At 38.4% G+C, this 109,520-nt stretch overlaps 4 protein-coding genes and 2 pseudogenes across 4 annotated transcripts; all 6 read left to right on the forward strand.

The window, feature by feature from the left end:
* The first annotated feature begins 3,013 nt into the window (after nucleotides 1-3,013).
* On the forward strand, nucleotides 3,014-5,392 carry LOC143635617 (uncharacterized). The gene is made up of 5 exons (XM_077103404.1): nucleotides 3,014-3,087; nucleotides 3,150-3,688; nucleotides 4,450-4,536; nucleotides 4,613-5,191; nucleotides 5,279-5,392. The coding sequence occupies exons 1-5, from the start codon at nucleotides 3,039-3,041 to the stop codon at nucleotides 5,381-5,383; spliced, it is 1,359 nt and encodes a 452-aa protein (XP_076959519.1). The 5' UTR covers nucleotides 3,014-3,038; the 3' UTR covers nucleotides 5,384-5,392.
* Nucleotides 5,393-19,448: 14,056 nt separating this feature from the next.
* LOC143635901 (uncharacterized) lies at nucleotides 19,449-23,010 on the forward strand. The gene is made up of 10 exons (XM_077103615.1): nucleotides 19,449-19,526; nucleotides 19,604-19,693; nucleotides 19,779-19,841; nucleotides 20,438-20,584; nucleotides 20,680-20,793; nucleotides 20,886-20,957; nucleotides 21,030-21,113; nucleotides 21,368-21,468; nucleotides 21,733-21,820; nucleotides 22,499-23,010. Exons 1-10 carry the CDS (start codon nucleotides 19,449-19,451, stop codon nucleotides 22,868-22,870), a joined length of 1,209 nt encoding a protein of 402 aa, XP_076959730.1. The 3' UTR covers nucleotides 22,871-23,010.
* Nucleotides 23,011-23,976: 966 nt separating this feature from the next.
* Nucleotides 23,977-42,967, forward strand: LOC143635388 (kinetochore protein NDC80 homolog; annotated as a pseudogene).
* Nucleotides 42,968-43,604: 637 nt separating this feature from the next.
* Nucleotides 43,605-86,725, forward strand: LOC143635398 (uncharacterized). The gene is made up of 6 exons (XM_077103251.1): nucleotides 43,605-43,758; nucleotides 82,194-82,320; nucleotides 82,530-82,747; nucleotides 82,847-83,791; nucleotides 85,392-85,483; nucleotides 86,633-86,725. Exons 1-6 carry the CDS (start codon nucleotides 43,605-43,607, stop codon nucleotides 86,723-86,725), a joined length of 1,629 nt encoding a protein of 542 aa, XP_076959366.1.
* A 1,297-nt stretch (nucleotides 86,726-88,022) lies between these two features.
* LOC143635409 (uncharacterized) lies at nucleotides 88,023-89,156 on the forward strand. Its single transcript, XM_077103256.1, has 2 exons — nucleotides 88,023-88,505; nucleotides 88,599-89,156. Exons 1-2 carry the CDS (start codon nucleotides 88,023-88,025, stop codon nucleotides 89,154-89,156), a joined length of 1,041 nt encoding a protein of 346 aa, XP_076959371.1.
* A 696-nt stretch (nucleotides 89,157-89,852) lies between these two features.
* LOC143635419 (uncharacterized) lies at nucleotides 89,853-96,296 on the forward strand (annotated as a pseudogene).
* Nucleotides 96,297-109,520: the final 13,224 nt, after the last annotated feature.

The following is a 109,520-nucleotide window of genomic DNA, read 5'->3' on the forward strand; positions in this document are numbered from 1 at the left end:
ATATCTCTTTATTTATTTAACTTACTAGTTTTTATCCCCCGTATTACGGAGGCTGTTTTACATTACTCGTTTTTAATATTTATATATTTTTTGGGTTTAATTTTATTTATGGTAATGGAATTTATAATATATATAAAGTTTGATGATAAAAAGGTTTCACAAATAACTAAGATGTTATAACCCGATTTAAAAGTTATCTGGGTTTGGTAAGACCCAAGACCCGCTTATTTTTTTTACTATAAAATTGTTTCTTAAGTATATATAATATTTTAAAAAATCATATAATAATTTTTAGTATGTCCTATTTTATAGGATTTTCACATCAATAATTTGGTGAAAATAATTTTTAATTTAATGAGATGTTATAACCCATTTAAGGAGTATCTGGGTTTGGTAAGACCCATACCCGTGAATTCGGGTCAAATGCATGAGAAACCTCCATTTAAAAATCAAGCAAATTTGATGACTCCAAAAAAAGGGGAGCGACCACATCGCGACACGTAGGTTTTTTATGTTTTCGTTTATATATATTATAGATATATATTTAAATAAATCAGATATTAATTTTTAGCATATCCCTACTTTATAGGATTTTTATATCAAATATTTGACGGGATTAGTTTTTAATTTAATGAGATGTTATACCCGTTTAAGAAATATCTAGGTTTGATAAGACCCATACCCGTGAATTTGGGTCAAATGCATGAGAAACCTCTATTTAAAAATCTAGTGACTCCAAAAAAAAAGAGAAGCGACAACATCGCGACACGTATAATTTTTATGTTTTCGTTTATATATATTACTAGTTTTTATCCCTGTTGTTTTATATTATTTGTTTTTAATATTTATCTATTTTTTGAATTTTTTATTTTTTTATTGTATGAAAGTTAATAATATACTTATGGTTTAATATTAAATTGTTTTACAAATAAATAAGATGTTATAACCCGGTTTAAAAACTATATGAGTTTGATGTGATCCAAGACCCGTTTATTCTTTTTACTATAAAATTGGTTTTTTAATTATAAATAATATATATCTTTCATTAAATAAATTATATATTAGTTTTTGGTATATTCCTACTTTATATGATTTTTATATCAAATATTTGGTGAGATTATTTTTTAATTTAATGAGATGTATAACCCGTTTAAGAAATATCTAGGTTTGATAAGACTCATACCCGTGAATTCGGATCAAATGTATGAATGAAAAGCCTTCATTTAAAAATCAAGCAAATCTGGTGACTCCAAAAATAGGGGGAGCGACCATATCGCGACATATATGATTATTATATTTTCGTTTATATATATTACTAGTATTTATCCCCCGTATTACGGGGGTTGTTTTATAATGTTTGTTCCAATATTTATTTATTTATTGAATTTTATATTTTTTTTATTGTATGAAAGTTAATAATATACGTATGGTTTGATAATAAATTGTTTTACAAATAAATGAGATGTTATAACCCGGTTTAAAAGCTATCTGGTTTTGATGAGACCCAAGACCCGTTTATTTTTTTACTATAAAATTGGTTTTTTAATTATAACTAAAAATAAATAATATTTATGAAAGTTAATAATATACTTATGGTTTGATGAGACCCAAGATCCGTTTATTTTTTTTGCTATAAAATTGGTTTTTTATTTAAATAATATATATATATCTTTTTTAAAATAAATAAGATTTTAAATTTTAGTATATCCTATTTTATAGGATTTTTACATCAATAATTTGGTGAGAATAATTTCTAATTTAATGAGATGTTTATATCCTGTTTAAGGAATATCTGGGTTTGGTAAGACCCATACCCATTAATTCGGGTCAAATGCATGAGAAGCCTCAATTTAAAAATCAAGCAAATTTGGTGACTCCAAACAGGGAGTAGCGACCACATCGCGACACGTAGGATTTTTATGTTTTCGTTTATATATATTATAGATAGATAAACAATTATTTTAATAGTTTCCCCTTTTCATACATTCCAATAGAATTTAGAGGGTTAATTATCATCCTTCAATTCTATATATAGCTTTTCTATATTATATCAAATCGAATGTAATATGTTTTACTTGCTCTATAATTTTATCTTTATTACATAAAAAAGTGAAAATATAGTTTCCAATGTGAATGCTTACAAATAAGTAGATAGATGTGTAGATATACATATACAATTATACATACACTTTGATCATTTATGAGTGTGAAGTTGTAAGGGTGTGTTTAGGATTGCTTATTTAAATGAAAAAGGACTTTTGTTAAAAGAACTTAAAAGAAGTTTTAATCAAATGTTTGGATTAGCTTATGTGTTAACGGGAACTAAAATGACTAAAAATAAGTGTAATGGGTTTTGAGGGTTAAAGGGGTGTAATAGATAAATCAAACTTATTAAGTTATTAAGTTACATATCTCTAAATTTTCAAAACCCCTTATTTATAAGTTAAGTTAAAATCTATAAGGTCTTATGAATTGCCAAACCCCTCATACATCTTATTAACTTTTCAAAAAGTGTATAAGTTATAAGTTGATAAAAATAAGTAATTCCGAACACCCCTAAATAGACTTAAAAATTCAATTGAAATCTTCGGCAAAAGATAAGATAGGGATGGATTAAAGAATCATAACATAACACATTCCCAATACCAATTTCATCATTATCGTAAATCATAATCACAACAAACCACATACCGCACCCTTAACAAACAAACCCCACCGAATCACCTTCTTCGCCAAATCATTCATACATACATACATACTTCATTCATACTGTTTAATTTCTCTTTCTAATACAGAAACCCAATTCTCTTCAATCTAATTCGACCAATTGGGTAATTAGGGTTTAGTCTAATTTTTATCTTTTCTGGCCTCAATTTAAGATACCCTTTTAATGATTGTTGCATACAACTAAATTGGTGTTTGAGGTGTGGATTTAACTAGTTTGTTAGATCAATCTAGTGTTTGACGTGATCATGCATGCAGACTTCAATGCTCATTGGGTGTGTTTTTGATCTTTTGTGTAATGTTCACCAGTAATCATGGATAAAACAGAGCCTACATTCGTGCCCGAATGGTTGAAAAACACTGGTATGTTTTCTCACAATGCTGATCTCTGTTTACTTTAATTGTGCACTCGTTTCTTATTGTAGATGACAAAGGCGCATCAAAATCTTTGAGAAATAAGTCTTTAGGTAACGATTTAGGACGTCCTACAAGTTGTTCCTATAGTCGCAGCCCTTATAGTAGTCCTGGGCGGAGAGATCGGGATTATAATAACAATAAAGAAAGAGCTGAAAATCGGTTCCGGGATTATTCTGATTCATTGGCTAATATTTTACCAAGTTGGTTTGAGAAAGATGGAGTAAAGCGTTCATATCGGTCACATTCAAATGTTTCTGCAAAACATGTTGAGTCGTCGCCAGCAGCCGAAAAAATGGGTCATGATAATGGAAAAGACCCATTTCAGAGGGATTTCCCGTCTCTCGGGTCAGAAGAAAAAGAAATGGATTTTGAGTTTGTGCGGGTCCCGTCCCCTGTTTTGAGTAGCGTCGTTGGTGGTGATGTGTGGACCTCGGCTCTAGCAGACGCACCTGTGGCTGAGACCAATGGACCTACTTCAATATCTGCAACTGCAAATGTGACAGCTGGCAGAAATATGGCTGAGACTTTGGCTCAGACTCCTCCTCAGGTACTTCAAAGGGGATGCTCGGATGTGTATTTGGAGCTGATTTATTATTTGAAGAATCACATTTTGCTAAACATATAAATATTTGATCTTACAAACTGCAGACACCATCGCTTTTAGTTGATATTATGATATCTATGGTTGTAAATGAGCCGAGCTGGGCCAGGTTGGGCTGTGGCTCAATCTTGAACTTAAACGAGCTGGCTCGGTTTGTTTATATTAACAAACTGAAAAGTTGAGCTTGTGTCGGATCTTAAAAAGCTCGAGGCAGCTTGTGGCTCGTTAATTGTTTATTATGTCTTGATTTTATTACACATATTGATATATAAAAGGCGAAAAGTTATAATTTTCTAACACACATAATACAAAATTTCTAAACTAGAGAATTTATAACATGTTATGTATTATTTTTATTATTTTTTGTTCGTTTTAAAGATCAAGAGGCAGATTCAAAATAATATATGTATTATTTTTGTTTTTTTATCAGTAGTTATATTTATTATTTTAAAAGGTATGAATTTATTTTAACTAGTCAATGAAATAGCCAACGAACTAGTTGTTGAGCGAGCCACGAGCCAAGCCAACCTCTGGCTCGAGCTCGGCTTGTTTGTATGATTCTGATTATACAATTTTAGATATATATGTTTAAATGTGCATCCAAACACCCCTAAAACTCTTATATATCTCCTTTACGCGTTCCCCTTGTACACTCTAGTAGTTTAATGTGTGGTGATGTGTTTATACCTATTCTTCATCGATTGCAGATGTCTGCTGGAAGTCAAAGGCTTGAAGAGCTTGCTGTGAAGCAATCCAGACAGTTGATTCCCATGACTTCTATGCCTAAAGTCTTAGTGAGTATGCTTTTAATAAAATTAGAACCTTTTTTTTAATATATATTTATTTAATTTTCGTAAAATAATTTTGTAGGCTATGAGCTCTTCCGATAAGCCAAAGATAAGGGTCGGGGGACAGCTGCAGATTCAGACTTCTCACATTGTGAGCCCCCGACCTGTGTCTATGCATGCTGATGTTGCTAAGACATCATCATCAGCATACACTGTTGGAAAACTTCATATTCTTAAGTCGTCACGTGAAAAGAGCAGTACCACACCTATTGCAAAAGAGACCTCAAGCCCAACGGGTGGTGATAAATTACCAAATAGCCCTCTTGCTGTACCTATGAACCGCAAGGCGTTTACACCCGAGAAAAGACCTTCTCCTCAAGCTAAGAGCCGAAATGATTTTTTTAACCTCATGATGAAGAAATCCATGTCAAATAACTCCTCTTCAGCTGAGTCAACCAAGTTAGTTGATGGTAGGCCTGGTGAAGGTGGGACCGATGGCGGTGGTGAGAGTATTACTAAAAATGGAAAGAATGATTTTATTTTGTACCCAGAGGAAGAAGAAGTAAGATTCTTGAGGTCATTGGGCTGGGAGGAAACTACTGAAGAAGAAGGAGGCTTGGCTGAAGAAGAGATCGATTCTTTCTACAGGGATGTAAGCAAGGTGAAATGCCTGTCTGAAATGCCACTTTTGATAAAAGCAAAAAAGGATGAATCTTGTTATGAGTTTAATGGTTGTCTTTTGTTGCAGTATGTGAATTCAAGAATGGGTTTCAAAGGAATACAGCCAAAGTGTTTGATGCCAGTCATCTTACAGATGGGAAAAAATGGAGGTGACACCAAGGTGGACTCTTGAAATTATTTTTGGTGCATCAACATTGATTGGGAGTGATGGAATTGAGTTCTGGAGTGGTGTTTATATGATCTTTTGAGAGGGTTTTCAGTTTTTTTTTTTTTTTTTTTTTAATCTCAAATGGAAATCTGGGTTTTTGTTTTGTTTTTCAGTTTAACAAAGTAGGTTTTGGTTTATATATAAGTTTTTAAGGCAAGAAATTTAATTATATGTTCATCTTGCTCTTCATGATTTTTCATTAGCTATTCAGTATACAATTACAAACAAACAAATACCCAGTATGTAGACTAGGGGGTGAGTCACAGACAAAATTTCTATACCAAGAGGACTTGCATCGAGTTCTTCTGTAACTGTTTATGTTCTTTGACCATAGATAAACCATAGGTTTGTAACAAAGGTATAGACCATTATAGGATCCAGAGCTTTATGCACGGGACTTGAGACCTTAGACACCTGAATTTAACAATCTGCACCTTTACGTATCTTGATCTTTTGTAACTTTGCATACTTTTATTCAACGGTCTGAACATCTACAAACCTAACTTCCAGACATTTACGCACTTGATTGCAGTGGTCTAGACCTTTATGCACTTGACTTCTCTGGCCTGAGGATGAACATAGTAAAACCTAATATGATTAGCATATCCTACATAAAACCAACAAATCGTCTACTTAAGTTTACTCCAGATCTTCTATCGAGCTAAAGATATAAGCTCGTTCAATAACGAGTCTGCGCCTCTTAAATCAAGCTCGAAGTTTGGTTAGATTTATAAGTCTAAACGAGTCTATTATTTATATAAACGAGTCTATTATTGATGTGGGATGAGAGGATTAAGCATGATTTGACAGACCTAAACCTCTCCGAGGACATGGTTGAGGATATGAATTCGTGAAGAAGTAGAATTAAAGTTAAGGATTTTTAGGGAGAAAATAATACCTTAGGGCTTCTATTTACCTTATTTAGGTCTATATTCTTTCAATATATATATTATTATTATTATATTATTATTATATTACTGTTTAACTTTGATTTCCTTTGTATTGCTTCATACATATGTATTTTAGAGCTGAGGGTCTCTCTGGAAGCCACATCTTTATCCCTTTGGATAGAGGTACGGTGTGCCTACATCCCACCCTCCCCAAACCCTACCTATAGCTTTGTTGTTGGTGGGACTTCACTGGGTATGATTAATTGATTGTATTATAAACATATTATATGTATTTAAATAAAATAAATAATAAAGGAGCAACACTCAAGCTTGAAAAATTTCCCATGAATCAAACTCGAGTTTAGGCGAGCTTGGGTTAGGCTTGTTTACACCCATATGAAGTCGTACCACATATAGTAGAATAATAACATCATCACGGGCGTGAGCGTAACACAAGAAGAGAAAACAGATCTAGACAATATGGTTCAAGTACAAACCATCTTTTTATTTCTTATAGAAAATAGATATGTTTTTTTATGTATATTACTTATCTTTTCTAATAATTCAGCTATTCGAATTTAGTTTCAAAAGTTTCAAGTTTTTTTTTATTAATATATACTTTTTTAATGAACCAACAAATAGATAATTGCTTAGGTACTCCATACAGGGTGACCAAATGACAAAATGTCGCTGTAGCCTTGGTTTTAAAAAGCGAGAGGCGAACAAAAGCGATGAGGTCTAAAACTGAAGCGCGAAGCGCAAAAAGCGAAAGCTTTTCGTATATGAGGCGTAAGGTTTTTATATAATTTTTTTAAATATATATCTTATGTTTTTAGCATCCCAACTCTAAATGTAGCAATAAATAGATGTTATATATGATTCAATATATAAATTATCTACATGTACAACCTAAAAAACATGTTTTACAACATTTTGATGCATAAAAACGACATCTGTACGAAAGGCGCTCGCTTCGGGCTCGCCTCGGCTTCGCCTCAGGCCGATTTTGCCTAAAAATAGCGCCTCGCTCTCACCTTTTGAACATTGCTCGCCTTGAGTAGGCAAAAGCGATGAAGCTCTCGCCTTAGGTCGCCTCTCGCCTCGGCTCGCCTCAGGCGCGCTTTTTTAAACCAAGGTCGTAGATGGCCAACCCAACCGTACGGAGCCTTTAAGCGTCTCCAAGTTATCTCCAGTTCCCGAATAACCCAAATAACCCGGGGGAGATTTGGTTCAGGTATGAGTTCTAGAAAAAAAGTTCTCGCACCCGAAAATCCGACTTGAGAAACTTAGGTGGTGTTTGTTTTTTCCCAAAAGAGCTTCCTGACCTCTTCTGTCTGCGCCGCGCAGACCACGCGCAGACATTGCCCTCATGTTTTTCGAAGACGTTTCATTAAAAAACGTCTGCGCGCCCTCTTCCTGTCGCAGACATGGTCCAACCACTTCTGGCATCATCTAAAACCTCTTCTAACACATTCTAATTTCTCTCAAACCCACCACCTCCACCACCATACCAGCCGCACCTCCACCACCATACAAGTGACATTCGTCAATTTCGGGTCACTTTTGTTATGTAAACCCGACCCGTTTGTAACCCGAACATTTCAAATATATAAAATATTGGATCTTGTCATTTAAAATATATAAAATATATAAAATATTGTTTTTTTATATTATGCATTGTTTGACCATTTAAACATACACATTTTTATGCAAACCATAAAAGAATCTTTATACCCAACCCTTCACTCCTTCCCTATATATACACACCCATCTTCTTCATTTTACTCTTGCTACATCTCCAAAAAACTCTCTCAAACTCCATAGATTCAAGGTTGTTATTTCTTATGTATTTTTGAAGTTTTGACTTCTCAAGTCAAATAACTATAGTCTTTCATTCTAAATTGTTCATCTAACATTACTAACTCTTGAATATGGTGGTACAACATATATATAATACACACCCCTTGTTTCCTTTATTTGTTACTTCACCGACTTTGGTTGGTTAAGTTTCGAATGTCATAAGGCAAGGCTTCATGGAGAACTTCGTGTTCTTGATATATATTTACACACACATAACTTATTATACATATCACTTATGACTAACTTCTAACCCTTTAGTTTGTTCATCTTATTTACAAGTTCCATGGTGTGGGTTTGTATAAGACTAACCTCGGTTTAACCGAAACTAGTCCAAACCGGAAACCGAACTTTTGTTTACTAGTTTGGTTAAAATAGTTGTTTAAACATGTTTATTGCTATATTTGAGTTTTAAAAATCATTTTTACAAGTTCTTTGATATTAAGCATATGGAATCCATCTATGAACTCGTTGGGAGATGGAAACCGAACTAAACCGAAACTTTTGCTTAAAAGACTTGTAGTTAACTTTTTTTGTTGTAAAATTTAAGTTTTCTTCATTTATAAACCAATATACAAGTTCTATGATATTTGGGCATGTAGAAACCATCTATGAACTATTTGTGAGATGGAGACCGAACTATACCGACTTTTACTCGCTTAAGACACACAAGTGTGTTTTTAGTTATCAAGACTTGTATATTTCTTTAAAAAATAGTTTACAAACTGATTTTAATTATTTTTCTTAAGTACTTGGAATAGTTGGATCCAACTTGATCTCATAACATAGTTTGGACCGACAAAACCGAACACTCGCTTAACGTGCGTTGTTAGTTCTAAACAATAGATCTACGTACTTGGTTAAGTGTTAGTATGTTTTAATGAGTTATCTCATAACAATTAATATTTTGGAAAGTTGACTTTGGGTTCGACCATTTGTCAAGACCCGAACCGACAACCCGAACACTCGTTAAAAACCCGTTTTAGTATCTTTAGCCTAATGGAACTTGCATTTTAGCATTTTCCCCACCTTATTACTTAACATTGGTTAAGTAAATATTAAGGTTAGATACTTTAACCCGGTTTTGAGCAAACTTACATTTTTTAAAAGGGTTATTATTATAAATTCTTAAATAGTTACATTTTAAACCTTGAACTTTAATTGATTAGTTTTTGCAACAATTATTTTATTTAAAGATCTTCAAGACAACCTTTCTAAATCCAAGACTTTCTTTTATTTAGGCTTCATACGTTAAACTCGTCGTTCCGGCAAATCTCCAAATAATCAATCTTTCAAGTTTATTACTTGAACGTGAGTAACTTCATACCCCGTTTTCTATCTTTTATTTTGGGGGTGACATATCAACTTATCTAAACTAAATGTTTTATACTTTGGTCTTAAACCACAAACGTTGTTGTATACCTTACTTGAATAATTGCTCGATTTGGTGTTCTATGCTTATTTGACTATGTGTTTATCGCTTTTGGATGGTGGAACTATAAATCCTAGACCATTTGGCAACCCCTCATGGCAAGGTGTCGTTAACGTAATGCAATTAACGATAACTATAAAATCCTAAACTATTTGGCAACCCCTTATAGTTGGGTGTCGCTAACTTGTTAGCGATAACTATTTATCCAAGTTTATAGCTATTATTTATGGTTTTGTATACTAGTTTTGTGGCTTTTCATACTATATATCTATTGTTCAAACTTATGAATTGTTCACCAACCTTTGTGTTGATAAACTTTATTTTATGAAATGTTACAGGTTTGCATCTAGGTTGATTATGGAGTTCGGTGAAGAAAACATCACAAATACCGTTAGGATATTAGCAAAAATGAACAATATTTGATTTGCTATATTTTGTTATATTTTGTTGTATTTGAGTTATGAATATTTGGTTATGTGACATTTTCGATGTTGTGAAATGAAATGAGTTTGTTAAATATTGTCGCTTTAAATAGTGTCATGCGCTTATGAGCAATCGTTGCACCCCGGCATGTTCCGCCTTCCTTTGGTCGGGGTGTGACAGATTGGTATCAGAGCCATGATAATTAAGATAGGTGGTTAGACGTAACGACCTAGAATTGTTATGCTTAGGGTCCTATACGTGTGTTCATACGTGTTTACTCTATCTAATTGTTCATATCGCATGTTTATTTATTAACTTGTTTAAAATTCACCAATATCTTAAATGATCATATACACACACTTTCATAGTATTTCCAAGGTATCCTTACCTTAAAACGCAAAAAGTAGATTTTCATTGTGTTTTATGGATTACAAGATTAACTTGGATCCCGTTGTTTCAAATCCCTTAAAGGTTGCGTTTATTTCGGGTTTGTAGCCATCATAGGAAACGAGAAATTATAAAATGACCATTTGACAAAAAGATTCCAAGAATCGAAGGTGATTTACTTACCTGGGATGGTTGAGTTATAATGTTCGTTTTCTAGGCCATAAATCGTGTTATAAATGTCAATACTTTAAGTAGTCGAATGCGAGCGTTCCGGTCGCCATCCTAATTTTCGGTGTTAAAACAATAGAACTACGGTGATTTCGTGGACTAGTGTTTGACATGACGTTGTATCTCGATTTATTGTGTTATTATCGTTATTTGAGTCGAAAACATGAAAAAGTTTCGGTGGTTCGTACACATGTTTAGACTCCAATATGTTGTTTTATAAAACTTTTTAGTGTTGGAATATCAAGTCATGGTGGTTCATGCACGATTTTTCCAACTCTATAAATCTCAAAATCTCAAATTTTTAAGCTTTAAATTCTCTAAAAAAAACCCATTTACTATTGTTTTCGGTTTTGTTATTTATAAACAAAGTTTTATATTTTATCTAACACTAACATCTTCTCCATACTAACTCTAGGATTCACAAATCAAAAATCGAAATCTTATTTTATTTTATACACCTTTATATTCATTTCCTTTTTACCCAAAAACTTATCCCATTTTCTTTATAATTTTTTTAGCATGCCTCCGCTAAGACGCCAACCGCGCAAGAACTCCACTCGACGTATGGCCGCCATCATCGCCAAGCAAATGGCCGCTGTGATTCCCGAACTAATAACCCAAATACAAGCAAACCAACCCGCACCCGTTGTTGCACCTATTGAGCCCAAACCCGCATCCTACCTGCTTAAACAATTTACTAGTGCCAACCCGTCCGAATTCTATGGAACCAACTGTGCGACTACGTTGTTGCAGTGGTTCGAATCTGTGGAGAATGTGTTTTTACACAGCGAATGCCCCGAAGCGAAAAAGACAAACTTCGCTTCAAGCATGTTTAGGGGAACCGCCCTAACTTGGTGGGGTAGTGTCATGCACCTCCAAGGTACGGATATGGCCATGGCTCTTCCATGGGCCGAGCTCAAGGCGCTGATGAAGAAGAAATTCTGTCCTAAACACGAGCTCCAAAAGCTTGAGGTAGAATTTTGGGACCTAAAACAAGAAGGTGGTGATAGCGCCGCTTACTCGCTCCGTTTCCACGAGCTAAGCGTTCTTGTACCTCACTTGGTCACCCCAACCGAACGTGAAATTGACAAATATATTGGGGGTTTACCGATGAAAATCCGGGACTCAGTCATGAGTAGCAAACCCGCGAACATTGAGGAAGCCATCACGTTAGCCGGTTGGCTATCGGAAAATCACGTGAAGGAGGGTACCCTAACCATCAAGAAAACAATCGAGAAAGCCAAAATCGAGCCCGCTCCCCAAGCCAAGATTGAACCCGCACCACAAGCTATAAACTACTCCAACTCCTCCTGACACAACAACAACAACAACAAGAAACCCAAGACTAATTACCGAAACCTTGCCGTCACCCAACCTCAACCACCACAACAAGCCCAAACTCTTCCCCAAAACCGAAAACCTTATATTGGTAACTCCCCACTATGTAACACTTGCCAACTTCACCACCCAACGAACTCGCCGTGTCGCCATTGTACAATTTGTAATCGATTTGGTCACTTCCCCAACACATGCCGATCCACCCAACGAAACCAACCCAACCAACCTAACCCACCAACCCAACCGAGAAACTTTCCCCAAAATGCCCAAAACCGCTATGCACCATACCCATCAAACCAACCCCAACAACCCCGAGCTTGCTTTAATTGTGGTGATCCCAACCATTTCCGCCAAAATTGCCCACGTTTATCTTTTGCCAACCAAGCTCAAACCGTAACCATACCATACTACCAAACACAAGCTTACCAAGTTCAAACTTACCAACCCCAAATTCCCCAACTCAATGCACCACTCATCCAACCCATCCAAACAATCCAAGCACCACCTCCACCTCCACAACAAGCACATCAAGTCAACCATGGTAATCAAGGGCGGGCGTTTATGATGAATGCAAATCAAGCTCAAGTGGCAAACGATGTTGTGAACGGTATGTTTTTGGTGAACTATCATTTGGCTTCTATTTTATTTGATACCGGTGCCGATAGAAGTTTTATTTCTTTGAAATTTGAGTCGAAACTTGCGATGCCTCGAACTAAGCTTTCCCGACCGTTCTCTGTTGAAGTCGCCAATGGCAATTCTATTACCATCAATTCCGTCGTCCGCGATTGCTCTCTTATTCTTTCTAAGCATAAATTCTCCATCGATCTCATCCCGATGCAAATGGGTAGCTTCGATGTCATAGTAGGCATGGATTGGTTGTCTTTGCACCGTGCCGAAGTCGTTTGTTTTGATAAATTCATTCGCATTCCGCTTGTCAACGGCAAGGTTCTTAAGGTCTTTGGAAACACAACGTCTCGAAGGCTAAATCTCATGTCGTGTTCTCAATCGCAAAAGTACTTACGCCAAAAGTACGTTCCGTTTTTAGCTCTCTCGGTGACAAAAGACAAAAAGGAAAGGAAGATCCAAGATATTCCTATTGTTCGTGATTTCCTTGATGTCTTTCCCGATGATGTTACCGGTCTTCCTCCCGTTCGTCCGATTGAATTCCAAATCGATCTTGTGCCCGGCGCGATGCCCGTGGCCAAGGCTCCTTATCGTCTAGCCCCGTCGGAAATGCAAGAACTATCAAACCAACTCTAAGAACTTTCCAATAAAGGCTTCATTCGTCCAAGCTCTTCTCCTTGGGGCGCTCCTGTTCTCTTTGTGAAAAAGAAGGATGGTTCGTTTCGTATGTGCATCGATTATCGAGAACTCAACAAACTTACTATTAAAAATCGTTATCCATTGCCACGTATCGACGACTTATTCGACCAACTTCAAGGCGCAACTTGTTTCTCCAAAATTGATCTTCGATTGGGTTATCATCAATTGCGTGTTCGCGAAGAAGACATTCCAAAAACCGCTTTCCGTACTCGATATGGACATTTCGAATTTTTGGTTATGCCCTTCGGGTTAACAAATGCACCCGCGGTGTTTATGGACCTCATGAACCGCGTTTATAAACCATTCCTTGATAAATTCGTTATTGTCTTTATTGATGACATCCTTATCTTCTCTAAATCCAAAGCCGAACATGAACATCATTTGCGTTCCATTCTCGAGTCCTAAGAAATGAACAACTCTATGCCAAATTCTCCAAATGTGAATTTTGGCTCGAGGAAGTTCAATTTTTGGGACATATCGTAAACGACAAAGGTATTCATGTTGATCCTGCTAAAATTGAGGTTGTTAAGGATTGGAAAACTCCAATGACTCCCACGGAAATTTGATCCTTCCTCGGTTTGGCCGGATATTATCGGCGTTTCATTCGGAATTTTTCCAAGATCTCTTTGCCTCTTACCTCTCTCACCCATAAGGGACAACCCTTCGATTGGGGTTCGAAGCAAGAGGAAGCCTTTTGTACTCTCAAGGACATGCTTTGCAATGCTCATATTCTAACTCTTCCCGATGGAAACGACGATTTTGTTGTATTTTGTGATGCATCCCATCAAGGACTTGGTTGTGTTCTCATGCAACGAGGTCAAGTCATCGCATACGCATCAAGGCAACTTAAGGTCAACGAGAAGAACTATACGACTCACGATCTCGAACTTGGTGCCGTCGTTTTCGCTCTCAAAATATGGAGACATTACCTTTATGGAACAAAATGTGTGGTTTTTACCGATCATAAAAGCCTTCAACACATTTTTGACCAAAAAGATCTCAACATGAGACAACGACGATGGGCAGAATTACTTAGTGATTACGACTGCGAGATTCGCTACCACCCCGGTAAAGCGAATGTTGTCGCCGACGCCCTAAGTCGAAAGGTTAATGTTAAATTCGTTATGCTTCTAAGCGTCATTGTTCAAACCGATCTTCAAATTCGTATCCTTCAAGCTCAACGCACCTCCGTTGAGGAAGGTAACATGTATGACGAAATGTCATGTGGAGCCGAACTTCAACTCGAAACCAAACCCGATGGTCTTTTGTATTTTCTCAATCGTTTGTGGGTTCCCGATCGCGATAACCTTCGTACTTGTATTCTCGACGAAGCTCATAATTCGCACTATTCCGTTCATCCCGGTGCGGATAAGATGTACTTCGATCTCCGTGCTACCTTTTGGTGGCCGGGTATGAAAAAGGACGTAGCGTTGTTTGTATCTAAATGTCTTACTTGCTCGAAAGTCAAAGCCGAACATCAAAGACCTTTTGGTCTACTCAAGCAACCACCGATTCCCGTTTGGAAATGGGAAGACATTGCTATGGACTTTATCACCAAATTACCCAAAACCCAAAAAGGCAACGATAGCATTTGGGTGATCATCGATCGATTAACCAAATCTGCTCATTTCATTCCGATCCGCGAGAAGTATTCTGTCGAGCAGCTTGCTCAAATCTATGTTCGGGAAATCGTGTGCCGACACGGTTTGCCATTGTCTATCATCTCCGACCGCGATGCCCGTTTTACCTCTCATTTTTGGCGTTCACTTCAAGAAGCTTTGGGAACACGTGTCGATCTTAGCACCGCTTATCATCCTCAAACGGACGGTCAATCCGAACGTACAATCCAAACACTCGAGGATATGCTACGAGCATGTGTTCTTGATTTCGGTGGGAATTGGGATTCTCATCTTCCATTCATCGAGTTCTCCTACAACAATAGCTACCACTCTAGCATTGATGTGGCTCCTTTTCAAGCTCTTTACGGTCGTAAATGTTATTCCCCGATTTGTTGGAACGAAATCGGTGAAGCTCAAATCACGGAACCCGAAATGGTCCAAGAAGCCACCGACGTCATTGATCAAATCCGTAAAAATCTCCTACCCGCTAGAAATCGTCAAAAGAGTTACGCCGACAAACGGCGAAAACCGATCAAATTTAATGTTGACGATCTTGTCCTTCTAAAAGTATCTCCTTGGAAGGGGGTAGTCCGTTTTGGAAAGAAGGGTAAACTAGCTCCTCGTTTCGTTGGTCCTTTTAAAATTCTTGAGCGGAAAAGTAGCGTATCGACTTGAACTACCGCAAGAACTTGCCTGTGTTCATCCGACATTTCATGTTTCGAATCTCAAAAAGTGCCTAGCCGAGGGTAATCTTCATATACCCCTCGATGAAGTTCATGTTGATGAGTCTATGATTATGGTTGAACGACCTGTTGAGATTATGGATCGCAACGAGAAGAAAACCAAACGTAGTCGTATTCGGTTAGTAAAAGTTCGTTGGGAATCACGGCGTGGCGCGGAGTTTACTTGGGAGCGAGAAGACGCAATGAAAGAGAAGTATCCACATTTGTTTGCATCGTCGTCTTCATCTTAATTTCGGGACGAAATTTCCTAAAGTAGGGAATACTGTGACATTCGTCAATTTCGGGTCACTTTTGTTATGTAAACCCGACCCGTTTGTAACCCGAACATTTCAAATATATAAAATATTGGATCTTGTCATTTAAAATATATAAAATATATAAAATATTGTTTTTTTATATTATGCATTGTTTGACCATTTAAACATACACATTTTTATGCAAACCATAAAAGAATCTTTATACCCAACCCTTTACTCCTTCCCTATATATACACACCCATCTTCTTCATTTTACTCTTGCTACATCTCCAAAAAACTCTCTCAAACTCCATAGATTCAAGGTTGTTATTTCTTATGTATTTTTGAAGTTTTGACTTCTCAAGTCAAATAACTATAGTCTTTCATTCTAAATTGTTCATCTAACATTACTAACTCTTGAATATGGTGGTACAACATATATATAATACACACCCCTTGTTTCCTTTATTTGTTACTTCACCGACTTTGGTTGGTTAAGTTTCGAATGTCATAAGGCAAGGCTTCATGGAGGACTTCGTGTTCTTGATATATATTTACACACACATAACTTATTATACATATCACTTATGACTAACTTTTAACCCTTTAGTTTGTTCATCTTATTTACAAGTTCCATGGTGTGGGTTTGTATAAGACTAACCTCGGTTTAACCGAAACTAGTCCAAACCGGAAACCGAACTTTTGTTTACTAGTTTTGTTAAAATAGTTGTTTAAACATGTTTATTGCTAGATTTAAGTTTCAAAAATCATTTTTACAAGTTCTTTGATATTAAGCATATGGAATCCATCTATGAACTCGTTGGGAGATAGAACCCGAACTAAACCGAAACTTTTGCTTAAAAGACTTGTAGTTAACTTTTTTTGTTGTAAAATTTAAGTTTTTTTCATTTATAAACCAATATACAAGTTCTATGATATTTGGGCATGTAGAAACCATCTATGAACTATTTGTGAGATGGAGACCGAACTATACCGACTTTTACTCGCTTAAGACACACAAGTGTGTTTTTAGTTATCAAGACTTGTATATTTCTTTAAAAAATAGTTTACAAACTGATTTTAATTATTTTTCTTAAGTACTTGGAATAGTTGGATCCAACTTGATCTCATAACATAGTTTGGACCGACAAAACCGAACACTCGCTTAACGTGCGTTGTTAGTTCTAAACAATAGATCTACGTACTTGGTTAAGTGTTAGTATGTTTTAATGAGTTATCTCATAACAATTAATATTTTGGAAAGTTGACTTTGGGTTCGACCATTTGTCAAGACCCGAACCGACAACCCGAACACTCGTTAAAAACCCGTTTTAGTATCTTTAGCCTAATGGAACATGCATTTTAGCATTTTCCCCACCTTATTACTTAACATTGGTTAAGTAAATATTAAGGTTAGATACTTTAACCCGGTTTTGAGCAAACTTACATTTTTTAAAAGGGTTATTATTATAAATTCTTAAATAGTTACATTTTAAACCTTGAACTTTAATTGATTAGTTTTTGCAACAATTATTTTATTTAAAGATCTTCAAGACAACCTTTCTAAATCCAAGACTTTCTTTTATTTAGGCTTCATACGTTAAACTCGTCGTTCCAGCAAATCTCCAAATAATCAATCTTTCAAGTTTATTACTTGAACGTGAGTAACTTCATACCCCGTTTTCTATCTTTTATTTTGGGGGTGACATATCAACTTATCTAAACTAAATGTTTTATACTTGGGTCTTAAACCACAAACGTTGTTGTATACCTTACTTGAATAATTGCTCGATTTGGTGTTCTATGCTTATTTGACTATGTGTTTATCGCTTTTGGATGGTGGAACTATAAATCCTAGACCATTTGGCAACCCCTCATGGCAAGGTGTCGTTAACGTAATGCAATTAACGATAACTATAAAATCCTAAACTATTTGGCAACCCCTTATAGTTGGGTGTCGCTAACTTGTTAGCGATAACTATTTATCCAAGTTTATAGCTATTATTTATGGTTTTGTATACTAGTTTTGTGGCTTTTCATACTATATATCTATTGTTCAAACTTATGAATTGCTCACCAACCTTTGTGTTGATAAACTTTATTTTATGAAATGTTACAGGTTTGCATCTAGGTTGATTATGGAGTTCGGTGAAGAAAACATCACAAATACCGTTAGGATATTAGCAAAAATGAACAATATTTGATTTGCTATATTTTGTTATATTTTGTTGTATTTGAGTTATGAATATTTGGTTATGTGACATTTTCGATGTTGTGAAATGAAATGAGTTTGTTAAATATTGTCGCTTTAAATAGTGTCATGCGCTTATGAGAAATCGTTGCACCCCGGCATGTTCCGCCGCCTTTGGTCGGGGTGTGACAATACCAGCCTCCGCCGCCACCACCACCATACCAGCCTCCGCCGCCTAATCGAGCAAGATCCATAAGCTGACGGTGCTTATCCGCCTCTTTTCTGTGACGCACGTCTGAAACACTCATCGTGATGGCTTGCGTGAACAACACTCATCATCTAAAACTTGACTGATTAATAAACCGGCCGGTGAGATCTGTACGGAAAGAAAGATGAAGTTGAGATGGTTATTATTATTATTATTATTATTATTATTATTATTATGTAGTTGGAATGTGTGTTTGTATGAAAGAAATGATTTGATGATTTATTGGGGTTTGGTGTTTAGAAGTTGGAAGTTGGAAATGACCGACAAACGTAAGATCGACAAATTATGAGATCACGACGAACGGAAATATAGGGGGGCGACTTTATTAATATCACAAGGAACAAGCGGATAACCGAACCGAAACCAATTATGTAAAAGCTGGTTTGGAATATGTTTGTAATTCTCTTCGCCGAAACCTGAACTGAAACCGATTAAAACACGAACAGAAACTGATCGAAACCTGGTTAAAAATCAGTTTAACTTGAGCTGAAACCAATCATAAACTGGTTTTGACATTTATTGACCAAACCAAACCAGTTTTTGAGTTTTAAACATCTTTGTGCAATTCTAACACAAAATGGAGAAAAGTTGGGGGCTAAAATAATATTTTATAAGTATATCGGGTAAGTTGTTTATAGAAACTGACTTGAATTTTTGTAGAAATTGATTAGTTTATATAATAGTTCAATTGTTAGCAGCCTGCAGACGTTAAAAAACAAACAGTCTTTTTCTTGTAGACTGCAGAGGTTTGGTCCACCTCTTCTGTTGCAAATGCCTGCAGATGTGGTCCGCAAACTGCAGATATTTTACCTTTGAAAAACAAACAGCACCTTAGAAGCCGAAAATACAACATGAAAAACACCCATAATCTCAACTTTAATCTATTGTTTGGAATAAATCACAGTTCAAAAATGTTTAGCACCGCTTATGTAAAAAAAAATGTATTTTATTGGGCCTTGATCAGTGGGCTCAAACTGACAAACACAAGTTAGCCGAACAAACACACCATCTAACAAAATCAAAACCAAAACCAGGGTTTTTGACTCAAAAACAACAAAGGGTTTCAATATTCAACAATCAAGATCATCCATCAGATGGGAACCACCCAAATCGAAAAGACAGAGCAAGAGCTTCGTAAGGAGATCGAAGAACTCCACCGTCAACAATGGGAGGTACACATATACTATATACATATTAATCTATCTATGCACGCACACACCAAGTGTTTGATTAAATGTCTCTTCCACAGATCACCGAACGCCTTCGGGATCCTCGAGGTATTCGCCGCGGAGGCAATTTTGCACCTGCTGGTCCACGCCAGCGTGGGTTTGTTAGACCTGTAAGATTGTGCATTTATGATATTGTTGGATGGGTTAGTTATGCTGTTTGTAGTGTAATTGGGCTAATTGGGGTGTTTTATGTAGGCCGATAGGAACGAAGAGGATCAACCCGCTCCCAAGAGGCGATTGTCTTCCACTGTGGTGAAGGTTAGAGAATTACATTGGAACCCTAATTTTGGTTAGGACCGTAGAGAACGTTCGTGAACTGTTTGGCGGAAAGTTTGTTTGTGCCCGTTATTTAATAAATGAGTTATTTAATGAACGTAAATGAACACATTTTTTTGTTTGTTCATTTATGTTTGTAAGAATGTCCGTTTATTTATGCTCATTTAAATTTTAATTAATGCGTAGTTATATTTATATAAAATATAAACATAAACATAAACGGGGCTCATTTAAATTATATATGTATGTCTATATGTACATGGTTTTGTTTGGTTGATTATGTTCATTTGTGTTCGTTTATGTTTTTTCGATTTTGTTTGTTTAAGTTTGTATGTTTCTGTTCGTTTAGGTTTTAAATGAACATGAACATGTCCATTTTCTTAATGAATGAACACGGGGCACTAAATTTGTTCTATTTATGTTCGATTGTTCATGTTCATCTTTGGTTAAAGTTAATTGAACGACCACGAACAAACCCTTGTTCATGGTCGTTTGGTTTGTTTACACATCTAATTATGGTACTTAATAGTTTCTGATTGCTAATTTGAGATGTTTGAAAATGTTGGTGGGATGTGAAGATTGAAGAGGGGGAAATTGTTGAGGATGACGTGGCTGCTACAAAGGGTGATGATGGTAACAAAGATGCGGCTGCGGATGTTAACCAGAGCAACAGAAAGTTGTCAAACTGGACTAGGAGGGATGGTGTTCATAGAGCGTCCAAGATGGTGTTTTTTATTAAACATTTGTTGGATTGGATCGCATGTTTTGATTTGTTTGTTACTTGTGTTTATGACTTTTTTCTTTGCTGTGGTTTGGTTAGGAATCTGAAGTTCCACCGTCTGAGAATGTTCCTAGAGTGATACCGAAAGATGAGGATCCCAGTTTGGTTAATAGGAATAAAAGAATGTTGGGACAGCTTCTTGGAACTCTTGAGGTAACAAATCAAATTCTTGAAAGTTAATTGGTTGTACTTCTACTTCCTATTGCATGAACATATCTATATAACTTTTACATGCAAATTTTCAGAAATTTAGGAAAGAAGATGTGAAACTTTCTGGCTCAGAGGCATTTATGAGGAGATCTGATTCTTTGAAAAAAGTAAGTTTCTTTAATTTTGGTCACAACATTTTGTTTCAAGGTAATTATCTTATTTTGATCGCTTTGTCATAGGCTGAGCAACGAGCACGTGAAGAAAGTGAAAGATTGAGGCTTCAAGAGCGCGAACAAATTGCAGAAAAAAGGAGAAGAGATTTGGTATGTTTTTTTTTCTATTTTTTGTTTTTAGTTTCAAAATTTGAAGTGGTGAGCATATTAATTATGCTCTTTTTTCAACACAATATTTGTGCAATAATGATCTTAGTTTTTGAATAAATGACTTGGGGTCGAAAACCGTCAGTTTTTTTCAGGTCAAAATGGACTGTGTGGGGTTAGTTGGGTGGGACCCATAACCACATTTGAATTCTCTTTTATTACAAAAGTAACACATTAATCGGTGATTATTCTGACAGACTCTAAGAGCACGTGTTGCTGCTAAAGCAGAGGAGAAGAAACTGGAACTCTTGTTTCTTCGGTGGAGCGAGCATCACAAAAAACTTGGCAATTTTTTAAGGTTTACTTATTATAGTCAACTGTTATTTCTAATACAAATGCTATAACTAATTACTGATTTGATTAAATTTATTGCAGGTTATTTCTAATTTTGGTCCAAAAAGTATCCATATTCACAATTTAATTGAGACAACGATAAGCTTCTTATGTTTTGAAGCTGCTGGATGGCCTGAGGATCCCAACGTGCAGAGTTTCTAGGTTAAATGTATAATCGTGTTATTATAAATGCTCATTTCATATTGTTGTTGGATTGTAAATTTTACAGGACAACAGCCGAGCCCCATATTTATTACTCGTTTGCCAAACCGCTTGATGAAGAAGATTCAATCTTACTTGAGCAAAAGAAAGAGCAGGTGAGTTTATATGCATGTAGGTCGTTGAACAAGCTGACCAAACACGTTCGTGTACGCTTGTCTAACCTTAACCGAACAAACAATCGAATGCGAAAAACTAAGCGTGCAGGGTTTTCGTTTTTGTGTTTGTTTGTCAAGAAAATAAGTGCGTATGTTTGTTTATGGTCGTTCATTAACATCATATACGAACGTGAACATAACTGAACATAGATGAACTAACATAATTGAGATAAAACTAATTAAAACAATGTGTTGGGCCTAAAAAGTTATTAAAATTAGAGTAAACTGTAAGAGGCCTAAAATTTTTTTAATGTATATATTAATGAACGTAGACAGACAAAATTAATACAAATGTGAACTAACGAGCATAATTGAACGTTAACGAACAGACACAAATGAATTTAAATGAACGGATGTAAACAGATGTTGATGAACATAAGCGAATGAACGAGACATGTGTTCGTGCTCGTTTGTTTAATTAAATGAACAAAAACATTTGTTCAAGTTCGTACACTTTTAAAAAACGAACTCCTGTCGAACGGTTTACAGTTCACTGATCGCTTGTTTTTTTACGGGCCTATCAGCAAGCATGCCACATGTTCAACATGTACTGCAATCATGCATACATACATATTATATCTACAAATCATAAAACATAAAATATTACTTTGTTACTAGATATTTCAAGAATGGAAGGCTGCTAGGAGAGAGGAATTGTCACAATATCAACAACAAATTGGTGAACAATATGTTGCCAATGTTGAAAAAGAGCTTGAAAAGTGGCAAAATGGGAGACAAAAAAGAAATGCAAATAATGATAATACTTTGAACCTACAAGAAACAATGGACCAAGAGCTTGAGACACATAGGCTTGAACATGGGCCCAAGACACGTAAGATTCCAGGTGGTGGTGACAACGAGAATGATGATGATGTGGAAGATATTAATGCTGGGGAGGATGACATGATGGACGATGTGCTGGATGTTGATGATGGTGGTGGCAGGAGAGGTGAAGAGGCGGTTAAGACTGAAGTGAAGACCGAAGATTGATGGATTGATTAATAATTTAAGTGTGGTTTTGTTTACCAGGTTTTATTGGTAATTTTATGCTACTGTTGTGTGCAAATTTTAAAGTATTGTTTGCAGTTTTGTTGTAATAGGATGCTATAGTGGAAGGATAGACTTGAAAGAATGTGGTGAACAGGGTATTTGAAAATGGAAACATCCATACCTAATCCACAACCTCATATAAATATGCAATAAGAATATTAGTCCAACATTTAAGTAATTAAAATCAAGTTTAGCAATATATATATATATATATATATATATATATATATATATATATATATATATAGGCAGCTGATTTAAAGCTGGAGTAGTGTATAGCTGATTCTAAACTGGATTAGTGTAAAACTACACTATTGTTAAAGGGTGAGTTAATTAAAGCCACACTATCATGGATTCATGGCAATTACAGACACTTTAATTACTTGCCTTTTTAATATCTATCACTAGTCTACATATAGTCTAAAGATAAGTTGAGATCAAAATGAACAAGGTTTTAATGAAACCTTTTAATATCCATCACTAGACAACATATAGTCTAAAAATAAGTTGAGATCAAAATGAACCAGGCTTTAATGAAATGAGTCCCAAAGCAAATTTGATGAGTGGGGTTTTTAACATTTAGGGAGTGGTTTAGAATATTGTGAGTAGATGAAAGAGAGCGTTAACATTTAAACCATCAAATTTGGTGAGTGAGGTTTTGAACATTTAGAGAGTGGTTTAGAGTGTTATAAGTAGGTGTAAGAGAAAATGCAATGATTTTTTTGTATATTTGAAAAACTACTGTTTACCCCCTTAATTATTTAATATTTGTGAAAATGGTTGTGAATGAAAGAGAGAGAAAGAGTAATGATAAAGACATAAGAAAAGTATTATTTAACTGAAAATAGAGAGAAAATGTAGTGATTTTTAGTGTAGTTTTGGATTTGAAGACAGGGGATTGGATGTAAATAATCTTAGAAGAATATCAATTACTTTAAGGATGCGTGGTGGAGATGGGGGAGTGGTGGCGATGATTGTTGAAGTGTCGTGGTAGCAACGACAATGGTGTCGGTTTTGGTGAGGATGGCATCCGTGGTGGTGAAATGATGGCGGCAACAAAGACATCGATAGCGGCAAAGGCGGGTGGTGTTGCCGGTTATGACGATGTTGGTGGAAAATCAATGGTGTTGAACCTGTGTTAAGCTAACCAGTTTATAAGAATAACTTATTTTGACTCGCATATTAACTCATATATACTTGTTTCCTAATCAAATCAGCCCATTTCTTAAAGAGTTGGTAATGATTTTCACTCTGAATAAAACTAATTTCAGATATATAATCATATTTTGAACATCCTATGTTACGCTAATCCCTATGAACGACTCAAAACCTGGATGATGAAACAAACAAAGATATTGATATTCTAATTTTATTATTATTAAAGCACCCACAACACAAGGTTTCTGGGTGCCGTTCGAATGGACGATGTGTTGTGAGGGAAGTTTGTGCCTGCAAACTTAGAGGCGGACTGGGGAAGGTGGATTCCCTCTCCCACATCACATATATACATACATATTATATACATATAATATTAATAATATTTTAATTGGGTTTGTGTTATGAAAAAAGACAAACTAAAGGCTTTTAAATAAATTTTGAAATATAATGTGACGGTTTATGAAACGTTCAACATTATAGATGCTCTTACTACTATTATGACGTACCGACTAGTCTAAAATATTATTACTAAACAATCTCCACAACATAACACATGAATATTTGTCAACATTATAGTTGCAAATCGTAATTAATTTATTTTTTTTATCTCAATAAATAATTTAAAACTCCAAAAAATAATTTGAAACCAGAGTAAGGTGGCGGCGGTTATGACGGTGCACTCTGTTCCTGGTTTATCTGTAAACTAGTTTGAGTCCCGTGTATTACACGGGTAATTGATGAAAAATTTAAACTTTAACTATAAAGTGAATTACAGTCAACAAAATCATCATTTATTGTTAATACAATTTATATAAACATTACAGAAATTACATAAATAAGATTACACAAATATGTTACAAATAAGCAAAATTTTTCTTGTACACTACATTTGTGATTGTATTGGTTGATATACATTGTATATCAAAAATCAAAATCTTTAGTCCATGTATGCTTGTAACTCTTGTTAAGGTAACATACATGTCTGCTTATAACTCTTGATATAGCCATGTATAGTTATATGTGTGACAAATAAGGTTATTTAAATACATACCGCGACCCTAGATAAATGATAGTATATATCCATGATACTAACAAAAAAAATATTCATACACATAAAATGTCATACATTTTGATCAATTAATAATATGATGTCATTTGAGATCATTCGCTCATGTTTATCCAAAAAACATGATTACCTGAACTTTGATGATAGAATCATCCTTAGAGTCTTTAGAATCTGAAATTGATTGATCATGATAAATTATTTGTTGTTATTAATATACTACATATGATAAATTTTAATTAATTTTATATATTAAAATTAACAATTGTATAATCAAAAAATATATAAAACCCAAAATTTAAATATAACAAAGTGATTTGTTTCATTTCATATAAGTGGAAAATGACAAAGAAATAATAACCTTATAGTCGTGTTCAACTAACAGTAACTTTTTTTTTAAAAAAAATTGTGTATAGCTTTATTATTTAAATATAAACTTTAATAGACACTTTAGTTATGTATTACCCAACATGTAACACTAACATAACCTTAAATCGCTGTATTAGAATAATAATAAAATTAATAAGTTAATATAATATTGAAATGATGTAAATAACTGATGAAAACGATATTCTAGGTTTTCATATTCTAAATGATTTTTGGAAAACGAAAATAGTGGAAATGGATTGAAACATATTTTTTGGTTTAAAAATTTGAATGTTTTTAATTAAGTAACTGTCTTATAAGACATATTAAATTAAATATATTTGAATGTATAAAAAAAGTATAAATCAAATCATAAAATATATATGTTTCTGAAACATTTCTGTCTGAGTTATAAAAGAAAAATATTGAAAACTAAATATTGATTTTCTTGTTGCTAACCATTTATACTACACAAAAAAGTTATATAAATAAATAATAGATAGTTCATATGGCAAATCGTTATTCATATGGATTATAATTATAATATTCAACTTCAATGATTTAATGCTAAACACCAAGATATATAATATGTATTATTCATGTTTGCAATATTTATATAAAATGTTTGGAGAAATTAAGAAAATATACATTTTTTTGAGTTCAAATACATAAGAGAAAATTTTAAATCCAAATTTGAAACTAATCTTATGTAAAAAGTTATTCACGACTGCTCTAATCCAGTTTAAAAACAAGTTATAGCTTACTATGATTTTAATTACCTATGATTTTAAACTGTATTTGCAACTTCAATTTTGATATTTCATTGTTTTCTTATCTTTCACCATTAATATTAATGAATGAATCGAATACGATTTACATTTAATAAAATTAAACTTGAATTCATATATTGAAATAACTTAAAATATAAGGATCATATGTTGAAATGTTGAAAAAATGGTGAAGAGGGCTATGAGAGTGACAAGTGGCAAAAATTGGTAGTTATTTAATAGAATTGATAGATTTTAATATGGCATATATAACAAACCTAATTTTATTGGATTTAATTATCGGTAGAAGTCGCTTATAATATAATGATACGTGTATTTATTAATGATTTCATAAAATTCAAATCCCAAAATATATAAACACGGAAGCTTGTACCACAAGCAAGCAAGCAAGCATTCCCTAATTCGGAAATTCGAAAGCGGGAAATATCATTATCATGACGAGAGCCCCCGCTTCCATTTCCACCGTCAACTCGTATCTTAAGGAGTGGTCTTCCCAGATCACATTCAGGGCCGGCCCTATGGTATTAGTATGTAAAGCTAGGGCTTGAGGCCTCCAAAAATCTAAGGCCTCCGTTAAAAAAATACGTATTTATATATATATACAAAATCGATGTTATTATTATAAATAATTGGCAGATTATATAGTCTTGTAACTTGGTCTAGTGATAATCCCTGTCCTATCATTCCACCCCAATTCCAAGCCACGCTGGTTCGAGTCCCAGCCTATTCAAGTGTTTTTTAATTAATTAGATGATCACTTTTTATTTATTTGTTTCTAATTCTTACTTTTTATCTATTTGTTTCTATTTTTTTTTCAGTTGTATTTAAATCCTTCTTTTATACTTGTAATATATATATACATTAAATTCAATTTTTAAAATAAATAATCTAAACTTTATAATTCATATATGAAAAACGTTGCTCGGTAAATCAAAAATAGAATGAAGAGTGTTTGTATATATTCCTTTGATTTGTGTCATACATAAATTATTTTTTTTAAAACAAAACTGAAAAATATTGTATTTTTATATACAAAACACAGCAAATGCTCGATGAATTTAAAAATCAAATTTATATATTCTACAATTTCATCTTTGTAACTTTTGATAAGGGCCCAAAATTTTCTCTTGGCTTTAGGCCTCCAAAATAGTTGGGCCGACCCTAATCACGTTAATTAACACTTAAACCCCTCTCATCCGACAAAGACATCATCCAACCCCTAGCATTCCGACCGCCTCCAGTATCCGATTAATGACGACGACAATATGTTCACTGAGTTGAAATGCATTACCCTAACCCTAAAGTCTCTCCGCTTCATTTGACCAACTCCGAGTTAAAAAACCCCGGAACGCCTCACTCGTTTCCTAGGTTTCTAGCCGTGCTTCATTGGCTTGTACAGCTTGCAATGCACCACGATCACCTTCTGGGATGATCATGCACACGACATCCTCTCGTGTCACAAGAAGTCTTACGGACATTACTTGAATGGACAGGTTGAACGCGCATATATATGAACCTTTCAAGGAGATATTAAACACAGGTATATATTAACGTACATGCTTACATTATTAACTTCTATTTAGTGTAATTAATTGTGAGTATATATTAATAAGCAAAAATATTTAGGCTAATTTGAAATTTCTGATAATAGTAGAAGAATTCGCTGTTAGAGAATGTGAATTTGTTATCAGCAGAAGCTAAGGATTTATGAAGAGCGCACCGTCTTTGAAGGAGTCAAGGGAAAATGTAAAGAATGAGTCAGAAAAGGATATTGACAAGTTAATTTAACGCGTTGATTGATCGATTTCAGCAGGCGGATGCTAAGATGTAAATGGAATTGGACGAAAGAAAGAAGGAATTGAGGATAAAAGCGGAGGAAAGGGATAGGATATGCGAGGAGAATGAGGAGTTGAAGAAGAAGGTGGAAGAACAGGCGATTAATATGCGGGATGCTGAGAGGATGAAGAGGGAGTTGCAGACAGTGGAGAGAGATATAGCGGATGCTGAGATTGAAAGGAGCAAGTGGGAAGACAAGTGTTGGGATCTTGATGCAGCTATTGGGACAAAGTTCAAGGAGTTCGAGGCACTCCAGACAGAATGTAACCAAGCTATACGAAGGTACCTTACATTTTGTGCCTAGTTTGTTATCTATCTATCTATATATATATATTATGAAATTATATCAATGCAGTAGTGTTATTATATATTGTTATTATAGGTTAAAGTTAGGAAATGATATTCAGTACGAGTTTAATGCAAACGTTTGTACAACAGCTGCTGAGGTGCTTGGAATGGATTACAAATCAAGACTGGATCCTGTACTCAGTACTGCGCGCGATGAAGTAAAAAGAAGCTCAATGGAAAATCTTGAAACTTTGATGTCTCTTCAACAACTTTCGCGGGACATTGCTGCAAAGATTGATGCAAAAAGGAATCGTATCGCGTTACTTCAGTCACGAATTGTTGAGGTAAGTCCCATCAGCTCTCTTTATCTTGTCTTAGACTTTCATAACTCGGAATTTTTCACGGTGTTAAAAACTTTTGTCTTAGAGCATTCTCAACTCATCCCCTATAATTATGTGAGAAAAGTTTGCAAATTATAGGGTGGGGTTGTGAGTGGTTGTGAGTGTGAAGAGGTAGGTCCCCGCAAAGCCCAGTTGGACCCGCAAGACACACCTTGAAGAGGTACGTCTGCGCAAGGACCAGCTGGTTCCGCAGGACCCACCATGCTCAGAGAGATGAAAACCTTACACGCAGTAAGCCAGCTGTTCACGCAGGAAAGCCTCCCTTGGTACAGTACCCTACCTGTTCCCGCAGCTGTGGGTACAAGCCAAGAAGGAAGGCTACCCGCACTAACCGTAAGGCTACACGCATAAGGCACTAACTCATACTTCAGCAATGTCACCTGAGGAAGGAATGAGCAAGGCGGGAATATTCCCGCCCAAAAGAGCCAGTCCGTACGCTTCTGGAAGATCCTTTGTACTATACCTGCCAAGGTATGGACAAAATAGACAAGATCTGACCAAAACAGCCCATGAACCAATCACAGGGTGACAGCTCACCGACAATAGTACGAGGAGGAGCACGCTCCAGTACAAAATGTCACTATCAGCCGCTGCCTACCCACCAACTCCCATCGTGGCACGTACATAGCCCGTAGTTGGTGGAAAAGGAATATTATACAGCTGGCCGTACCTGCTTGGAAACCTACATTCGGCTATAAATACTCCAACACCTTGGAACGGTATCATCTTATCTTCTCTCTAGCTATTTCTCTCAATATACACTTATATTCAGAGCAATCTAGTCTGATTCTCACGCCGGAGGGTGGTCACAAGGAGGAACCCCCCCTTCTCAGTGACGAGCTCACGGTGTCTGTTTTGCAGGTCAAGAAGAATAACCATCTTTGCCGGACCTAACCCTCGTGGGAAACATCTACTTAACCCTAAGATTATCCGTAATCTGCCGGGGTCATTTAGTGTTTCTTCATTGGCGCCATCCGTGCATTAAGCTAGAACTAATTCGCAGTTTTTCAAACTTCTGGAAAGATGGTTAAGGTTACTCCGATGCCGAGGCCACCGAGTAACCAAGAAACTCCGGTAACCACAACCCCAGCTACTAGGGGGAACACCGGTGAATATACGATTTTTACGAACACTACCCCGGTTACCCAAGCCGGGGCAAGTGCAGTAAACAATCCTCCCCTGGGATTCATTGATACCCAGGCAGAGAAGCAACAGACGAGACTTCCCCGCCAAACACTGGATCAAGTTAAAGCTTGGGCGGAAGCACGTCAGAAGGAATTCCAAGCTGAGTTGGATGAACGTTTGCGTTCACTCCAACAGGCCAATGACGAATTCGGAAGCACTCAACAGCTCAATGTGAGCAATGATTGCGAGTATTCGGATGACGATTGGGAAGATTCTGACAGTGACGCAAACCCTTATCATAAGGCGAAAGGGAAGCGTAAGGAAGTAGACTTCCGCTTGAAAAGAAATTTTGGAGAAACTTTCAAGCCAAAGAGCGCAGGGGGAAACCCACGCGACTTCTCCAAAACTTTCAGACCGACTGTTGCAAATGCGGGAACGTCCAAGTTCGCAAGAGACATCGCGGAAGCAATTGCTCCAAAGAGTGCCAAACAGATGTCCAACATAGGCACTTACGATGGCGTATCCGACCCAGACGATCACTTGAACAGATTCATAGCGGGGGCAACCGTCAGTAATTGGACGGAACCCACGTGGTGTTACATGTTCCAAATGACGCTCGTCGAGGCAGCCAGAGCATGGTTTGACCGTCTACCGGTCCACCACATCTATGATTGGGCGGACTTCCAGCACAAGTTCAGCCAGCACTTCAGTCAACAAAGAAAATATACTGAAGAGCAGTGGACGATCCTCAACTGCGTCCGAGAGGAAGACGAATCTTTGCTAGACTTCATCACTCGCTTCAACTCAAAGAAGCTAAGTCTAGGCACTATAAGCGAAGATCTTGTTCGCGCCGCTTTCATCCAGGGCGCCGAGTACCCAGAGCTTATCCGCACTTTGACGGGTAAAGATGGTATGCCATCCACGTGGGATGCCATCATGACGGCAGCTAAACGCTTTGCCGAGACGGAGAAGCAACTGGGTAGAAATCTTCTCCAGAGCACAAACCTCTACACGCAGAGGACAAGAGAGAATAACGTCTGTACCGCCCGAAAAAATAAGAAGAGGAAGCTTGGTATTTGGCAGTCAAGGATAAACTTTGACACCTCATCCAGCTCTCGCCCTCTCTTAGGCGGAAGGGACAACACGCACTCATCAAACAGGAATCCCAGATGGACGCCACTCACCAAAAGCGTCACCGAGATATTTGCCACCGAGAAACTCCCGTGGCCAAAGGCTCCAATAATCCGGCAGCGTCACAACGCGGATCAAGCAAATCCTGTGACTTCCACGGGACAAAAGGCCACACCACAGAGGAGTGTACGTCTTTGAAGGATATTGTCGAAACATTCGTCAAAGATGGAAAACTTACACACCTCGTGGTGTCAATCAAGAATGGAGGGAGAAATGACAATCGGTACAAGGGCAACGGACGAAAGCCCGTCGACATCAGCATTCACATGGTTCATGGCAACGCCAAAGGAAGAAAACGACGAACGACAAAGCCAAGTGCGTGGAAGGAAGCTGAAGTGCGCTTCCCGCGTGTGCCAGGAGGACCCAACAAAGAAGGCCCCATAGTGATCAAAAGCCAGCTGGGGCACTACATTACTTCCCGCACTCTTGCTGATAACGGCGCTTCGTCAACGGTCATGTATAGGCAGTTCTTCGACAAGCTGGACGACGAAGACAAAGAACGCCTGGAAACGGTCTACGCCTCAATGGAAGGGTTCGATGGCAGCACAAACACCCCCTTGGGTATCCTATCTTTTCCCGTCACTCTCACGGACGGGAAGTACTCCCGCACAGAAGACGTAGACTTCGTCGTAATGAGGAAGCCACACCACACATACGACATCCTCTTCGAGAGAGATGGGATGGCAAGATTTAATGCCGTGGTGTCTTCAGTCCACGGCATGATGGGGTGGCCAACAGCTGAGGGTGTCGCGATGATCACGGGCATTCCCCAGGTATGCATCGCATCTGTCTCATCTAAACCCAAACCAAAGATGGCCAAACCAACCGTCACCGAGCCAGAAGAATGGGCCTTTAATGGCAAATACCCTGACCAGGCCGTTACCATTGGCCCAACAATCACTAATCCCACACGCACCTTACTCAAACGCTTATTGCAAAAAAATGCTGACATCTTCGCGTGGACACCAGCTGACATGACTGGTGTACCCCAAAGTAAGGCGGAGCATAAGCTCAAATGTGACCCTGCTTTTACGCCGGTCATACAAAAGCGTCGCGTGATGGGTGCAGAGCAGGCTAACGCATGTAGAACCCAAGTCAAGGAACTCATTGACGCAGGTATCGTACGCGTTAGTAAATATCAAACATGGGTTGCAAATCCCGTCATGGTACCAAAATCTAACAAACAATGGCGCATGTGCATAGATTTCAAAGACCTAAACAAAGCATGCCCCAAAGATTGTTACCCGTTACCCGAAATTGACCTGAAGGTAGATTCGTTAGCACCGTTTCGCCTTAAATGCTTCCTTGATGCGTATAAAGGGTACCATCAAATCCATATGGCCGTTGATGATCAGGACAAAACCGCATTTCGGACGCCCGATGGCACATTTTGTTATCAAATGATGCCATTCGGACTTAAGAATGCCGGGTCCACATACCAACGCCTGATGGACAAAGAGTTCCACGCCCAAATCGGGAGGAACTTGGAAGTTTACATGGATGATTTGGTCATCAAAAGCCTTGAGCCAGAAGCGATGTTGAAAGACATCGAAGAAACTTTCAACACGCTCAGACGGATAAACATGAAGCTCAACCCGAGCAAGTGTTCTTTTGGGATGGAAGAAGGGAAGTTCTTAGGAGTCATCGTTACCAAAGATGGCTTCAGAGCGAACCCTGAAAAGGTCGAAGCCATTATCAAAATGGAATCACCTACTACCATCAAACAAGCTCAGACACTGAATGGAAGACTAGTCGCACTTAACCGCTTTTTGGCAAATCATGCGGATAGGTCGTTCCCATTCGTGTCAACATTGAGAAATTGCTTAAAGAAAACGCACTTCCGCTGGACACCAGAAGCGGAAGCAGCTTTTCAAGAGATTCGGTCACGCTTGATCGAACTCCCAACACTCACAGCACCAGAAGTAGGGGAGGAATTAATTCTTTACCTCTCCGCCACAGACAGAGCAACTGGGGCAGTCCTACTAGTAGAACGAAAAGGCATCCAGATGCCCATCTACTACGTTAGCCGCGTCTTAACAGATGTGGAAACCCGGTACTCTACCCTGGAAAAATTAGTCTTAGCGCTTGTACAGGCTTCGCGCAGGCTAAGACGATATTTCCAAGGCCACCCAATCACCATTCTTACCAACTTCAAACTGGCAAACGTTCTAGGCAAACCCGAGTTGTCGGGACGCCTAGCCAAATGGGCAATTGAGTTGGGGGAATACGCGATAAAGTACAAGCCAAGACCAGCCATAAAAGGCCAGGTCTTGGCCGACTTTATTGCGGAAGTCCCCGCATCGCAGGAGAAAGAGTGCCAGGAAGAGGCTCAACCCTCTCCAGCACAAGACATTAACGATGTCTGGCGTCTCCATACCGATGGAGCAGCCAATAACGAGGGTTCAGGCGCAGGGTTGAAACTAACTAACCCAGCAGGCCAAGAGTACACTTACGCTATTCGGCTGGATTTCCCAAGTACGAATAATGAAGCAGAGTATGAAGCATTCTTGGCCGGATTAAGAATTGCGCGTAAGACGGGGGTGAAAAACTTGGAAGCCCATGTGGATTCCATGTTAGTAGCCAACCAGATAAACGGGACGTACACGGCCGTGAATGACACAATGGCCCTGTACCTAGCACAAGCAAAAAACCTTATGCGCGATTTTAATGATTGCAAAGTTATGCACATCAAGCGAAGTGAAAACAAATCTGCGGATGCTTTAAGCAAGCTTGCATCGTTAGCCTTCACCCACTTGGGAAAGGACATCCGCGTTGAACTCCTTGGAGCACTGTCAGTCCCGCACAAGGAAATTTGTATCATCCAAACCGGCACGGAAACATGGATGACACCAATCATAAATTACCTTGCAGCGGGTATACTACCAGAGTCGAAGACACATGCAAGAAAGATACGCTGTAAATCACTGAACTATCAACTTGTTGATAACATACTTTACAGGCGTAACTTTCTTGGCCCACTCCTCAGATGCGTGGACGACCAAGATGCTGACTACCTCCTAAGGGAAGTACACGAAGGCATCTGTGGAGTACACGCAGGTCCACGCGCAGTTGTAGCTAAGCTAAACAACGCGGGATACTTTTGGCCGGGGATGCATACGGATGCGCTGGCCTACATCAAAAAATGTAGGTCCTGCCAGCTCTACGCACCCAACACACATCGCCCGAGGAACGAACTTGTTCCAGTCACTTCTTCATGGCCATTTCAGAAGTGGGCTATCGATGTGACAGGCCCATTTCCATCGACTACTTCACCAAGTGGATAGAAGCAAAACCCTTAGCCTAGACAACCGCAAAACATATCAAAAAATTTATTTGGGAATTTATTATTTGCCGTTTTGTACTTCCACAGAATTTGGTGAGCGATAACGACACCAACTTTGCCGACCAAAAGCTACAAAAGTGGCTGAAAGAACTTCAAATCACCCACACCTTTACCTCAGTGACACACCCGCAGGGTAATGGTGAGGTGGAAAGAGCAAACAAAAGCATCGTCGACGGCATAAAGAAAAGACTCTTGGAGCATAGATCCGGCTGGGTGGACGAAGTTCCACATGTCCTTTGGGCGAACAGAACGCTAAAAAAGGCAAGCACGGGCGAAACCCCTTCAGCCTTACCTATGGTACTGAAGCCATGGTCCCGGTCGAAATTGGTCTACCCTCACCAAGAGTCATAACCCAACCAGAGGACAATGATACGGAAAGACGGTTAGACCTTATGCTAACCGAAGAACGCAGAAACTTAGCCGCAGCGCGTGAAGAGAACTACAAGCGACAAATGCAAAAGTACTACAACACGCGGGTAAAACTCTGCAACTTCAATGTCGGAGACTACATATTGCGTAACAACGAGGCTTCGAACCAAGAGCGCCCAGGAAAGCTGGCCCCGGTCTGGGAAGGGTCATACATTATTAAAGAAGTTTTGGGAAAGGGCGCATACCGGCTCGAAAGGCTCGATGACACCCCCATCCCAAGAACATGGAATGGAGCTCAATTACGCAAATGTTACATGTAGATCAATTCCAAACTTGTAAAGAAAAGGCCTAGAGCCACTTCTAATGGAAATGATTCTCCCTTATCACATTGACGTTGATAGTCTTACCTTTATACCTATGAACTGACCACACTGATATGCCGGTATTCACCGCATAAATAAGTGAGGAAGTAAGTCGTTGCGTGTGGAAAGCGGCAAAACCCGCATAAACACAAAAAACGGTAGAAAAATTCCAAGGAAAAGATGAGGAAAACCTTCCCGCTGATCAGATATAGGTGAAGTTTGGTCATCCTGCTAAGTGAAAGTGATGGTCCTACCCGCACAATCATGATTGCGGAAACTGAACATTAGCCTATTATCAATCACGCGTCAAAAGGTTAACTTATTCAAAACACTTAGAAAATTGCTAAGTTAAACTGAAATATGCATGAGCAAAACATATAATGTTTACAAGGCAAAGCGTTAACAAAACATTTATATTTCATAAAAATTCAAACATTACAAGAATGGCTAGGTATCTACCCGCCTACAAATTTATAAATCTATCCTAACGGTTGGAAGGGATCTTAAAGTTCAAACTTCAGGACCACTCCCTCCAAACCCGCTTGAACCCGCACCATCAGTTGGCCGTGGCGATTCAAGGTAAGCCTTGAGAACAGATAGCCCGTCATCAGCAGCAGCAATCTCGTTCACCTTCTCCACCACCGGATGCGGGAAGACAGCATACTGGTTCACTGCTTGGTCGTAGGCAGCTTCAGTGTCCACATCGTGTAGAGGAAAGTTGGAAGGCGGGTTGCCCTTCTCAGCAAATCCTAGACCAAGCAGGAAACCAGCTTTCTCCCCATCCTCATGAGAAGCGTTGAGGGTTGCGCTCATGGCATCATCATAAGATGTGTTCGTGAAGATCCGATGCACAACCTACAAAAAAAAATATATATATATATCAAAAACTTTTTCTAAGTATAAAGGAAAGCGTAAAGAAATCATGAAGCTATGCGTACCTGAGGCAACGCTTCTCGCAGAAGCCACTCCTTATTTGTCAGAGCCTCCTGAAGGGTAGCTTGAGCTTGATCGCGGGCGCGTTCGGCTTCATTTCTGTTGGGTTGGCAAGCAACACATCCTTAGCCGTAGCCTCTTCAACGCCCTTAAGCTTACGCTCAGTGCGATCAAGCATACCCTTCTGATCTAGGAGCTCTTGGAGCTTCTTGGCGTCTTCTAGGGCTAAAGCATCATGAGCCTGCTGAAGCTTCTCTAGTTTGGCTTTAAGCTCCTCATTCTCGGCGCGCAGAGGCTCATCAATGGCTTCAGCTTTGGTGGCCCTCTCGGTCGCGTTACGCGCAGTCTTCTTGGCCAACCTAAGCTGCTCGTTGACAGCTTGGGTAGCCTTGGAGCGGGCCTCATGCCTGGCCTGGACCTCGACCTCAAGGTCCTTGTAGGCCTTCTCCTTCTCCGCTGCGGCGGCAGCAAGTCTCTTGTTCTCCTCCCGCAATGCTCGCGCCTGAGCCACTTCCAGGCTACGCGCCATCTTTAACTTGTCGTTTTCACGACAGAGTAGCTCGACGCGCGGCTGCATCCGGGCAAGGAGGATTCGGAGCTCATTGGACAGCCTACCCTCCTGGTAGCTGGCCATTGCCTCCCCCAACGCACCGCTTGGGGCGGCATGACGCGCTCACTCGACGCAGTCCGCAGCCGTTCGGAGGGTCGTTCCCCGGCGGATATTCCACCGTGGAGCGTACACTTCATTGGAATCCGAAACTGCAAAAACAAAAAACAGTTAGGAAAAAATGACAAAAGGGATAATAGGCCAAAATAACCCCACGCACCTGTAGGATCTATAACAGGCCGGTAATCGCCAAACCCATCACCCGAACCTAAAGGATATCCATCCAAGAGGTCAAGGAGATGGGAAGGAGGCAAAGATTGGCTAGAAGTCTCAACCCTGAACATACCTGACGAACCGGCCATCGACGAGGTAGTCGCTGGCGCCGGAGGAGGCATGGTGGAAGCCACCGTGGTAGAAACCATCGGAGGTGAACTCATTGGAGATGAACTCACAACCGTGGTCACTGCTGCGGAGCTTGCAGAAAAAATCACCGCCGGCTCAGTGAAGGATGCAGTTCAAATGGCACTGACGGCCGGCGGAGATGATGTCACAACTGGAACAGTTGATTCAACGGTATGAGCAACTGAACCAGCACCGGAAGCAGGCGCAGCCGCTTGGGTCATCGCCTCGGATAGGTTGACCAAACCTATCGTCATGGGTCCGGAACTGCTTCCTCCTGCGCCGCTCTGGAATGCGGATACATCCACTCCTGCGTGAAGACAACAAAATATTAAAAACAATGGCGGAAAGAAATGTGGAAAAGGTAAACAAAAAGTATACTTACGGGTTTTCTTTATCTTGAAAGATTTGACGGGCGGAGACGAACCCGTTGGAACTGGCCTCTTCACGCCAGCCACCGTCGCAACGCTTGGTTGCTCGGTGACAACCGTCTCAACCTCCGAGACAATGGTCTCGCCACTACCAAGGTCCCCCGCCGCCTCCTCACTCTCAGTATCGGAATCCGACTGATTCCCCAGGTCGACGACGGAAGCGGCCTTTGCCTTGCCCTTCCCGCCAGCAGCCTTCTTCTTCCTCGCAAAGAAGGGCTCATCTGCGGATTCCTCATCGGAAGATGACAAAATCAGAGGAATTCCGGCAGAAGTTTGAGCGTGAAGGGGACGAGGGTTGAAGAATTTAATACCTGGCCGAGTGGCGCTCAGGATCTCATGACCTGCCGGATAGACTTCGACGAACCTATCCGCAGTTTGCTCCAAGATGGGCAACTCGTTCTCGTCAATTTCACGAGTACCCAACCGCGCGGGACCACCAGTCTCCCGCGGATACAGGAGCGATTGCAAGTCGTTCCCCTCTGAAATAAGAAAAGACAAGTGTTAGTAGAAAAACCCTAAAACAACACAAAAAATGGAGCATAGAGCTCAAACCGTATTCGAGGACGATGGGTACTTGCGGCGCCCCAGACCCGGCATCCTTCCACACGCGGCTCATGCTGAGCATCACCATCCCAGACTCCGCGAAGCGGTAAACCGGAGTCTGGATCTGGGAGATCTTGGCGAACCATTCCGCCTCCTGGTAATTGGAGGCGTGAAGGTTAGGGAGCGCCCTCCCGTTCTTGAACGTCATCGCGATGGGGACGACGCGAGCAGAGATATAGAAAAAATCCCGCTTCCAAGACCGAAGACTGCGCTCGGTAGCGCAGATCTTCAAACCCTTGATCCGAGTTACCAAGGTATACCAGCCCTGGATGCACCTCCAGGAGTAGAAGGTCATCAGGCGGTCGACGCGGGGCTCGATGCCCAGAATGTGGCACACCCATTCAAAATGGCGAACCTTAGCGATCGCCATCGGGTGCACCTCCGTCAAGTGTACACCGTGTTTCTCCAGAACACGGTACACAAACTTCGTTAATGGGAATCTGAGATTCCCATATATGAAGAATGAGGCATAAACCCCTATCTTGCCCTTAGGGGCATCATACACCGTCTGGTGGGGCTCTGGAAACTCAGGCTCGTAAGGCTCGAGCATGAACTTCTTGACGATATAGTGATACAAATCGACAGAAAGAGTACACTGGCATTCGCCAGCAGTACTCTTTTCGTCTTTATCAGACGTGGACGTCGGGTTCTCGAGGTATGCATCGGACTCCTCGACAGTAACCTCGAGATCATAAATAGAAGACATCTTTTAGGTATGAAAGAGAACGATTTCAGGAGAATGCTCGACGGAAAAGTTAGAGTATTCGCCGGAAATCGTTTAAAAGAAGAAGAGAGAAGTGAAGGTATGAATTGAGACGCACCCTCTCCCCCCTTTATATACTCATCGCAATGAATGCGATGAATTTAATGCGGAAGAGAGAGAAAGCGCAGGTGCAATGAAACGGAGACACGTGGAAAAAGCAAGCTGGCAACAGCTGTCAAAAGGACGCGTGTCGTAAAACCCGCGCCCACGCGCCTGAAAACTCGCGCCCACGCGCCTGAAAAAGCGTCTGGAATGACCATATACTGTCACGTCGTCATAACTTCCTGCACGTCCTGAAACCGTCATAAGACACTAACGTCCCTTCAGCCGTCTGGACTGTCCTTATCTTTTCACCAACTCTTCGAATTTCAAAAAGATTCAAAAATAAGAGGGAATATACCCCCTTACCTTGGAAAGCAAGAAACCGTAAGACAAGTGCGGGTATAGTGTCAAGGCGAAACCCTTCACATACTTAGCACTGGCAGGGAATTGAAACCAAGAAGGATCTTATGGGCCATGCTTGCGGAAAGAGAAATAACATCTCCACATGGCCGGAACGTTGAGAACTAGATTGTTTGAAGCTTCAATGTGGAATTGGTGGTTTAACATAACTGATCACTATGTCCAAAACTACCAAAACCTCGTGAAGAATCTATACAAGTGAAACTCAACGCTCCCGACTTGCGAAGAGATTAAACATCTACCCGCATCATGACCAAAGATCAGGCAGAAAAGTCGGGAATTTCTGCAAGTGACATTGGGAAAACTGCGGGAAGAATCCCCACGGAAAACCTTAAAAAACAAAAAACCCCTCTTTAAAACCCCTCGCTTAAAGTCCAAAAGTTCACCTCATTAACAATTCATGAGAAGAACAATAGACTGGGGGGACTTGAAGAGGTAGGTCCCCGCAAAGCCCAGTTGGACCCGCAAGACACACTTTGAAGAGGTACGTCTGCGCAAGGACCAGCTGGTTCCGCAGGACCCACCATGCTCAGAGAGATGAAGACCTTACACGCAGTAAGCCAGCTGTTCACGCAGGAAAGCCTCCCTTGGTACAGTACCCTACCTGTTCCCGCAGCTGTGGGTACAAGCCAAGAAGGAAGGCTACCCGCACTAACAGTAAGGCTACACGCATAAGGCACTAACTCATACTTCAGCAATGTCACCTGAGGAAGGAATGAGCAAGGCGGGAATATTCCAGCCCAAAAGAGCCAGTCCGTACGCTTCTGGAAGATCCTTTGTACTATACCTGCCAAGGTATGGACAAAATAGACAAGATCTGACCAAAGCAGCCCATGAACCAATCACAGGGTGACAGCTCACCGACAATAGTACGAGGAGGAGCACGCTCCAGTACAAAATGTCACTATCAGCCGCTGCCTACCCACCAACTCCCATCGTGGCACGTACATAGCCCGTAGTTGGTGGAAAAGGAATATTATACAGCTGGCCGTACCTGCTTGGAAACCTACATTCGGCTATAAATACTCCAACACCTTGGAACGGTATCATCTTATCTTCTCTCTAGCTATTTCTCTCAATATACACTTATATTCAGAGCAATCTAGTCTGATTCTCACGCCGGAGGGTGGTCACAAGGAGGAACCCCCCCTTCTCAGTGACGAGCTCACGGTGTCTGTTTTCAGGTGAAGAAGAATAACCATCTTTGCCGGACCTAACCCTCGTGGGAAACATCTACTTAACCCTAAGATTATCCGTAATCTGCCGGGGTCATTTAGTGTTTCTTCAGAGTGTAAATTATAGGGTGAAGTGAGAAATGTGGTGATTTTTTGTAAATATGTTAATATTTATTGGATTGGTTGTGAGTAGAGAAGAGAGAAAACTGTAATGATAAAGGTATATAAAACATTATTTAATTGAACAAGAGAGAGAAATGCAGTATTTTTTAGTGTAATTATAGAGATAGAGATGATGAACGGGATGAGAATGATCTTAGACTTTGTATCATGAAAACAACAAACAGGTAAATAAAAATCGGGTCAAACGGCTCTTGTTCAGGTCACCCGTGAATATGTAGGTTGTGCTCGGGTTCATGTGTCTGACATGATTTTTGAAGTCTGGTAGGTGTCAGGTTGGACCTGTCAATCTGTGAACATGACCCGTTTATCACCCCTAATTATAGTCCTTAAATTTAATTGTTATGTTACAGAATAAAGCATGGATGATATGAATAGATGTCTTTAAAGACGACATGTATTGTTTGATAAGATGCTGGAATTCCATAGTTTATAATTATTAATTTATTAGATGCCTAGTGTACTTTTTGCGTGACTAAAAGGTTTGCTATGCACATATTACTGTATTAGTTAGTGCTTTGGTAAATAGATAATTTAACACAATCAATCATTTATTATTGTTCTTTAAATGATGATATATATGCTGATTATTTGATCAGGTGGAAAATCAGTTAAACTCAACAAAGAATGAAACACAAGATTACACCTCCAGGTGTGCAATGAAGGCTAGGCAGTTGGTTGAAAATTTTGAAGTCGAGTCTCGTAAAGTTGACCTTGCTGAAAAAGAAGCTCGTGAATTTGTTGAGGTAACATTTTTAATAAGTTCAATAGCAAAGCAAGTTAAATCAACGTTCTTACCAAACAAGGTATGCAAAATAAGTGGAGGTGGCAAAATGGATGGTTTCGGGTTAGGTTGGATAACAGGTCAAAAGCGGGTAACTTTTGGTATAAATAAATTGAGCAGAAAACATATTTTTTTTTATCCAAAGAACAGTTTTGTTTGTAAATAATTTGTCTGTAAAGTGTAAACTATGACCAAGTAGGCAAGTATTGTATTATGTCAACAATCATCTGATCTTTTATTGAATATATTGATGTACATGTTTTTAATAAACTCACTTGTTATTTGACTGTGACTGAATTTTGAAAAATATTTAAACTCTCTAAATTACCATTTTTTTTTCCAACAAACTCATTTATGATGGAATTTCTTAAAACAGTTATTTTTTTGTAAATTCGTTCAACAAGTTAAAAAATTTATTTTACTTATTGTTGTTTTGTGGAGTTCTATAATTTTTTGAAAAATCAAATAATTTTACCCAACTCATATCTGTAGTGTGTCGGTTTTGCAAAAACATTTTCTAGCAAGCAAATATTATATATTTTTTACCATGAATGATAAAATGTATATAAATAAGTAACGCAATTAGGCTTGTAAATGAAACAAACGAGTTTATTTAACTTTGATCGAAAACGAACAGTTAAATGAACGGGTGTTCTTGTTCGAGTTCGTTAAGAAAGTTGAACATCAGTATAAACTAATGGTTCAAGAACATAAATGAAGGAACATAACTGAACAAAGATGAACAAACATAACAGAGTTAACATTCTTAAAAGTAATGTGAACAATGTATTGGGCTTAAAAATATTTATATAGTTTTGAGACACGATATATCAGCTGTTATTATTGATTGTTTGTATGATCATGATTCATATAGCTAATTTATATGTGTATTTGTGAAGAGTTCTAAGGCGAAGTTAAACGAGACAAAAAGGCAATGCCAAAAAGAAGTTGAGATGTGTGAACAGGAGTTGTTGGCATTGATTGATATCATATGGTATCTAAGGACAAAGAGTTCACGGGTTCTTAAATTTCATAAATGAATAATGCGGTTTCAGAAGCGGCTGCTGCTATAGCACAAGTTCATAAGGACGCATTAACATCTTCTCTCAGGATTTAGTTTTTTTTTTCCTTATGATATTAGCATTCATTTCATTTCAAGACATGTTTTTTGATTCTCTGGTGTGATTGGTTTTCCGCATGGTTAAGACTGACGTCGGGTATAAACAAGTCTCGCTTTTGTAGAGTAACTTGGACTCGATTTTATGTAAATCTATGTTTGCTAACTCCCAAACTATTCTTCTAGTAAATGTTATCCAAATAACTTCGTAGCATTCAGAAACAAAAGAATTTTACAGCCTATCAGCATGCCATACGTTCAACACGTACATAAATAGTACTACAAATACAAATAATAAATCATAAAACATAAAATATTACTTTGTTACAGATATTTCAATAGTGTGTTACCACTTACCAATGTTGAAAAGGAGCTCAAAAAGTGGTAAAATGGGAAACAAAAAGAAATGCAAATATTGATAATACCTTGAACTTAAAACAATGGACAAGGAGCTTGAGACTCATAGGCTTGATCACGCCCTAAGACATGTAAGATTCCAGGTGGCGGTGATAACGAGGATAGACGTGCATAAAAAAAACCGTTTCGGACCCGAACCGGTGTACCCGACCCGGACCCGGACCCGGTTCCAGTTCCTACCCGGTGTACCTAATACCCGGTTTGGGTATTTATATACCCGAAATCCGTACCCGGTTCCACATTTTATATCTCCAATCGGTTCCTACCCGACCCGGAACCGGTTTTAATGTGTACCCGGTTTCGGTTCCTACCCGGAAAAACCGGTTCCGTCGGATTTTTTTTAAAATAGTCAAACGCAGATCAAAGTAGCCGTTGGAATATAGCCGTTGGAACCGGTTTTCTTGTCCAAATCCTTTATATAAATCGTTTTTTCACCCTTTGTTTCACCACCAAGCTCAAAAACAATCTAATATACTTCTCATTTACAAACCCGACCATCCGACTCAAAAAAATATGGCACCCACCAAAAATACCAACGACAAGACTAACAAGGACGTTTTTATTGAACCAGTTCGTGCGATAGATGACCCACTAGTTCTTGCGGTCGTCGAACATAACCGCAACAAAGAAGTTTGGAAGAATTGGGATTCGGTTGTGAAGGTCGAAGGTGATCAAAAAGCTCGATGCAAACTTTATGGAAATTTGTTAAAGCACAATTCCAACTCGACTTTGAGAAAGCAAAGTTCAATATGGTACACTATTTCGTTACAACACGAATCAAGTTCAAGATAGAATGACAAAATTCGTTATTCAATGAGGTTTGCCGTTTAACCACTTTGACGACCCGGAGTTGACTTCGTTGATTCGAGAAACTCTACAACTGCGATACACACATGTAAGTCGTACTACCCTAAGACGTCATTGTATCAAGTTGTGGGAGTATGCAAAAAAGAGTTAATCGAGTTTTTTCATACTTTAGAATCGATGGTTAGTTTAACTAGCGATGTATGGTCGGCACCACACGGGTTACCCGAATCATACATTTGTGTCACCGCGCATTGGGTTGATCCGGTGATATGGCAATTGATGAAACGCACCATCGCCTTTGAAAACTTCCCGTACCCACATCGACTGAAAAATTGTTTGAATTGGTTGATGAAGTTATAACGACTTACAACTTGAAACATAAAATATTTTATATTTCCTTTGACAACGCATCAAACAATACAAAGGCGGCCGAAAAATTTATAATAAAATATTCACCACCCGAAAAATTTATGTTACAAGATGTTTCAAAAGTGGTAAAAGAAGACACCTTGAATATAAGAATTATTGCAAGTCGGTTGAAAGAAAGTATTTGGGGCCGAATTGGGACGTTCCAACCCGTTGGAACTCAACTTGTCATATGCTAAAGTGTGCTTTTGCCCAACGCCAAACTTTACAATATTTTCATAACAATCTTGTTGATGAACGCGAGGCCGATATGCTTCCCGAAAGTGTTTGGGTCCATGTCGGCTATTTGTTAGAATATCTTGATGTGTTCAAAACCGCAACAACTAAGTTATCGGGAGTTTATTATCCTACTAGTTGTTGGGTTTTTCAAGAATTGTACAACATGTCTTCGACTTTTAGAGAGTTTGAGAATAAGAACCACATCTTCAAGGATATTGTTGCGGTAATGAAAGAAAAGTTCTTAAAATATTTTGAAGACATACCGCCGGTCTTTACTTGTGCCGCCGCTTTAAACCTTATTGGAATGTTAATGGGGTTGAGACGTTGATCGAGGAAATATGCGACAACATGGGTATGCACGAGACCGACCCTAATTTCTCGATGGAAGCGAAGGAAAAGTTTAACAAACACCTTCAAGACCTTTATGACCATTATTTTAAATATTATGGTCCAAGCGCGAGGTCGTCTTTTGTGAGGCAAGCAATGACTAGTAAGCCGTGCAAGGACAAACTTATAAACTTGATGAATGCGGTTCGTGAATCGGCATCTAAGAGGCAAAGAGGAAACACTAAAACTAACGAACTTGGTCGATATAGTAGAGCAAACTATGTTGAGTGCGCAACGGTCGACGAAATTCGCAATATTGATTTGTTGGCTTGGTGAAAAGGAAAACAAAACGAATTTCCTATTTTATCCGCCATGGCTCATGACTTGCTTAGCGTACAAGCCTCAACGGTTGCTTCCGAATCGGTTTTTTCACTTAGTGGGATGGTACTATCAATGCGAAGAATAAAACTAACTCCCGAGTCTTTAGAGGTTTGCATTTGCCTAAAAGATCATTTGGATGCGGTGGATCGTGTTCAACACAAGGCAAACTTTGAAGACGAAATACCGATAGAGCGACCTATTCATGAAGAGGAGGTGGAAGAAGGGCTTTCTTCCGGGAATTCGGGTGGTGAAGAAGAAGAGGATGAAGACTAAAAAAACTTGTAATTTTTATTTGTTTTAGTAAAATCATTTGTAACACGATCAATTTTCAAGTAATATTTAGTTTTGTTTTGTTTATTGACTACTATTATTTTGTTTATTACTAGTGAAGTTTTATTTATTATTATAATAACGACGAACACTTTATTATATAAACAACAAAATATTACAAACATTATTAAAACATTACAATACTTAACTAAAAAACAATTTAAACTAAAAAAAACTTAAACTAAAAAACTACGTCCGTCGTTTAATCCGACGTTCTACAACGATTAAGCGGTAGGTGCTTGAGTTGTAGTGTCGGGCGACTCTCCGGCTTCCGCTTTCTTGGCATCCAATCGTTTTTTCTCACGACAATACTTATTGGTATGCTTGCGTAAGGTCGAGTTCGACCCGCTTTCAGAAATTTGGAACAGTACTTGCACCGGACCATCTCTTGTGAATCGGTCATGACACACAAATCGTAATGAACCCAAACATCGGGGCCTCGTGTTGTTTCGATCACCATAACAACGTCGTCGTTAGTTGCCATTTGTTGTCGGTTTAAGCTTAATTGTGATTTAGAGTGTGTTTTATAGTTTTGGAAGTGGTTTAACAAGTACACACAATACCTTGCTATTTATAGAATGTAAATAACCTATTTATAGTAAAATAACCCGTTCCAATGGTCAAAAACGGCTATATAGCCGTTGGAACCGGTTTCTAACGGCTAGTAGGTTTAAAATTCAAAAAAAAACGGTGGAACCGGTTTTTACGTAAAACCCAGTCCCGGTTCCTACCGGAACCGGTTCCACTAAGTTCTCAATTTGGTCCATTGGGTCGGGTATGGAACCGACCCAGTTCCTGACTAGAACCGGTCCCATTTTGTACCCGGTATGATAAAAACCGGTTCTGAACCGGTTCCGGGTTTCAAGAATAACCGATTTTGTGCACCTCTAAACGAGGATGATGATGATGATGTGGAAGATACTAATGTTGGTGAGGATGCATTGTTGTATATATCACTATGCGCTAGTCAAGCGACAGAGTAGGGACTAACTATTAATCGGGATTAATATGGATTAGTCGGGATTAATTGGATTGGAATTTATATGTAAATTTTCAAAATATACATATATATTCCAAATTTTATGTTTAACGATTTTGGACAAATGGGGATTAATCGACCACAAGTCGATGGGGTGGCCACTAGCGATTAATCGACGCCTAATCGAGAGTTTTACAACATGAGAGGATGACATGATGGATGATGTGCTGGATGTTGATGATGCTTAATTGGTTATGTAATGTTACTATTGTGTGCAAGTTTTAAATTTTGATGTTACTAATCTTGGTAAAATCGTAGGTCAAGTGACAATTTGAATCCCGTATTAATGTTTCTCACCTCTAAACAAAACCAATTTTAGAAAATTGTATTTTGAACATCATATGTAAGTATGTTACGCTAATTTTATTTGATCATCTCAAAACATAGTGAATGAAACAAATATACTGATAATCCTGTTTGAACGATCCATATCTAATTGTTACTACAACTACTATTATAAAATTACAATTGGTCTCCAAGAACACATGAATATTTGTCAAGCTTAGAAAATATGGTAGGGTGCATGGCTTTCAAAGTATATGATAATATCCTTACCGTCTCATGTAGGTAGGGTGCATGGCTTCATTTCATGATAAATGTTTGTCACATAAAATTAATTCCATGGCAAATGTTGAAGAATTGACATGAGTTATTACACATATGGGTAAGTGTTGTTGATGATTTTGTAGTTTGTGGGTACTTAAGGATAGAAATGAGACGACAATACATGATTAGCCGATGCATAGTTAGTATTCATGAATACCCCTTCTCTTTATTGTAATTGGTTTCTTTTATTTTAAAGTTGCTTATTAATTGTAATTATATTGTCAAACGAACACTTAATGGTCAACGAGAGGCATTTATATTTATACTCTGGGATAGAATTAAACATTCTCACAAATTACAAACACGTTTTGCCTTTTGATTTTATTTAATGTAAAACATGCTTTACTAAATGCTAAGTATTTCTAGGCTAGCTCAATTGAAGGTAAGAACTATGCTTTTTCGGGAAGCCGTCAGTTTGAATCCGAGCTAAAACGGAGGTTTTATCCTATCTTGTAAGGCCCCGTTACCGGTAGCCCTAATTTCGTGTTGGATTTACTTATAAACGCAGTTCTAAATATCAGAGTTAATTAAAACATTCGCGGAATATAAAAGCTTTCATAAAACATTTCATAACAAAACACGTCTTGTCTTAAAACATCATTTTGTCTTTCAAAATAAACGAAACATTAAACTTAAACGTCTTGAGTCTTCCGATGCCAGCCTCTTATTCAGTGCCACGTGTCTCCTCAAGCGAGCTGCCTCATCCTACTTGTAACACCCCGTAACCGCAGCGGAAACGTAAACAGGATGCAACAGCCACGTCTGATATCAACAGCATTGCTTATAAAGAAAACACCACTACATTAATTTAAACGTATTACATTGTTCCGAGTTTGGTTACCGTCTAGGCGTTATCACATAAGTTTTACCGATAGTACATTAACGTATTTAATACAAAATATAGATCCTTAATCTTCCACAAAATAGCACACATCATCAAGCACATATCACTCATTCCAATTTGGGTGTACCTAGAAAGCATGTAAAGAAAACGGGTCAACTACGAATAGTTGGTGAGTTTCACTAATTTAAGTAAACGATGACAATCATTATAATAATCATATATTAGCGATGTAATTATGCTGAGCCCACAAGTGAAATCTCTGTTAACCTAAAGACACATCCAATAACCTCTGGGGACACTGTTAACCCAGAAACACATTTAATAACCTCTGGGGACACTGTTAACCCAGAAACACATTTAATAACCTCTGGGGACACTGTTAACCCAGAAACACATTTAATACCCTCTGGGGACACTGTTAACCCAGAACACTGTTTCGGGCCTTACAATGTTAGCAACTCAGACAATTACCATCTTAATACATTACCGTACGATTCCCGTATAATAAACCTTATATAAATACATTCATTTCCATGCGATCAGCATGTACTTAAACATTTTGATAGAAACATGCTTTCCGCCCCGGGAAAATATTTAAAACAGCTCAGTAATAAGGGGCTCGTGAAACTCACCTTTTCGTGAGCAAATATGTAACACTGTGCACGGCTACCGGTCCGGATCTGTAATACGATCCCTAATTCGTTACTATACAATTTCTATTAATATAACTTAAATTCGTGTTAACCGGTACGTCTGGGACACTGTTAACCCAGTACCGTACACGATCCGGGGACAATGTTAACCCCGGAACACTTCTCAGGACTTAGATTGTGATATCATTTAGAGTTCTTTAGTCAAAACTACCATTAGTTTGTTTTCCCGTTTTGCGTGCCTAACACGATTATCCGTTTTTATGTTTTCAAAAATGAGTTTGGTCACATACGACCCGAAAATAGTTGTTACTGATATTTTAATTAAAGTGGTGAAATTAGAGCTCGGTTTAGACACCCCGTTTGGCCGCGGGGCCCGTTTCCGTCTTTAATATACCGGAAACTGCTAAATCGGGTAAAATTACCCAAATCATCCGAATTATTTTTGGATGATTTATTTTTACTTGATTAACTTAGTTTCATGAAAATAGTCCATTTTTAAGGTTTTTATACACCAGTCAGCTCGCTTAGGCGAACTTTGCCGGTTTACGCGTTTTAAGCTTTAAAAGTTTGTTTTTATGTTCTTTTTAGCACAAATAATTATCCGTTTAGTCTCGGATCTTGAAATTTTGCACAGACCACTTTTTGACAGTAAGGAATTTTATAAAAATATTTCCAGAATTAATTTTTATATTTAACATTTATTTATCTATTTTTAAACGTCATTTAAACACCAAATATGTCGAATATACCAAACGACCTTAGAAAAATCCCAAATTTTTCTGGGATGACCCCTGCCATCCACATAGTTCCCTGTAATTTTTCTAGAACCAAAATCTCATTTTTCATGCCATTTTCACTAAAACCGAGCTAGAAAACCCTAGAACTCGTTTTACCGAAAAGCCTACTTAGACTTCTCCAATGGACCTGAAATTTTGTGTGTGACTTTTACATGTTATGAAAAGCTTATCTGGAATTTTCCAGAATTTTTCATAATGTTTAGCTATTTTTCACCATTTTTAGCCAAAACCGAGCATTAAATTCACCAAATATTCATCCTTTATCCAAAAATTACCAAATTTTCACAGATCTCATATTTTCATGTGTAGATCATCTCTGTGAAATTTCATGACCCAACTATAAGTCTATCACAATCTGTCAAAATCATATAAATCATACGAAAAACCGAACTACCTTGTGTTTCTAGCTTTAGATCGCCAAGATCTTGCTTTCTAGCCTTTGCTAGCAACTAGATATAACACCTACAAGCACAATAACACCACACCAAACAAGTTACACCCACAATCAAGCCATTTCTTTCATGGTTTCGGTTAAGACATCAAAACAAAGATTTTAACCGTAAAAATTCTTTTTTGACTCTTTTAACTCCTTTCTTGGACCAAGATCCCTTGTATAACTTGTATACATCACTTGATCATGCAAGAATCGGTTTCATCTCGGGTTTTCACCCATTTTTCATTTGAAACCTCATTTTCTTGTAAATGACTCGAGAAAAGAAGATGAACACGACTATAATCCGATCTTTACCTCGGTTTCTTGCTTAAAAACTTGGGTTTTTGGATGAGAAATTGAGAGAGAGTGATGGAGTTTGAGTTTGGATGTTTGAAAAAGAAATGAAGGCCAAGGGGTAATCCCCCTTGGTCCGATCGGTCCTATAGGGAGGGTGGGGTGGGGCCCACACCTCCAATCTTGGCCACAAGTTCAGATTACGCAATCTGGATAATGTTTTGGATAATCTGGTTCAGTTCGTTTTTCGGTTAAACGTGTAAGTCGGCTTAAAACGAGGCTAAAACGGTCGTTTTTCGGCTTAAGAATGAAATTTATATAAAACCGATTTAAAAACTTTAAAAACTTAAACCATGACATTTATTGACTTAACACATCATATTGTCGGTAATTGTGCATCTTTTTCGGCTTGATCGATCGCCTCTTGCTTGGTTTGGCATTAAAGGTTTCGTTTAACGTACCGACGTACCATTAAATCGAAAACTCTTTTCTGTGCTTTAATTCACTTATCCCGAAGCTTTAATACTTCGTAAACATCACTAAACATTATATATTTCGTCTATAATGTAATCCCCGATTCGTTCGGGTTTCAATAACCGTTCATCGGTTAATCGTAATTCCAATACGACTAGCTGTACATTCGAGTATAATTCGTACTGTGAATCTTATATACTCGTATAAACACATCATAATTCATATATTCAGTATTAAATAACACGTAAATAGTATCTACCGGCTAGGGTATACCTGAATTTGCCGGAATCGTTACATTCTCCCCCGTTACAAAAATTTCGTCCTCGAAATTTTACGCATCAACTACTTCCTTTTGAGGAAATAGGTGGGGGTATTTCTTCCGAAATTCGTCCTTTCGTTCCCATGTATATTCTGGGCCTCGTTGCGAGTTCCATCTAACTTTGACCAACGTGATCTTATTGGGTCTAAGTTGCTTGATTTTCCCGTCCACTATTTCTCTGGGTTCCTCTACGAAATTAAGCTTATCACTTATTTGGACACCCTCTAAGGCTAACACCGATGTCTCATCCGACAGACATCTTTTCAAGTTCGACACGTGAAACACATTGTGAACTGCACTCAGTTCATCAGGCAGTTCTAATCGGTATGCTACAGGACCGATTTTTGCAGTAATGTCGAATGGTCCAATGTATCTAGGGGCTAACTTCCCCGCCTTTCCAAATCTGACTACTCCTTTCCAAGGTGATACTTTCAAATACACTTTATCACCTTTCTCAAATGATAACGGTTTTCTACGGGTATCGGCATAACTCTTCTGCCGATCCCGTGCGGCCTTCAGATTGTTCTTAATTTCAAGGATTTTGCTGGTCGTTTCCTGGACCAGGTCCGATCTAATAACCTGTGTGTCACCCACTTCGGTCCAACAGAGTGCTGATCGGCACTTCCGTCCATACAATGCTTCATAAGGTGCTGCCTTTATACTGCTATGGTAACTGTTATTATAGGAAAATTCAACGAGTGGGAGATGTTGATCCCAATTTCCCTTAAAATCCAGTACGCACGCACGAAGCAAATCCTCCAGTGTTTGGATGGTCCTCTCAGACTGACCGTCGGTCTGAGGGTGGTAAGCTGTGCTTAGATCACTACGCGTTCCCAGCGCTTCTTGTACAGCTTGCCAAAGATTGGAGGTGAAATGGCTATCCCGATCGGAGATGATCAAGATGGGTATACCATGACGAGACACAATTTCATTTATATAAATCTGCGCAAGTCTCTCGGTGTTATAATTATTTCTAATCGGAATAAAATGTGCCGACTTGGTTAATCGATCCACGATTACCCAGATTGCATCGTGTCCACGGGACGTCTTAGGGAGATGTGTCACAAAATCCATCGTGATTTGCTCCCATTTCCATTCGGGAATTTCCGGTTGTTGTAACATCCCCGAGGGTTTCTGGTGCTCCGCCTTAACCCTCGCACACGTCGTACACTTGCCGACGTATGTGGCTATATCCTTTTTCATACCCGGCCACCAGTAGAACTCCTTCACATCCTTGTACATCTTATCAGATCCCGGATGTATGGAATATTTCGATTTATGCGCTTCGTCGATGATTAATTCACGAAGGTCATGGAGGGTCGGGATCCAAACCCGATTTTTGAATTAGAGAATTTCGTCCTCGCGCTGTTCAAAATTCTTCTCATTGCCGTAAAGTCCCTCGTTTTCCATTTGTTCCTCTTTCAACGCCTCACGTTGAGCGACTCGAATCAAATCTGAAAGGTTCGACTGGACAATCATCCCCAGCGCTCGCACACGCAATGGTTTAACTCGATCTTTCCTACTCAAGGCATCGGCTACGACGTTAGCCTTGCCGGGGTGATAACGGATGTCACAGTCATAGTCGCTTAACAACTCGACCCATCTTCGTTGCCTCATATTCAGTTCTTTCTGATCGAATATGTGTTGCAAACTTTTATGATCGGTGAAGATGGTGCACTTTGTACCGTAGAGATAATGTCTCCAGATTTTAAGTGCGAAGATAACCGCTCCCAGTTCTAAGTCATGAGTAGTGTAATTTTTCTCGTGTACTTTTAACTGTCGGGAAGCATAGGCTATGACCTTATTATTCTGCATCAACACGCATCCTAACCCTCTACGGGATGCGTCACAATACACGACAAAACCATCGTCTCCATCGGGGAGACTTAAGATCGGCGCTTGGCACAATCTTTGTTTTAGCGTTTGAAACGCCGTTTCCTGCTCTTCACCCCATTCATACTTTCGATCATTTTGGGTCAGAAGGGTTAAAGGTTGAGCGATGCTGGAAAAGTTCTCTATAAATCGACGATAATATCCAGCTAAGCCTAAGAATTGGCGGATTTCCTTTGGCGATTTAGGCGCTTGCCAATTCTTAACTGCTTCAACCTTACTTGGATCAACGTGTATTCCTTGATGGTTTATAACGTGACCGAGGAATTGCACCTCTTGTAACCAAAAGTTACACTTGGAGAATTTTGCATACAACTTCTCCTGATTTAGAAGCTCTAAAATTAATCTTAAGTGTTGCTCGTGCTCTTCTTTACTCTTCGAGTATATCAAAATATCGTCAATAAACACGATGACGAATTTGTCGAGGTAGGGTTTACAGACTCGATTCATGAGATCCATGAACACTGCTGGCGCATTTGTTAGCCCAAAAGGCATAACTAAGAATTCGTAATGGCCGTAGCGAGTCCGGAATGCGGTTTTTGGGATATCCTCCTCCTGAATTCTAACCTGATGGTATCCCGATCTAAGATCTATTTTTGAGAAATAGCTCGCACCTTGTAGTTGGTCGAACAGGTCATCAATTCGGGGAAGAGGGTACCTATTTTTGATTGTTAACTTGTTCAATTCCCTGTAATCAATGCACATTCTAAGGCTCCCGTCCTTCTTTTTCACGAATAGTACAGGTGCACCCCACGGGGAATAACTAGGACGTATAAATCCTTTATCCAACAATTCTTGCAACTGGTTGGATAATTCTTGCATCTCTGATGGTGCAAGTCGGTAGGGCGCCTTAGCAACAGGGCCAGCTTGAGGTAATAAGTCGATTCTGAATTCGACCTGTCGGGTTGGCGGTAATCCGGGAAGTTCTTCTGGGAAAACTTGTGGAAATTCACTTACCACTGGGATATCATCCACCCTTTTCTCCTCAGAATCGGTGGCCGTCAAGCTCGCTAGATACGCCACACATCCCTGGCGTATATATTTTAACACCTTGAGGTGGGATATAAATGGTATCATTTTGCCCGACTTCTCTCCTTGCACTATCACTTCTTCGTCATCCGACACCCGGATTTTGACGAACTTCTTTTCACAGTTTATTTCTACCTTGTTACGTGCTAACCAATCCATTCCCACTATCACGTCAAAACTACCCAATTCTACCGGTAACAAGTCAATCAGGAAGGATTGTTCGTTCAGAATAAAGGGCAATTCCGAACGATTTGATTAACTATCATGGTCTTACCGTTAGCGACTTCTACGGTATAGGGTTCTATAGTTTCACTAATTGGAAGGTTTGCAATCGATAGGAATTTAACAGAAACAAAACTTCTATCGGCGCCTGTATCAAATAATACAGAAGCGTAATGATCAGAGACGAGGAATGTACCTGTCACTACGCTGGGGTCCTGGCGTGCTTCGTTCGCCCCCATCACGAATGCTCGGCCTCGCGCCGGATTGGACGACGATGCCTGACCCACAGTTTGCCTCCCATTTCCTCCCTGATTCAGTTTCGGACAGTGTCTTTTGAAGTGATCCGTGCTGCCGCATTCATAGCAAGCACGGCTGGTGGTCACCATTTGGTTTCCTTGCGGGTTTTGCTGTCGGGCTGGTTGGGTCTTAAATGGCTGCGCACGGATAGGTTGCGGTTGTCTGTTCAGGTTGTTCAGGTTTGTCCTACATCTCGGTGCGGAGTGCCCCTCCCTGCCACACCGATGGCACACTACTCCCCGGCACTCGCCCCCATGCTGATAACCGCATTTCCCACACCTAGGAAACATCCTTGTCTGCGGTTCCTGCCTTCCGCCTGAACTAGTCATGGCGTAGTTCTGGGCAGCGGGCCTAGCACGTTTACTTTGCTGCTTTTCCTGGATCCTATGGTCATGTGTACCCCGCTTTCCCCCAGCGGATTCTCCTGCCACCTTCAGTGACCCGCTCCTTACGAAATCATACGTGACGATACCAGCTTGCGTCACCGCACCCTCATACGTCTGGTGTCCCCCATAATTGACTATACTCCTTACAACTGGAGTTAGCCCCCAAATATAACGCTCAACCCTCTTCGACTCTGGGGTGACCAACCATGGTACCAATCGTGACAACTCATTAAACCGGTTCGTATAACCCAAATGGTCTGCCCCCTGCATCTCCAGGTTCCACAATTCATTTTCTAATTTCTGCAATTCGTTTTTCGGGCAGAAATGTTCCAGTACAAGAGCCTTGAGCTCTGTCCAGGTCATGCGGTTTGTCGCCGCCTGACCCCGGGTCTGCACTATCGTGTTCCACCATGTCAAGGCATGGTCCGTGAATGTGCAGGTGGTGTACTTAACAACACAATCCTCGGGGCAGTTGCTGATGTTCACAACTGATTCTATTTTCTCGATCCACTTAACCAACCCATTTGGTCATTCAGACCCGCTAAACTCTAGGGGTTTGCACAACATAAAGTCTTTGATCGAACATCCCCTGGATGCAGGAATCGGTTCAGTACGATTCGTCTCTACAGTAGGTATAGGGCCATTACTGTCCGTAACGACCACCCTAGGCGGTGCGTCATTACTCGGAATCGTGTTATCGTTCTGTGGAGGATTAGCATTTTGTTCCCCGTCATTATTGGTGGTCGTTTGATTGCTCGGAGGGGTTGGATTGGTCGAATTGTTAATACTGGCGGCGATGCGTGATACTATATCCGGTATCGCCGCCTCTAACTGTTGAGCAATCAAACGGCTCACATCTACTTCCGACATTTGAGCTGATCGTTTTGGTGCCATTCTACACAACATCAAGAAAATACATGTAATTAATACAAATTCCAATCATAAAACACAACACACATTCCATTCATTAATAAACATTAGTACATATTACACAAACATCCGTTCACATTACTTCCCTGTCACCATTACATAGGTTAAGTTTTCATACATAGGGCCTATGTCGGCGTCATCTCGACATAACCCGCAATGGGTCAGTGCTTGAATGATACCCAAAAGTATCTATAATGATATACCCCAAAAGAGACCCCCCAAGGGCCAGTGGTTGTATTATAACTACCCAAGATTCACTCTATGTTAGCATCACCACTAACTGCTTACACAGAGTATCAAAAAGCGGTCCATGACTTCTACCATCCTAACACAACTAAACACGGTGGTATACCAACCCCACCAACACAGCCACCAACACCACCATCACAGCCAACATACCCCAGATCCGCGTCTCCATCCGGCCGATCATCCACTGGGAGTATGAGCACTCCCTCTTCAACTGCGCAATCGCATACTGGTGGTCCAGTATGCAGTCCCCCAGATACATCCGCCTCTGCACTCCCACTGTCAAGGCGGCGGAGTGCTCATTCACCTGCTCGGTGAGCACTCGAAGCCATGCCGCCGCGTCCCTTTCCTGCCTAGGGAGACGAGTCACAGGCTCGGGCTGGGAGCGGGAGGACTCGCCCTGACGGGTAGCCGGTCTGGGTGGGGGAGAGGTCGGTGGAACATGCGGGACACTGATCCGCGCCGTGAGGCGGGGTCCGAATCCGGGAGGGATAGGGGTGGCCTGTGGTGCGGGTGGGGTGGGGGATCTGGCAATCCTGACTGGGGAGGACTGGCTAGAGCTCCTACGACTAGCCTCGCTAGGCTCAGAGCTGGATGATATGCGTAGACTCCCAGAGTTCCCGGAGCTGACTTCCTCCGGGTCCTCCTCCATCGATAAACTAGGAGTTCTCGACATTCTTAACTGCACACAAGTTAACAAACATATAGTTCTTTCCATAGTGTAAATCATAATCAAATTAATATACACTTACTTATACAACTTTGCCACATAACAATATTATCATATATTTACACATATGTTGCCAATTTTACCTATTATAGTCCTCCGTGACTTCCCCCTGAATTCCCTTGTGCGGACAAGTCTGTTATTATGTTCCGGACCATAATAACTCACTTGTCCATCCAAGTTCATCCCGATCTCGTCACAATAAATTATTAGTTGATATTCAGATCCTATAACACTTGAGCTACTGGTTATATTTTAGGTATCTTTTAAAGACATCCTAATTCTTTATAACCAATGGCTCTGATACCAAGTTCGGTAACACCCCGTAACCGAAGCGAAAACGTAAACGGGATGCAACAGACACGTCTGATATCAACAGCATTGCTTATAAAGAAAACACCACTACATTAATTTAAACGTATTACATTGTTCCGAGTTTCGTTACCGTCTAGGCGTTATCACATAAGTTTTACCGATAGTACATTAACGTATTTAATACAAAATATAGATCCTTAATCTTCCACAAAATAGCACACATCATCAAGCACATATCACTCATTCCAATTTGGGTGTACCTAGAAAGCATGTAAGGAAAACGGGTCAACTACGAATAATTGGTGAGTTTCACTAATTTAAGTAAACGATGACAATCATTATAATAATCATATATTAGCGATGTAATTATGCTGAGCCCACAAGTGAAACCTCTGTTAACCCAAAGACACATCCAATAACCTCTGGGGACACTGTTAACCCAGAAACACATTTAATAACCTCTGGGGACACTGTTAACCCAGAAACACATTTAATAACCTCTGGGGACACTGTTAACCCAAAACACTGTTTCGGGCCTTACAATGTTAGCAACTCAGACAATTACCATCTTAATACATTACCGTACGATTCCCGTATAATAAACCTTATATAAATACATTCATTTCCATGCGATCAGCATGTACTTAAACATTTTGATAGAAACATGCTTTCCGCCCCGGGAAAATATTTAAAACAGCTCAGTAATAAGGGGCTCGTGAAACTCACCTTTTCGTGAGCAAATATGTAACACTGTGCACGGCTACCGGTCCGGATCTGTAATACGATCCCTAATTCGTTACTATACAATTTCTATTAATATAACTTAAATTCGTGTTAACCGGTACGTCTGGGACACTGTTAACCCAGTACCGTACACGATCCGGGGACAATGTTAACCCCGGAACACTTCTCAGGACTTAGATTGTGATATCATTTAGAGTTCTTTAGTCAAAACTACCATTAGTTTGTTTTCCCGTTTTGCGTGCCTAACACGATTATCCGTTTTTATGTTTTCAAAAATGAGTTTGGTCACATACGACCCGAAAATAGTTGTTACTGATATTTTAATTAAAGTGGTGAAATTAGAGCTCGGTTTAGACACCCCGTTTGGCCGCGGGGCCCGTTTCCGTCTTTAATATACCTGAAACTGCTAAATCAGGTAAAATTACCCAAATCAACCGAATTATTTTTGGATGATTTATTTTTAGTTGATTAACTTAGTTTCATGAAAATAGTCCATTTTTAAGGTTTTTATACACCAGTCAGCTCGCTTAGGCGAACTTTGCCGGTTTACGCGTTTTAAGCTTTAAAAGTTTGTTTTTATGTTCTTTTTAGCACAAATAATTATCCGTTTAGTCTCGGATCTTGAAATTTTGCACAGACCACTTTTTGACAGTAAGGAATTTTATAAAAATATTTCCAGAATTAATTTTTATATTTAACATTTATTTATCTTTTTTTAAACGTCATTTAAACACCAAATATGTTGAAAATACCAAACGACCTTAGAAAAATCCCAAATTTTTCTGGGATGACCCCTGCCATCCACATAGTTCCCTGTAATTTTTCTAGAACCAAAATCTCATTTTTCATGCCATTTTCACTAAAACCGAGCTAGAAAACCCTAGAACTCGTTTTACCGAAAAGCCTACTTAGACTTCTCCAATGGACCTGAAATTTTGTGTGTGACTTTTACATGTTATGAAAAGCTTATCTGGAATTTTCCAGAATTTTTCATGATGTTTAGCTATTTTTCACCATTTTTAGCCAAAACCGAGCATTAAATTCACCAAATATTCATCCTTTATCCAAAAATTACCAAATTTTCACAGATATCATATTTTCATGTGTAGATCATCTCTGTGAAATTTCATGACCCAACTCTAAGTCTATCACAATCTGTCCAAATCATATAAATCATACGAAAAACCGAACTACCTTGTGTTTCTAGCTTTAGATCGCCAAGATCTTGCTTTCTAGCCTTTGCTAGCAACTAGATATAACACCTACAAGCACAATAACACCACACCAAGCAAGTTACACCCACAATCAAGCCATTTCTTTCATGGTTTCGGTTAAGACATCAAAACAAAGATTTTAACCGTAAAAATTCGTTTTTGACTCTTTTAACTCCTTTCTTGGACCAAGATCCCTTGTATAACTTGTATACATCACTTGATCATGCAAGAATCGGTTTCATCTCGGGTTTTCACCCATTTTTCATTTGAAACCTCATTTTCTTGTAAATGACTCGAGAAAAGAAGATGAACACGACTATAATCCGATCTTTACCTCGGTTTCTTGCTTAAAAACTTGGGTTTTTGGATGAGAAATTGAGAGAGAGTGCTGGAGTTTGAGTTTGGATGTTTGAAAAAGAAATGAAGGCCAAGGGGTAATCCCCCTTGGTCCGATCGGTCCTATAGGGAGGGTGGGTTGGGGCCCACACCTCCAATCTTGGCCACAAGTTCAGATTACGCAATCTGGATAATGTTTTGGATAATCTGGTTCAGTTCGTTTTTCGGTTAAACGTGTAAGTCGGCTTAAAACGAGGCTAAAACGGTCGTTTTTCGGCTTAAGAATGAAATTTATATAAAACCGATTTAAAAACTTTAAAAACTTAAACCATGACATTTATTGACTTAACACATCATATTGTCGGTAATTGTGCATCTTTTTCGGCTTGATCGATCGCCTCTTGCTTGGTTTGGCATTAAAGGTTTCGTTTAACGTACCGACGTACCATTAAATCGAAAACTCTTTTCTGTGCTTTAATTCACTTATCCCGAAGCTTTAATACTTCGTAAACATCACTAAACATTATATATTTCGTCTATAATGTAATCCCCGATTCGTTCGGGTTTCAATAACCGTTCATCGGTTAATCGTAATTCCAATACGACTAGCTGTACATTCGAGTATAATTCGTACTGTGAATCTTATATACTCGTATAAACACATCATAATTCATATATTCAGTATTAAATAACACGTAAATAGTATCTACCGGCTAGGGTATACCTGAATTTGCCGGAATCGTTACACTACTCACCTGCGTGCATACTAAAAGTCAGCTACGCTGACTGAGTTCTAGTTAATCATACATTATACAATACACATAAACTTATATTCTTTCATTCATACTTTCATACTTTCATACTTTCTTTTGTATTAACTTACTTTCATATCTTACGTTATAAAGAGCATTACGCCCTACATTCCTCGAGTATTATTAGGGCTCGGTACCCTCCTTCCTCGAGTATTATTAGGGCTCGGTACCCTCCTTCCTCGAGTATTATTAGGGCTCGGTACCCTCTTTCCTCGAGTATTATTAGGGCTCGGTACCCTCTTTCCTCGAATATTAGTAGGGTTCGGTTCCCTAGTTCTCGAATATTAGTAGGGTTCGATTCCCTCTTCGTTACCATACAACCATACATCATACCTCGAGTATTATTAGGGCTTGGTACCCTCTTTCCTCGAATATTAGTAGGGTTCGGTTCCCTAGTTCTCGAATATTAGTAGGGTTCGATTCCCTCTTCGTTACCATACAACCATACATCATACCTCGAGTATTATTAGGGCCCGGTACCCTCTTCGTAACCATACAACCATCCTTTCCTTCTTTTATTAACTTTATCACATTCATACACATAAGCATACATATCATACTTACCTTATACTTAGCGTTACAACCTGACAGTACGTGCAATATCCGAAGATCGTTCACGTACCGTCAAGCCATCATTCATACATATCACATTATTCACATAAGACATACACTTATCTCTTAGGATAAGCGTATTAACAAACATATCAAGTATGCACACAGCCCCGAAAACATAACACATAAATGGGGCTAGAAACTCACCTGAATCCTGTTACGCTCTCCGTTAATAGTTATTCCCTTCTTGAGCTGTGCACTGCTAACTGTATAATATTTACACGTATCAATTAACTACTACTACTCATGTTGTATTTCTATCTTTATATGACCCACAACGAACGGGGGTCCGGGGACAGCGCCCCTGGCAGCGGGGTCTAGGGGCAGCAGCCCCTAGCAGGGTCCAAGGGGCAGAGCCCCTGGCTGGGGTCGAGCTGCCAGGTCAGCTTGGAAAAATTTTATTTACATTAGCTGTCTTAACACATTTTCCATTAGGTTTTTAATTTATTTTCTAAGCGAACTTAACTTTAGGCGAAGTTAAACCTTAAGCGAACTTAGCTTTAGGCGAAGTTATCAGTTAGGCGAACTTGGCCGTAGGCGAAGTTATCAATTAGGCGAACTTGGCCTTAGGTGAAGTTATCAATTAGGCGAACTTGGCCTTAAGCGAAGTTACCAGTTAGGCGAACTTGGCCGTAGGCGAAGTTATCAATTAGGCGAACTTGGCCTTAGGCGAAGTTACCAGTTAGGCGAACTTGGCCGTAGGCGAAGTTAAGCTTTGAAGGCGAAGTTATCAGTTTGCAGGCGAAGTTGCCCAGTTCGCAGGCGAAGTTGCCCAGTTCAGCTACGGGTTTGGTTTTTATCAAGCATTTTGGCGATTTTAATACCCTTGTTATGGTTCGATATCACCCACTAACGTTCCCTAACCATTTTCGGTCGTATATATATCCCGTATATACTATAAAGCTTGGATCTTTAAGCTTAAGGACATTCAAAAGACTAAACGTTCAATAAAACGTAAACTTTAAAGGTCAAGAACATACCTTTTATACGTTCGGTGTGGTCGCGGTTTGCTTGGTTATCTCGTATATAGAAGATCTAATAATGGTTGGCTCGATTTTGGTCTTGGACGTCTCTCTCTCTCTCGGCCGAAATATGGTGTGTGTGGGTGTTTGGAGTGTGTTAGAGAATAAGATGGAAATGAAATGAGGGTTTAGGGTTTTAGCTTGGTTTAGGGGATATTTATATCCCTTAAAGCCCACGGACCTAAGGCCCATTCTCATTTAACCCATCTCAATTAATCTAAGTCCATGATCCGTTCTTTACTCGATATTAATTAATTAATAACGCAAAATCACTAAACGTAACTTTCTTTATTCAACATTATAAATTTTAGGATGTTACATATCTGGATTATACTAGAGGGTTTTAATTCTTGCGACAGCACAACCGGTGTCAAATGGCATCAAGGAAGAAGATTCCTCCAACTCTACACACAACCGGAGGTGAGCAAATAACCAAATTAAGCAAACCGTACTCAAATTAACCGACTTAACTTAGTTGAACCGAAAAATAACCAATGGTTTAGTTAAACGGTAATCAATTAACCGAAAATTGTTGATCGTTTTTGGTTATAATGTGTGTTATAAACGAATTAACTGAATGGTACCGAATGTCATCAACAATGCTTGTTTATTTATATAACTAGGTTATTAACCCGTGTACGACGCGGGTGAAAATATTGATATTTTCGAACAAAAACACGTCATTTGAAATGAAAACATGTTATATGTTATTCGGGACGACAACATACTTAAAGCTGTAAATGATATTGGTACGAAAATAAATGATTGTGAAACACAAAGATAAACCCAAATAACATTCAAATTACAATCTTTGAAAACATAATCAAAGGTTAAAAATGCAAAATTTATAAGCTACAAAAAGACATCCTTATAAACCATATTTATTCTTTATTTGTAACTTTGTCTTCCTTGTTTAATATAAGAATTTTAACACCACTCTTCGCTCTTGATAAATCTACATAGAGTTGTCTATGTGTAAACATCAGGTCTTTGAGATATATGTCAACTCTTGCTAGAGATTGACCTTGACTTTTGTTAATGTTCATTGCAAAACCGACTACAACTGGAAAAAAACTACATTCTCTTCAATTTTAATGAAAGTTTCTTATTTGAAGGTGTTAGACCACAACGAATTATATAAGTGAGATAACCAGTATTAGTACCTGAAAATAACTTTTACTTCAACAAAACGCCTACCCAAATTAATTACTCGCAGTTTAGTTTCATTACACAAACCGTTATTCTGATCCATATTGCTTAGTAACATTATTGGCACACAAACTTTGAGAATCACTCAATGAGTCAAAATAATTTCGGTCTTTTTTATTTTATTTAGCATAATGTGTTTATGAAAGTTTTAGTTCAAAATTAAAATATAAAACAATAATTGGTATGATCTTACTTAAAAAACAAAAAACTGTTTTTTTATATAAACCACAACTAAATTTGTGAATTTTGTTGCTAAGTATGGAAACAATATAAATTTAGTAAACCAAATATAAGTAAAAAAAATAATTGAGAAATATCTTTGTGCCTCTAATTAACATAAACTGATTCGTATACACATCTTAACTAAAACACATATTTTAATTGGTTTTAAGAAAATAAAATAGTATTGGATAACTGAAAATTATGTTTCGTATCATTTCTAAAAAAGAAATGTGTAAACATACATTCAATGTTATTAAAACTTTGTTTATCAAAAAGGTATAATGTAGTTAATAATAAATATATTAAAAATCGTTTATAATTTTCTGTTACAAGTGCCTAATTTTTAGTTAATAACATATTAATATTTATTTATTATATTTTAGTTAATAAAAAAATTATATTAATACAATATAGTGTATTAGCACGTTTAGAATAAAACGTTACCGTTCAAAATGCTAATAAGTAGTTCTCTTGGCGTTGAAGCTGCACGTTTAAAAAAATGCATTCTTAAAAAATATTTAAAGGGTAACTAAAAAAATATTAAATGACTAACCGTTTGAATAACTCCTCTTATTGGAAGACGTTGATTGACCCCAAAAATTCTGTTTCCTTTAATTTTGAACAAATCTATATTATAATATAATATAATATGGTTAGCATATGAAAACGATGAACAACATAAATATAAAAACAAAATTTTATAGAGCATGATGTTTCAATTTTGCTGACTTAATGAAGGATTTTAATACATAAAATATAAAAATTAGAAAACTTGGAAACCAAATACTATTAACTTTAGTGACAATTGTAGGTTATTTATATTTGGTGTTCATAAATATATTAAAGACATGGAAATTAAAAATATTACATAGGAAACAACAATAACACAATTTACTCTACTGGATATGTAGACTATCGGCTAACTTGAATCAACATAAATGATCAGAAATTCATTTATGTAAAAGTATCTAACCCACCAATATATTTCTAGAATAGTAGCCTATGTTAGACATTGGTTGAAAACATATAAACAACCATAAAATTTCATAACTAACATTTTAAACCAACACAAATAGTTAACATAAGTTTGTAAAAAAAATATTAAGCATTTAACTTGTGTACATAAAAAGTTAATACTTACACAAACATGAAGATGTTATAATCATATTAGCCCACCATCAACTTTTTCGACATTTCACAAAAAAAAATCATTTTGCTCCACAATCTAAAAAACAAAATAAACCATAGCAGCTTGATTAAATATACAATTAAAGTCTTAAGGTATTATTAGTTTCATTTCAACATTAATAAATAAATAAATAAAGGTATATTTTATTATAAATTATTTTGTAATTAAGCTTTTTTTTATTTCGATTCAAAGATTTAGTTAAATGTATTAAGTTAAATCGAAGCAAAAGTTTTATTCTACTAATTTCACTAATTAAGTATAATTAAAATAATATATAGATAATTAAAATTAAACCGGTTAATTTTAATTTTATTACATAGAGGTCATTCCCTAATTAAAATTTAATTAAAGTGACTGCAATCTGCAGTAAATTATGTTTCAAACTCTTTAACATCATTACTTTATTTAAAATCAATTTCATTATATAATTCTTTTTTCAATTGTATACATTAATCTTGGCATTTATGCGTAATTAAAAATTGGTTAAATATAAAAGGTGGAAAGTTTGATGACATTGAATACTATTAAGAACTACAAAAAAATGTTGTAAAAGTCGTCAATTTCGGTTTTGTAAAAACAAAAATAAATAAATGTAAATATTATTATAAAAAACTTTCATTTTTCTTGAAAATTCAATAACTAAACAATATACTTTTAATTTTTTTAATTATCACAAAATTATTATCAACACTTTAGCATCATTACTTTAGTTAACCATAGGTTCATTAGATAATTCTTTTTTTAATTTTATACATTAATCTTGACATTTATGTCTATTTAAAAATTGGTCAAAATAAAAAAGATGGAAAATTTTTATTTTCTATTTAATTTATTAGTTTATTTGTTAATTTGGTCGTAATAATGTAGACGAATCGGTAATTCTTGACATTTATGCCTAATTAAAAAATGGTCAAATATAAAAGATGTAAAGTTTATTGAGATCGAAGAATATTAAAACTAAAAAAGAGTGATCAAATTCGGTTCTTAAAAACAAAACTAAATTATTGTATAAATGATTGGAATGTATCAGTAAAATTAAAGATGATGAATATTTTAAAATAAATAAGCAATTATAGTAAATATCTAAGATTTTTTAAATGTAAATTTGAAATAAGTAATGCACCACATATTAAATTGGTTAAATAAATTAATGAGTTTTAATAGAAAACTTATTAACTTTCGAGTATAATCAAAAGCAAATTATTTAAAATTTTCAGCTACATTAAATTTGTCATTTATATACTAGGGAATATCTCATAGAAAAGTAACCAACTTTCAAAAGTGTTCCAATTAGGTAACTCATGCATATTTTTCTCAAATCGGGTCACTAAATCTTCAAATCGAGTCTCACTGATTTTTTTGTTTGTTAAGAAAGAAATAGAGGATATGATGTGGGTGTCGGAATTTGCAATATATTTAGTTATATTTAAAAAAAAACGTTAATTATATTATAATTCAAAAATAAAAAATAAAATCCACGTCGTCACACAACGTTAACATTAAAAAAAGATAAAAAGATTTTCTTTGTAAAACAAAAAATAAAAACGTTAAAAAACATGTTAAAACATTTAATTTAATAAAATATGAAAGTTGAGTGACCTAATTGGAACACTTTTTAAAGTTGAGTGACCTAATTGGAATACTTTTGAGACTTGGTTACTATTTTATGAAACTGCCCTTTATACTAATTAAAATTTGGTCAAATATAAAATATGAAAAGTTTGTTGAGGTTGAATACTACTAAAACTACAAAAGATTGTTGCAATAGTAGTCAGCTTTGAATTTTAAAAACAGAAATATATAATTGTAAATATTATTATAAAAAAACGTTCTATTTTTTTGGAAGTTCAATAACTAATTGTTAAAACTTTCAAGATAAGATTTAAAAATTTTAACACAGTAAATAAACATTGTTGTTCATATAAAAATGAATTAATTTAAATGAATTGTCTAAGCTACATAAAATACAAAAATGATAGAAAATTAACAACTAAAATACATTTGTAATGACCAAAACAAACATAATCCACATAACCTCCATCAAATACTTTTTCCATGCAATTAGCCAATCTACCAAGTTGGGCGGCCATAAATTGAAATTACTAAAAATAAATTAATGTTAGATACATTGAACTATTAAAACAATTAGTAAGAATTACCAATGGATATAATCGGAAAAATTATCATAATAATTTCGATAAGGAAATAAATCAACAATATTTTTCGCATATCTCAAAACCATCAACATGTCTATTGAATCTTGGAAGGAGCAAGTGGAACTTTGGTGACCTAGTCCTACCATGGCTAGAGTTAGTCTCCAAATGGTATTTAAACTGTAAATATAAATAGAGGGAGCTCTCAACATATAAAATTAAAACTTTAAATATGAATTTCAAGAAATCTTACATCAATCAGAACACGTATTTGGTGGCCAGGTCCTACCATGGCTCGAGCTAGTCTCTGAATGGTCGTCAAACTTCATGATCTGAGCTACCTAAGTAGCAGCAAGATGTGTGCAACATATAAGATGAACTACAAATAATACCAACAATTCAAATAATTAAGTTTCATTCAAAATACACCAACAATAAGAACAAAAGAAATATATTTAAGTAGAACTGACAATACGGAAATTTTAACATGAATCATTCACCTAACCAGTTTGTATACATCTACCCAAGCTAACCTGCCTGCATAACAACCAAAAGACTAAATAAGGACAACATAATTAAATTAATATGTGAATTTCACTTACAACCAATAACAAACGATAGAAATTTGAATACAAAGTCGTAGTTAAGTTATAATAGCTTCAGAAGAGTGAAAATGATGATATAAACAAATGAATATGGAATATCGAATTTATAGAAATGATTGTTAATGGTTTTCGAAGTATAAGATGAGGTCAGATAAGTAGTGGAAATTTGAAATTTTAAAAATTGAACATCTAATACTTGAGGGTTTGATAATAGTTATTACACGTTTTTTATTTTTAGATGATTTAGATTTAAAGTATATACATTTAGTAAGGATATGAATTAATTATGTTGTTAGTTTTGGTCTAAATTTGAATATTAAAATTGAACATTCATTGTGTTAGTTTCGGTTTAAGTTTGAAAATTAAATTTGAATATTAAAATTGTCAGTTTTAGTTAAAAATTAGTTTATAGATGATTTAAATATCTTAGTATGTGAATTAATTGTGGGCTATTGATTAATTTAATTAATTTTTGAATTATTTAATTGTTAAGAAAATCATAAAAGTGATTGTTGTATATGAAAATAATAGAGTTTGTTCAATAAAACTCAATTGTTTTAATATATATATAGATATAGATCTATATTCATTAACTTCAATTGAAATTGAAATGTGTATTTAAAATGTAGAGCGGGTAAACATTTAAATAATAATCAATAAAATATGTACACACATACTTTAATGTTAACGGCTCTCCCATATGAAACCAAGATGAAGAGGTAGGTCCCAGCAGAGACCAGTTGGTCCCGCAAGACTCACCTTGAACATGGACGTCTGCGCAAAGGCCATCTGCTCCCGCAGGACCCACCATGCTCATAGAATCTTACGCGCAGTACGCAACCTGTACACGCAGGGAAAGCCTCCCAATGGTGAAGTACCCCGCCTGTTCCCGCAGTTGCGGATACAAGCCATCAGGGAAGGCTACCCGCAGACAGCAGGGCTACACGTACAAGACACTAGCTACTTCAGCAGTCACGTGAAGGCATGAGCAAGGCGGGAACAATCCCGCCCAAATGAGCCAGTCTGATTCTGAAAGATCTTTTGTACCATACCTACCAAGGTATGGATAGGACAGACGATCCGACCAGAACAGCCCATGAGCCAATCACAGGGTGACAGCTCACCGACAACAGTGCGAGGAGGAGCACCCTCTAGTACTGTTTGTCACTATTAGCCGCTGCCTACTCACCAACCCTCACTGTGGAGCATGCGCAGCCTACAGTTGGTGGAATAGTATTACTGTTGGCCGTAACCTATTCACCAACCAGCATGGCCTGCGTACAATCCACAGTCAGTGGGACGTGCATAGTCTACAGTTGGTGGAATAGTGCAGCCGACTTTATTACTGTTGGCTGTAACCTACCCACCAACCAGTATGGCCTGTGCGTAATCCACTGTTGGTTGAACAGGAATACTATTCAGCCGGCTGTACCTTCTAGAAAACCTACCTTCGGCTATAAATACTCCAATATCTTGGAATGGTAAGATCATCTACTATCTCGTATAACTTACTTGATAACTGCTCTAATAGTATTCATATACTTTTATATTCAAAGAGCAATATAGACTGATTCTCACGCCGGAGGGTGGTCACAAGGAGGAACCCCCCCCTTCTCAGTGACGAGCTTACGGTGTCTGTTTTGCAGGTTCCCTGAAGTACAACTTACTCTGCTGGACCTACCTTCGTGGGAAACATTACCTAGCCCCCAGATTACCCATAATCTGCCCGGGGTCACTTAGTGTTTCTTCATTGGCGCCATCCGTGCATAAAGCTAGAACTACATCTTTCTCCAGTTTTTCAAAACTTCCAAGATGACTAGAGAAATTCCGGTAACCACAACCCCAGCCACTGGGGTAAACACCGGCAACACAATGTTTACAAACACTACCCCAGCCACCCAAGCTGGGGCAAGTGAAATACATTTTACGAACACTACCCCAGTCACTCATGTAGGGGCAAGTGGAGTAAATATTCCACTGGGATTCACTGATGCCCAGCTGGAAAAACGAACTCGAGCCCCTCGCCAAACACTTGATCAAGTGAAGGCATGGGCCGAGGCACGTCAAAGAGAATTTCAGGCTGAGTTGGACGAACGCTTGCGTTCAGTCCAACAAGCTGAGGAATTCGGTAGTACTCGCCAGCACCTCAACATGAGTAGTGAGTACGAGTACTCAGACGGCGAGGGGGAAGACTCCGACACCGACGCGAACCCTCGCCATAGGGCGAAAGGGAAGCGTAAGGAAACGGATCCCCAGCCAAAAAGGAATTTTGGGGAAGCATTCCAACCAGTCACGGAAAAAAGCGAGCGTGACTTCTCCAAGGCCTTTAGACCTACTGCTACAAACGCAGGAAGGTCAAAATTTGCAAGGGACATTGCAGAGGCAATCGCCCCGAGGAGTGCCAAACAAATGTCCAACATTGGCACATACGATGGTCTATCCGACCCAGATGACCATCTGAACAGGTTCATTGCGGGGGCAACCGTCAGTAACTGGACGGAACCCACGTGGTGCTACATGTTCCAGATGACTCTGGTAGGAGCAGCCAGAGCATGGTTCGACCGTTTACCGGTCCACCACATTTATGACTGGGCAGACTTCCAGAACAAGTTCAGTCAACAGTTTAGTCAACAGAGGAAGCACACTGAGGAGCAGTGGACGATCCTCAACTGTGTCAGAGAAGAGGATGAATCCTTACTGGACTTCATCACCCGCTTCAACTCCAAGAAGGTGAGTCTGGGCAACATCAGTGAAGACCTCGTTCGCGCCGCTTTCATTCAGGGCGCCGAATACCCAGAACTCATCCGCACTCTGACGGGTAAAGACGGCATGCCATCCACGTGGGATGCCATAATGACGGCAGCCAAGCGCTTTGCCGAAACCGAGAAACAGCTGGGAAGAGATCTCCCCCAGAATACAAACCTCTACACGCAGAGGACAAGGGAGAACAATGTGAGAACCGCCCGGCTAAACAAAAAGAGGCGGCAAGGTATTTGGCAGTCAAGGATAAACTTTGACGCCCCCTCAAGCTCTCGCCCTCTGGTTGGCGGAAGGGACAAAACGCACCCTTTGAACCGGAAAAACCGTTGGACGCCACTCACCAAGAGCGTCACGGAGATATTTGCCACGGAAAAACTGCCATGGCCAAAAGCCCCAGTGATCCGACAGAAACCCAATGCGGATCAAAGCAAGTCTTGTGACTTCCATGGGACAAAGGGCCATAGCACTGAGGAGTGCACATCCTTGAGGGACATCGTCGAGACATTCGTCAAGGATGGGAGGCTCGCACACCTCGTGGCATCTATCAAGAAGGGAGGAAGGAACGACAACAGGTACAGGGGTAAAGGACGGAAGCCCGTCGACATTAGCATCAACATGGTCCATGGTAAGGTCAGAGGAAGAAAGAGACCAATGACCGAACCATGCGCATGGAAGGAAGCAGAAGTGCGCTTCCCGCGAGTGCCGGGAGGCCCAAACAAAGAAGGCCCCATTGTCATTAAAAGCCAGCTGGGGCACTACATCACCTCCCGCACCCTCGTTGACAATGGCGCATCGTCGACAGTGATGTACAGGCAGTTCTTCGACAAGCTCGATGATGAAGATAAGGAACGCCTGGAGACGGTCTACGCTTCAATGGAAGGGTTTGACGGCAGCATGAACACTCCCTTGGGCATCCTATCTTTCCCCGTCACTCTCACTGATGGGAATTATTCACGCACGGAGGATGTGGATTTTGTTGTGATGAAAAAACCACATCATACGTATGACATCCTATTCGGGAGAGACGGGATGGCAAGATTCAACGCCGTGGTATCCTCAGTCCACGGCATGATGGGATGGCCAACAACTGAAGGCGTAGCGATGATCACGGGCATTCCCCAGGTATGCATCGCATCTGTCTCCTCTAAACCCAAACCGAAGATGGCCAAACAAACCATCACTGAACCTGAACAGTGGGCATTCAATGGGAAATATCCCGATCAGGCCGTTACCATTGGCCCGACAATTGTTGATCCAACACGCACCTTACTCAAGCGCTTACTGCAGCGAAACGCAGACATCTTCGCGTGGACACCAGCCGACATGACTGGTGTACCCCGGGGAAAGGCAGAGCATAAGCTCAAATGCGATCCGGCCGTTACGCCGATCGTACAAAAGCGCAGAGTAATGGGGCCCGAGCAAACCAACGCGTGCAGAACCCAAGTCAAGGAACTCCTTGATGCGGGCATCGTGCGCGTTAGCAAATATCAAACATGGGTTGCAAATCCCGTAATGGTACCGAAGAATAACAAACAATGGCGCATGTGCATAGATTTCAAAGATTTGAATAAAGCATGCCCCAAAGATTGTTATCCGTTGCCAGAAATTGATCTCAAGGTGGATTCGGTGGCACCATTTCGCCTTAAATGCTTCTTGGATGCGTATAAGGGGTACCATCAAATCCACATGGCTGTGGATGACCAGGACAAAACCGCCTTTCGGACGCCCGATGGCACATTTTGTTATAAAATGATGCCGTTCGGACTTAAGAACGCGGGGTCCACGTACCAACGACTAATGGACAAAGAGTTTCACGCCCAAATTGGGAGAAACTTGGAAGTCTATATGGATGATTTGGTCATCAAAAGCCCCGAGCCAGAGACGATGTTGAAAGACATTGAGGAAACTTTCAACACGCTCAGAAAGATAAACATGAAGCTCAACCCGAGCAAGTGTTCATTTGGGGTGGAAGAAGGGAAGTTCTTAGGGGTCATTATTACTAAAGATGGCTTCAGAGCGAACCCTGAAAAGGTCGAAGCCATTGTCAAAATGGAATCACCTACCACCATAAAACAGGCTCAAACACTTAATGGACGACTAGTCGCGCTTAACCGCTTTTTGGCAAACCATGCGGATAGGTCGTTCCCTTTTGTGTCAACGCTAAGAAATTGTTTAAAGAAAACGCACTTCCGCTGGACACCAGAAGCGGAAGCAGCTTTTCAGGAGATTCGATCACGCCTGATCGAACTCCCAACACTCACAGCACCACAAGCGGGGGAGGAGTTAATCCTATACCTCTCCGCAACAGATAGAGCAACCGGGGCAGTCATGCTTGTAGAACGAAAAGGCATCCAGATGCCAATCTATTATGTTAGCCGCGTGCTGGCAGACGCGGAAACCCGGTACTCTACCCTGGAAAAACTGGTCTTGGCACTTATACACGCTTCACGCAGGTTGAGACGATATTTCCAGGGTCACCCAATCACTATTCTCACCAACTTCAAACTCTCAAATGTTCTAGGCAAACCCGAGTTATCGGGACGTCTAGCCAAATGGGCAATTGAATTGGGAGAATATGCGATTCAATACAAGCCGAGACCAGCCATTAAAGGTCAGGTCCTGGCTGATTTTATTGCAGAAGTCCCCGCTTCACGGGAGAAAGAGTGCCAGGAGGAGGTTCAACCCTCCCCAGCACACGAAATCGACGAAGTCTGGCGACTCTACACTGATGGAGCAGCTAGTAACGAGGGATCAGGCGCAGGGTTAAAATTAACAAATCCGGCAGGCCAGGAATATACTTATGCTATTCGGCTGGATTTTCCAAGTACGAATAACGAAGCTGAATATGAAGCATTCCTGGCCGGATTGAGGATTGCGCGAAAGATGGGTGTAAAAAATTTGGAAGCCCACGTAGATTCCATGCTAGTGGCAAACCAAATAAACGGGACGTACACGGCTGTGAACGACACAATGGCCCTGTACCTTGCCCAAGCCAAAGCCATCATGCGCGATTTTAATGATTGTAAAGTGATACACGTCAAGCGCAGCGAAAACAAATCTGCGGATGCGTTAAGCAAGCTTGCATCACTGGCCTTCACCCACTTGGGAAAGGACATCCGCGTGGAACTCCTCGAAACACCATCAGTCCCGCACAAGGAAATTTGTGTCATCCAAACCGGTACAGAAACATGGATGACCCCAATAATAAAATACCTTGAAGCAGGAACGTTACCAGAGTCGAAGTCACAGGCAAGAAAACTACGCTGTAAAGCACTGAATTATCAGCTGGTCAATGACACCCTTTACAGACGTAACTTTCTTGGCCCATTGTTAAGATGCGTGGACAACCAAGATGCTGACTACCTCTTAAGGGAGGTTCACGAAGGCATCTGTGGAGTACACGCAGGCCCCCGCGCTGTGGTAGCCAAGCTAAACAACGCGGGATACTTTTGGCCGGGGATGCATATGGACGCGTTGGCATACATCAGAAAATGCAGATCTTGCCAGCTTTACGCACCCAACACGCATCGCCCGAAAAATGAACTTGTTCCTGTCACTTCCTCGTGGCCATTTCAGAAGTGGGCCATCGACGTGACAGGCCCATTCCCAACAGCAGCTGGGAATGTTCAGTTCCTAGTGGTAGCCATTGACTACTTCACCAAATGGATAGAAGCGAAACCTTTAGCCCAAACAACCGCAAAGCATATCAAAAAATTTATTTGGGAATTTATTATTTGTCGTTTTGGACTTCCACAGAATTTGGTAAGCGACAATGGCACCAACTTTGCTGACAAGAAGCTACAGCAGTGGCTGAAAGAACTTCAAATCACCCACACCTTTACCTCAGTGGCACACCCGCAAGGTAACGGTGAGGTGGAAAGAGCAAATAAGAGCATCGTCGAAGGCATAAAGAAAAGACTCTTGGAACATAGATCCGGTTGGGTGGACGAGCTTCCACACGTCCTTTGGGCAAACAGAACGCTGAAGAAGACCAGTACGGGAGAAACCCCGTTCAGTCTCACTTATGGCACTGAAGCCATGATCCCAGTCGAAATCGGTTTACCCTCACCAAGGGTCTTAATCCAACCAGAAGACAATGATGCGGAAAGACGGTTAGACCTTATGCTAACCGAAGAGCGCAGAGACTTAGCCGCCGTGCGTGAAGAAAACTACAAACGACAAATGCAAAAATACTACAACACGCGGGTAAAACTCTGCAACTTCAACGAAGGAGACTACATACTGCGTAACAACGAGGCTTCGAACCAACAACGCCCAGGAAAGTTGGCCCCGATTTGGGAAGGGCCATACATTATCAAAGAAGTTCTGGGAAAGGGCGCGTACCGGCTCGAAAGGCTCGATGGCACTCCCATCCCTAGAACATGGAATGGAGCTCAATTACGCAAATGTTATATGTAGATCAATTCCAACTTGTAAAGAAAAGGCCTAGAGCCACTTCTAATGGAAATGATTCTCCTTTCATGATGTATTGATAGCTTGTAACCTATGAAACTTCCCTTACGGGAAGAAGTAGTTGCGTGTGGAAGGCGGCAATACCCGCATAAACACAACGCCAAAATTTTGAAAAAAAAAAAAAAAAAAAAGTTCTAAGGAAAACCTACACGCAGGTCAGATGTAGGTAAAGTTTAGCCATCCTTGTAAGTGCAAACGACGGTCTTACCCGCACAATCACATACAAGGAAGCCAAACTTAACTTACCATCTACCACGTTAAAAGGTTAACTTATGAACACTTAAAAAAGGATAAGAAAAACCTACACGCAGGTCAGATATAGGTCTAAAGTTAAAGCCATCCTACTAAGTGCAAGTGACGGTTACACCCGCACAATCACGAAAGAGGAAGCGAAAACTTTAGTCCATTATCAACCACGTTCAAAGGTTTAACTTAATGCCTTAGAAATTTCGAAAAGGAAAACCTACACGCAGGTCAGATAGAGGGTAAAGATTAGCCATCCTACCAAGTGCAAGTGACGGTTTTACCCGCACAATCACGAAGGAGGAGGCAAAACTTTAACCCATCATCAACCACGTTCAAAGGTTCCTATTCTAAACACTTGGAAAATTGCTAATTCAAACTAAGTATGCAAGTCATAAGTTTATAAAGCAAAGAATCCAGTGAAAGGAATAACAATCGTATATTTCAATGATATATTACAACAGTGGCCGGGTAACTACCCGCCTAAAAGAAATCTATACAAAGCTAAGTCTATCCTAGCAGTGGGAAGGGATCTTCAGGATCAGGCTTCAGGGCCACCTCCGCTTGGACCAGCACCGTCAGAGCGCGGCTGCCCAAGGAAAGCCTTAAGGATGTTTAGCCCATCATCAGCAGCAGCAACTTCATTCACCTTCTCCACCACTGGATGCGGGAAGGCAGCGTACTGGTTCACAGCATGGTCATAAGCAGCTTCAGTATTAACATTGAATAAAGGGAAGTTGGAGGGCGGAAAGCCTCTCTCAGCGAACCCTAGACCAAGCAGGAAGCCAGTCTTCTGCCCATCCTCATGAGAAGCGTTGAGGGCTGCGCTCATCGCATCGTCATAAGAGGTCTCTGAGAGGACCTGACGCACAACCTACAAAAGAATACAAGTTAGAACATTTTCTAATTACGAACGAAAAGCGTAAAGAAAAAGATAAAGATACCTGAGGCAACGCTTCTCGAAGCAACCATTGGAGGGTAGCTTGACTTTCTTTACAAGCACGTTCGGCTCCGCTTTTATCAAGGTTGGCAAGTTGAACTTCCTTGGCGGCAGCTTCTTCGACGCTTTTGAGTTTCCTTTCAGTACGGTCAAGCACCCCCCTCTGGTCAAGGATCTCCTGCAGCTTCTTGGCATCTTCCATTGCCAAGGCGTCATGAGCATGCTGAAGAGCCTTTAATTTGCATTTAAGCTGCTCATTCTCTTCGCGAAGTGGCTCAGCAACAGCTTCAGCCTTGGCAGCCCTCTCAGTTGAGTTTCGCGCAGTCTCCTTGGCCAGCCGAAGCTGTTCATTCACAGCTTGAGCAGCCTTGGAGCGGGCCTCAAGTCGCGCCTGGACTTCAACCTCGAGGGCCTTGAATGCCTTCTCCTTCTCGGCTGCGGCAGCGGCCAACTGCCGGTTCTCCTCCCGAAGAGCCCGCGCTTCAGATATATCTTTGGCGCGAGCTGCTTTTAACTTGTCGTTTTCACGACAAAGCAGCTCGACGCGGGGCTGCGTTCGGGCCTGGAGAACCCGAAGCTCATTGGTTAGCCTACCCTCTTGGTAGCTAGCCATGGCTTCCCCCAACGCACCATGAGGAGCGGCGTGGCGAGCCCAGTCCACGCACTCCACAGGGGTGCGAAGGGTTGTTCCTCGGCGTATGTTCCATCTTGGAACATACACTTCATTGGAATCCGACACTGCAAAAGAAACAAAGGCAGTTAGGAAAAGATGATAAAAATATGTAAAGGAAAAAGAACCCTACGTACCTGTAGGGTCAATAACAGGCCGATAGCCGCCAAACCCATCACCTGAACCTGAACCTAAAGGAAATCCATCCAACAGGTCAGGCAGACGGGAAGGTGGCATAGATCGGCGGGAAGCCTGGCGCATACCTGATGGTCCGGCCGTCGGTGCCGGTGGCGCAGGTATAGTCGCAGCCGCTGTGGTAGCCATGGTTGGCGCCACCTCCTCAGTAACAGTAACCGCCGGCTCCGTGAAAGATGCTGTAAAAATTGCACTCACGGCCGGCGGAGACACCTTCTCAGCTGGAACAGCCTCAGGAAGGCTGGAACCAGCGGAAGCAGGCGTAGACGCCTGAGTCGATGCCTCGGGAAGGCTGACCGAGCCTACCGTCATTGGCGGGGGAATACTTGCTCCAACTCCACCCTGGAATGCGTCAACATCCACACCTGCACAAGCAAAAGTGTTAGAAAAATTTATTTGAAACAAATCTAGACAAGAATTATGGGGGTACTCACGGGGTTTCTTGAGCTTGAACGCACGGACGAGCGGGGGCGAACCCGATGGAGCCGGCCTCTTGACACCGGTAACCGTCGTCGTCGCTGCCTCCCCGGAGGTAACACCTGCAGCCTCCGGAGCGGTGGTCTCCTCACCACCGGGCTTCCCCGCCACCTCTGCATTATCTGACTCCGAGTCAGATAAGACTACCGGGTCGGCCGTAGAGGCCACCTTCTCCTTGCCCTTCCCGACGGCAGCCTTTTTCTTCCGCACCAGTGGAGGACCTTCTGCGGATTCCTCAGAAGAAGAAATGTCATGAACTCCAGCAGCAGGCACAGCATTGAGAGGTTCAGGGTAGAAGATAGGCTTACCTGGCCGTCGGTGGCTCAGGATCTCTTGGCCTGGCGGGTAAACCTCCACGAACCGACCCGCGGTCTGCTCTAAGATGGGCAACTCGTTCTCGTCCAGAGCACGAGTACCCATCCGCGCGGGACCATCTTCCTCCCGCGGGTTCAGGAGCGACTGAAGATCGTTCCCCTCTGAAATCAACAAGCAAGTTAGTAAAAATCGAAGTCAGCAAAATGAAACAAGACGTACCATAAGGGACAGAGTTCGAACCATATTCAAGGACGATCGGAACCTTATCCGCATTCGCCGCCTTCCACACCCGGCTCATCCCCAGCATCACCATCGCCGACTCCGGAAAACGGAAAACCGGGGACTGGACCCGGGATATCTTCGAAAACCATTCCGCCTCCTCGTAGTTGAGGGCGGGAAGGTTCGGAAGCGCCTGGCCATTCTTGAACTTCATGGCGATGGGGACGGCGCGAGCGGATATGAAGAAGAACTCTCTTCTCCATGAGCGAAGACTCCGCTCGGTGGTACAAATCTTTAAACCCTTGATACGGGTTGTAAGAGTATACCACCCCTGGATGCACCTCCAAGTGTAGAAGGTCATCAGACGGTCAACGAGGGGCTCAAGGCCCAGTATCCGGCACACCCACTCAAAGTGCCGGACCTTGGCAATGGCCATGGGGTGCACCTCTGTCAGGTGCACACCGTGCCTCTCCAGGACACGGTACACAAACTTTGTCAACGGAAACCTAAGGTTTCCGTAGACAAAGAATGCAGCATAAACCCCGATCTTGCCACTAGGGGCATCGTACACAGTATGGTGGGGTTCAGGAAACTCAGGCTCGAGAGACTCGAGCATGAACTTCCTGACGATATACTGGTACAGATCGACAGGAAGAGAACACTGGCATTCGCCAGCAGTCTTCTGATCATCAGTATCATGAGAAGACATGGTGGAAAAAAGAAAAAGATTTCAGAGTAATGCTTTACTGAACAGAAAAATTCGCCGGAAATTACGTGAGAAGAAGAAGAAAGGTGAAAGTGTGAATTACAAATAACTCTCTCCCCCTTTATATAGTAATCGCAATTAATGCGGTGAATTTAATGCGGAGGAGAGAGAAATCAAAGGTGCAATGAAACTATGACACGTGGCAAAAAGCAGGCTGGCAACAGCTGTTGAAAGGACGTGTGCCAGTAATTTCGCGGCCACGCGCCCGAAAAATCACGCCCACGCGCCTGAAAAAGCGACTGGAATGACCATGTTCTGTCACGTCACCATAACTTCCTGCACGTCCTGACACAGTCAGAAGAAACCGTCGCACGACGTTTCAGAGGTTTGGACTGTTCTTATCTTTCCAACTCTTCGAATTTCAAAATTCAAAATTTAAAAAATATTAAAAAGTAAGCGGGAAAATACCCCTTACCCCTTGGCAAACAAGTAACCGTTAGACGGATGCGGGTACAGTGTAAAGGCAAAACCCTTCACATACCTAGCACCCGCAGGGAATTGAAGCCAAGTAAACCTTGGTAAACAAGTAACCGTTAGACGGATGCGGGTACAGTGTAAAGGCAAAACCCTTCACATACCTAGCACCCGCAGGGAATTGAAGCCAAGTAAACCTTGGTAAACAAGTAACCGTTAGACGGATGCGGGTACAGTGTAAAGGCAAAACCCTTCACGTACCTAGCACCCGCAGGGAATTGAAGCCAAATATTCCTCGGCAACCAAGTAACTATAAGACAGGCGCGGATACAGTGTAAAGGCAAAACCCTTCACGTACCTAGCACCTACAGGGAATTGACGCTAGGAATACCTTGGAAGTAAAGTAACCGTAAGACGAGCGCTGGTACAGTGTTAAGGCAAAACCCTTCACATACTTAGCGCTCCGCTGGGAATTGAAACCAGGAAGGATCTTCTGGGCAATGCTTGCGGAAACGGAAATAACATCCCCGCATAGCGGGAACGTTGAGAACTACGTTGTTTGAAGCGCCAGGATGGAATTGGTGGTTTTAACATAATTGATCACTATGTTCAAAACTACCAAAACCTCATGGAGAATCCACACAACTGGGACTCAATGCTCCTGACTTGCGAGGAGGTTACAGACCTACCCGCATCATACCCAAAGACCAAGCAGGAAACTCGGGCATTTCTGCAAGTGACAAGGACTTCCCATGGAAAACCTTACAAAACCCTTTTCAAAACCCTTTGCTTAAGTCCAAAAGTTCACCTCACTTTATTAAACACGCATGAGAAGAACATTGGACTGGGGGGACTTGAAGAGGTAGGTCCCAGCAGAGACCAGTTGGTCCCGCAAGACTCACCTTGAACATGGACGTCTGCGCAAAGGCCATCTGCTCCCGCAGGACCCACCATGCTCATAGAATCTTACGCGCAGTACGCAACCTGTACACGCAGGGAAAGCCTCCCAATGGTGAAGTACCCCGCCTGTTCCCGCAGTTGCGGATACAAGCCATCAGGGAAGGCTACCCGCAGACAGCAGGGCTACACGTACAAGACACTAGCTACTTCAGCAGTCACGTGAAGGCATGAGCAAGGCGGGAACAATCCCGCCCAAATGAGCCAGTCTGATTCTGAAAGATCTTTTGTACCATACCTACCAAGGTATGGATAGGACAGACGATCCGACCAGAACAGCCCATGAGCCAATCACAGGGTGACAGCTCACCGACAACAGTGCGAGGAGGAGCACCCTCTAGTACTGTTTGTCACTATTAGCCGCTGCCTACTCACCAACCCTCACTGTGGAGCATGCGCAGCCTACAGTTGGTGGAATAGTATTACTGTTGGCCGTAACCTATTCACCAACCAGCATGGCCTGCGTACAATCCACAGTCAGTGGGACGTGCATAGTCTACAGTTGGTGGAATAGTGCAGCCGACTTTATTACTGTTGGCTGTAACCTACCCACCAACCAGTATGGCCTGTGCGTAATCCACTGTTGGTTGAACAGGAATACTATTCAGCCGGCTGTACCTTCTAGAAAACCTACCTTCGGCTATAAATACTCCAATATCTTGGAATGGTAAGATCATCTACTATCTCGTATAACTTACTTGATAACTGCTCTAATAGTATTCATATACTTTTATATTCAAAGAGCAATATAGACTGATTCTCACGCCGGAGGGTGGTCACAAGGAGGAACCCCCCCCTTCTCAGTGACGAGCTTACGGTGTCTGTTTTGCAGGTTCCCTGAAGTACAACTTACTCTGCTGGACCTACCTTCGTGGGAAACATTACCTAGCCCCCAGATTACCCATAATCTGCCCGGGGTCACTTAGTGTTTCTTCACAAGACAAAAACTGATTACCGGAAAACCAATTAGTAAAAAGAATTCAATAAGTAAACAATCCTACATGCCAAAAAACCTTACCGAGTTGCTCCATGCACACTCTTACACACCACTAATACGTCATACACACCACTATTGATTTGATGTAATACGACTATTTAAAGGGCGAAACTCAAGAGTTTAAACGCTCCTTTAATTATCCATTTCAATATCCTTATGGTCGTTTAAACCGTCCATATACATTGTTATATTCCCATCTAAACTTATCAATAAAATTAAAACCACAAATGTGAAAGATACCATGGATCCCAGTGGAGTTTAAAATTTACATTGCTAATTTGGTATCCACTTTTTGTGTTTTTTGGAATCCGTACATTCTCGATCCTGGTAGTGTGCTCATGTTAGTTTACAGTTTTACACCACTAGTTGTGGTGCATATGAGCTGAGCCGTTTGAAAATCACTCGAGCTCAGCTTGATAAAAAGCTCGATACAAGCTTGAGCTTTTTTGTGCTCAAGCCGAGCCGAGTCTTAAACAAAGCTCGTTTAGTTATCGAACCCAAATTCGAGCCTTATATGGGAGGCTCGTTTATGCCCGTATAGGGCTGTTCACGAACCGAACTGAACCGAACGCGGACATGCTCATACTTGGTTTGGTTTGAAAGCGAGCCAAACCGAGCAGATTGTGAAACGAGCGATATCTTTATGCTTGAACTTGGTTCGGTTTGAAACCGAGCGGCTTGGTTTTGCTTGAATTCGTACAAAGTTTCCAATTTTAAATTTTCTAAAACTTCAAAATATCATTAATTCAAGACTTTCAACTCTAAATTGTCTAAAGTTCCACCTTTAAAATGTATAAACCTCAAAGTTAACAACAAAACATATATAAAACGAGCGGCTATAGTTTAAATTTGAACTTTGAATTCAACATAAAAAGATTGAAATTTTAAAAACTTTAAAAAAAATAGTATACTTTTATATATATTCATAAAGTTTATATATAAAACTAATAAATAAAAAATAATTCGAGCAAAACGAATCGAACCAAACCGAGCGAGGCTTTGCTCGTGCTTGGATTGTTTTTATTAGAACCAAGCCGAACGGCTCACTTCCAAACCGAGCCGAAATCGAACGAGCATTTTTCGAGCAATTTTCGAGCGAACGACGAACGAACAGCGAGCGACGAGCATTTTGGACAGCCCTAATCTCGTCGAGCCTTATCAAACCTTGCATACATCGGCAGATTTAAGGGAGGGTCAGGAGGGTCCCTTGACCTCCGGCCGGCCAAATTTATAGTGGATCGGAGTAGGTATATTCTTTTTATTTTATGGCTTGACCCTCTTGATAACATCTCAAAGAGTGCTTAGAATCAAAAAGAAAAAGTAGAAATCTTGCGTTTGAGAATTTCCGGCAAGTGTTCGTCTTGCAAAACTTTGAAATATGGTGAAGAATGAAGTAGATGACACGAGTTGTGGGTAGATCTAAAAATGCATGTACTATTACTGTATTTTTAAATGGGTTTATAGAAATGTGGGCCATTTAAATGAACCAATTTAATTATTTTAATAAGCCCATATTCAAACCTAATACTTTATTGATAATTTATTTTCACTTTTTACCTTTATGTAGAGGAAAATCAGAAGAAAAATCAGAAGAAGTTCAGCCGTCCTATTCTCTACTCCTCTGTTACAACTACTACTTTTCACTTTTTTTGGTGTTTCTTTTCCTTACTGTGGCCCCATCTCAAAAATATGAAGTAAGTTATTGTATTTAGTTTTATTTTAACTACTTGTCTATTTATTATGCTAATACTTTATGATTTTAACCGTAGGAAATTAGAAATCTTGTTTTGTAGTTTTTTTATGTGGTTAATTTACAAGATCAATTAATATATATGATTTAATCAAGAACTTATTGTTTTATATAATGTCTGTGATAATTAATTTTTTATATTTGTGTATGTAGAAACGCTTCCATCAAAAACTATTTTGGTAAAACACCCAAACCAAGCATCGAGACTCCATCAAGTTCGTCACATGCCAATGAAAATAATAATAAAAGAAGTCGAGAAGAAGTTGAAGTATCGGAAGATGAAATTGTTGGTGACCCAGCCTTGCGCAAACCGATAAATGATTATTCGATTAATATCCGAGAGGAAGTAAGGAGACGTTATATAACGAAAGGTGCTTGCCAACCAAAAGGTCACAATTTTCCCAAAACACAAATTTGTGGACAATTGAGAAAGTTTCAAAAAACATGGTTTGATCGTTTTTGTTGGTTAGAATATAGCGCATCAAAAGATGCGGCATTTTGTTTGTGGTGTTATTTGTTCCCAACCGGTAATAGACATGGGGATGAAGTCTTTATCAACCATAGTTTTAGAAACTGGAAAAAGGCATTTGAAAATTTTCGTGATCATGAAGGAGGTCAAAATAGTAGACATAATCATGCTAGAGTTCAGTTTGAATTATTTAAAGATCAAAGGCACAATCTTGATAATGTGTTGTCACAACAATGTAAGCAGGATGAGATTATTTATCGTGTTCGGTTAACCGCTGTTGTTGATGTGATTCGATTCCTTTTAAAACAAGGTTTGGCTTTTCGCGGGCATGACGAGTCTATAAGCTCTAATAGTCGAGGTAATTTTCTTGAACTTGTCAAATGGTATTGTGAACGTAATAATGAAGTAAATAAGGCGTTTAATTCAAAATTACATGGAAATAATCAGTTGACTTTGCCTAAAATCCAAAAAGAAATAGTTAATGCATGTGCTGCGGAGGTAAGAAAGATTATTGTGAACGAGGTTAAAGATAAGTTTTTTTCTATTTTAATTGACGAGTCTTGTGATTGTTCTATAAAGGAGCAAATGGCGGTGGTTTTGAGATATGTGGATGATGGTGGAGAAGTGATTGAACGGTTTGTTGGGGTAGTACATGTTACTGACACATGTGCATCATCCCTAAAAGGTACTATTGATAACTTTTTTGCAAAAAATAATTTAACAATGTCTAAAGTTAGAGGTCAAGGTTATGATGGAGCTTCCAATATGCGTGGAGAGCTAAATGGATTGAAGCAAAAGTTTTTAGCTGAAAATAAGTTTGCGTTTTATATACATTGTTTTGCACATCGGTTACAATTGGTAGTTGTGGCCACGTCATCAGAATATGCATCTGTAAGTTCTTTTTTTGATTGGCTTACAAAGATTGTGAATATTGCTGGAGCTTCATGTAAAAGGAAAGATTTGATGCGACAAAAACAACACATTACAAATAAAATGTCATTCAGCGGCACACATTTTTAGTGACACTTATACATTGTGCCACTAATTTAAGTTTTTAATGGCACTTTGCGTATGCCATCATTCCCCCGCACACAGTTTTAGTGGCAATTAGTTCTAGTGCCACTAATTTATGATTTTAGTTGCATCTTGTGTATGCCACTAAAAATTTAGTCACACGTTTTTTTATGACATTTTTCCTTTTGTGCCACTAATTTATGTTTTTAATAATAAAAACTTCAAATTTGGATCAGTATTAATATATTTATAATCTATAACTTAATTCCCCCCCCCCCCCCCCCCCTCCTCCCTTTTGATAAACACAGAGTACACAAGCAGATATCGACCTCTAAGCGAAGTGATATGAATTCGAATCTCTGATTGTTTCGATTACGAGTTCAAAGCATGCGGAGCGTGTTGATTGATTAAAAGTCCAACTACTCACTCCAATGCCCACAGGTAACATCACCAATCCTCTCAAATTATCACTCGATATGCCAATAAACTCTAATACGATGCTTTCGTTGCAGATCTGCAAATATTCTGTCACTTAGCTTCATCTTCATATGTGGATTCTTCATTATCGGCCTTCTAGGGTATGCAATCGGAAATCGGTACAGTAATTATAATATTCAAACCCTAGGTTTGTGTTTCTAGACTGGAAACCAAATTAGAGCACGAATTTTCTCATATTTGCTGGAATCATAGTTTGAATCCTTGCATTGGAGGCTATGTATTTGATGATTACAGTTATGAAACCCTAGGTTTGTGTTTTTGGACTAGAAAGCAAATTAGAACACAAAGTTTCTCATAGTTGAACCTGATTGAATACATGAATTGGAGCATATGTCACTCATGCAAAAAATTAGATCACTGATTCATGAATCATGATGTATACTCATGCAAAAAATGTTTCATTGCATCTCTAACTAATTGTGTATGAATTAATTGAATTCCACGCTAGTTGATTTTCAAATTTCAATGTTTCATTTATTTATAAATTAGCTTCAAGTACTGGTCTTGGTAGTTGAAGTTTAGGTATATGTATATGAAGAATTTGTTTTAAATAGAGTTACACACTATTTGTTATTTTGTTTGAACTACTGTTTGGACTGTTTGTTTTAGGTAGTTTAGGCGCACATCTGGTCCAGGCCATTTTAGGATGGTTTGACTTGTTTTTGGCTGGTTAAGACTGGTTTTTGGCTTATTTAGACTGGTTTTTGGTCTTTGATTTATGTGTAAGTATAATCTTTCAGCAGTCCAAAAGTTATGTGCTTCTGTTGAATTTATTAATTTGTGATCGCGCGTGCAGGCTGTTTTTATGATTTGTGTTATTGATGGCTTTCTACGATTAATTCTTCTTAGAGGTACTATTCTTTGTTCGTTTACTTTCATTAATATATAAATTTTAGGCCAATTACAATTTAGTCTAGTTTTAACAACCTGTTAGGCCCAACACATTGTTGCTCACATTTTCTTATAATTGGCTTTATCTCCGTAATGACGGTTCATCTATATAAAATTATGTTCATTTGCTCACGTTTATAAAGCATACGTTTATATTGTTAATGAACACCAACACGCTAATTTTGTTTACGACGATGGTGAAGATGAAGCAGGTCGCTGCAAGTTTAATTTAAAGGTAAGATTATTCGATCTCGACAATGGTTTTTGTTGTCAATCGTTCTGGGTTTCAATTGAAGGTCTATATAAAGTCAAAATTCATTCTTCGACATATGCGGCAAGGTATCTTTTCTGAACATAAGGTATTCAAAATAATCTTAATTACTCTTTATGTGTTGATGTTTATGGTAATATATTGCTATGAACCAAAGGAGAATCAGATTCGGTTATATATGATTAAGTAATTTGTTTGATTTAACCTTGATGTATCAGTTTTGGTGTTATTATGTTGGATGTGATCCATCTATGTTTCCTCCATTATTTAAGTCTAGGGTGCTTCCCAATTTACAGACTAAGAATTTTACAGTGCGATATACACAAGGGTTAGCCTCTTTTTTATTATTTTAACGGCAACTTTCATTAAAAGACAACTAGAAAAATTGTTCACATTTTGATGTGAACAACCAAGATTGCAACTGATTTAGTGATTGGAAGTTGATTATGTTTAGATTGCCCTATTAAGTCTGGTAATTTTACAACTGGTGATCAAGGCTCGAACACAATCGGTGTTTTCTGCTCAAATAGTTAATTAGTCATGTTAAGTCTAACTACTTGCTTCTATTGATTAAAATTTATATTATTAAACAGAGATAGCCATATGTGCTTAGAAGTGCAGCAGGTTTTCCCTCTTTTACCTTTCAGTTCTCTTCTTTAGTTTCTTGACTGTTCCTTTGAAGTTCTAAAAGGATGGTTTGACCCAACGAATTGACCCATTATACCCGTCGATACAAACCACTATAGATAATTAGCTGCCAATCAATAGGATGGTTTTTTGAAGTTGTAAAAGGATCGTCTTGGTTCTTTGAAATTGTGAAGTGCATGTGTACTATTATGTTGTTTCCCCTTTTAAGTTGTATAGATTAAGAAGTTTTTAAATTTTCATTTTCCTGTCTTTTAATTTAATTTTTCAGATTTGATCTGAGACAGATAACGTGTAAAAGCTTTTGCTGGACAAACTTCTGCTCCATTGCGAGTTAGGTATTTTCTTAATGAAATTGTTCCTGCTGCTGTTCAGAACAACCAGCTCTTATTATGATGCATGTGTGCTTCTTTATCTTCATTCTTATATAGAATATTATAATTTTTTTTGTTGTTATTGTTGTTGTAGGGCATCCTTGTGGACAAAAAGAACATTATGGAACTTACAGGTGCCCTTGCACTTGCTACGCCAAAAGATACTGCAAATACTATAATTTATTGATATAAATAAGCTTAGCAGGTCAGTTTTAAATTTATTGTATTCTAGTGGTGCAAACGAGGCAAGCCGATCCCGAGCTCGACTAGGGCTGAGCTCGACCCGTTTAATATACATAGAGCTCAAGCTCGACCTAGGCTCGGCTTGTATACTGTGTATTTATTAATTTTAATATATTCATAATTATATGTATATTTTTCAATTATAATTTTATATATAACATATTATTTAGTTATTATTTCACAACATTATATACATATATATATATATATATATATATTATATAAATGATAGGCTCATTTAGGCTTGTGAACCGGCTTGAGATTGGCAAGTAAAACTTGGGCTCAGGCTCGTTTATTAAACGAGCTTACTTTTAGGATCGGGCACATGCTCCGCTCGATCGTGCTTTTTCACGAGCCAATCTCAAGTAGCTCGTGAGCGGCTTAGCTCGGCTCGTTTGCATCCCTAAACAAGGCTAGCGTTGATATGGTTGAGTGGTTGATTTCCATAGGTTATTATCGGTTTTAGGCTAACAATTAAGCTGGTTACACAAGTTAGTATCCATATTGTTTTCATATTGTTTGTTCTTTATTTTTCTTATTAGGTACCTCTCATTAAGATCGAAGATGGTAAAAGAGGTTAATGAAAGTGGTGAAGTTTTCTGTTTTTAGTCAAATATTTGTTACTTTACATGTTATGTGTTTGATATTTTGCCTAGATTTGAGAGTTATTAGACATTTGGTATGTGTTTGAAATGTGATTCGTATGTGGTTGAATGTGATCGAACTTTAATTGTGGTTAACACATTATGATTTCTATATTTAAGAGTTTTATGTGTTAATTATTTTTGTTAAAAGTTTGTAGTGGTAAAAAAAGTGCCACTGAAAGTCCGAAAGTTTGAGCGGCAGCAAACAAAATTGCTACTAAAATCCGACAGTTTTAGTGGCAGATGAAAAAGGGTGTCACAAGAAGTCCAAAGATTTGTAGTGGCATATGAAAAAAAAAGTGCCACTAAAGACTAAAATTTTTTTAATGGCGGTTGATAAAAAGTGCCACTAAAAGTCTAAAAGTTTGTAGTGGCAGACGGAAAAACTGCCACTAAAAGGCTTTAGTGGTAGCGCTTTTAGTGACACTTTTTTTGTGTGTCACTCATTCCATTAGAATTTTATTAGTGGCACTTTTTTGGTTTCTTGTGACACTTTTTGTGTGCCATTGAATGGCTTTTTATTTGTAGTGACATGATGATTTTGTGAAACGAATTGAGACGGGTGAAGTATGTACAGGAAAAGGTAAGAACCAAGAAATGAGTTTAGCCCGAGCTGGTGACACTCGTTGGGGTTCCCATCTTAAAACTATACTTCGACTTTTAGACTTGTGGAAACCGGTGAGAGAAGTGCTTATTGTTTTGTCAAGAGAGGGCACTGATGCAAAAACTCGAGGCAATGCACTTGGTATGGTTGAGAAAATGGAAAACTTTGAGTTTGTCTTTATTGCTCATTTAATGGTAAACTTATTAAGAAAGACGAATGACCTGTCACAAGCCCTACAATTAAAGAATCAAAATATTGGTAATGCGGTTCGATTGATTGAAGATATGAAATACGATATAAAGAAATATAGGGATGATGGCTGGGTGGAGCTATTGAATGAAGTCACCACATTTTGTTCTAAAAATGAAATTTATATGCCTAATATGAAAGACGTTATTCCCGGACGAGTTAGAAGGACAATTGATGATGAGCCACAAACATATCTCCATCGCTTTCGCGCTGATATTTTTTATCAGGTGCCTTATTCTCATTTATTTTTGTTAACAAAGTTTAGCTTATAACATTTTTTGTTGGCAAGCTTTATATATTTTATTTCCACATGATTCTAGGTTCTTGATCTTCTTCTTCTTAATGAAATGAATGAGCGTTTTACTAACGCAAACTCGGAGTTGCTTACATGTATAGCATGTCTTGACCCTAGAGACTCATTTCAAACTTTTGACCATGAGAAGTTACTACGGCTTGCTGAGTTATATTCAGATGATTTTAATGGTTTTGATCTCGGTCAACTAAGGATACAACTTAATCGGTACATTTCAAATATGAAAAGTAATGAAGTTTTTTCTGGTCTTCGTGGTATTGGAGAACTTGTAAAGAAAATGGTTCAGATGAAATATCATATTACATATGACCTCGTCTATCGACTAGTTGAGTTGGCTTTGGTCTTGCCGGTTGCAACAGCTACCGTCGAAAGATCATTTTCCGCGATGAAGTTTATCAAGACTGACTTACGTAATAAGATGGGTGATAATTTTCTCACGGATGCATTGGTGTGCTATGTAGAGAAAGATATCTTTGCAAGTGTTGAAAATGAAGCAATTCTTCAAAGGTTTCAAGCTATGGGACCTCGAAGATGCCAGTTACCGGCTATTGGTAAAAAAAAGTAATTTGTGTACACTTTTGAATTCCGAATGTAAAACAATTATATTATGACCCCCCCATTTGAAATTTTCTAGTTCCGCCACTACTTGCATAGTTTTAAGTTTTTACCTTTTCTCAGGACTTTGTACTTCATAGCCTTACCCATTTTTAAGATTTTCGCAAAATATATAAAACTATATATAAATTATATAATAAATAAGCCGGGCTTGAGTTTTGAAAAACAACTCATGAGCTCGATCTCTCATAAATTAAAATGAGCCGAGTTCGAGCCAAATTAAGCTAGGGCTCAACGCATTTCGTTTGCACCTGTAACCACTAGTCCACTATAACATATCAACACCTATACATGTTTTTTGCATGGCGACAATCTACACTAATTCTAGGTGGCCACAAGTTGCCAGGATGCCACTTGACATCAGTTGCACCGTTACAAGTGTGGAAACCCTCTAACGTAAAGCAAACATGATAAAACCCTCGTGTGTCTCGGATTTGAACAAGAGACCTCCCGACGAAAGTCTAGTTTTTATCTTCATCGTCATAACCAACTGGGCTAGCGAAGTTCTTATCTTCGTTGACATAACCAACACCTATACAATATAATAATATTATTTTTTATATAAATAAAGTAAACTGAAAATACACTCCAGTTTCCACACATTTAAAAAGTGTTAACAAAAACCCAAGTGGGTCCTTCCTTCAGCATGACCTCCGGCAACACAACCTCCACCGCCGCGGCATCCATCAAAGGGTGGTGCTGCTGCCTGATCCTCCTCCTCTCCTTCCTCCTGCTCCTCTCTCTCGCCGTCATCCTCGTCATCGTCTTAGCTATTAAACCCAAAAAACCCCAGTTCAGCCTCCAGCAAGTCACACTCCAATACCTCAACCAACAGCAACGTTGTCCTCACATTCCGCATGCTCTTCAATGCCAAAAACGATAACGTAGCTGGGATCAAGTACAGCGACTCCACCTTCACTATCATGTACCGCGGAGTTCCCGTCGGCAGGGGGGGGTGCGTGGCTTTTACCAGGCGGCGCGTACTCAGAAGAGCGTGGCCACTACCACGGTGTCGGTGGACCGGACCAACCTGTTGCAGGCGGATGCGGAGGCGTTGGTGAGAGATGTGACGATGGATGATCGGCTTGAGCTTCGGGTCATGAAGATCCTGGTTATCGGGATCATTTCGCCTACTGTGCAGGTTACCCTTTATTTTCTTTCTATTTCTTCAACTTTGGTTTAGTTGTGTTTTAGTCGGGTCGGTTCGGGTTGAATGAGGTCAAAGCCCCACATGTTTTTGTTGCTAATTTACGCTTCTTTTTTTTTTGGGTGCATGTGATGCTATAGTGCTCGTCATTCATTGTTTCTGGTTTGATTATAAGAGGCATGAATTAAATACAAATGAAATTAATTTGTTAGTTGTGAGAATTAACTAATATAATAATGTAATTATATATAAAAGTAGAGTAATTATGTAATTACACGTTAATTCCATTTTTATGTTAACTTTTCCCTTATTATAAGATATATAAATTTATAATCTTAGTTTAGGTACTTTTACCATAATCTATAATATATATAAACGAAAACATAAAAATCCTACGTGTCGCGATGTGGTTGTTCCCCCTTTTTTTGGAGTCACCAGATTTCCTTGATTTTTAAATGGAGGCTTCTCATGCATTTGACCCGAATTTATGGGTATGGGTCTAATAAAACCCAGATATTTCTTAAACGGGTTAATACATCTTATAAATTGAAAACTAATCTCACCATATATTTGATATAAAATTCCTAAAAAGTATGGATATACTAAAAATTAATATCTGATTTATTTAAAAAAGATATATATTATTTATAATTAAAAAACAATTTTATAGTAAAAAAGAATAAACGGGTCTTGGGTCTCATCAAACTCATATAGATTTTAAACCGGGTTATAACATCTCATTTATTTGTGAAACAATTTATCATCAAAACATAAGTATATTATTAACTTTCATACACTAAAAAAATAAAAATTCAAAAAATAAATAAATATTAGAAACAAATAATATAAAACAACACCCGTAAATAAACGAAACATTTAAAAGCTCTATGGTTGTTTCTTACATTTACTCAAGCCGCCATATTATTTTATTTGTATATGAATACTTCTCATGCATTTCACTCGAATTCACGGTATGGGTCTCACCATACCCAAAAACCTTAAACGGGTTATAACATCTCACTATTTTAAAAATAAATCTCACCAAACATTTGATATGCAAATCCTGTAAATTTAAGATATACTAAATATGAATATCCAATTTTTTAAAAAAATATATTATTTATAATAAGAAACAATTTTTATAGTAAAAAAAATAAGCGGGTAATGAGTCTCATTAAACTCATAGATTTTAAACGGGTTACAACATGTCGTCATGGGTCTCATCAAACCCATAGTTTTTAAACGGGTTATAACATGTCATTTATTTGTGAAACTATTTCATAATCAAACCCTAAGTATATTATTAATTTTTTTATAATAAATAAAATTAAAATGCAAAAAATATGAATATTAGACACGAAAAAAAACACTACCCCCGTAATACGGGGGATAAAAACTAGTTTATGTATAATAAATATTCATTATGTAGCTACTAATTTTATTTTTTCTATGAATCAAAAGTTATTTTATTCATATAATAAACATGTTCATGTACTCATATTGAGGAGACGGAGTAGGAATTAGGAAATGGGAAGTCACGGGCGAAACCCACCCCCGGCTAGGAATGCCACCTTTTGGATCCGTGAAACTTTTGTTTTCACTGAAATCTAGGGAATAGCCCTCGTTTTCAACCTGTCTCATTTTAATGATTTTGGCCTTGGTAGCTTATTTCAAGTTTTTATCGAGTGGCTGTGGCTTACCAAGGGGTCAGCGTATTTGATATCTACATAAATGTTTTTTGAGTTGGAATCAATTTATTGCTGTGTATCAAATAAAATAAGTTGTAATATTTATTAATTTGTGTATATTATTGACATTTATTATATGAAATCTATATTTGGAAATATAACGCTGATAGTTGCAACTAGTCCAACATGATGTGTCACGTTCTAGGAACCCAGATTAGAAAGGAATTTAGTGAAAAACATGTCATCAGGATAGAGACGGCTGCCGTTAAAAAAATATAATTTATTTTATGTATTTACCTGCATTAAAAATAACTTATTAATTTTTTTTAATTGAAGAAACATGATATTGTATCATGGTATAAATTACTATAGTAGTTTTGGTATATATCAAATTGGCTTTAGAGCCCGTGTAACACATGAAGCAGGGGTGTTTAACGAATCGAATTTTGAATATTCGAATTTATTCGAATCGAATTATTCGAATTTTGAAATTTTGGAGCTGTATTTGAATTCGAAATAGATTTGATAAATTCGATTTGATTTGAATTCAGAATAGTTAATTCGAAATTCGATTCGATTCAAAAACGAAGTGCGAATCGATTCGAATTCAGTAAAAAATATATATTTCAATTTCAAAACCACTATAAAGAGTTGTATAACAACAAAAAGTACAAGTCTATAAAATAAATAAATAATTTAAAGTTATCATATCCTAAATATTCAAAATGGTAATGTCCAATTACATTAATTATTAACCAAAATGATGAACTTTCTATTTTTAATCTCTATAACTTAAAAGATTTATATAGTTTATTTTCTTAAGTATGTAAATATAGAATAAAAATAAAATGTATAATTTGAATTCGAATTTCGAATCGAATATGAATTTATAACTATAAATTCGTATTTGATTCGAAATTCGATTACTAATATCGAGTTCGAACCGAATTAAATTTGAATGACTGAAAATCGAATCCGAACCGTCAAATTCGAATGCGAGTTGAATCGAGTTTTGAGTTATTCGAGTCCGATTCGAATACTGAACACCCCTAACACGAGGTGATCTAAATAATAAATACACATAAATCAATATATAATGTATATGAAAAAAATGTATTACATTTATGCTTGTATCAATATATGTTTACCTATATTGATTTTATTTGTATCACAAAATGATTTTTTTCAAAAGATAAATTTAATAAAATAAAAATAATAATGCATGTGCAAAAACATACTCGAGAACGCTCTATCTATTAGAAATTTCATTCTCGGTATTAATTTCGGAGAATACTTCTTATACAATAATAGCTTTGAGTTACATTAAGAAAAAGATTTTGATAAGTTTGAGAGGGTTTCTCGATTTTGCAAAAATGACAACATAAAAAATACCACGTTAACTCGTTCAATTTTGTGAATGTCTTGCTTCACTTGAACGTAATTTTGTATGACATGTTTTACATATAACATTATTATTCAAGGAAAAGTTAATGCTGACATAAATGTTTCAAATTTGATAAAAGTTAGAAGCATTGATAGACATAGAGGTGGCATGTCGGAAGTGTTCGTCATTTTTTCTTAAATTTTAATAGTCGTGGAAAATTACTCAATTTGCCAAATCCCGAATCTTTTGATTATTTCCAAAAATGTCATTGAAAAGAATTTCGAAACCCAATCACATTTAAAAATATAACTTTCATTTGTTTTACATATTCAAGTTAAAATTTTGAACCCATAACAAGTTTGACGATAAATCTATTTGCATTCTCAAACTTTTAAAAATATTTAGATTATCTTTTTTTACCCGCAACAAATTTTGAGCAAAATGTAGTTAATTTGTACTAAACAACCTATTTGCCAACTTTTGACCCGTAACAATCAAATTAAGTTCCACAAATAACCCGAAACAATCCTTGATAAAAAAACAAGAACCCAAATATGGTAAACTTTATTATATTTGAAAGTGATTGGTATATGCTATCCTTACAATTTAATATACACACACATATACACATACAAACATATATATATATATATATAGTTTATTAAATTAACCAAAAAAATAAATGAATAGATTTAAATCATATATTTATAATTTATAAATGTATATGACAATGTACAAAATAAATCAATAGATAAATGGACTGACTGTAAAAAAATAGATTAACTTGTAAGCATATATTTATAATTTAAAGATTTAAAAAATTTCTTTGAAAAATGAAAGCATATTCAATTTTTTTTACAGTATTTTACAATATACATAGTATAATATGTTAATGATAACATTTGAAAATTCTTTTCAATCTTTAACAAACATAGATTGTTGTTGATTTTTGGATTTCACCAAATATGTTGTGAAATATATATTTTAACAACGTATAGTAGTATAATGTGTAAATATTTATGTTTATAAAACGTACAGATATAATATAAATAGAGTTTAAATAAAAGTACATAATTTAATAATGTTAGTGTAAAGGGAAAGTAAATAATTATAAAACAATTGTGATGATTAACCACAAATCAACATGTGTCCATAATTATTTTACTATTATTAGAGTACGTAGAGTTTTTGTTGTTTTCAAAATACATGGATAAAGTAATTGACGTCTTATTCTATATCTTAACTATTTTATCGCATCTATCAGAGTGGGAAGACAGAATTACAAATTTTGTCCTTTAAAAAAAGCCAAATTACGGTTCGTGTCCTTTTTTTAGTTTCCTTGCAAGCGGTGTCCTTTAAACATTTTTTTCCTACACGTTACGTCCTTTACGCTAACTGGGTTAGAAAAACTCAGTTAAGTATGGCATGTGCCAGACATGTGATGGGCATAATTGTAATTTTAATGTATCTTTAAATTTAAAAAAAGAAAAAAAAATATATATATATATATATATATATATATTTATATATATATATAATACCTTCCCCTCCTTTCTCTCTTCTTTCTCTCTAAGCCACCACCATTGCCATAAATTCTGGCCACCATACCTCTACCCACCTTGTTACAAATTCCATTCAACCCACCACCACCACCACCTCCTCTCCATACCCCCACCTACTCTCCTCCGTAATATCCAACCTCCCACTCCCCACCATCGCCGTCAACAACCCATCTCCAACCACCACCACCACCTCCTCTCCATTTCACAAACCGCCGCCACACTTTCCGTTCACAAACGCAAACGATCCCTATCACCCGAACCCGACCCATCCTTTTCCAAAACCCCTATCCGAAAACCCTATTCACCTAACCCACCCACTGACCGTCACCTAACCCGATTTTCCGGCGACACTTACATGTTAAAGTCTCCACCCGACCCCTACCATTGCCTGTTACAGTCACTTAACCCGATTTTCCGGCGAGCCCACTTAACCTAACAGATCTGAGATCCGGGCGAGATTTGGGTAAGATGTTATGATTAGACCACTTAACCTAACAGATCTGGTTATGTCTGATCATGTTAACGGTGGTGGTGGTTGCTTTCGACGAGATTCGGGCAGATCTCGAACCACCAATGGTTGTTTCCGGCGAGATTCGGGCAGATCTCGAAGCTATTATTATTTTCCGGCGAGCTCTGAGAAAGGGGGTTGGTTTGGTGGTGGTCACGGCTGAGAGAAGGAGGTTGGTAGTGGTGGTGGTTTAGAGAGAGAAGAAGACAAGAAGAGAGAGAGTGTGTGTATGTTTATACACTTCGTTGAAAAGACCAAAATGCCCTCACATGCCATGCACATGTTGTCATTTAACTGAGTTTTTCTAACCCAGTTAGCGTAAAGGACGTAACGTGTAGAGAAAAAATGTTTAAAGTACACCGCCTGCAAAGAAACTTAACAAAAGACACGAACCGTAAATTGACTTTTTTTAAAGGACAAAATTTGTAATTGGGTCGAGTGGGAATGACTGTATACGAAATTACCTCTTAACATTTAAATACAATTATATAGTAATTATTTTATACGTTCTACGTAATTTTACTATTTAATGGTTTTACCAATTCTTTATTAAAAATAACCAAAATCATCATTATTTTGTATAAATAAGTTGAAATTTTTATAATTAAAAACAAAACAAAAATCCAACTTTATCTATTTTCTCCAAGTAGGAATACAAATTGTTATGGATTTATCTTTATAATGACCCTTGTCTTTATTTGTAGGTATCGATAGATTGTGCGATAGTGATAAGTCCAAGTAAGCAGTCTCTTGTTTCCAAACAATGTGGGTTTGATGGTTTGCAGGTATGATCGGACACAACTCAGGTGTGTTTCCAACCCAACTCGGGTGGATTGAAAGCATGCATCTTATATTACTAGAGTTTGTATACATAATGACTTGGTTAACAGATGAATGATCACTCCAATTATGTGATACTCCTAGAACGTAAATGTGCTTTATATGGTTTGATTTCTTTTAATAAAAGATACAAGAATATATAATGTATAGAATAAAAGATACAAGAAAATATTTGTAACATAACGATAGAAATCCTAACTTCCATTATTTATAAGAAACGTTCAAAATAGAGGTTAGAATAGTAATTAATATGATGACAATCTTGATATAAGAGAATGGATGATAGTATGGCAAGGCCGACTATGATTGTGGGATGTGAGAGGCTGCTATCACCCTTGATAGCTCAACCAGATCATTAATGAGAATAAAATTGATTGTGATATGAATAGGACAATGATATGGTGTTGCTCAACTAAACATTATTCAATAAATAAAAAATACTTCTAACGGATTTATTAATTTGAACTAAACGTCTAGCCAAACTCGGTAGTCAAGCGTGGACCTGGTTAAGACAATATAGTCTTGGCTACCGAGTGGGGCGGTTGGGGCTTCTCACTGAGGAGCTGCGATCCAACTTAACTGATGACATATCGCCGTTCAAAAAAAAAAAAACCTAAGAGAACACATTGTGCTCGGTTATAAGCTAATCAGTTAATGCTTGCTTTATACTTGGTCGTTGTGTACTTTATGCAAACAAATAATAAGAAATCCATAACAAGAATAAGGAGAGTTGTAGAAATCTATGATGAACTCAACAATCCGACTAGTAAGTCGATAACTTTTTAAGAAGCTCTTTTTTTAACGATCAATCAAAACTTTAACATAAACAAAACATCGATACAAGCAAGACGCTCGTACCGATTTAAGTACATAACCACCCAACCTTAAAACAACATACGTCCAACACAACAAAACAACACAACCCAACCACCCAATACAACTCGAAGTTTAAAGCCTGCCACTTCTCCCATGTAAGACTCGCATTCTTTCCCCGGTTCTTTACTTACAAGAAACCAAGTGTCTTAATCTCACCAACCACGTTGTTGAGATTAACCGGTTTACCTTCAAAGACAAGGGTGTTACACGCACTCCATACGCACCAAATTGTCGTCAAGCACACCACGTTAAAAGCTTTTGCATGGAATCCCTCTATTACGCTTTAAAATTTATTGGTTTTAAAGCTATAATTAAGATTGTCCGTTGTGGCCTGCCACCACAACCGCAAGTGGCCTGACGCAAGTCACGTCGGCCACGAACACCACAACAAGGTGGCGCGATGGGGTTTCTGCGACCCGGGGCGAGTCTGGTAGCGTGGGCTGAAAGGAAATGCTTTGTGTGTGTGCATGTGTGTGCATGTGTGTGTGTTAAATTGGTGAAGAAGTGGAGAAGAAGAAGAAAGAACATGGTAGAGGAAAAGAGATAAAAGAAGAATGAGGGTTTTCTTATTTAACCTAATTTTTAGCGGGTTTTATAGGAAGTGTATTAGACTTAGGCCAATTTTTTATTTTTTTTATTTTTTTTTATTTTGACTTGGACCAGTTTTATTATAATTTCTAATGTTTGGACTGTTATTTTATTAAACTTGGGTTTTTTTTATATAATCTATAATTTATATAAGTTTGTTTTTATTTCTAGTACTAGTATATAATTTTATCTTTTATTATACAAAATTATCTTTTAATTTATATTCTTGTTTTAATTTGAAAAAAAAGAAAAAAAAATCAGATAATTCGTTAAAGCCACTGTTCGCCTGAACCATAACAGGCTTAGGCGGCTTCAGCGTGTCACACCCTGATCAAAGACAGCGGAACATGCTGGGATATAACATATAGATTGGATAGTAGCTATAAAGACACTAATTTAAAAAATTAATTATTTAATTTCATTAACATTAAACAAGTACACAAATTCAATAAACAAAGCAAATACATTGTATTTTGAATAAATATCCTAAGGTAAAACTAATATCTTCGATCTTAACACTATCAATTACTTGTACCTGTAACATGTATAAAAATAGAGTTTGTCAACACGAATGTTGATGATAATACATAAGTTTTAGTTATATATATGTATACACACACATGTATACACACACACACACACACACACACACACACACACACATATATATATATAGGTAAATCACAATTCATATGTAAATGGTGAGCATTGCAAATCTTATGAAAATATAAACAACTAAATAGATGTGGAACCATTCCTATTGATACTAAATCAATGTACTTGGGTAATGATGTGGTGAAAGCAGTTAATAAATAATGCACAATTAGAACACGCAATTCACACAAAACTTTAAATTTATAAAGCCAAAAATCCTAACTAAGCTTTCCACAAACGACAAGTGTACCGATCTCGTAGTAGCACAGCCTAATGGAAGTCCGGATGTCGAACACAAAAACATGTGAGAACGGCTCAGATAATTAACCCTAATATAAGTTCTACCTAATAATATTTAATATATTTTATATTCATTTTAACTAATTTAACTTAACTAACGGAATAACTATAATTTGAAAACGAATCACCTAGGTAGGATGACTTAACGGCTATAAGATGACACGGGTGCTAACACGTGGTTGAAACCAGGGTTATAAAGATGGCCTAACATATGTGAGGTCATGGCAACTAGATCCCTACAGTCATTTTTACCAGAAAACCCAAACAACGTCTAAATAGCTTTTAATTCGTGGCTGTTTATCTACGTACCTTAATAACTCATCGCTTGGTCCATGTATAAGTTACAGGTCTCACTAAGGCTCGAGCTATTACAAACCTAGGAGAAGAGGGGTAACTCAATACTAAGGACAAAATAACTCAACTTACAAACTAACCTAGTCGAAAGCTGGAAAACCGCATATGGTCTCACAACGACCAACCAAATCAACTAAACTAGCAAGATAAGTAGACACCTAAGTTCTTGGTCCAACTCATAGGTGGTGAACCTACTGGTATTAATGATCCAATAAACACAAACCCTAATGGTATGCCTACCACAATCAATCAACACACAAAGTATTAACCGAAATATGCAATTAACGCCAACACGAAACTAATTCATGCAATAATCATCCACATGGGGTACATGCAACTTAAACACATCTAGGAAAGCAGGTATACACGGAATAACCTCACAATAAATGAAATTTACAATAGAATAACAATCAACCACACATTAAGCACCCTAAACTAGTTAATATAAACCGTTAAACATCAAACCTAGGTGATTATAATCAATCTAGCCAATCATAAACAATTAACAGTATCAAATATATATAAAAGTGATGAGCATGTTCATATAAATATGATTACAAAAGGTTTGAATGATTAAAAACCAAAAACAAACTTAAAATCGTTAAAACAATCGAAACCGACAAACAAAGGATAAAAGATAAAACCGTAAGCTTGTCTACCTTGGTTTCTCCCCTAGAACATGTGTGGTGGATACTGGAATGATGTATATCGATCTAGGGTTGTATATCCTTCAATAGATGAGTTAAACTTGCTTAACAAGCCAAAATAAAAAAAACCGGTCGGACCAGGCCCACTAAAGACAAAATAGACGGGCTAAAGTATTTTGGGCAGCATGGGGACGCTGCCATGCACAACCAGCAAGGCTTGACCTGGTCGCGTGTGGCGGCCAACTTCTGGTTTGGTTTTTCTCTATTTTTATAACGTGTAATACTTGTATACACGTGAAGCAAAACATTTACAAAATTGAACGAGTTAACCTGTTATTTATTATTTTTTTTTGTCAATTGGCAAAGTCCAGAACCCCTTAAACTATTTTTATATGAGAAGTATTCTTCGAAATTAGTTTATAACCAAATTTAATTCATTTATACATATATGATTTTGAGAATAAATTTTCAATACATGGAGTGTTCTTGGGTATGTTTTTGTACGTGCATTATCTTTTTTAATTAATTTCATTTTTTTGGAAAAAAATCATTTTGTGATATAAATAAAGTCAATTTAGGTATAATGATACAAGCATAGATGTAATACATTTTTCTATATCAATTATTATTGCTTTATTTGTAACTTAATTATTTAGATCATCCTGTGTGTTACACGGGCTCTAAAGCTAGTAATATATATATTTGGCGATTGGATTATGTTGATTTTGCTACCAAGACACGATGAACAAGAAGAACATTATTTGTATTATACGTGTAACCCCACATTTACACAAAGAACCCATTTGTTTTACATATATGTAACTTCATAATTTAGTTGTAAATATATGTAAATAGTTAAGGTACATATATGTATATTATTAGTATGACCTAGTTTTAATAATACAGATATACTAGAGCAACACGATAAACATATAAGAACTAAATTTGTTATATGTATAACACGAAAAAGAATATTAAAAAACTAGCTTTAGAAACCCATGTATTACACGGGATAAATTAATATATAAATTACAATGAATAATTTAATAAAAATAAAAAAAGATAATTAAGTCTCTTTATATTATGTAAAAAATGTATTACAAATATAGTCGTTTTATATCATCAAATATATTTGAATTTTAAATCGAGAATGAGTTGTTCTACCATCGGTATACAATAATGAAGCATTGCCACTGAAGCAACATTTAAAACAATGAGGTCTTTCGATATGAAAGATGTAGCTAAAGTTTTTCACAAAAATGTTATACATTCCAACCCGCCCATAGACAAAAAAAGACACCAGATTTTTCTTTTTGAACAACTTTATGTTGTCCTTATAAACACACAGTTGTTCGACTATCACAAATAGTCTTATAAAAATATAAAAAATGAAAAATTTGTCTATGACTTTTAACACTGAATATTTGTAAAAAAAATTTTAAAAAAATTATTATTGTTTTCTTCAATATGAAGATGTCTCAAAAAATTGAATGTTAATATACTCTTTTTATACATAAACTCTTTTATATATACATTTCAATTTTAAAGAAAATATATTTATGACACGTAATTACTATATTAATATTTTTTTTGCATTAAGTATGTTTAGAATATAACTCAATCAATGGAGATTGACCAATTAATACGGTATGTTGAATTTATAATCAATATGATATTTAAAACCAAGTATTGTTTTTTCTTTTCCATCAATAGAAGAGAATGTGATTCTATCGGGAATTTAATAGTGATAATTAACCTCATAAGACCATGTGTTTAGAATTATTTTATTTTATTAGTATAGATAGATATCAATGATAAAAGAATATGAAAAAATAATCGGATAAGTATACCTACAGGCTACAAATATGGAAGTGAATGTTAAATATGAAAAATATAATGTGTAATAGAGGGAACTGATGATTTTTAGGAGTTTCTATGACTAATATATTTTTTTCTACCGAATTGCCCTTTAGCATCTTAATTAATATCTTTTATATTTTATTTATTTACCAAAGTGCCATCGAACATATCAACAATTGATCTAAGGACATGTGTAGTGGAGGGGATACAATTGAGTGCGAATTGTGACACGTGTCGCCCAATCAGCAAGGAGTAGAAATTTGTTTTTGGGGTGTAATGTTGTAGGGGCTACAAGTTGGGCCCACAGTGTTTTTTTATTATTTTCTTTTTATAATTAAACTAATTAAATAAAAACCAATTTATTTAAATAATTAAATAAAAATGCATTAAAATTAAAAAGAAATACAAAAAAATACATAACTAAAAATATAAAAAAACATAACTAAAGAAAAAAATTAAAAAACACATAAATAAAAAAAAGAAACCAATATCCGTAATATTCGCGCATTTTTTCACGTCGTCGTTGAAACAATAATGCGGCTTCCTCGTGAAACCCCTCCGCTTTGAGGGATTCGTAGTCGTCTTTCATTTGACGTAATTCCAACGTCTGGTTCAGCTTTTCTTGTTGTTTGTTGGATGCTCGAAGGTCGTTTCCTATTACGGTGACATTTGTTTCCAAACGAGCCGACCAACTCGTCTATTTCAACGGGCTCCGTATTGAATCGTGTTGACGACGAACCTCCCCCCTTATTTTTTCTCGATCTCCAGCGTGGTCGAGGCAACTCCTCTACCTCATCGTCGTCGGGTATATTAAAATCGTCGGCTAAATTAACCGTGTCGTCCAGGAAGAAGCTACGAGCATCGGAGGGTGTGTTTGGTGTGCTCGGATTTGTCGACGACGATGTCTTCGACCTTTTTGATTGTCGGGATGAGCCGGCTCCTCGGGTTACGGGAACGGTTGGTGCCCCGCTCCATTTCGCGCACCCGCGTAGTTTTTTCCAACAATTCAAATACTTGAACGGTTTCCCAAGCCGCTCAAAAGTTTGGCCCTGAGCTCGAAAGTCGCTCAAGGATTGAGTAATAATGTCGTCGTTGTTATGCCCGCTACGCTAGCCGAGCCCTTGCAACCGATTAATTATCCCGACAAATTTTTGACAATCGGCGTTAAGCCCCTTCCAGTGGGCTTGAACCGCTTATTTTCCTCGGTAGTCTTCGGGCTTATTGTTCGCGATTCTTCATCCACCGAAGCAGAAAATGCTCCAGTTTTCCATTCTCATATGAGGCCGGATATCGCGAGCTATGCTTTAAAGACTTTCTTCCAAAACATCCCGGTGGCTTGAAAGTTAGCTACAAATTAAAATTATTTGTCACAATTAGTATACATTTTAATAAACACTAAATACATTTTTAATAAATACTTAATATTAAAAAACTTACCGACGTCGGGATTCTCCGAAATGACGATCCAAGCCCTTGCGAGGGCCACCTCCTCCTCGCTCCAATGCTTGTATGGATCACGTTGCGCCATCGGCTCCCCCTGTTGTTTTTTTTTGTGTTTACGGGTCGTCTTTTGGCTTGAACCGGAGGCCCGTGACGTTTGCGTCTCCGGCACCGGCTTCGACTTCGGTAGTGTAGACCCGAACGCCGGCATTGTGTTTTCCGGGCTGAGATAGTTGGCGTACATGTTTAGGTTCGGGTCGGAAAATTGATACGGATAGCTCGGTTGGTTCGGGTTCATTGGGTTCCATTGTAAGTTCGGTTGGTTCGGTTGCGAACCATACGTTTGACCGAAACCAGGGAATTGGTAGTTCGGTTGGTTCGGTTGGCTCGATTGCGAACCATACGCTTGACCAAAACCAGGGAATTGGTAGTTCGGTTGGTTCAGGTTGTTTCTAGGATTCATTTTGTTAATTTTTTTGTTAGAATTTGGGTATGATTTGTGTATAAAATGGATATAAAATAGAGAAGAAGGGTGTATGTTTATATATATATATATTGTTTAAATTAAATATTTTTTTTAAATATGACAGTTGTAACGGTAATATTAATATAATATTATTATTATTCAACCAAGCCGGCGACAAGTTTACCCCGCCCCCGCCCCAAATCACCCAAAAATCGCCTGGGGGCGGTGTTTGCGCCCTTCTTCGCCCCAAATCGCCCCCAACCTTCGCCCAGTACACATGGCCTAATAGATCAATGATCCAAATTGATTTTTGTAATTTTCTAGAAAACCATGGTTTTCATTGGCCTCCTCCTCCTCTTCTCTCTCTCTCTTTATATATATATATATATATATATATATATATATATATATATATATATATATATGGTTAGTATCGTTTAAGAACTCTTAAAAACTCTACATAACCAATATTTTTTTAATTTTCTTTATATATTAACATTATTTAAGAGTAGTTTTATCATATTTTATATAAAAATTTTATATTACATATATAAATAACAAATTTACATACGTGTGACAAATTTACATAGGTGTAAAACAAACATAGATATGTATAAAAACTAATTTTCAAAATTGTAGTTGTATATATAGATATAAAAAATGATAAAGCAACACTCAACTAACATTAACATACAAAATTTGTTATAAAAAACGTTAGTTTTCAAGGGTTCTTTCAAGTTCTTAAATAATTTAACAGTTCTGTAATGATGCCCATCATATATATATATATATATATTATAATATTTATTTTATTTATTTAAAACATAAATAATAATAGTAACAACAACAACAACAACAATTATAATAGTCTAAACCCTAAAAGACTCCATATCCTTTTTATACAGACTAGTAACCGTTATGTCGTGCCGCATTATTTTAATTGTTTATAATCTCTAGTTTACTTATAGTATTTAAAAATATAATGATAGCTAAACTAATAATATTCTAATTACATATTTACTTAAAACCTATCGAATCCCAAATTCATCAAAATCTTGTTATCATATCATATATAATTACTTAATATTATCGCTAACAAGTAAGAACTTTTTGTTGACGTATCCCGAGGAGCTTGACCACTTTTATCTTATTTTTTACCACCTTCTCATCACTTATTCCACTCTTTTTAAGATGAGTTTACATACCCCATTTTTCCATATTTTATATTTTGGGGGTAGCATGTATACCTTATTCACTTTTACTCGTGTTTTATTACCACATCTATTCAAAACACAATTCAATATATGTTTATGTGTGATTATTGCATGCTCAATGATTATGCTATATGTTCTTAATTGTTTATTTTATATTTGATGGTTGGTATCTCATCCTCATCTAGTATGATCATACATTTACCTGATGTGCTATAAAATACACACATCTTCGTACTTGTTTTATCAAGCTTTTCTTTGTGTTTTAGCGTTTCTTTATCCGTTTTCAATATATGTTTATAATGTGCTATAAAATGTACTATTGGAGTAAACGCTGGGTTTACTCGCAACTTATGCTCTGTAATCCTCCGTGGGACACCAGTCATGTCCGCGGGCTGCCATGCGAAGTTGTCTATGTTCCTTGTCAATAGTTGCCTTAAAAATGTCCTCACTATCTCAGAGATAGCGGGTCCGATCGTCACAGTTTGATCTGGGAACTTCTTGTTTAAAACCCATTTTTCTAGCTCGGTCCGTCGAACTTGCTTTGGAACCTTGCCGGGTTTCGAACTTTCTGTTGCGAAGCAGTGGCGATTAATGTGGATGATAGCCACACCAGTGCGAGTTGGAACTCCCACCGCGCCGTCTGCTGTAGAAGGATGAGCATTAAAGTTGCCAATCGCTTCACGAACCAGGATGATGTCATGATTTGATGTCACGGGTAGGACCAAAAATTCGACATCCTCTTTTCTTGAATGGATCTCGTCACTAAGAGTAATCGCGAACGAGATAACTCCCCGCGGATGCGTCACTTTGCCTCCGAACCCTGACACATGTGCATGAATCGGCTTCAACCTCACCTTGTCGTCGTCATCCAATTGTTTGAAGCACTGTCCGTACATTATGTCTGAGGTGGATTCGGTATCGAAAAAGACGTAATGCGAACGACAGTGGCCTACGAGGGCAGTTATTATCAAAGGGTTCTTGTTACAAGGTCCTCCTTTGATCCGCAAAAAGATTACCGGCTCATTTTTCCATTCCTCATCATCGAATTCCCTCCTCTTTCCTCCAACTTTGTGTCCGTGTTGTATCATATGGACATTTAGGTCTTTAACTTGTTTCTTGGGCGGGCCCTGGTTATCTCGCGCTAGAGCGTTACTAGTCCCCGGTCTTGCACCCTTGACCAAGTGTCCAAGTTTTCCCGATTTCACAGCCGCCTCAATTTCATTTTTCAAAGCTATACACTCATTCGTATTATGACCTATGTCGTCATGAAACGAACAGTGTTTCTTAGCATCAAGGAACGATCTCCTTGTGAGTGGTTGCGGTTTCCTGAAGTTCATGTGTTCTGTGGTGAGGATTTTAGCAGGAGTCTTCGACAGTGGAGTCCAATTATTGTTGACCCGCGCTGAAGAATTTGCTTTGTTTTTGTTGCCAATCAAAGATCTGGCATCGAATTGCTTTGATGATTCTGCAGAGGGTTGGAGCCTTGACCAAATCGTCCCTTTGGCCTGTCTGTTTGGTCGTGGAGTTTGAAACTCCACTTTTGCCGTTTGTTTCTGATTTCCAGAGCTCAAAGTCCTTTCGGTTCTTGCATACAATTTTGTTGTGGACATTATCTCGTCCCTTGTTATGGGCATTCCGTCCCTGCCAGTCAGTGTTCTGATCAAATAATCACTTTTCACATTTTTACGGAAAGCTCCTCGCAACATATCTTCGCTGACCCCGCCGATATTGAGACTTTCGTTATTGAATCGAGTTATGAAGTCCTTGATGGATTCATTACTTCGTCTCACCACATCTAAAATCTCAGAAGGATCCCAAGTATGCTTCTTTTGCTGACTGAAATGCTGGGAAAATTTGGCCACAAAGTCATACCAGCTTTTGATTTGTTCGTCCGGCAGCTTCTCAAACCACTCCCGTTCTGCATTAGTGAATGTTAATGCGAACATGTGGTACCAATAGGGAAGAGTCCAACCGCTGACTCCTCCTACAGCCACAAAGTTCAGTAAGTGATAACTGGGATCAGTCATCCCATCGTATTTCCCTACGGATGTTGGGATTTTCGCATTGACCGGGAATGGGGCAGTTGCAATACGTTTAATAAACTTTGATTTTTCAGCGAAGGCTGCATATAACAAACCACAAAATATATTAAAAGAAAAAAAATAAGGAAATGAAAGGAGAAAATTCCATCCCACATTGGTGGAGGAAGAAAAAGGAGAGCCTTCCACCATGGTATAAATAGGATTGTAAGTCCTTGTCCCACATCGCTAAATTACAAAACTAGTGAGATCTTTATAAGAAAGAAAATTCCTATGTTAATGTTCTTATAAGACATATCACACCCAGTGGTCCTAGCGGAGGGTGCGAAGCACCCGAACGCGCACGCGCACGGGCTCGGGCGAAGTGCGATGAGCGCAATGTGGCGCTTTGATGGCGCACTTTGCACTTTTTTGTTGGGAATTAAGATTTTTAAAAATCCTTCCATAGTGATACGCGACGGGTTTAGATTAGTCTCATCGCGTAGCGCGATGAAGTGTAACCTTATCCAAATATATGGTGGCATAGCGATACGCGATGAGCTGATATAGCTACCCATCGTGGAGGTTACGCAGATGACACGTAGCCTGCCACGTGGCGTGCCACGTAGCAGGCCTAGGGCTGACTCGGCTCAGCTATGAGATTCTTCGCGATACGCGAAGCCTTTCTATTTATGGCCATCGCGTATCGCGATGGGGTCCAAAATCTGTTATAAATAGGTTGGCATTGGGACTTCATTCCTTGCTCAAAAATCTGTTCTCTCTGGAATTTCTCACACACATATAAACTATATATTAAAAGTATAATATCGAGTTATTTTAATGATCTGATCGAAAGAATTATACACGAATCCGAAAGCTCTGTCTGTTAAGGTAAGACATTGTGCCATCGTGTAAAGTTTCTATTCTCGTGATTATCGTTATGATTATTGGTTTTATACTAATCTAGAGATACTACATTGTGTTTATCCTAGGTGCTAAAATACCAGGAGGCGTTTTCTTTAATTATAAACCTGCAAGGTGAGACATTCGAGTTTTTGTAACACTCACATTTACGTGAGACAACTGTTTTCCTGACACTGTCATGATAATTTCAAAACCTATAAAACTCATGACAGATGGTCTAAATATTTTCGAATATATATTTTTAAAAAAAGTATTTTAAATACATTACAGTGATTAAGTCTCTGTAGACTTACGGGATGGTTACTACTGGTATTATGGGGTTTTGTATACAAGGCTTGCCTACTGGGCTATTACACGTTACTTATTTGACAAGTGTTAGTCAATAAGTAATATGACCACAGTCATAGATATGGTTGAGTAACAAGTACCTTTCGGTAATTTGTAAGCAGGCAGGTGTAAAAACATCTTAATGCTGTAACTGTAAAAGGTGTCATTTACAAATGAATGTACTCACCAGTATTTCTTGCTGATCAAATATTTTAAACATGTTTCAGGTGACTTGTTAGAGATAAAAGAATGATGTCTGCGGGCTTCCAGCTTAAATAAGTGGCTTGTCACCATAATAAAGAAACGTGTTTTGTAAATTAGGGTTTTTCCCTATAAAGTTTATGTTTTTATCAAAATGGGATTAACTTCCCGGTTTATCATAATAATAATCATGGTGTTTTTATAGCTCTGATCATTTTTCCTAACTACGGTTTTGATGAAATATTCCGCTGCAAAATAATTTAATAAACACCGATACCACCAATCAATGTTCACGACTTCCCTCCCAGGGTATAGGGGTCAGGGGCTGTGACACTGCAGGACGATACGGCTAGGTAAAGTCCTCCTTCGCGTCACTATGGTATTCGTCATGGCAGACTGTCGCACGCGGGCGACTAGTCCCCTCTCAACCATGGATTCCGCTATCTCCGATATAATAGATTACAACACTCGGTTGATATGACGGATCAAAACTTTCCAATTCTTCTCTGTATAAGGGTGGACGTGTAACCCTGAGGGGATAACCACGTCCTTTCCTAACCAACTCGTCTTTTGGAAACCACTCAGTTTGAAAGATTCCGCGTATTTGACTGCTCCTCACAGTTGTAGGAGGAGAAAGGGATCTCCTGGGAGATTCATCATAATTCATAGTACGAGCGCGAAGTCGCTCTTCACGCACCATGCGCTCATACTCTGCTACAACATTAGCATGCTGGACACGTAACCATTCCTCTTGAGAGAAAGCTCATTTGGTTCTAGAGTTACAACGAGGAGCTCTCACCGGCCCAGAATTATCGGGTTCGTCTTCCAAACCCAATTCTGTACGGGTCTGGCGAGTCTCCATCGTGAGACATCCTAAGTCACCCGGAGTAGGTCCTCCAGCTGCTGTGAGACGTCCTAAGCCACCCGAAGTAGGATCTCCAGGTGCCATGACACGTTCTAAGCCACCCGGTGTGGAACCTCCAGATGCTTCGATATGAGCAGTACGTCTAGCAAATATAGAGGTTTCCATCGGCCCTTCAGGAAGCTTACTCATATCGAACGAACTAAAAACCAACAGAAACTTTTTGCAGTTCTAACACCAATACGGATGACGCCAATGAAAAAACACTGATCCGATCCCCTTAACGGGTCCTGGATCCAATGAGTCTACAGGGTAGGATACAAGTACAACCAACTGCAATATGAGCACAACCTCCGGAAGTCCAGTGACAGAAACCTACAAAACAAGCACCGTGAGCTTGTTACGGGAAGGACAATAGGGGGGGGGGGGTCTTCCCGTAAACACCCTCCGACGT

This window comes from Bidens hawaiensis, unplaced genomic scaffold (assembly GCF_021521415.1).
Source record: "Bidens hawaiensis isolate Kalapana, Puna unplaced genomic scaffold, B.hawaiensis_p1.1 tig00000536_1, whole genome shotgun sequence".
In the NCBI taxonomy this organism is placed as follows: Eukaryota; Viridiplantae; Streptophyta; class Magnoliopsida; order Asterales; family Asteraceae; genus Bidens; species Bidens hawaiensis.

Excerpts from the sequence above, each read along its gene's own strand:
- LOC143635409 (XM_077103256.1), top strand. The coding sequence starts at position 88,023 with ATGAGTTTAGCCCGAGCTGGTGACACTCGTTGGGGTTCCCATCTTAAA. Across the intron at positions 88,506-88,598 it reads GCGCTGATATTTTTTATCAG|GTTCTTGATCTTCTTCTTCT; the intron begins GTGCCTTATTCT and ends ACATGATTCTAG.
- LOC143635617 (XM_077103404.1), top strand. The coding sequence starts at position 3,039 with ATGGATAAAACAGAGCCTACATTCGTGCCCGAATGGTTGAAAAACACT. Across the intron at positions 3,689-4,449 it reads TGGCTCAGACTCCTCCTCAG|ATGTCTGCTGGAAGTCAAAG; the intron begins GTACTTCAAAGG and ends CATCGATTGCAG. Across the intron at positions 4,537-4,612 it reads CTTCTATGCCTAAAGTCTTA|GCTATGAGCTCTTCCGATAA; the intron begins GTGAGTATGCTT and ends ATAATTTTGTAG.
- LOC143635901 (XM_077103615.1), top strand. The coding sequence starts at position 19,449 with ATGGGAACCACCCAAATCGAAAAGACAGAGCAAGAGCTTCGTAAGGAG. Across the intron at positions 19,842-20,437 it reads TGTCTTCCACTGTGGTGAAG|ATTGAAGAGGGGGAAATTGT; the intron begins GTTAGAGAATTA and ends TGGGATGTGAAG. Across the intron at positions 20,958-21,029 it reads GATCTGATTCTTTGAAAAAA|GCTGAGCAACGAGCACGTGA; the intron begins GTAAGTTTCTTT and ends GCTTTGTCATAG.
- LOC143635398 (XM_077103251.1), top strand. The coding sequence starts at position 43,605 with ATGGCACCCACCAAAAATACCAACGACAAGACTAACAAGGACGTTTTT. Across the intron at positions 43,759-82,193 it reads TTCGGTTGTGAAGGTCGAAG|AGGAAAATCAGAAGAAAAAT; the intron begins GTGATCAAAAAG and ends ACCTTTATGTAG. Across the intron at positions 82,748-82,846 it reads GAGACGTTATATAACGAAAG|AATATAGCGCATCAAAAGAT; the intron begins GTGCTTGCCAAC and ends TTTGTTGGTTAG.